At 41.4% G+C, this 144179-nt stretch overlaps 1 protein-coding gene across 2 annotated transcripts; it reads right to left on the bottom strand.

Annotated features, from left to right (window-relative positions):
* Positions 1 to 25996: 25996 nt before the first annotated feature.
* LOC126175718 (uncharacterized) lies at positions 25997 to 136929 on the bottom strand. Of its 2 annotated transcripts, XM_049922651.1 has the most exons (7): positions 136443 to 136929; positions 106370 to 106655; positions 70044 to 70163; positions 66434 to 66574; positions 55028 to 55180; positions 29698 to 29849; positions 25997 to 29418 (listed from the first exon to the last, which is right to left on the bottom strand). In XM_049922651.1, the coding sequence occupies exons 1-7, from the start codon at positions 136748 to 136750 to the stop codon at positions 29316 to 29318; spliced, it is 1263 nt and encodes a 420-aa protein (XP_049778608.1). In that variant the 5' UTR covers positions 136751 to 136929; the 3' UTR covers positions 25997 to 29315. The 2 variants fall into 2 exon arrangements, with proteins under 2 accessions (XP_049778608.1, XP_049778609.1); XM_049922652.1 differs by having other exon boundaries at positions 25997 to 29849; positions 136443 to 136928.
* Positions 136930 to 144179: the final 7250 nt, after the last annotated feature.

Raw genomic sequence — 144179 nt, 5'->3', positions numbered from 1 at the left:
AAAGCAGGTGGCAGCTCTCAAACTCTTAAATAATTTTTAAATCTTTTTTCAGCTTCATTGTGCTTTAAAATGCTTGCATGTTTCTGTTCATCTACTTACAAATCACTCCTACTTTTATCAAATGTGTCCAGGGCTATCCATGTGTGGATATGAGATTCTGGTTTTTCATGCTTGGAAACTTCGGTGTACATATTATTATGGTCTGAATAACCATGATCCTTACTGTTACAAGGAGGTTTGTCCTTTCCAGGTAACAAACATGGCCAATAGAAGAGTTTACACAATGTTCACTGCTAAATAAACCAATTGTTTTGTTGTAAATATCAGGATTACATCTTTGTATGAAAATTGTTGATTTTTATCCTCTGTCTTTAAATTGCTGAAAATGTGCTGAACAAAATCTTCCTACTGCATGCATCTACCCACGTTTCACATGAGTTTGGTGTGACATTACAAACAGTCAAACTGGATTCGAGACTACCACAGTGCATGGCTTATACACTTCAAGAACTATTACAAGGAAACATCCAAGCAGGCACACCAACTCTCACGCAACACGGAAACTAGCTGTCTGTTCAAAGAAGAAATATGGACTGTGAAATAGGTATTATATTACAATGCAATGATTAAGAATGGACTTATAAAGAGTATTTGAACCTTAATGGCATATATTTAATACGTATTACAAGAGTCTTATGATAACTTCCTTACTTTACAGTAAGTTATTGCTGGGCTTGACAAACAGTCCTTTTCTAGCACAAACATGGATAAAATTATACTTTCACTAATAAAAGTGTCTGTTGAGCGGTACAGTTTCACTCTATTTTCCTCCTCCAGGGTTATGTTCACACTGACTGGTGTGCCCTTGGGGTCTCTCCCTTGGCTGCATTTTGTCCACACAGCATTCTGTCACTGACATCTTGGGAGAACCCCATTGGATTCCCACCCCTTTGTATCTTTTAATGTACATTAAACAATTGTTTTGGTCTGGGATGCACCAATACATTTTGCCTCAGCTTTTCTTAATCTAAGGTAAATCACTATTTCCTTTCCAGTTAGATGTAAGACACATAGAATAAAATTGTTTTATGAACATATTTAAATTCCAGTGTTTTGTTGGGAGATGCTTCATTCAATCAAGTTCATCCATATCTTCAAGCCTTTTGTAGGTGTTTCCATGATAATATACAGATGTGAAAATGTTTCCAAAATTTCAACCTATGTGTGGCACAGGACTGTTACATATAGCCCTTCTCTTTGATTATAGTTCACCAACTGTAGAAGCATTACATGATCTCTTCAAGTAATCTGTGAACACTCCTCCCATGAATGACATATTGATTAGCTGTGTAAAATGTTTCCTGAACTCCCGCTTTCTGTTGTGACGTGGCATGTTGGTGGCCATGTTAAGTGACAGTGCTAGGTTGTCGATTTCAGGATCTAGCCAGGCTGTCAGCCTTGGGCTTGCACAAGCAGTGGCTCAATGGGAGATGGCATGTTTGATCCCCAAAGCAATTAATAAAACATCGGTAACCAAACAAACATTTATTGGTCCAAAATATACGGCTGATTTCATTCACGACTGCCTGCAGCTGTGGTGGGCAGAAGTGGTGCTCGCCACATTGGAATGTGCTGACACTAGTGCACCTACACTGCCTCAGTTACTGCAGTGGTGGAAGCATGGACTCAGTGCCCAGCAACATCACAGGTAGCTGTCTGCAGCTCAGCAGGTGTTGTCTGCACTACCTCTGGCACTAGCAGCTCAGAGAAGTGGATAATCAGGGAGATCACGCTAACATCTTAGATGACACCCCAGTAAGCATCCACTAGTTCTGCACAGAGCATGTGTAATTGGACTGAGCCTCATTGCAGCCTATGACAGGTGTAAGGCCTGCAGCAATGAAGTACATCCACAGGAATAGAAAGCAGGCAGCAGCAATAGCGTGCTCCCTGTGATGATGATTGTTGACTGCTCCCCAGACCTGCTGGTCAGGCCTCCAAAACTTATTGGCTGATATTGCTCACAACTCCCCATCAGTTTTGACTCAGAAGGCAGTACTGCAACTTGCAGTGGCAATGTCCACTAGGGAGGACTTGCCGTTCCATCACTGACTGAAGACAGTCTCATTGAGCAAAGGATAGACCAACATAGATCCATCCTCCATGCTGAAAACTGAGTACAAGCAGATTAAGCCACTGGTCAGAAGTAATATTTAAACAGGAACTGTCTTACATGTGTTGCTGTGGCGAGGCGATGATGACTTCACTTGGCTTGATTTTCTTCACCAGTCAACTTTCTGGACATTTTGTTTGTAGCTGAAAGATGTCTCAACCTTGTCTTTCAGGGGCAGTGGTGGATGTATTCTGCAGTGTCTGTGATCTGAATAATCATTCTTACACCTGACTTAAGTTTCCTTACTCCACACTGTGGGGCCAACAGAATGATGGCATCTCTTTCTCCCTACATCATTTTGCTGGATTGGGAGCTTGGGCACTCAGCTCTTATGGTGCATAGCAATTAACTCTGCCTTGAAGTCATATAACATGCAACATCAGCGATCCTTCCATGTTAGTATTCCTTGTGGGCTGACCCACTTTGTTCACCTCTTGTGTTACTGGGGAAAGCCTTCTAATTTATTCAGTTGCAGAGCCTGTTATTGCGGGGTGCTTCACTCCTCCCCCCTTTAACAAATCCACCTTGGGTTTGACTTGGGGTATTCCTAGAACAGTGTTAATAAACATTTATAAGTGATGATTAAAACTCGCCTGGGTATTGCACCATGTCATTGTATAATATACTTTAAAACATGAACTGTAAAACCAATGTTTCAACTGTTTTACTGCAGCCTTTCTGTCATGCCCTGAGGAACGCAGTTGCAATAAGGTCCAAAAGTTAGTTTTACAATTTATATTTTAAAGTATTTTATAATATGATGTGGTACAATACCCAGATGAATTTTAATCAGCATGACACCAGTCGTGGTAGCCTATTTAGTTATTTACAAAAAAGTTTACATTGTACGCTTTAGTTTTCCACTTTTCTCCAATTGAGCTTGAATATAAATTTCCTCCATTTAATCACAACATCACTTCTCAGAGTTAAGCTTGCTGAATGATGTATCCTACTATTTATGTTTTCGGACAATAAGTCATTACTTAGTTACTAGCATAATATTTTGCCATAACATAGCCCATAGATATTTTGTTTTACAATACCACTCATCCTCCACCAAATAAATCTTTATTCTCTTAATCTATTCCTTATCCACTGCTAGTTATCCAACTAACCGGTATCTGATGCACAGGAAATTCAGGGTGATGTACAATTGTTCGTCTAATGTAGAAGCAGATTACATAAATTGCAGCCAGAACCACTACAGTGCTGGGGATTATGAAACTCAGTCATAATGTTGTGGTGTTGCTTAATGTGATATTCTTGCACATTCTGAACAACTTGCTCTAGTGAGATCTGACTCAGATGCAATGCTAATAAGTTATCTAACAAACACAGGAGTTCAGGGTATCATTCAGAAGGGTTAAATTTTGGGATGGCAATACATCTCCAGTGTCTTCTCTGGCAAATACATCAGCTGAGTCAATTGAATGATAGTTGTACCAATAACCACAGACAGGAAAGAGACAGTTATGCCCATTATGTCACAGGTCATACCATTAATTACCTGTAGTATCCTCCTGTCCTGAAGTTTCACCCTATTCATGCCCCTAGGCTTCCCTTGTCGTAACAGTTACTTATTACTACTTCCTGGGAAAAAACAAATAGATCTAGTGCATGCATACACTCTGAACATAAGGGCGTGGTGACAACATTTTGCTCTTATACTTGGCTGGTTCTATTTGCCCCAAGAACAGTTCTGCTTTACACGCCTTGTCACCAGTCTGAACCATTCTAATCGGACAGGTAATAACATTCTACCTCTAACAGTCTTGTAGATTCCACTGATATTAGCACAGAGGACTCTCTCCATTCTGATATTAATAATATTTCCCCTGTTCTCAGACGTACTCACATTCCTATCGCAACTCATCTCACCATGGATGGTTGGTAAAGCACTGATAACATGCATCCGTGATTGCTATTGAGCATCACATCAACACATATAGTCTTGCACCATCCATATTATTTTCAACACTTCTGATGTATGATCCTTCTGCATAGACTCGATCAGTTGCTATAATTCCATGGTGGATGTTTCTTACGTATTGCGCAGTCCATATAAAAAGTGCTGTGGTGGTAACAATGTAGAACTCAATTGCAAGTGTACCGCATGATGAACTTTTTGCAATGTAGCCACTTCCATTCTTGCATCATTCAAGCTGTCCATCAACATGGGTAATAACATTGCCTCAATCATCCTTCCCTTCAGAGTTCAACCCGGCCTGCACATTATCCAGTTTGTCATTTATCATTCACATTGTGCTCCAAGTATGCTGTGTCAACTCCGTGGTTAATTCTGTTAGTATTCTGGCGTTATTTAGCACAGTTCATTCAGGATTTGCTAACTGACTGATGTGACACACTACAGGAGCTTTGGTAGCATCCACTATCTGTTGTACTTGTACTAGTGTACTGTTCAGTTTCCGAATGTTATCACTATCTGGCTTGCCAAACAATGTCTTTAGTAGTTTTCCTCCTCCATCTAACCATCCTATCTTCATTGAAGCTAGTGCCTGCAGCAGTAAGACTATTGTTGCTGTTTGTGGCCCCTGTAGCATTGACTGTGGGGATGCAAGCCTTCAAAGGACCCTGTTGCTGAACTGGGCCTTGACCTCAATGGTGTCATTACTGCAGCTTTTCATCAGTTTGCCAAATGTTCATAGAAAAGGGAGCCCATGCAGCAGTATGTTTCCCAGTTGGCAATGGTTCTTGTGGATCCAGTATCAAGTTGGATAGAGATGGCATAGATGGACAATGTCAAATTTAATAGCCTATCATAGATAGGGAGAATGGTCTGGACATATAGGACGTCGGGAGTGTAAACACCTGCAGTATCATCTGAGCCAGAATTCTGAGGCTCCAAGCAGGCACAATTGACATTCAGCTTCATGCAGGACTGAGCAGATTTCAGTTTTGTGTCTCATTCCCCTCACAGGCTGTGCATTTGGTCTGATGGAAGTAGCACTTACGATGATGAAGGGTTTCAAAATAGTTATTGCAGGAGGGCAACTGCCTGGGGCATCATCTTTGGTGGCGGTCAGTGATTTGGGCCAGTGCCGAGGCTGGGTTCGGCGCGTCAGGCAGATGGCAAACACCTGCGAAGGATCCTGCAATTGTGGTGAAGACCTGATGAACTATTCAAATGCCGTAATGAGGGAAAACATCTCCCTAACGATGGGCCATTAAGTCTGAGGAGTTCGTTCCAGGGGCCTTCATCTGGAGAGTGGATGAGGGTCATATTCCTAAACAGTGATGCTGTGTAAGACTGCTTGCACTGATGGTTTGCTAATTGAAAATGGCAATTTCTAGAAAGGCCCTGTACCCTGGCTATCTGATGCCTGTAAGACTGCCCATTCAGAGTATGGCAGTTGAAAAATTTGTGTGTAACTTGCACTTGAGAGTCAAATTAGTCCAGTAAACTTGACATATAATAATTGTTTTATCTTGAAACTCTTTCATTAGTCTGTGTTTGGATAAAAACAATAATACGAGATTGTGGGTCTGCCTTGATGTGAAACAGTTATGTTTTTTATTGTTTATTCCCAAACTAGTTTTGGCAACAATATAGCCATCATCAGTGGGTTCTTTAATTCTAATGCCACTTTTGTATATTTTAGAATTAAAGAAGCCACTGATGATGGTGATATTGTCACTGAAACTGGTTTTGGAGTAAATAATAATGAAAAAAAGGGTTTTGCATCAAGGCAGATCTCCACTCCCTTGTTGATGACTTAAAACATTCATAAGAAAGGACATGCTGTTCGAACTCTGGGTTAAGCTGCTGTACTAGGTGGCACCCTACGGGACCTGTGTAGGCCAAAAAGAATACATGCTGCTGAATATCACCTGTAATGCTGGGTGCCAGGAAGTGTTGTTCAAGGTAGGCCACTTAGCTGGCTGACATCTAGACCTTCTTAATGCCTGGAATAAGGAGGCACAGTCCAGAGTTCTTTCACTTATGAGTTGATACGTGACAAGCAGTTGGAAAGTTGCACCTGTGTCATGCTGATGGCAGCCAACTTCTCTAACACCAACTCTTGAGCATGTTGAATATTCTGGGGAAGCAGTAACACTTGGGAGGCACATCCATAGGAGTAGACATGCTGGAATGGTTAACAACTTCTGCAATTTAAAAACCATGCATAGAAACACTGTCTACCTGGGGTGTACCACACATGTAAAATCACAGTCCATGAAAAACATACACTTTGATATCAGATAAAGTACCCCAAACTGATTAGGCACCCAGTTTACTGAAATACACGTAAACTCAAGTCTCCTTCCTGGAGTTTCATTCATATCACAAAATTGAAAGTTTCCTATTTAGTCTGAGTCTCAACAAAGAGACTGGTGTGACACCACTGAATCAGGATGGCAGGTGGGCTACCACTTGACCCCTGTAGCAGGCCAGTGGCTGCAGAAGAGCAGTTGGCAAAGTTCAATGGCACCAGATGTCCCATTCAGGACAGAGGTCAAATGGGGAGGATGCACATGCACCACTGGCTACATTGATGCAGAATGCAGCACTACAGACAATATTATGCTTCCACAAACAGATTGTGCTGCAAATAGGAATCCTGTATGCATTCACCACCAGCGTACTTAGGGCCGCGCAGGCAGATCTGCAAGCAACTTCATCGCAGTCAGCTTCCTGATGCCCCCCAATCATGCAGTCAATCACTGCCAGACACTGCAGCACCCACTCCTCATCAGTCCACTTTGCTGGGGTGCCATGCAGCTGGAAGTGTAGTAACTCATCGGTGTTTGATTTTGGGTTGAACTGATCAGTGAACTTTTCCATGTTGTGATAGTGAACTTTAAGTTTATAGAGGCAGTTACAGTGTGGACTTTAGTTTTTGCCATTGTAATTCAGACTTCTCCTTATATGTGAGGAAAGCAATATTTCATTGACCAAACTTAATTTTATCATTGGATGTCTCTACTAATAGACGGCCCAGTGGACAGTGATTCTAGTAGTGATCTGAGATTTAATTAACTGCAGTAGTTGGAAGAGACTATTTTGTTTCGTTTACAAATTTCCAGAAGAGGAACATTTGTCAACTCCATTTTCAACTTGTTTGTTTTTTGGTGCAATGATGAACCTTTTCTTAGCAATTTGTGCCACAAACATTCAGAAATGAAACTTATAAATGAAATGTGCTTTGTTTGGGATGTTCATGTGTTCTTGTTGGAGTGTTCTCATCACAGCACATGTCAACTGGTTTTGAGGAACTAAAAAGAACTCTGTGCTACTGTTACAGGTAGTGGAGTTGTATGTTAGCTTTTGCAGCCATGGCTACAGCCTCTGATCCAATGGAGCTTCTCCAGAGGATGCAACACACAAATGAACTTTCGCTCGAACGGTTGGCAACTATTACACAGTCTGCACCGGGGCTTGCCACACATCTTGCCCAGATCGTTAGATCCGTCCATGACGTCAGACCGACACCACCTCCCTTCCAGTAGTTCGACAGGAGGGTAGAACCATATTCCTGCTACATCACAAGGATGGAACAACATTTTCTGGCACACAATATCTCAGGTAATAAGCAGCAACCTGCTTTTCTCCTTGCTGATGCAGGCCGATCTGTGTACCAACTCATACAACAGCTGCACCCAAGGGACTGATAACATTACAGTTAAGTCCCTTTAATCTATGAACCAACCAATCAAATACAGCCCAAGACAGAGCCTCATGCTCTCCCATATGCTACACTGAAATGTAGTTTGCTTTACTATTCTGATTCACATTTTCACGTGGCGACAGCACGCCACAAATTTTTTAGCTGTAACAAACTTTCCTCTGAATCTTACAGAGAATGGATTGCACGACTCCATTGTCTATCACACGACTGTCACTTCCATTCCACCATCTTGCAATGTAAACAATCCTATTCCTCATCGTTGGCACAAGACAAAGTGTTGGTGCTGTATCCTAATGGTCTTTTGAAGCTGAAAGAGCCCTCCTTGGAGGCATGTTTACCCCTTACGTGTGGCTTTGAGCAGTCTCTTCAATCCCTGGGAGCTCTGCAGGACCCCTCAATGATCTTTGCATCATGCCCACCTGCACCAGCCAAACTCCAACATGAGCCTGTTTGAGATCAAGGCCAATGTCTTTTCAACCCCTCCCTTCCTATTTACAATGCTTTATTAGCCACCAACAACACCAATGTTGCTTTCGCAAATGAAAGTGCAGTGCATGTGGTAAAAACAGACATAAGGTGTGGGTGTGCTGCTCCCCAGCAGCCAAGAATGTCAATTGGACATATACGGAGCCCTCTGATTCGTGGAGGGTGGACATGGACTTACCTTCCCCTGAAGTTGCTTTTGTCCAGTCCATCCTGCCACTGTAAAACAAATTAATATCTATTTCGATTTATATGGACAGTGTCCTGGTTGAGCTTCAAAACAGCACTGGATCATGGATGATCTGCTGCTACTATTATTGATTGGCTGACATGCCAATGGATTAGGTCCCCCCACAACATTTTGACACTCTGTTATGCAGGTTTAGCAATGATTTGATCTCTGTCACAGGGGCTTTCATGCTCTTGTTGCAATATGGCTCCGTGTCCCTCACAGCCCACAGATTTGCTGTCATGGCACCATGATGCATCCAGTCTGCTGGGCCTGGTCCTATTTGAAGCCTTAGGGCTGCAAATTTGTGATGCGGAAGCCAGTGTCAGTGGCATCAACAAGGGTTGATATCAGGCTCTTAGTTCGAGCTCTTAGTTTCGCAATTACAATGTGGTGGTCTGAATCCACATTAACTCCTCTGTAGGTACGTATATCTGTAAATTTGAGAAATGCTTGGTGTCAATAATAACATGATAATTTTGGTTGAAGGTATGCTGATCACAGCTACACAAAGTTGCTTTATGGATCCTTTTGTGTGGGAGCATAATGCTACCTACAGCTGTTATGTGATAGTGCAAACTGAACAACTCTGTGTCCATTATCATTTATGTAATTGAAGAGCCTATGCTTTCCTACTGCTGGATGGTAATGATCTTCTTTTCCAATCTACGCATTGAGGTCTCCAGTAATTATTTTAACATCATGCCCAGGGCATCCATCATAGGCTCCCTCAAGGTTATTATAAAAGGCTTCTTTGTCATGGTCATCTGCTACTTCTGTGGGTGCATGTACATTGATCAATGAATAGTTTGTGAACTGGGTCTTCAGTCTTGGTTATGAGATTCTAAATGTTATTCCAGTAAATCCACTCGCTATATGTTTAAATTTTTGTCTTACTATGAACCCTGTACCAGATTCATGGTTGCTATCTGGACCATGGTAAAAAAATTATCCAGATTCCCATGTCAAGCACTCCATGTACATTCTATCACATTTCCTGTAGAGCCTGTCTAGCAATGACCTCAGGACCTATACCCTATATAATGAACTTACATTCCAGGTGTCCCTACCACAGGACACCCAATGTATTCTTAATTGGCAAAAGGTCAAACTGAATAACAGAAGTCCAAGTTCTTTATTCACTAGGAATTGAAAGTTTAATAATACTACATGGCAACAGCCCAAATACTAATGTTCCCAATTGTCCATTAGCTTAGGCCAATTCTTGGGACAATTCAAAGATGGCTACTGGCTGTTCCACATAGTGAAGAGTCCCAGCAGGGAAAGTGGCCATTGGAGATCCGGTTGCATGATGATTCCAAGCAAGTAAATCCATGAGGATGGTGACTTCTTGAGACAAGTCTGTTGGCTAGGTGTGTGCTCAAAATTTCTGTGCTGGTGGTTGCAGGCGTTCCCCCCCCCCCCCCCTCCCCCCCCCCCCCAAGTTCCTGGTGTAGGCCACCCTTGATGGCCTGCTGTTATATGGGAGGGTAAATAACCCCAACACAGCAGTTACTGCTTCTCTACTGACAACACTAACTCTCCACCTGCTTTTATACTGGTGGGTATGGCTCCCATGAAATCTATTGGTTAGTTCTGCACTACACAAGGGAGTCTGTACACTTTTGATCAGACAGTGTATACAAACACAAACAAGAATGGTGTTGTGCAACATTAATTTTTAGCAACTGTTCTGTCTGACATTTACTTTAGCGACTGACATAGGATATTTGAGAAATGGGTAAATTTCTGTAACATGTATGTATGAGGAGAATACAGCACTAACAAGCTGTGGGAAACAAACTATTGTTTGTGGTCAAGCAATGGCTTACAAGATATGGTGTGGAAGTATCCACTGCAAAATCATATGCAGGAAAGTTTTCTAGGGTCAGTGCAACTCTGCCGTAGGTAATTACACTAGGCCTGTAACAAGCTAAAAGTTAGTTGCCGTATACCTGACATTCCCCATAAACCAAAAATTATTAATCTACAAGGTGCACATAAGAAATGTTACTTAGAACGTGAGGTACCCATCAATATAATCAGAATTATGATGGGGTTATGGTGGCAACAGAGTGTTCTCATAGCACCTACACTTTCCCAGGCTCTGGTACTCCCACGCACTGATTACAACAGTGGTTGTTACTGATTTGCCATAGGTGACCTCCTTGACAAAAAATTGACAATACAAAATTAAAAACACCTTTCATGTTCATTATTTTGAATGTAATGTTTTTAATTTTATATTGAACAGATATAGTCCCTTAATCATCTTCTACAAAGATGGACTTACAGGGGGGGGGGGGGGGGAGAAAGCAAGGAAGGCCCACTGTAATTTTGTTTGAAGTATGTCTTCAACTCACCTATGCCAAGAGCAGCACTATTACATTTTCCCCCCCTGAAGCATTTAATCCCAAACTGAATGCTTCAAATCTGAATCTAAGATGCTTAATAGAATGCTTTTGGATTGCTACTACTCTTTTAATAGAAGAGGACTTGAACATTTTGTGGATGTCTGGGAAAATTATAAGGATTCTGCAAACAAATAGTTTCAACATGCCATGCTCACAACATATCATTCCTAGTGAAAGCGATAAGTGGCACTGTTTTTGAAAATAGGTCCACTTAAAATTTTGACATAGTTTTTAAGGCAGCACTTAGAACACACACTAACACTTCATAAACCACTAACTTAGTTGGAAGCATTTTTTAAATTCCATGTGTGCAGAAGACTGGTTTATTAAAATCACCAACACATGAAAACAACATGACTACGTAACTTTTGCCATACTAAAAGCACTATATTTCTGCAAGTAGGTGATAGTTGCTTTATGTATGAGCTGCTGAGAGCCAAAATAGTATAGCTCAATTTCTCCCAGTTCTGAGAAATAAAAGATTTTTTAAAATGTAAATTCCTGCTTTATAATAATTCATTTGACGAAATGTACAAATGAAATATTGTAATTATGTTTACTGCAGACATTTTGGTTATTTGTAGCTTACTCATAGTGAAAGGTAAAGTAAATAAATAAAGAGATGTACCATTCTGCTTATTAACATTTTGGTGAAGTTGAATACCTGAGAAGATATATGATGTCTTTTAATCTCCATAACTGCAATTTATTTATAAAACATACACATAATTTAATATAGTAAATGTGAGCCTGCATTTATTACTCCCATTACACACATTTCTCTCACAAATTGAGTTAAAATAATTGCTGTATACTGGCTCTAATAGTTCAGCAGTGCATTCATCTAGGGTTAATAAATAAATTGTTGTTTCTAAATGTCAAAATTTCTTAAGTGTAATTCTTGTCATGTTGATATTTCAAGAGGTTTTATAAAGGACCATGTCTGTTTACTCGATTTCACTGTCCATATCATCTTCCTCTGCTAAAGGGTTTTGTCTTGTTTTATTTTGTATTGTTTTAGGGTGCGAAAGCAACTATGATCATATGCACCCAAGTTAGAACCTTAGAACACTAAGACGAAAAAGAAGTTACAAGCAGCTACATGTTAAGCCCAATCGATGGAAGGAAAGAGAGGTAAGAATAAGGCCTTCCCCTGGAGAAAGGTCTACAAAATACGATGTAGACACAATGGAGGTCCCAAACTAAAGATTAAATGTCGTTCGCCATATTGCTATGATGGATAAAAAGTAAAACATGGTTGACAGGCCATGTGTTGTTCGCTAAAACAGCTAATAACTCAGACGGCAAACATACATTAGAATGTAAGTGGTTAAAGAAATGGCATTCAGTCAGGAAATGGTGAAGAGTCAAAGGCTGATGAGAATAAGCACAAAGTGGTGGAGGATCACCACTTAAAAAATGGCGATGGCGAAAATGGCAGTGCCCCATATGCAACCTAACTAAAATGGTCTCCTTGTGATGATAGGGTCGAGAATAGGTTGGCCAAGCCGCTGGGAGAGGTTAATTCCACAGAACTTGTTCCAATGAAGGGAAGACCAGTGGTGATGCCAAAGTGATACTTCTCGCTGACAGATGGCAACACAGAGATCATCAGAGGAAATGGAAGTACTAGTGGGCCGAGGTACGAGGACTGCTGTTTTACCAGCAGTCTTGTTTCCCATCAGACCGTCGTGATCGGTGACCCACATAAAAATCACAGTGACTTCCTCATGTGAGAGGAAGTTGAAGCTTTCTGGGACTTGTTGCACAAAGTTATCGACTGTGTACAACACGTGGAGGCTCTGTAGGGCACTGAGAGAATCAGAGCAGATGACAATCAAATAGCCTGTGTTGCTGGATGCACTGCGTACCCTGCTACAGGGCGAAGAGCTCTGCTGTAAATAATGAGCAGTCTTGTAGGAGCCAATACTGAAAATCATCGGTGACAATGATGAAAGCATACCCGACACCACTGTCAGTCCGAGAGCCATCGGTGTACACAAAGGTACTATTGTGAAGTTCCATGCAAAGGTCAAGAAACTTACAGTGATTGATCGAATCTAGAGTAGTGTCCTTAGGAAGCAAATGAAGTTCAAGGTGAACACGGGACGCTGCGTGAAGCCAAGGTGATGAAGGGTTCACACTCATGTGGAAAGTGGCAGGTAGCATGAAGTTAAGCTGCCTAGCCGAAAGCCAACTCCAGCAGGTACCAAAGAGGGACACACTGCTTTCTTGTGGTCAAAGGGGTCATCGAAGAAGGAGGCGTAGGATGGGTGGCTGGTTATGGCAGATAACGGACTCCAAAATGGTAGATAGTATTTAGACAGCATAAGGTAGACACACCCATAGCCTAGTTTCGAATGGACAAGGGATCAGTACAAATGGAGGAGGGTGGTCCGATCTGCTCCCCAGGAAGTACCGCTTAGGACACTTAGGACATTGAGGGACTGGGTACATCAGGCAGCAAGGTAAGACATGGGAGGACCAAGAAAGTTTTCAATGAAGCATGAGCCCCAGGCATTTCATAGTTTCAGTGAACAGAAGAGAAACAGGCCTAAGATGTAAAGACAGTGGAAGAAACCCATTGTGCCACCAGAAATTCATACAAACAGTTTTGTGAGTAGAAAAGCGAAAGCCATTGTCGATGCTCCACGAGTAAAGACAATCGAGACATCGCTGAAGATGCCGCTCAGAGAGACAAGTCTGTGGAGAACTGCAATACATTGCAAAATCGTCAATGGAAAGCGAGCCAGAGATACCTGGTGGAGACAGGCCACAACAGAATTAATGAAGCCCTAAGGAACCCTGTTTTCCTGGATAAAGGTATCCGACAAAACAGAACCCACACTTACCTTGGAAACTCTGTCATTTAAAAATTTCTGAAGAAAGTGGGGCAGGTGGACTCAGAAGCCCCACGTGTAGAGAGTGCGGAGAATATAAGTCCTCCAGTCGTGTAGTAGGCTTTCTACAAATCAAAAAACATGGTCACGGTCTGGTATTTCTACAGAAAACCATTCATGACATGGGTTGACAGAGTAATGAGATGGTCAACTGCAGAATGGTGTGCTCAAAATCCACATTGTGCAGTCGTAAAATGCGAGACTCAAGTCACCATACCAGCCAGGCATGAATCACACACTCCATCACCTTGCAAACACAGCTGGTGAGAGGAATGGGATAGTTGCTAGAAGGACAATGTTTGTCCTTACAGGGCTTAGGTATGGGTATGACAGTGGTTTCATGCCAGCATCTGGGAAACATGCCATCTACCCGAATGCGATTGTATGTATAAAGGTGAAAGTGCTTGCCTGCAGGAGAAAGATTCTGCAACACCTGAGTGTGAACACTGTCTGGCCCTGGGGCAGAAGATCAGGATGAAGTGAGAGCATGATCTAAGTGCCTCATCGTAAAGGTGGCATTGTAGCACTCATGATTCTAAGAGGAGAAGGGTATCACCCGGGCCTCCTCCACTTGTTTCCGAAGATGGAACACATGGTGATAATGGGTGGAGCTTGAAATCTCCACAAAATAATGGCTCGAGGTGTTGCAGAAAGAAATAGAGTCCTTTATGACATAATCTGCTACGGACAGGCGAGAAATTGGGGAGTGGTCTGTGGTCCCAGAGAGCTGTCAGATATTGGCCAACATGATAGAAAACAGCTGGAACTGATAAAAAAACTAGCAAATGAAATTCAGCTAGCTTTCTTTCTCTCCTAAAGAATGTGACAACACTGTACATGCAACAGTTTATAGTGAATGCAGTTCCCCATCATAGGATGATGGTTAAAAATGCGGAGAGCACGTCTCTGTATGCAAATTGCATCGTGGCATGCCTCAGTCCATCAATGGAACACGGACAAGGTGCAGTAAAGGTGAAGTGTGAGGAATGGAACGTTCTGCAGCAGTAAGGATAACGTTTGTAAGGTATTCTAAGTGGTCATCGCTACTGGGGAAGTGTTTTTCTTCTAAGGTCACCAGGGAGGAGTAAGGCCTCCAGTTGGCTGTAGAAAGCTGCCAATTGGGTTTACATGCAGATGAGGTAGGAGTCAGCAAATGGATAGCACATGGGAAATGGTCACTTGAGTTTGTGTTAGACAGAATGGACCATTCAAGATGATGGGCAAGAAAGGAATGTGGGTGATCCAGTGTTAAGGTAGATGAGGTTGAATTGACTGAGGTCAGCCAAGAGGGCAACTCTAGGACAGGTTCTGAAAGAGCCCCAAAGGGGATGGCATTCATTAAAGTCACTGAGCAGCAAAAAGGGTGAGGAAGTTGACCAATAAGCTGGAGTAAGTATGACCTGGTGACACTGAATGAGAAAAGGATGTAGACTTTACAAAGAGAAATGGTGACACAAGGAAGGAAAATGCAGACTGCAGCTGCTTGTAGCTGGATTTTCAATGAGATGGTTTGACTATGATCATCATCCTCAGTGAGCAGCATGACTCCCCCACGATAGGGAATGTCGTCCTCAGGGGGAAGGTTAAATGTGACTGGAAAGAAATGCAAGAGGTCAAACTGGTCGTGAGGACACAATTTTGTTTCCTGGAGGCAGAAAACAAGTGGACACTGTTATGCCAAGAGAAGCCGTAATTCCTCCTTGTTGGATATAATGCTGCAAATGTTCCTTTGGAGGAGAGTCATGACAGGGAAAGGGGAGGGCAAAAATGAAGTGTTGTCACCTTGGCGGCTGCCAAGTGCCAGCCTTCGAAGACTCACTGCTACAGGGTGCACAGGCTGGAGGATCCTGGTCCAAGAGATCTACAGAGACATCAACACTGTCTCTGGCTAGCCCTGTGAATTTCAGGGCAGAAAAATGGTAGGTGGAGTGCACCGGCAAAATGGAGATTGGCCGTGTGAGGGTATCATGTGATGACACCATTAAGAGGATCTCCTGAGTCACTGAAGGAGAAGATCATTTGCTTTTGATTTCTCGATGCCTTTGTGGTCGGCAGATGAAGACTCAGATGTTTGTTGGCTGTAGGGATGTAAAAAATCTTCGCAGGAGAATTCTTTCTGTCCTTTCTGGCCTGCCGGTTGTGTAACACGTGATTTCGTCCCCAGAGTTTAAGATTTGGTGGCTTTTTGCACAGCTGGAGGATAAATAGATATGGATGCTACCGTGACACTGGGTGGTTTTACAACTGTGATGCTGAATTTGAGGTTGCACGTCTGCGTGGCCGTGTCCTTTGTGTAGGGAGATGTAGCAAGAAACTTACTGTTAAGTGCCAGAGGGCACAATCCAGCACTTCCAATTAGCCAACAACTTGTGAGCGACAGGGTAAGACACTTTTTCCTTCACCCGGATCTGCTGGATGGCCCGCCCATCAAGATAGGAGGGACATTTCCAGGATGAGGCAGCTTGGTCGCCATCAAACTGATATGGCGGGGAAGAGGGGCAAGCAATTGTGCTTGCACGAACATTTGGCCAGGTGTTGACTGTACATTCAAGTGTGGTTATAATGTTGATACTGGTAGCAGCGTATCAGATTTAGAATGTGTGGTCAGACCAAGATGACACCATAGTCTGCTTTGATGTTTGATGGAACCACTACTCTATCAAATGTGAGAAAAACGGTGTGTGTAGGCACCAAGGTGGTATCCACATTTTTCATTACCTGATGGACAGCAGTGACACCCTGATCAGAGAGGTAGGAATTTGGATTTCTCTGTCAGACCATTGAGCTGGCTAGCATAAATAACACCATGCAAAGAATTCAGTGTTTGATGGGTCTTGACACGAACAGGATAGCTGTGGAGGAGCGAAGCTGCAAGCAGTTGGTGGGCTTTGGAATCACAAGTTGTCTTCAAAAGCAAAGTGCCATTATGTACACGAGAGCAGGATTTCACATGGCCAGGAATTGTATCATCTTCTTTCTGAATAATAAATGGATTAACCATAGCAAAGGACTGACCTCCTTTAGTATGTGATACCATGAGGAATCAAGATGCAGCTGGAAGAGTCTTGGAATCTTGTCTCATTCCGTTTACATTTAGTAGATGTAGAATGAGATGATGATTGGTTCACTGTGAGAAAATCCCCCATGATTACCAGCATCTCCGACAGTGCGCTCCTTCCAACTGGGGGGCCCCTCAGAGGGTGCACATCTCTCGAACCCGAACTCCTCACAGAGGGACTAGTTGGCAATTTGGGAAGGTAACAGCTCAGACAATCACCCCTCCCTGGGCCTGGTCTATACCAGGGGGTATGTGAGAACCCTACCTGTTGATTTGGGGCTCGCAATTACATTTTTTGTTGTTGTGGTTTTAGGGCACACAACTACAGTGGACATTAGCACCCGGACTAAATTACGAATGCACTGCGAGGCACAATGTTATAACAGCAACGAAAAAGGACAACACTATAAAAGGCACATTAACAGGCAAGGGATTAAAAGAAAACAGCATAATCAAATGTCTTTAGACAGGTTTGTGAAGTGTACAAAACGAAGAATGCGAGCAGCTGCTCCTGGGTCATCTGCTAAAATTTCATCCAGAGAACATGGCAGGCCAAAATCAATGTGCAATGTATTAAAATTCGGACAGGACGTTAAAATGTGGCGTACCGTCAGCAATTGCCCACATGGGCAGGACGGCTCTGGCGCAGCCATCAGCAGATGGCAGTGGCTGAACCGGTAGTGTCCAATCCATAACCGGGCCAGAACGACCTCTTCCCGCCGAGAAGGGCGTGAAGAGGTCGTTCAAGCCGTGGGGAGAGGTTTCAAGGACCGAAGCTTGTTGTCAGTAAGTGTAGACCAATCGGCATGCCACAGCAATAAAATGCACTGACAAATGACCCTGCTAAAATCAGATGAAGGCATACAACAAGAAGCTGTCCGAGGCTGGAGGACTGTAGCCTTGGCCGCGACATAGGCAGCTTCGTTCCCAGGGATAGCGACATGGCCAGGAACCCACATGAAGGTAACCGGAGAACGGTCCTCCGCCAGCTGCTGAAGAGAGCGTTGGATCGGGTGCACGAAAGGGTGAACTGGACACGGATCACTGAGGCTCTGGATGGCACTCAGGGAATCAGAGCAGATGACATAAGCAGAATGTCGGTGGTGGCGGATGTAAAGAACAGCCTGATAGAGTGCAAATAGCTCAGCTGTGAAGACTAAACAATGGCCATGGAGCTGGTATTTGAAACTGTGTGCCCCGACAATAAAAGAACACCTGACACCGTCATTGGTCTTAGAGCCATCTGTATAAGTAAAGATCATATTAATGAACTTTGAACGAAGTTCGACAAACCGTGAGCGGTATACTGAAGCTGGGGTAACCTCCTTTGGAAGCGAGCTGAGGTCAAGGTGAATGCGAACCTGAGCCTGGAGCCAAGGTGGCATTTGGCTCTCACCCACTCTAAAGGTGACAGGGAGTGTAAAATCAAGTTGCTGAAGGAGGCGACGTAAGCGAACTCCAGGGTGTAGCAGGGCAGATACATACAACCCGTATTGACGGTCGACAGAGTTGTCAAAAAAGGAACGATAAGACGGGTGGTCGGGTATTGATAATAGTCGACAAGCATACTGACAAAGCCGTATATCGCCTCGGTAGGTTAATGGTAATTCACCGGCTTGACGGGACTAGTATAGAACGCTCCGATCGCAAGACGTAACCCCCAATGTTGTATAGAGTTGAGGCAGCATAAGATGGATGGCCGTGCAGCGGAGTATACAAAGCTCCCATAATCCAGCTTTGAGCAGACGATCGATCGATATAGGCGAAGTAGGACGGTTCGATCCGCTCCCCACGACGTACCACTGAGAACACAGACATTTAGGGAATGGGTAGCCAAATATGACACATGTGGAGACCAGCAAAGTTTCCTGTCAAATGTAAGACCTAAAAATTTTGTTGTCTCCACGAATGGGAGAGCAATGGGTCTGAGATGCAAGGACGGTGGGAGAAACTCTTTGTAGTGCCAGAAGTTAATACAGACTGTCTTCTCGGCAGAAGCCATTGGCAACACTCCGGGAGTAAAGGTGGTCAAGACAACGCGGAAGACAGCGCTCCAGGAAACATGTTCGCTGCGTGCTGCAGTAGATGGTAAAATCGTCCACAAAAAGGGAGCCTGATACATCAGTTGGGAGGCAATCCATTATTGGATTGATCGCTATGGTGAAGAGAGCGACACTCAAAACTGAGCCCTGTGGCACCCCATTCTCCTGGCGAAAGGAGTCGGACAGGACAGAACAGAACCCACACCTACCCTGAACTTTCGATCCATTAAAAATGCACGAATAAAAAGAGGGAGGCAACCGCTAAGGCCCCATGTATGCATGGTGCGGGGAATGCCCACCCTCCAACAGGTGTTATAAGCCTTCTTCAAATCAAAGAACACAGCCACTGTCTGGTGCTTCCGCAAGAAGTTATTCATAATGAAGATCGACAAGGTAACCAAATGGTCAACAGCAGAGCGGTGGCTACGAAATCCACATTGTACATTGGTAAGTAGGCATCGAGATTCGAGCAGCCAAACCAAACAAGAGTTAACCATTTGTTCCATCACCTTACAGACACAGCTGGTAAGGGAAATGGGTCGATAACTGGAAGGCAAGTGCTTGTCCTTCCCCGGCTTAGGAATCGGGACAACAATAGATTCGCGGCAGCACATGGGAACATGACCCTCAATCCAGATGCGATTATAAGTATGAAGAAGAAAAACTTTACCCACAGGAGAAAGGTTCTTCAGCATCTGAATATGAATAGAATCAGGCCTCGGAGCAGAGGACCGTGACCGGGCAAGTGCACTTTTGAGTTCCCGCATGGTGAATGAGGCATTATAACTTTCATGATTCGAGGAGCGGAAGTTAGGTGGCCTTGCCTCCTCTGCCTGTTTTCGGGGGAGGAAGGCAGGGTGGTAATGAGCGGAGCTTGAAACCTCTGCGAAAAATCAGCCGAAGGCATTGGAGACATCCTCAGTGGCCACAAGGACGTCATTCGCGGCCATCAAGCCAGAAACTGGTGAGAGGACCTTAGTGCCAGATAGCCGGGGCAGGCTACCCCAGACAACAGAAGAAGGAGTAAAACTGTTGAAGGAGCTTGTGAAAGCAGCCCAGCTGGCTTTCTTGCTTTCTTTAATAACATGACGACACTGCGCACGTAATCGTTTATAATGGATACAATACGCCATCGTAAGGTGGTGTTTAAAGGTGAGTAAAGCATGTCGACGAGCACGTATAGCGTCTTGACATGCTGCGGTCCACCAGGGGACCGGTACGCGACATGGAGAAGAAGTAATATGAGGGATGGAATATTCAGCAGCAGCAGTGAGAATGACTACCGTGAGGTCCGCGACCTGACAATCGCAGCTTGCGAAGTTTTGATCCTGAAATGTCGCCCTGGAAGAGAAGAGCCCCCAGTCTGCTTTGGAGATGTTCCAACTAGTTGAGCATGGAGATGGGGTATGATGCAGGAGATGGATAACACAAGGGAAGTGGTCGCTCGAATATGTATCAGAAAGAGTGTACCACTCAAACCGACATGCAAGTTGGGGAGTACATATAGAGAGGTCTAAATGGGAATAGGTGTGAGTTGTGTCCGAAAGAAAAGCAGGGGCACCAGTATTGAGGCAGACAAGATCGAGGTAGTGGAGAAGGTCTGCTAACAGGGAGCCTCTCGGGCAGGATGCTGGAGAGCCCCAAAGGGAATGGTGGGCATTGAAGTCTCCAGTCAACAAAAATGGTGCAGGTAGCTGAGCAATAATTTGCATCATGTCTGTCCTAGTAACGGCAAAGGACGGTGGAGTGTAAATGGAAAATGTGAAAGTAGGGAGAGTAATTCGGACGGCAACTGCCTGCAGATCAGTGTGCAATGTGATGGGATTGTAGTAGATATCATCCTGGACCAGCAACATAACCCCACCATGAGCCGGAATACCTGCCCCAGGGGGTAGGTCAAAATGCACAGAGGTATAGTGTGCCAAGTCAATACGATTGCATGGGCACAGCTTCGTTTCCTGGAGAGCTACTACGAGCAGACAGTGCAAGCGTAGCAGCAACTTTAAGTCCTCTCGGTTGGAGCGAATGCTGTGAATATTCCAATGAAGAAGTGCCATCATGAGGAGAAAAGGAAAAAGGTGAAGCAAGAAGGGGCCACCTCGAAGGCCACTGAGGGCCCGGCTTCGAGCGAGCACTGCTGCCGCTATCAATAGGCAGAGAGTCATCGTCCATTTTTTCAATAGGTTTGTCGGCCACCATGGTAAGATTGTCGGGAGGGGGAGCTGCCACCGCTGGTGAACGGCCAGATGTTTGGCTACCAGCGGTGCGACCAGGCGAAACGGATGACGGCGTGGGGCGGCAACCACTGGGTGGTGCAGGAGAAGAAACACGCTGTGGCGGAGAAGGAGAACTTTTCTTCCTATGAGCCTTCTTGGAAGGGTGTTTAGTCGAAGCAATGCTCGATGGCTGAGAGTTCGGGGTATGTAAGAAGTCTTCACAGGACGGTTCCTTCTTGAAGGCCCGTGCATCTGACTTCTGGGTCTTAGTCGTGGCAGAAGCTGATGAAGGTGCTTGTGTCTTAGGGGTGATGGGAGAAAGAGGAAACGTTGACCGGGTGATCTTAGCACTGGCCGAACAGATGACCGTTGCGCTAAAGGTCAGATCGCATGTCTGTGTTGATACCTCCCTGGTAGGCCGAGGAGAGGCGAGGACGGTACTGTATTTCCCTGCTGGGAGCAGCGTGGGCTTCCTACTAGCAAAAAGCTTGCGAGCAGCCAAGGTGGACACTTTCTCTTTGACCCGAATTTCCTGTATACAGTGTTCATCCTTGTAGATGGGACAGTTGCGAGAGGACACTGCATGGTCACCCTGACAGTTCACGCAACGAGGAGATGGAGGTGGACAGTCACCCTCATAGGCATCCGTGCCACAAGTGACGCATTTAGCCGCATTAGAACAAGACTGGCGGGTGTGGTTAAAAGCTGACGCTGCTAGCAGTGCGTAGGTGTCGGAACATAGGGGCAAACAGAAATAACCTCATAGCCCGCTTTGATGCACGACAGCAGCTGAAACACTATCAAAGGTCAAGAAAAGTGTTCGGGTCGGTACAAGGTCATTGTCGACCTTTTTCATGACCCTATGGACAGCCGTCACACTCTGCTCAGCGAGGAAAGACTGAATCTCCGCGTCAGTCAATCCGTCGAGTGATCTAGTAGATACCACACCATGCAGCAAATTCAAAGTGCGGTGAGCCTCCACCCGGACACGGAATGTGTACAGGAGTGTGGCCCGAAGGAGTTTTTGTGCCTAAAAGGTGCTCTCAGTTTCCAACAACAAGGTACCGTTACGCATCCTGGTACATGACTTGACAGGTCCGGCTATGGCATCTACGCCCTTCTGAATAACGAAAGGGTTGACAGTTGAAAAATCCTTTCCGTCCTCAGATCTAGAAACTACGAGGAACTTTGGGGCGGGCGGTAGTACTTTTGTCACTGGTGGCTGGTCAAGTTTCCGTTTTTGGGCAGAAGTCGAGAGAGAAGAAGAAGAGAAATCCATTGCGGATGAATCCCCCATGATTGCCAGTGTCTCTGATGGCGCGCTCCCTCCTTGTGGGGACCCTCTCAGAGGGAGGATGAGAATTACATGTTGCGCAGTCACCTGTCATGCGTCAGATGTGTGGGCTGGCCTTCAGGAGCACACAAGGAGGAAGAAGAAACAAAGAGGAACCTAAAAATGCTAAAGAAGAGGAAGGATAGGAGATGGAGAAAGAAAGAAAAGAAAAACAGGAGGGCTGTTTTGATGTCAGGCTACTGAAACTTCAGAACACATTCCCAAAAATATCCCAGATATGTTCCCCAAAGGAGGTGAAAAAGAGTAGCAGGAGGGAGGATAGAGATGCAACACTGACGGGAAAAGGTGAAAGGTGCTGCTAAGGCTGGGGCCCCATGGTAGCCAAGCACGAACCCACCAAAGAGTGGCGAGCCCATTGGGGGGGGGGGGGGGGGCAAATCCTGCCCTGAAATGAGATCCATCCTTCATGAAATCCTCCCCACTCCACCAAGAGTGTCTTTCCGCCGTCCACCTAACCTTCGTAACCTCTTAGTTCATCCCTATGAAATCCCCAAACCACCTTCCCTACCCTCTGGCTCCTACCCTTGTAACCGCCCCCGGTGTAAAACCTGTCCCATGCACCCTCCCACCACCACCTACTCCAGTCCTGTAACCCGGAAGGTGTACACAATCAAAGGCAGAGCCACGTGTGAAAGCACCCACGTGATCTACCAACTGACCTGCCTACACTGTGATGCATTCTATGTGGGAATGACCAGCAACAAACTGTCCATTCGCATGAATGGACACAGGCAGACAGTGTTTGTTGGTAATGAGGATCACCCTGTGGCTAAACATGCCTTGGTGCACGACCAGCACATCTTGGCGCAGTGTTACACCGTCCGGGTTATCTGGATACTTCCTACTAACACCAACCTATCCGAACTCCGGAGATGGGAACTTGCTCTTCAATATATCCTCTCTTCCCGTTATCCACCAGGCCTCAATCTCCGCTAATTTCAAGTTGCCGCCACTCATACCTCACCTGTCATTCAACAACATCTTTGCCTCTGCACTTCTGCCTCGACTGACATCTCTGCCCAAACTCTTTGTCTTTAAATATGTCTGCTTGTGTCTGTATATGTGTGGATGGATATGTGTGTGTGTGCGCGAGTGTATACCCGTCCTTTTTTCCCCCTAAGGTAAGTCTTTCCGCTCCCGGGACTGGAATGACTCCTTACCCTCTCCCTTAAAACCCACATCCTTTCGTCTTTCCCTCTCCTTCCCTCTTTCCTGATGAGGCAACAGTTTGTTGCGAAAGCTTGAATTTTGTGTGTATGTTTGTGTTCGTTTGTGTGTCTGTCGACCTGCCAGCACTTTCATTTGGTAAGTCACATCATCTTTGTTTTTAAGTATATTTTTCCTTCGTGGAATGTTTCCTTCTATTAAAAGCACAATGTGTGGTTTATGTATTCAATGAGAGACTTCACTGTTTGATTTGTGTAGGCTTTAACCTAAGACTCCAACATGAAGTGCAAACTTCCCTCATAAAGACAATTCTGCTTTAATAACATCTGGATATTACAAATCTAAAAGAAAGAAAACAATGTTAATGCTTACTAGTACTGTTGCAATGCCTTTTTAATAAACATGCGAAACAAAACGATCACACTTGACTGATACCACTATTCCTGTAAATGTTCTTCACTCTGGCGTGAGAGGAAGAATCAATTTGGCACTCTCAAGCAGCTCCAATTGGAGTTATTACTGTACTACTTCTCCACAACAAATTTCTATGCATTATAAGTAAACTGAGTGGTATAACTCAAAAACTAAAATTTTTTTACTTACACCACTCTGCTTCTTGGCAGCTCATATAATACTCTAGCATCTGTGAATAGTTTCAGTGTCAATGAGACAGAAAAAGCTACAGCACATAGGATCAGAAATACTGAAATATGTGCGAGAAAATGGAAAATCTATTACCTCAAACAGGGAAAAATTGTGTAACAGGAATACTGGCAATGAAATTTTTTACTACCTATGCAAAGAAGTAGTTGTGGCAAAAGACATAACTTTGATTAAAATCTCAAGTAATGATTGCAGATATATGTTTCTTAAGAGGCAACAGTAATGAGAGCAGACAATGAGATGCATAGTCAAGAACTATGCAACATTTCACATGACAGTTATCCTGTCCTTAAGATCTCATCTGCGCTTTGTCTCACAGTGCTTGGCTTTTACAACTTCTAGATTAAGATTTAAGCATGGGCAGTTTTGCAATCATTTGCACAGGCTGCACACCATGGAGACTCTTTTTGTTCTTGTACAGAAGAGGTGGTCCAAACCATCTTTATGTGAGTGTCCCAAATAATATGAAATTATGGAAGCCCGCTAACACAAACTTGTAAAGCATGGCCATCCATTAAAAAATTGTTAGCAATATAGTATCACAGGACATACAAAAGTGCTTTTTATATATGGTACTACTGCAAACATTCACATCCCATGCCACAACATTGCAATGAGAGTTTAAAAACACAAACAGTAATGATCTGTAACAAATCAAAGTTGGATAATATTAATATGAATAAACTTGCTGCAAAACAAATTTGTACCCAAAAGTAGGGCCTACAATAAAACAAAAAAGTACTTTTTCCAGCTCTTTAATGACTTCAGCTCAATTTCAATTTGTTTAGTGCTTTCTGTGTGTTGATTGAAGACTTTTTCATACATTCCCTCCTCAGTTTTTACAATCATGATTACTGTCTGGTATTTATATCTTGCTAATATATCCAGACTGCTCAGGAAGGGCATCCTCTTTGGTGTGTTAATAGGATTGGTGTTGACATTACAAATCATGTGTTCAAATCATTGGCATGTAGAGAATTTCAGACTGCCATCTTGTTCCCACAGGCAACTACAAGAATGTATATTGACACAGAGCCCCACATGCCTGGAAGTGTGTCTCAGCACAGCTTACCTTCAGGCCATGATATGCTTTGGAGTTTTGTGCCACCTTGTGAAGTGGCCAGTATAGTCAAGATCTTCATTCTCAAATGTGAAACAACGTTATACCATCACCACCAACACTGATTATGTGCGTCTAGAGATTAGGATGGACAAGGACTGGAACTGCTGACCAGCTCTCAACTTGGGACTTCAGTTCTCCAAATATGAACTTTGTCTTGAAACTTGAGATCCACGATGCGCTCGACATATGGTGTAACTAAACTCAGAGGGACACAGTAGTTTGTTGGCTGCTTTATATATGGTGGCCATTTGTATTTTTGTTTCCATATTCAAATCAAATAATTAACAGCTCTCTCTCTCTCTCTCTCTCTCTCTCTCTCTCTCTCTCTCTCTCTCTGTGTGTGTGTGTGTGTGTGTGTGTGTGTGTGTGTGTGTGTGTGTGTGTTTTCTCTTAGGAATACAGGGGTCAGTTTTCAAACATGAACATGACCTCCAGTTTGACTTCCTTTTTTACACAAGTTTATTCTGAAAACATAGGCATTCCTCAATGAATATTGCACATAATGGTGAAACAATATTTTATTCATTCAAGAAAATAGCTTACAGACCTTGTGAAGATAAGGTTCGGATCAAAAAAGGAGCATAATACTGAATAGCCAAAAAATGTAGAAAATATTTGAATAGTTACAAATGAAAACAACATCATTAAAATCTTCACTTAACAACAGTCTCTGAAATAATTTCATTCTAAACACACTTTAAGATAACGTTTTGGAATCATACATCACTAAAAAATGTTCTTTGTAAGACTGGAATAATACTTTTTCCTTACTTATTAAACTTTGAGCATAACAATCTGCACAAGTAATTCATACTGAATGTTCATGGTTCACCAAAAATTTAATTGTTTAACATGATGCTTAATTAGTAGCATTTCAGAACTAATGATCAGTACAAGAAATCACAATAAACATTTTTCAAAAAAATGTATTTGCACCAAAAAAGTCAGCAGGAATGAATCAATGATTAATTTTGATACACTCCGCCTTTGAAGAAAGTACACACTCAATTAAAACATTTGAACAGCTTTATCAGAGACTGCATCTTTATTTTCAGAGAATCAGCATACTAATGGCGCAGTGGCCCTCATACTGGTCACAATAGTATCACTATGAGAATTGTCTGTTATAATCGACAAACAAGATATACACTAGCAATATAAAGGGTCAAGACGATCTCGAACAAACAACTTTACGTATGCTGGCTGATCAACACCCATTACTGCAGCTTCTTTCAATAAGAAATAGTGTTCCCACTCAGAAAATGTGTGGATAAACCAACAAACACTGCTGCCTGTTATCATCAGAAGTGTTGGAATGAAAATGTGTCATCATCAACAACAACAACAACAAATTCTGAATTTCTCTAAAAGGAGACAACTTTAGAGATGTGTGAATTGATAAACCACACTTTTCTCAAAGGTGAATCTACTTGTGTTACATTGTACTCAGAAAGCCTGCATCATGATTCACTGTGTGTATGTCAGTGATGTCAGATCATGGCGACTGGGGACGTTGCCAGCTCAGCAGCAGTCAAAATTAGCTGTTTCCTGAGGACAGTTGACTGCTTTGGCAGTTCAGTGTTTATATGCCTATGGGTGTAGTGAACTTATCCAGTTTATTGTTTGGCTATGGTGGGGCACCACATCCATTTGATTCGTTATACTGGTAGACTCTCACAGTTGGGATATCAGTTGCAGTTTGATATCAATACGTTCAGTCAATCCACATCGAATTTTGTACTTTGCAATAAACCCAACAAATGGCCTTCAAATGCACATTATATAATTTTGTTGTCAGCACTTTGGTGGAATTTAACCTCACTTTGTAGTCTGACAGAAATCAAACAAATGATGCCCCAATATGCATCATGTGATTTCTGTCCATTTCAAGTCCGCTTTGTCATGAGATTGCGATGTTATAGACTGCAGTAAACTGCGTAAATATTTTAAATAAATGAGGCACAGCTATTACGTTGCACACATAGCATTCAATGAGATAACAACCTCATAAAATATAGGCTCCTTCCCCTTTCAAACAACTTATCCATAGTGTTACTCCAACAGTTTACATTTTTACCATTTACTGCAGTCTGTAACAGGCTTGCAGTCTCCAGCAAAGTATATATAGAGGCAGACGGGACAGAAAATACATGATGTATATTTAAGCATTATCTGCCAAAAAGTTTTATATGTAATATTTAAAAAGTTGTGCACTCTAAAGTAGTATCTTTTGGTAAAATGTACTGATGTGGTTTTCACATTCTCACATAGTATTCCAATTTTCCTGATAATTCCACTTTGATAATCCCATCCCATGTACACCGTACACTCGCGTGCAATTCCTGCATATTGTTGATGGAGAAATAGCTAGTTTGATTTGTCAATTAGACAGATCATGTGGATGAGTGTTGTTCTGTCCTGTTGGAAGAACACTAAAGGTATGTGTATGGAAAGGTAAGGGAGACGCTAGATTTTATGAGTTCATTAAGCCACTGACTACTACATGCAAGTTATGCCTCAGGTGCTGGATCTCTGTCTCCCCTCGCCTCTCATCCTGGCATTTGAGTAGCCTGCCTACACTTTCTAACCTCCCCTACCCTCTTTAATTCTTGCAAAAGGAACCAATAATTCAGCATGCTGGAATCATTTCTTGTACTCTGAGGTGTGTCTATTAGCACAGTACTAACAATTTTGCCTCCTGAAGATAAGGAGTGTTTAGCAATTCTCTCTCATAGTTTTCCCAAATAAATTTTCTTTTTGGTACAGATTCAGTCTCATATGATCTATTGTTGTTAGCTAGAGTGCCAATTCATTCCACATATCTCTACAATCCTCTTCCTTTTAGGTGCAACTACTTTTCTCACTCTGAGTGCATATAGCAGACAATAAAATCAGACAAACAATGACTATAAATGGCATTCAAGAAACAGTGTAAACACAGAAAGGGAGCTTATTCTCTTATAGCTGAAAACAACAATTTATCCAACAAAATTACAAAGTTAAAGATTTGGAATCTCATCAAAAGCTTAGTGACATGTCAAGAAATATTAATGTCAATAAATAAGAACCAATTTGTGTGTTTTTATTCTTGTTTGGTGATCTGATATCAAAGTTTCTCAATTTATCAAGAATATATACAAGATTACAGATGAATACCTGTACAATAAAAATTTTGTGCAGAATTTCATACAAAAATTATAATGTATATAATAAAATAAACATTTCTCTGCATAAAGGCTACAGTTTACAACAAAACAATATTTCTCAAAAACAAGGTCATAAAATCAAATGTCAAAACAAGTGATTCAAATGACAAACACCAATTACAAATATGTCTGGGACAGTTATAATACTGCATATAATAAAGAAACATCTGTTTCAGTCCTCAGTATATGAACTGTTTCTTATACAAGTGTTTACAGCATTTCCACACAAGAAGAAAAATGACTAGAACTAAATTCTGCTGCATGTCCTCTACTTACACTCAAAACCCACATTACAATTTTAAATCAAATTACAAATGTTTGTGTGTACAAATGATAGGAACTGCAAATGAGTACACAAAGGACAACACAAACATCATCAAAATGTTTAATGAAAGACATAACAATAAATATAGTATTAATGGTGACAAATTACTTATTGCTCTCAGATAGATTTAAAAAATTTGAACACATTTTAGGGAACATCAACAGCATGTGAAGTAGTAATGCATTGCACTATGTCACACAATAAGACCAATTATTATTTCTTTAAAATAAAAATTGACAGAATCTTCTTTTCCTGGTACAACAGTGCATCACGACCACAACCAATGGTAACAATAATTCTCTGAATTGCTGCTTCTAAGTAAAACAGAAAGTTAAAAGGAAACAGAAGTTCCTCCTCCGTCTGGCATGCTCATCGCAAGTCAAAGACCAACACCACGATTTCAGATTTAATCTGATTCTAAAATAAATAAAAGTTTTAATGTAAGCACCAAAACAGAAACTTGGGTTTTAAAAACACTTTTTTCTGTTGTTCTTTTATAACAAATAAATAAAATAAATTACATCACAAATAAAACAAATTCTATAAAAAATATACATTCAACAGCATTTATCTAATGTTTGAAACATCAGAATTAAATGGTGAGCTTTTACAGGTACTACACACATATATTTGGCAGGTAATACAACACATCCGACAACTTCACAAGCACTGAATCAAGGGTAGTTTCCTGCATACCTCTTGGCTCTTAGCGCTCGAGGAGAGATGCCCATCTTCAAACTTCGCATAGCCATAGCGCGATTGAAATGGCGTTGAGGTTTTGCCTCTGCAAAATCAGCTTCAAGGCCTCCATCCATTGAAGACAGGATGACAAGCAAGACACCCAAGACCTGCAACAGAATCCAAATCAAAACTATAGAGTATGTTTACAATGATTATGATGATTGTCTGAGTCTCTAATTTTCTCACAAGTTTGTATCATTTGCTGATGAGTTACCTACCACCAATAAATAATGTGACTGACAATGTTCCACAGCAATAATTCCCATTTTAACTACAGTATTTTAGTGTGACATGTACTGATTGGTCAGCTATGTATAATTTTCTGTCAACAGATTTATTGCGTAAAGTAATTTGTAAACCTTATGGCAAACAAAATCAGCTTCAAATGATTTCTTGATCAGCAGAAGACAAATGTAGACTTGCTGGACAAGTGTAATGCTGCCATTATTTTTCTTGCACTACAAAGGTTGATATATGATGATGATGAAACTATGCTGAATAACACAGTACACATATAGACAATTCAACCCATTGAGGTTGCATCCAACCAATTTTCTCTGCATGCGATTCCAGATAAAATTATTAAAAACACCACATTTATGACAGTAAGAATAAAAGTACTGGGAAAAATGCTAATTTTATCTGTATTGAAACACGCCAAACACCCTTTATACTTGCACCAAATGCAATTTATGCCAGTTATTTCTTTGCTCCATTCCTGTTACACCAATACAGTTTGAGTACTGTTTACCTTTCAATGACAGGAACATATAATTTTATTGTACATCACACAGATAAAACCACATGTAAAAATACGACGTAAGGGGACCATACTCCAGAATGGAATCCCTGCTACTTCTGCATAAAAATAAAACCAATGAAGGTAACAGAGGGTTTGTTGTTCTATGTCTATATAACAGGTGACAAATGCAGTCAAAATAACATTCTTAATTGTTCAATCTTGGGGCAGGAGCATCTAGGGATCCATAGCACATTATGAATATTTATTTGATCATAAATTAATGGAGCATGTTGAATTTGTGGGAAGGAATCAATGATGACTACAACTGACTTTTTTCACTAGCAGGCTTGGTTCTCCTTGTGGAAAGCAATGAACCATGAGCCATCAGCCTTCTTCAAACAACAAAGGCACTATGGCATCAGTCCTGCAACAGGATACTAGCAGGTGCAAATGTATGCAAGCAGACTATCATAATCCATTATGGTAAATGTGTACTAAAAATAGATTTAATGAAGACAGTGTCATACCTACTTCTACATGCGTTCTATGCAAACCACTGAAGTGCACAGCACAGGATTTGTCTGTTTTGTTTTAGGATGCGATAACACTAGGGTCATACCCGAAAATGGAGTTAAAAGCGATTACACATTAAGACCAATCGATGGAAGGAAAGACAGCTAAAAACAGGGACCTTTTCTTGCAGAAGGCCATACAATACACCATAGACACAACAGAGGTCCTGAACTACAGATTAAATGTCCTTTGCCATATTGCTATGACGGATAACAAGTAAAACGCAGTGGAAGCTTGCACATCATTTGCTAAAACGGCCAATAACTCAGGTGGAAAAATTTGAATGAGAATGTAAGTGGGCATTCTGTCTGGAAATGGTGAACCGTCAAAGGTTGACAACGATGAGCACAAAGTGGTGGGGGACCACCACCTAACAAATGGCAATGGCTAGAATGACAGTGCCCACTACACAATCTAGCTAAAATGATCATCTCCTAATGGCAAGAGGCCCGAGAGAAGGTTGGCCAAGTTGCTGGGAGAGGTTTAACTCCCCAAAGCTTGCTCACATGAAGAGAAGACCAGTGGTGATCCCGAAGTGACACCACCTGCTGACATATGGCAACAAAGAGATCAATGGAAGGAATGGGAGAGCTAATGGGCAGAGGTAGGAAGACTGCAGCCTTGGCAGGAATCTCAGCAGCCTCGTTTCCCATCAGACCGATGTGACCAGGGACCCACATAAACATTGCAGTGGCTCCATCAAGAGTGAGCAAGTGAAAGCTTTCCTGGACCCATTGCACTAAGGGATGGACAGTGTACAGCACACAGAGGCTCTGAAGGGTACTAAGTGTCTGAGGAGATGACAACTGAAAAAAACCTGTGTCACCAGATGTACTATGTGGCTTGATATGGGGCAAAGAGCTGCACTGTAAATATTGCACCGTGTTCCAGACACTGATACCAAAAAATCGTCTGTGCCAATAACAAAGCCACACCCGACACCCACCACAGACAGTCCGTGAGATATCAGTGTACACAAAGGTACTATCACCAAGTTTTGTGTGCAGGTCAAGAAATTTATGATGATAGAGCGAGTCTGGAGTAGTGTCCTTAGGAAGTGAATGAAGTCCAAGGTGAACACAGGCTGCTGCATGACACCAAGATGGTGAAGGGTTCACACATTATGAAAGTGACGTGAAGTTAAGTTCCCTCATAGTAAAGGCGGCATGGTAGCATTCAGGATTCCGAGAGGAGAAGGGTATCATCTGAGCCGCCTCCTTTCAATTCTGATGGAGGAAGGCAGGGTGATAGTAGATGGAGCTCGAAATCTCCACAAAATACTGCCCAAGGTGTTGGAGATAGCAGTAGGATTCACTATGACATCACCTGCTACTGTCAGGCTGGAAATTGTGGAACGGACTTTGGTCCCAGAGAGCTATCGGAGGTTGGCCCACACGATGGAAGAGGGAGTGCAGCAGCACATGGACAAAGTTTCTCTGCTGTCTCTTCTGTGAAAGTACTTTGAAGATGTTCAATAATCTTATTAACGGTTACAGAATACAAAGAGAAAATGTACAAACTCTTAGAACGATGCGGCTTACAAGATGATGATCACAGATCCAACAAGCTGGATACAGCAGTGCAAGACAAATGAATTTCTTCAGAGTACTACTTGCTGCCGCACCACCTAGGTTTTATAGGCTTCCAAAGGTAAATAAAGAGAGCAAAAGTGTGTACAATAGGAGTGCCAATGTACCGGCTTGTGAAACACTAGACATTAGTTTTGTATCCATTGGTTGGCAAATATGAGCACCGTGTCAAGAACGTGGTTCTTTTCATAGAATGTCTATGGGTACTAATATTGGCCAGATCAGATTTAATGGTCAATTTTGATGTTGTGTCACTTTTCATCTGTGTTCCAGTCAAGAAATTGCTGGAGGGGACTGAAAAGAAATTTGGCCTTCATTCACCAAACTTTTTATTTTTTTGATCACGCCAAAGTCATTTCTTTTTGACAAAACATTACTATGAACAGACTGATGGTCCACCTATGGGTAGTCCTATGTCACCTGTTGTGGCCAATACATACATTATGTACATGGTAGACTGAGGACAAGGCACTAGAGTCAGCACCATTAAAACCGAATACTTTTACAGATATGTTTGACCTCACAGAAAGTTTTCTTCAAGTTTTCTTGCACTGACTTCTATCCACAATCAAACTCAATTCACCACGGAGGTCAAGCAAAACAGTCCACTGCCATTCTTCGATGTTCTGGTATGGAGAAAACTGGATGGAACATGGGGACACAGTTTTTCTGTCCGAAGAGGATTCATGTGGACCAGTAATTTCATGCTTCTAGCTGTCATCACCCATCACAAAGGGAAGGATTGCTAAACACACTGGTCCACAGAGCTACAGATTTCCAATGAGGAAAGTTAGAAACTTATACTAGACCACCTCATGGACATGTTCCAGAAAAAATGGCTTCAGCGACAGCCAAATTTGATGCGCCTTCAAGCAACAGACCACATCACTGCCAATACAGATGAAGGCCAACTGAAAAAGACAGCCTACATCCCATACAAAGAATGTATCTGGAAAAACTGGCAGAATTTTATGACAACAAAATATCAAATGTGTGTACCAGCCACCAGTTAAGACCAAATCCCTTTTAGGGGTAGTAAGAGATGATCTCGGACTCCAGAAACCTGGAGTGTATTACATGCCATGCAAGTGTGGGAAAGCATACACCGGACAAGCCATTTGCACAACTGAAGAAAGGTGCATGGAACACAAACAGCACACCAATTTCCAGTAGCAGACAAAATCCGCAACTGCTGAACACTGCTTTGAAACTAACCACAAAATTATATAAAGACACAAAAATTATGCAAAACACATCCCACTATTGGGTTGGTTGGATGGTTGTTTCGTCAGAGGGGACCAAACAGTGAGGTCATTGGTCCCATTGGATTAGGGAAGGGTGGGGAAAGAAGTTGGCTGTGTCATTTCAAAGGAACCATTGCCTGAAGCAATTTAGAGAAATCATGGAAAACCTATATCAGGATGGCCAGGGACAAGTTTGAATCATCATTCTCTTGAATTCATGTCCAGTGTGCTAACCACTGTGCCACCTTGCTCAGTCCACTATTGGGACTGTGTATACAAGGAGGCTATCAAAACCCTGCTACATGAGAAACTTGTCAACAAGGACAATGGATTTCAACTTAGTCAAGCATGGGCTCTGACACTGAAAATTCTCCAAACACAGTGGAAACGGAACACTGAGCACGGAAAAGACAGAGCACAGATTGGGGACTGCCACTCTAATCACAAGCGCAAGCTACCCCCATAACTGCAGTCAGCACATCGCACAGTCCATACAGGGCATCAGTGGATGGGCGAGACAACTGGTATATATATTGCACCAGCTGGTCGAGGATATCAGTCAGCAGGAGTAACCAGATGATGGCTCATTATGCCATCGAAAATTTGTTCTACAATGATCAATTAATCCAGCTGCATGCCCAAGAGACTTCCAAGCATTGATCAGTTATTTTGACAAGATTGTGACTTCCTAAACTTGTGTGCCTTGCAATGAGGACCACATTTGCCCACCACACCTAGAATAGCTTCCCCCCTCCCATATCTACATAATAATGTATGCTCCTGCTACCCTACCCTACGGCTCTTACACTTATGATGTACGACTACCACCAAGTTACGAGTCAGGATGTCTGGGCATAGATGGAGGGTGCATACTTGTAACAAACAATATCCTGGTACAGAGCATGTTCTATAACATGGCAGTTGAGACCTCGGTGCCTATTCCCTATTTCACCATCTGTGTGATCTGGATTCTCCCTCCTGAGACCAGTTTCTCAGAACTCAACATCTGGGAACTGGCATTACAACATGTGCTTGGCTCTTGCCACCCACCTGGCCTAATTTAGGTTACATTCTGTGCTCACAGCAATTATTTTTAGTATATATAGTAAGTATTCCTTTTATTCACTCACTTTTATTTTGCAACTTATCTATGTCATTCCCCCCACCCCCACCCACCACCTGTATACCATGTATTAACACACCCAGCTTTCTGCTCTGACTGACTAGCACTTTTTTTTTTTTCAGTAGACTCTGTCATGATTATATTTCACCTATTAATCCTAGGTTGCCAAATATCACCATGTGCAGGCACCAACAATGAGTGTTTCCTTTGCATCTCATCCACCAAGTCTCCCTAAACCAAGGGTGTTGGGCAACTTTACCGTAATTTCGCCTATTTCCTAAACCTCACCAGTCCTTTTCCTTTATCCATCTTCCTATACCTTCGACCATTCTGCCAGGAGCAGGAGGAGCCACTGGCTCTGAAAGCTTGTGCATTTCCATACCTTTTATGTGTGTTTTCTCCTGCTGCCACTTTATGAGTATTTTTTTATCCATCCATACTAAAAATTCAGCCATTTTCAAAACTAAGGGACTGACCCTTGCATCCAAGATATATTTTTCTTCTTTTTATTGCAACATAAACATCCTTGCACAAATGTATATGGTCACTTTGTTGGAGGATAGTCGTCCAAGAGAGCTGGACTTCCAAGTGTTTGTGCCACAGACCTAGCAGTTTGAATTCAGAAGTTCAGTTCTGGTGCAAAAGGGAACCGAAGGTCCATCACATGTTCGTGACTGTTGTAGCTTCACTCTTTCACAACAGCTCCGACAAATATTATCTGTGAGGTCAAGATCATTAATGTGTCAACTCTTTGCTCTAATTGTTAGCCACAGTCTTTATTTTTAATAGTGCTGAAAAAACATTACAAGTGTTAGCAAATGCTAAATAATGTGCTGGAATTTATCTCTGGCATAGACATCGCCACATATTTTTTGTAATTGGGTCATTCCACATTATATTGACCCGTTTTAAGTCACCCCTACCCAATCATCTCCAAAATTGAATGAAATTTTCCACAGATGTTCTCTATAGAATAACACTAAATTGCGTAACATTGGAGTCCAAGATACAAAAATTCAACCTTTTAGTAGGTCCTGAATGAATGTCACGGAAGCGCTATGAAAATTTTAGGCAAATTTAAGACGATTTAAAATTTAGAATGGTAGCAGTCCATGCTCTTCATATTGTTAAAATTTGAAGGCTATGTCATTCACAATTTTTGAGCTAAATGGTGTCAAAAAGGGGGAAAAACCACCAGCACCACCACCAATAATAAGATTAATTTATTGACAAGTTGTTAATACTTCAAAATTTTCTTTCTTTTTGGTGCTACCATCCATGCATGATACACTTCCCCATGGCTTTATGCGGCAGAGTTAGCCCGTATTTTATGCTAAAAGTGGTTATTTCATGTTAAGGTGGCTGACAAGCTGCACGTTGGCAGCAACCAATAGAACACTTGGGAGAAAAGTCACATATGTTGCTGGGGTATGAAAGCGGAGTGAGAGTTGTGGAGGCTACACTCGCTCTGTTCACAAGAATTACATTCTCTGCCAGGGTTTCGATTACCTCTTGTGCCCTGAAATGAGTAAAGTCCTACCCACTATCCTTCCCACCTGTCCTACTGTGGTATTCTGCTGTCCACCGAACCTACACAATATACTCGCCCATCCTTACACAACCCCTGCTCCCAATCCCTTACCTCATGGCTCATACCCCTGTAATAGACCTAGATGCAAGACATGTCCCATACATCTTCCTACCACCACCTACTCCAGTCCAGTCACTAATATTACCTATCACATCAAAGGCAAGGCTACCTGTAAAACCAGTCATGTGATCCACAAGCTAAGCTGCAACCACTGTGCTGCATTCTATGTAGGCATGACAACCAACAAGCTGTCTGTCCACATGAACGGCCACCGACAAACTGTGGCCAAAAAACAAGTGGACCACCCTGTTGCTGAACACACTGCCAAACATGATACCCCTCATCTCAATGACTGCTTGACAGCCTGTGGCATATGGATCCTTCCCACTAACACCAGCTTTTCCGAATTGCACAGGTGGGAACTTTCCCTGCAATACATCCTACATTCCCGTAACCCTCCTGGCCTCAACCTTCATTAGTCACTGTCCTCACCCATCCAGCCCCCTCCCTGTTCCCATTCCAGCACTACACAGCTGTCATTTCACTGCCACACACAGTCTTAATTTCTTTTATTTTTATTTTTACTTCTCTCCTTTCCACTACTTACCCCCTCCCCCTCTGCACCTTCTCTCCTACATTCCGTCTAAACTGCAACACTTCAGTGTCCACCACTCCCGCCATACTATCCCTCCCCCTCCCCGCCTCCTCCTTATCCCCACCCAGTCGCCACTCCTATCATGCACTGATGCTGCTGCTCACAGTATAGTTTCAGCTCTCGGAGACTGCAGATGTGTGTGCAAGTTGTGCTTGCATGAGTGTTCGTGTCCGTGTCCGTGTCCTGCTGACAAAGGCCTTAATGGCCGGAAGCTATGATTGTGTGAATCTTTTTATTGTGACTATCGTGGCTCAGCATCTCCGCTATATGGTGAGTATTATTTATATTTAAATGGTACAGGTTTTAGCTTCCTTCGAGGATAACAAATTTAACTGGAATGAAAATGTTTTAAGTGGATGGTTATGTGCAATAACAAACTTTTGCAAAACCTTTACTTCACAGCCAGATTTTTAGGTTTCTTATACAAAAAATGTACTAGTTGAATGATGGTTTGTGAATGTTTGATAGCAGTGTTTTCAAGTTCACTTTTTAACATTATTTGGCGAGTCCCCAAAACAAAACAAACCTCTTCTACTGCAAAACGTATATAAAAAAATTTTTAATGAAAGAAAAAATAAAAAAAATAGCACCAGCACTGTATAATAATATGACATCAATACATTATGTACAAATCTGAAGCAAAAATTTAAATGGCATATTTACATATTAATAAATTGGCAACACTCATATACAACTGCTGTGGTTTAAAACTCAACAGGTCCTAATATCTCCTTTGAAGTGCTAATAGCATCTTACATTTGGCTCCGTCACAGGCCTCTCACATTTTGCAGCCCTCTACTGAAAGCCTCATAAAGCCATGAATACTTATATTTTGCACTCTAATCTAGCACATCTTAGTTTTATTCTGTAGGAAACATCTGTGAACATTTCATTGGGATTGGAGATGGTCAGATTGGAAGCAGAGGTTCAGTGTGGAATGGCTTCTGTAACTGCACATACGCTTTGCTAGTCACTGTGCAGTCTATAGTGGGGGGGGGGGGGGGGGTGGTATTCTGTACGAATAATAGCAATTTTCAGTCCTATTACAAACCAGTATGCGTCAGGGAATAATTAGTGTCAACACAACTCCACGAGCATCCCAATATCTCTTATCTAGTTATTGTGATTGCTACATGAGATGCTCGATTAAGGAAGCTGAATTGATGATGATGACTATTTTAAGTGAGGGGCACTCAACATCATGGTCATCAACACCCAGATGAAAAGACAGCATGCCAGTATCATGGGTGGGGATGAAGGCTGTCCCCACACGCAGAGCAGGTTATAATGTATTAAAGTATGCCTCCATTCCACACCAATTTAGGGATGAGGCCTGGCTGTTCAAAAATCTTCACCAGTATTGTAACACTGGAATCAGTATCTGCGAATATGGTGGGCAGATCTCCATCGAGACTGAGGGCTGCCCTAATATCAGTATGCAGGACATGTTGCCACAATTTGCTGAACTGAGATTGGCATGCCACAAACTTCACCAAGTGGTGGATTCTCCCACCAATGGAGGAAGCCATGTGTTAAAAGGCTATGTCCAATGTGCAGTCTGGTAAGCAGTATCTCCTTCTGGCGGTGAGGCTGACATGAAGTCTGCCATGCCTCTGTGGTCAATTTGAGAGATTGCAGTTTGTTTCCTGTCATCTGTAACCATTCAGTCTCCTACTGATGCAAGATGCGTCTGTCAGAAAATGAGACGATGGCGCGCAATGGGATGTGACATAGACCAACAACGCCACCCCAACATGCTTCCTTGTGGCTTTGTCAGCTTTGTCACTTCCTTGTATCCTGATGTGGCCAGGTACCCAGAAAAACATCACCTCCTTGTCATAGTGCTGGAGCCACTGTAAGGAGTCATGGATGAGATCAATCATCTGGTCTACTGGATACATTTGGTGAAGTGTTTGGCAGTGCACTAAGCGAGTCGGAACAGACGAGAAATCTTGTCTGGTGATGTCGGTGAATCCTCTCCAGTGCCATCAGAATGCCATATATTTCTGCATCATAATTTGTAAATTGTTCAGGAAGACACCCTTTAAAACCCTATCAGGGAAAACAGCAGGACAACCAAGGACATTCTCTTGCCAGGATCTGTATAACCAACGATTAGACTGTGGTACATATTTAAAGTGGATGAAAACAAAGTTCTAAGAACGTAATCTGGAGTATAAGTTTTCTTGTACTGTGTCAAGCTTAAAACCACTTTCGGCCTCCAAAGACACTAAGGCAGCAATGCATTCCATCCCTGGCTGTGTAGTTTGATGCCTGATAGATCCAGATTCTTGAGATAGGCTGCAGCATGTATTCCAAATAGCTTGGTCGCATGGGGTCGATTTCTGAACAGCCGTTCAGAGGTGGGTTGGGCCACTGCACTGAATGCCAGTGACTGAGATGACGCTGAGATTTTCAGAGCCTGTCGAGCCAAAAGGATACAGTGCCAAATCCAGAGTGGTGGTTCACCAGCCTCTGCATACAGACTCTATACTGGGCTGGTCCGAAAGGCCCCCATTTGATATTTGAATGTCCTCATGATGGACAGCGTCTAACATCTTGAAGTAGGAAATACAGGCTGATCCATAGACCATGCTGCCATAAACTAAACACGATCGAACAAATGGCCTACATAAAACTGCAGGAGGTGGAACTTGTCAGCTCTCCATGATTTTCCAGGCATTTTAAAATATTCAATGACTGGAAGCCCTTTGTTCACGAATCTTTCAGGTGTGGGAGCCAAGTTAATTTAGAGTCAAATAATAAACCCAAAAAGCGCACAGTTTCTTGAAAGGTAAAGTATAGTCCCCCACTGCGAGCACTGGTTGGTTAAAACTTTGATGAGCACAGTTAAAATTGACACATGTAGTCTTCTCAGGTGAGAACCGAAAACCAGTTGTCCTGGCCCAGATTTCGAGCCTCCTAATCGTCAGCTGTAGCTGCCTCGTCATTGTTATAATATCAGACGAAGAGTAGAAGATTGTGAAATCGTCCAGAAACAAAGTACATTTCACATGGCTTTTGACTGCTGAGGAAATGCCATTGATAGCGAAGGCAAACAATGTGTTATTGAGGACATTGCCTTGAGGGGGGACCCCATTGTCTTTAACATAGCAGACAGACAAGGCATTGCCAACGCAATATTGAAAATGCCGGTCGTCAAGAAAGGATTGGATAAGAAGTGGCACGCATCTGAGTAGTCGCCATGCATGAAGTAGTTTATATGCTTTTTGAAGGTCAAAAAACACACAAAGGAAAGGTTCTGGCATAAGAAGGACTCCTTGTTTGCCGTCTTTAGCAGAATTAAGCTGTCTAGGGTGGAATGGTAGTATCTCAGGTAACCTTAGTATTTGAGCAGCCAGATGAGATGGAGATTGAGCTCGTGTTCCAAGAGTCTTAACCATACAACTGGTAAGGGCTACACTTCAGTAACTGTTAGGGGTACTATGGTCCTTGCCTGGTTTCCAGACTGGAATTATTTTTATTGCCTCCTTCCAAGTTGTGGAGTACTGTCTATCAAACCAGATTCAACTGAAACAAGAGAGGAGCTGTCCTTTCGCTTCTGGGTACAGATGATGAAGCATGGCATAATGAGTCATCAGGTCCTGGAGGAGTGTGTCTGACTGCAGACAAAGCTTATTCCAGTTCCCACATGGAGAATGGAAAGTTTTAGACTCCCTCATTATGCGAGAAGAAACTGAGCTTCCTCATCTCTGCAGTCCTAAGGAACACCTGAAAAGCAGGAGCTTGTCTGGATGACATAATAACAGTAAAGAAGTGTTCAGCTAAAACCTGAGCCACGTCTTCTGCCATGTCCACCAAGAAGCCATTACTTGGCAAGTCCATACAGGGATGTGTCCAGCTGTTCCCTGAAATCCGTCTTATTGATTCCCAAACTTTTGCAGTGGAAGTGGACCAATTAATGGAAGTCATGAATTCCTTCCAGGAAGCCCTCTTCTGTTCTTTTATCACTTTCCTCACATGTGCTCTCGCAGATCTGAAGGCGTCAAGGTCTCCTGTTTGAAGTTCCACAGAGCTGCTCGTCTGACCCTGATTGCGACCGCCGACTGTACTGCATCCAATTTGCCCTTTGTATGATCCATCCGTGTGGTCTCCTATCAGCCACCATCCTAATCGGCAGACAGATCCTCACTGAGAAGTGGTCTTTAGAATGTAAATCTGTAGCCACTTCCCACTGAACTGAGTGTACAATGGCTGGGGAACAAAAACTAAGGTCAGTGGCTGAAAAAGACCCTGTAGCTGTGGAAAAGTGTCATCTGACCTGCATTCAGAAGGCAGATATTCTCAGAATAGACAACTCGCTCAATTATCTGACCCCTGGAGCAAGCGGTAGCCGAGCCCCACAGCACATTGTGTGCACTGAAGTCCCCCACGTGGAGGCATGGGTGTGGGAGTGCCCGGGAGAGTTCTGTAAGTGCATCTGCATCCAAAGCATCATAAGGTGGAAGATACAAGGAATACACTATGATAAATAGTGTGCTAGAACTTTCATGGAAACCACTTGTATGCTCTTGGTAAGAGGGACAGGAGAGGAGTAACCTCTATCATCAATGAAAACAGCCACACCACCTTTAGCTAGTTGTATCATCCTTCCTGTATGGGTTGTAAACCCATAATGCAGGTGTGTCAGTGACTTTTAAGATACATTTCTTGTAAGCAGACCCAGAATGGTTTCTCCTGGACCAGGAGCTGTAATTCTTCCAAATGTGAACAACATCCATTTAGATTCCACTGTAACACAGAAGTCCCTGTGGCACCCGTTGTTCAGCGGAGGTTGTTCACGTCTTTCTCCCTCAGCGGTGGTGACTTACCAGGGAGGTCAGGGGGAAATTTAGCCATTTCCCGACCCTCAGGTTTCTCCGATCGGAAGTCCATACCCTCAAGAGCATAGTCCCCATCAGAGAGGGAGAGAGCTCGCCCATCTGAACAAATAACTACCACTTTTTTGGACCTGGAAATACTATTTGAAGGACATTTTGTGGTTGCTTGGGTTACGGGGACGGCTTAGTTGGCTTCTGATGGTGGGCAGTGGTATGTGGCTTAGGTGGTAAGGCCGTTGCTGAGGGTTCCTGAATGACTTCTGTTTCAAGTGGAGCATTTCCCCCCCACAAGTGCACAGAAAAGTGCATGTGATCGTACTTTAATCTGTGGTCTGAGTATGTGTGGAGGTGTCACACTTGGCGATAGGCGTTTTAAGGGAAGGTGGAAAAGAAGTACAAAAAACCAGAGGTTGCATTGCTTTGCAAGCTTTCTTAGCTTCACCAAAGGGTATGCGTCTCTTTACTTTCAACCTCTGAATTTTCCTTTCCTCATTGTAAACCACAATTTCTGCTCCACACTGGGTGATCCCTAGAGCAGTTCACACATTCCAATGCCTTGTGAATATAAAAAGGGGAGACCTTCTCAAAGGTTCCCCCTGTTTGCTTGATCACAATGAAAGTGTTATGGCACACTAATGCCCTGAGACTACTTTTTGGGAGGACTGACCAACCGAGCTCTCCTTGATGAGTGGGTATCAGTACTACATAACAGTATACCCATTCCATCAGGAGTAATAGTTTGACGAGACCATTCCACGAGACACTAGGGAAACAGCCATTGACCCAGGCAGAGCCCTGCATGCCTGAGCAAGCCTTATATACAAATGGAGGGTGGCAGGTGCCCCAGAGGGTGTTCACTACACACTGTTTTACATCAACAGCCATTCACCTCATCAGCATGTAATGCACCTTGACACTGAGGGATTTTTTTTTATAGAGATGTGTACCTTCCTCACACTCCAGGCAGTGAAGCCAAGGCTCCTGCTCTCCGAAACACACAACATTCCACTACTGCACCGCATGGTGGTCGCTAGAGCTTGCCCAGAGCTTACAGTGACAGAGGGATGGTAGCGCTTACCAGTCTCCAGCTGATGAACCTTGGGGTCGCCAACCCATACTCAGCAAACGAATGCTGAGCACCTGAGGGGACAGCACCTAGGCATGGGATACCTTTGTCAGGGTGCGCACACACACGCACTCCGTCTCAACCTCCCTTCACGTTGGTGGCAATGGAACAGAATACTGGCATGGGGATGCCAGTGTCTCCACCATTCGTGCTGTGCTCGATCAGGCCTCCTGATGGGGTCACCACTGAGCTGATGGCTCTAGATCTGTCAACAAAGAATTCTCCCACTACATTTGCCCCCCCTCCCTCCTCCACTAACAGTGGCAAAGACCATGACATTTACAGCCCTAGGTGCAGATTTCAGAGGGAAGGGATTTAATCTCCCAGCCAGTGGATGATATTGATAGTGGCTTGGAGGCATTACAGTTCAGCAATGAGCAGTGCCACCAGAGGCAAAGATAGTGTGTCACTTGGACTCAATTGCTCACAACAATGGGTTACGCAAGCAGCTGCAGCTCAGTCTAGTACAGAACACTGTGTGTGCATAATGAATTAAGTCTAGCCTCTATGCAGATACCGAACCTGCTGGGGACTTGGAACTTCAGGTTACCACCATTGGCATTCCTTCGATTGTCAGATCAGGGTGAACTTTGCTTTGTTTACAGATTACACAGTTCATATTAGGGGTGAACACAAAAATTACAGCATTATTGTTTTGTCTTTGGATTTTGTATACCCGCACCCATCCCTTCCTCTCATCATTCGAACTGCTTAAGGGCTGAGAAATGTACACCAATCATGTTGCCTCTCAATTGCTATACAGCTGCAGACATTTACCAGTCTGGTTTTCATTTAAAATGTGCACCATTTAAATAATGTGCCTATTCCTATATTTTTGATGAAAAACTTATAACTCCGTAAGTGTGGACACGTTTTCTCACTATCAGCTGGAGTTAATCACCATATACACTATAACTACATATTAAATGGTTTTGTTCTACATTTGTACATCAGGTGGCTGAAATTTGTACAATAAGCTGGTCATCTGGTTTCTTTCTTTCTTGCTCGTATTCATTACTTTGCTTCACTTTGTCTAGCTGTTTGCAATAAATTTTCATGTAGTAAGTTTTCTCTATTCCCTTTCTTTTCTGTATAAATTACGTTAACATTACCACTGTCAGTTTTGGTAAATATCTTTCCTATCTGTTTGGGTCAGCACATATTCTGCAGCCCATCTATGTAACTCTACAAGAATGATAGGAGCTGTATTCACCTAGTGAAAAAGTTCAGGTTAATGAGTCAGTTTGATAAACAGTGTTGCAAATTTAATGTACATGATTGCTTCTGACAGAATATCTCAAATATCAAATTAAGGTCAGAATAAAAGTGAGACAACTGCCTGAAATCTCACTGTCATCCCATCTTACTCCTAATTTTTTGGTCCATATTTTCAAAGGCAGATTCTATAAACAAATGTTATAAATTATTTTTTACTATTATCAATTCTCATTCTTTACATTCTTTAGTGATATTTTCTAGATAGTATGGTGGAAAGAAAATGTGGAGATTTTGCCATACAGTGTAATGAGATCTTAAAAATAGCTTAATTTGGTTTAATTTCTACCAGCACTATCTACACCTACATACATTCACTGCAAATCATTGTTAGGTGCATGGCAGAGGTACTGAGACAGCATAGTGTCTCATGTTAGGGTTCCTTTCCATTCCAACTGTGTATGTACTGTGGGAAGAATGAATGTTTAAACGTGCTTGAGCATGCTCTTATTAATTCTAATCTTGCCTTCAAGGTCACTGCAAGAGCAGTATAAATGGTGTTGAAGAATACAATTTATCCTTCGCTTAATACTGGTGCTTGAAACTTTGGAAGTAGACTTTTGCAGGATAACTGGCATCTATCTTCAAGAGTCTCCAATTCAGGTCTCTCATCGTTTTCGTAATGCTCACTCATGAGTCAGATAAATTTGTAACCATTCATGCTGCTGCTGCTCTTCTTTATATACATTCAATTCCCCAGTTAGTTGTATCTGGTATGGATGACACACAACTGATTAAAAAGTCATTTGTAAACAGTCTCCTTTGTAGACTGATTGCATTTTACCAGTTGCCTACCAATAAACTGAAGTCTGTCGCCTGTCTTGCGACTGAGCCTACGTTATCATTCCGTTTCATTTACCTACAATTTTTCAGGTACACTTACTTGTATAAATTACCGTAACTGATTTTGATTGAGAGTTACTGATATTCTAGTCATAGAATACTCCTTTTCTGTGTTTCATGAAGTGTGAAGTTTTGCTGAACATTTAAAACAAGCAATCTGTTTTCTGCAGCATGAAGGGCTATTTATTCTGTAATGAAAAGATGGACCATTGTATTCTAGCCATCAGTAGTTAGATGATTATTATTATTATTATTATTATTATTATTATTATTATTATTATTATTATTATTATTATTATTATATTCCTTTCTCAGACATTATGTCTGGTTAAAAATGGAAAGTGACATGGACCTTGATCAAGCATGACTTCCTTTTAACTGTGTGGTATATGTTACATTGCATTTAGAAACTTTTGGGTAATTGAACATGTATCAATAATTACAGATTTCTGTAGTTGTATATATACACGTTTGGATGTAGCTGCATTATGTTGATGTACTGGTGGATATTGTGTGGTATGACTCCTGTAGTTGATAGTATAATCTGTACAATGTCAACTTTATCCTGATGCCACATGTCCTTGACTTTCTCAGCCAGTTGGATGTATTTTCCAATTTTTTCTCCCGTTTTCTTCTGTATATTTGTTGTATTGGGTATGGATATTTCGATTAGTTGTGTTAATTTCTTCTTTTTATTGGTGAGTATGATGTCAGGTTTGTTTTGTGGTGTTGTTTTATCTGTTATAATGGTTCTGTTCCAGTATAATTTGTATTCACCATTCTCCAGTACATTTTGTGGTGCATACTTGTATGTGGGAACGTGTTGTTTTATAAGTTTATGTTGTAAGGCAAGCTGTTGATGTATTATTTTTGTTACATTGTCATGTCTTCTGGGGTATTCTGTATTTGCTAGTATTGTACATCCACTTGTGATGTGATCTACTGTTTCTATTTGTTGTTTGCAAAGTCTGCATTTATCTGTTGTGGTGTTGGGATCTTTAATAATATGCTTGCTGTAATATCTGGTGTTTATTGTTTGATCCTGTATTGCAATCATGAATCCTTCCATCTCACTGTATATATTGCCTTTTCTTAGCCATGTGTTGGATGCATCTTGATCGATGTGTGGCTGTGTTAGATGATACGGGTGCTTGCCATGTAGTGTTTTCGTTTTCCAATTTACTTTCTTTGTATCTGTTGATGTTATGTGATCTGAAGGGTTGTAGAAGTGGTTATGAAATTGCAGTGGTGTAGCTGATGTATTTATATGAGTGATTGCTTTGTGTATTTTGCCAATTTCTGCTCATTCTAGAAAGAATTTTCTTAAATTGTCTACCTGTCCATAATGTAGGTTTTTTTATGTCTATAAATCCCCTTCCTCCTTCCTTTCTGCTTAATGTGAATCTTTCTATTGCTGAATGTATGTGATGTATTCTATATTTGTGGCACTGTGAACGTGTAAGTGTATTGAGTGCTTCTAGGCCCGTGTTACTCCATTTCAATACTCCAAATGAGTAGGTCAATATTGGTATAGCATAAGTATTTATAGCTTTTGTCTTGTTTCTTGCTGCCAATTCTGTTTTCAGTATTTTTGTTAGTCTTTGTCTATATTTTTCTTTTAGTTCTTCTTTAATATTTGTATTATCTATTCCTATTTTTTGTCTGTATCTTAGATATTTATAGGCATCTGTTTTTTCCATCGCTTCTATGGAGTCACTGTGGTTATTCAATATGTAATCTTATTGTTTAGTGTGTTTTCCCTTGACTATGCTATTTTTCTTACATTTATCTGTTCCAAAAGCCATATTTATATCATTGCTGAATACTTCCGTTATCTTTAGTAATTGGTTGAGTTGTTGATTTGTTGCTGCCAGTAGTTTTAGATCATCCATGTATAGCAAATGTGTGATTTTGTGTTGGTATGTTCCAGTAATATTGTATCCATAATTTGTATTATTTAGCATGTTGGATAGTGGGTTCAGACCAAGGCAGAACCAGAAAGGACTTAATGAGTCTCCTTGGTATATTCCACGCTTAATCTGTATTGGCTGTGATGTGATATTATTTGAATTTGTTTGGATATTAAGTGTGGTTTTCCAATTTTTCATTACTATGTTTAGGAACTGTATCAATTTAGGATCTACTTTGTATATTTCCAATATTTGTAGTAACCAGAGTGGGGTACACTATCAAAAGCTTTTTGGTAATCAATGTATGCGTAGTGTAGCAACCTTTGTTTAGTTTTAGCTTGATATGTCACCTCTGCATCTATTGTCAGTTGCTCTTTACATCCTCGTGCTCCTTTGCAACAGCCTTTTTGTTCTTCGTTTATAATTTTGTTCTGTGTTGTATGTGTTATTAATTTCTGTGTAATGACTGAAGTTAATATTTTGTATATTGTTGGTAGGCATGTTATGGGGCGATATTTAGCTGGGTTTGCTGTGTCTGCTTGATCTTTAGGTTTCAGATAAGTTATTCCATGTGTAAGTGTATCAGAGAATGTGTATGGGTCTGCAATGTAACTGTTACATAATTTAGTTAGATGTGAATGTGTTGAGGTGAACTTCTTTAGGCAGAAATTTGCTATTTTATCTTTTCCAGGGGCTTTCCGATTGTGAGTAGAATTAATTGCTTGGGTGACTTCATGTTGCAAAATTATCACTTCAGGCATTTGTGGTATCATCTTGTATGTGTCTGTTTCTGCTTGTATCCACCGTGTGTGCCTGTTATGTTGTACCGGGTTTGACCATATGTTGCTCCAGAAGTGTTCCATGTCTGTTATGCATGGTGGATTGTCTATTTTAATGTGTGTGTTATCTATTGTCTGGTAAAATTTCTTTTGGTTTGTGTTGAATGTTTGGTTTTGTTTCCTTCTATTTTCACTTTTTTTGTATCTTCTAAGTCGTTTGGCCAATGCTTGTAATTTCTGCTTCTTTTCATCTAATTGCTCTATCGCTTCTTGTTGTGAGATTTTACCTAACCTTTTTCGTTTTTTGTCTGACATTTCATTTCTTATAAATTGTGTTAGCTGTCCGATGTCTTTTCTCAGTTTTTCTATTCTGATCTGTAGGCTGTGTTGCCATGGTGCTTTCGTGGATTTCTTCTGTGTGTTGGTTGGTTCTGATCTCTGCCTAGTGTGTATATTTAGTGTAGTGAGTGCTCCTATATAAACCAGTAGTTGTAACTCTTCCATAGTTGTGTTTTCATTTATTTTGTTGTGTATGATTGTGTTGATAGTTGTTATTGTTGTTTCGACTTGTGGGTTATTTGGCGGTCTATGCAAGAATGGTCTAATGTCTGTATTTGTGTCTTTGTATTCTATATATGTCAGCTGAAATTTTTCTTCTATATCTAACACGCGTGTCACTTCATGTTCTATTTGTGCTTGTTCTGGTGGCTGTCTTAAGATTTAGTTTTCCTCTGACTGTTTAACTGATTTGTGTTGTTCTTTGTCTGTTTGCTCTGGGATGTTTGAGTCCATTACTGTATTTTCTTCTTCTTCTGATTGCACATTATTTTGTTCTAGTATTTGTTGTACTTGTTGTTTGATGTTTTCTAATTCTGACTGGGGTATCCTGTTATTTTTTATTATTACACAGATCTGATCTGCTAGTCGTCGTTCTGTTAAAAATTTTAATTATTATTATTATTGGGTTGCAAAAGTGTATCTGGTACGAACTTCAAGAGTCAAACAGAGATTATTTTCTAAAATAAAAAGTACCCTAAGCACTGTTCTTTCATTTGTACCTCTAACATATGAAGTAATAAGAAGGAAAATTACATGCCTCAATGACTTGGTGATCATTTGGAGAGTACAAATTCACTGCTTTATCAAAACTACAATTTTAGCACTTATCTCCCAAGAGAAAACATTTTGATCAGATAGTGATATGAGAATTGGAACACCATGTATTCTTAATCCAAGTCCTTTGACTTGACATATGCATCACCATGCTTTGTTAAAATAAATGTAATGCCAGCTACTACAACAACAAGCAAACAAATAAATAATAGAACATGTGCTGTGCCACTTTCGCTAGCAAAGTAAACAAATCACTGTGTTACACCACTCTCTAAAAGTTTTGTGTCCTACAAAATTTTATCTTGGATTTAAGAGAGTTTTTTTTAACATTATATAGAAATGTTTTACCACCCTCATTTAAGCTTGTTTTGGAGTTTTGTGTGTGAAAATGGTGCTAAGAAATTGATTTATACAGAAAATAAAAATGCTTAGAAGAAAATGTATCTATTTACCAAGTGCCAGCAGATAGACAGAACATTCTCTTATTTCAGGCTGTAGATATATCATCAAGGAAAATACAGTAGAAGTGAGGTGGATGTCGTTAGTTAAAAATGCTGTCAACAGATGAAATTAAAAATCTTGCAAGTCAGAATTGGCAGAGAGAGCAGTTAGCAAAGGAAGGCATTGCTGAGAAAATACCACAAAAATGGAAGAAGAAACAAATAGTGGAAAGAAACAATAAAAACAAACTAATGAAGGAGGCAGGAGATGGGAGGGAGTGAGGGGACTGGAAGGGAAAGTATCACACAAGGGGGGAGGCTCAACAGTTTCATAGTAAGTCCAGGAGGTAAAAATGTCACAGCAGATTTAAACTTGATTAATTATGTTGAACTATGTTATACGTTATCTAAGACAAGATCCAACTGATTCATTTTTTTATCTCTAACAACACGTTCCTTGACAATGGCAGTTGAAGTTGCAGTTGCAGTTGCTTAGCATTCATGTAAACATTAAAGACACACACACACACACACACAAACAAAACACCAATTGCATGACTTTATGAAGGAGATGAGATGAAATGAATAGGATAACACAAGCAAAAGCACCCAAATGACAAAAACCTCTGACCCGGGCAGGAATTAAACCTGGGATGCCAGCAATCTACAGGCAGCAATGCTAACTACTAGACCACAAGCTGCAGACAACAACCAAAAAATATATGCATTATGAAAACTGCCACTCTCTCAATGATTCCTTCACTAGTCTAATTATCCATTGTATTACTGTTCTAATGCAGATTTTGTAATAAATACCTTTTTACTTTTAACTGTTACATCATCATCATCATCATCATCATCATCATCCACAGGCATATTTCCAGAGTCACTTGAGAATCTCATTAAAAGGGAAGAAGCACTTCAATAACAACTAGAGACTATTCATCCTTTAACACAATGCTACTATGACTCTGAATGGAATGCTCCTCTGCCATGAAAGGAGATCTGCTCTGCTCATCACCCACACCATCTAGATCAGCTTTCTGTCAAATGCCCATCAAACACAAAACACTGTTCTACGAAAAAACTTTTTTCCTATTTCTGAAAAAATACATTGTAATCCTGGTTGTACTTCGAGTGCTGAATTCAAAACTGTTTTTAGTTTGTTTGTTTTTTTTCTCTCTCACGGATGGTTTACGAGTAATCGCAATTTTATTTCTCTTTTCCGTTTCTGATATAGTGCAGCAAACATGAGCTGAAATTCGATAAAACAAAATCACATTTTTATGATGTTATAAGTTCATCACATTAATGGAGGGTGAGATCTAACATGTAACGCTTTGTAGCATTTATTTGACATGAGAAATTACAGAAAATTGACAAAAAAATGAGCCCTGTATTGTGATGCACATCGCTTTTTCTCTTGTGTTGTGAATCTTTATCTCGAATGATATTCCAACAATAATGTGCTAACATAGAAGGTACTCACTTCCCTTCATAACACCTTTCTATGGTATAAATGTCTTTATGGAATCTGTCGCCATGTTCATCCGATATGTCACTATAACTATCTGTGAAGTAGTCCAGATGAGAGTCCATCGTATGTATTTTCAAAGACATATTGCACCCCAGATCTTGACATGTTTTGATCATGTCATTCCCAATTGCTTTGTAATTAGTAACTACTACTCTTCCGAGGAAGTTTTCTGACACTATCCTGAAACAGTCGCATGCTGTCTTTTCTTTGTCAGTTAAATGTGCTTCAAAATTTGCATCTTTCTACAGCTCCTTGATTTGTGGACCCACACATACACCTTCCTTTATTTTTGTAGCTGAAAGACGGGAGAATCTGGTAGCTAGATATGGAAACCCTCTGCCTGTTGGATCCATGGCCTTTACGAATTGTTTCATTAGATCAAGTTTGATGTGAGGTGGTGGAAGTAGTATATCTTCAGGAGCTACCAGAATTTCATATTGTACATACTTTTTGTCCACTTTCCATCTGTGCCTAGGCCATTTCTTTTAACATAGTGAGAATTTCTGTCTCTACTATCCGACTCGCAATGAAAACAGGCATACTTTGTGTAGCCCTGGGGCATTCCCAGTACCATAGCAATTACTTTGAAATCTGCATATATTTTCAATTTGTATTCATTGTATTGTAATAAATTTAGCATCCTTTGTATGAATTTGTAATTCTCTTTGGTCAAGCTGGCATAAGCTATTGGAACAGAGGGTATTTTATTTCCATTATGCAGCAAAACATCCTTGAAACTTGTTTTCGACACATCTATGAAAAGTCTCCACTCCTGTGAAATATAGGTGAAATTCAGCACTTTCATTAGGCCAGCAACGTCACTGCAAAATATCAGTGCTCCATCTGTTGCAAAATAGGAAATAAAGGCACGTTTTCTGTGCCTGAACACACTGATTTTAGACCTTTGGTGCAGTAAATTATACTCTTGTAATCTTGAACCAAGCAGCTGCATCTTTTGTTTACTTAGTCCTAGATCACGTACTAAATCATTTGAATCTACTTGTGTTACAAATGATCTGCGATTTCTTCAGTACTACTTACTTCACTGTCGCTCCAGATTTGACCTGGAGATCTTGAAGGTAGTGGAAGGCTGTCAAAATGCTGCACTGGCGATTCTTGTTGACGGCATATCTGGGTAAACAATGTGCCTCTTCGATTTTTTGTTTGGAAAACCCTAAATTTTTGTTAGACAGAAATAATCAGTAACATGGTCCTTGGGCTCTCTTTGCACCATGGGCACAGCGAACAAAGCAACATTCTCTTTACCTTTCCACCACTGAATTAGTTTACCATGTAGCACAACAGAAATGTGGTGCCTATTCTTTATCTTCGTCTCCTACATCTACTCTAAAGTAATGTTTATATGCATTCTTTACGACTGTTGAAATTTTCTTCCTATTTCTGATACAGGTGAAATTCCCACAGATATAACAGAAGTTGTCTGGCTTATATCGATATCCACAATGACATGGCATTTCTGAAAATTTAAAAATACCTCTTCAGTAATACACCTGTACTAGACTAATACTAGAGAACTAGAAAAATGCTGATATGTAAAAACTAAGCAGTCTATTTGCCTTCAGCATCAGGCTAAATCAGTTTAAACACAGGAACTTATAAGTTCAACTGTGCTCAGAAATATGACAGAGAGAGTTACTTGTCAGCCAAAACACCAACTTGTTAAGATTGACACAAATTACGGCTAACACCACTGTTGTAAACTTGATGCACCTGCCTCTGGGTAGCGCGAAGGTTTACTAACGAGGCAGCGACTGGCTGTAGCCGTTCAAGTTAATGAGCTATTGCAGGTGGTTTTAATTGCAGGTGACATAGGTATGGCGGCGGATAACCCAATGACGTCTGATTCTTCCCACATGCTGTTGAACAAGAAATTGTCACATTCTAACACTACTGGATGTGGCAAAATACCCGTATTTCTCTATAACGTCCCTGTGTTTGCCATGAATTTGTGTGTGTGTGTGTGTGTGTGTGTGTGTGTGTGTGTGTGTGTGTGTGTGTGTGTGTGTGTGTGCGCGCCCCCCCTGACAATGGTATTTTGTTTACATATTTGAATTTTCCATGGTAAACTGGTTTAGAACCACACACTTTAATATCAGAAATAGATCCCTTCGAACGGTGAAATTCCTGTGCGATCACTGCCTTACACATTTTTTTGCCAAATCATTTACAAGTTTGTAATGTCTTAGTTGGAAAAAAATTGTACTATGTCCTCTCCTGCAGCTGCTTCCTCCACTTTCGAGTTTATTATTTCAAGGAGACTGGATATCCACAAAAGTTCTTAATGGTTCCTTGTGTGCATTCACTTAGGAACACCATTCTGTATGGCTGTTCCTAAATACAATGCCAGCATCCTGCAACTCATTGTCCAACACTGATTACACACCTTTATCTGGCACTCGGTGGTTTAGTAGTTGTGCTTAAGATCAATGGTACGGGACTTGCTTGTTGCTGATACTGGGTTCCATTGCTAAGACAGTACAGAGATTAATGTGTACCACAGTGACATACAAGGTGATCCTTAACATTTGACAACCCCTTGAAGCAATGTAGATGATGCTGAGACAAGTAATTTAAGACACATGGGGTCACAAATGTTCGGAAGTACCCCAAAAATGGATGAAAAATGTTGATCATGTAATGTCGCCAGATGACATTACAGATGATGCACATGCAGCATTTGGGCTTGGGCATGAAGGGATGACTGAGTGATGCAATACTTGCATTCAAGCAAGCAATGAAAATTCTGAACACTTTTTGTAAATGCAGAAGTATAAAATTATTGTCCTTGCTGTAACCAAGCAATAACTGTTCTTATTTTGCGTTTCTTTCCTGTTGTCCATTCTTGTCTTTGTTTATGGACATTATTTAATGAACAAATACACGTCACTCATTGGCAATGATGCAGTTCAGAAGGTTATGCTCATTTACTTGTGATACAAGGCTTTTGTTGTATTGTACTTCGCAATAAAACAGTGGAGACCACAAGACTGGTACATAAAATAATAAATGTTACCTCAATGTAAACATATTACTGTCTAAAGCAAAGGGGAAAAAATACTGCTTGCCAGATGCATGACTTGAACACTGAGCACCACATGCTAAAGTCGTGTGATGGGTCTAGAGTCACACCGACATGAGTATTTGATTTGGGATGGGATGATCAGGTGCGACAGACTGATAGGCTCAACTGCTACACGTGCAGTGCAGTACATCATCTGGTGATCTCAAATGTTCAACATTTGTCATCCACTTTTAGGGTATTTCCTGACATTTGCAACCCTGTGTATCTTATATTAAATTACTTGTTTCAGCATCATCTATGTCGCTTCCGACATTTTTTAATAGTAATAAGAATCACCCTGCATACATTCCGAAGTCAAGCTTTCTATGTCAATCCAAGAATCACAAAGCTGCCAATAAGGTTCAATGGACACAGAATGTATGAAACATAATACCATGTTGTGGAGCATAAATTACAGGGGAACAAAAGGGCCTATGCCTGTTACACTCCTGCTCCTAGCATCACTACATCAATGTTCACTTGGTCAACAGTGCTTCATTTCTAGCAAAAGGCCATGATTTTTGGTAATTTTTATTTTCTATCTATTTCTTCCTCCACCTTCTCCATCTTTCTTGCCAGTTACTTTCCTAATACTCAAAGTTATGGCTTTATACCTCTCATCAACTATTTGCAGTTTCTTTACATTTTCTTCCTATCTGTTGTTCTTTATCCATGCCTCTTCTTCCTTTAACTCTTTCCCAGATCTCTGAACTGTTGACCACACTCTCTAACACTTGTATTGTCTTAGGTCTTCAATGACATGAGATGTGACCTTACATTTTTATTCTTACAGAGTAGAAAACTTGCAATTCAAATACTCACCAAGCATATGATTATAAGAAGTGTGTAGACATGAATTGTCGTATCAGGCAATGATTCCATATCTTTTAAAGCTGCAACTGCTGGCTGAAAGTCAGGCTTCAGCTCCAAGGTATGGCGTAAATGCAGTGTTGCCTCTTGGTAATGACCATATGCCTGCCAAAAAGAAAGTGATTGTTACATTGATTTCCAGAAGCTAACAACAGAGCAGCTAATGCTTTTTCAAGCTCGAAACAAGTGCAGCTTTACTAATATAAAGTACCTGGGTTCCTAATAAAAAGAGACTGATAGAAAGGCATTATGCTATAATGTGAATCATTCTCTCCATCTTCTGGTGGGAGTATTAAGATGGTGTCAGTGTCATCTTTATATCAACAATACCTATGTATGGGCATTACCCATATAAAGACTACACACAAACTATCTTTAAATTTTATCAGATTTTGATGAAACTGACTTCCATCAACATATGTAATTAACAATATTGTGAAATGACAATATTATGAAAAGGACGGATTGCTACTCACCATATTCACCATATTGTGGAGATATATCTAAAAATAAAGATGCTGTTACTTACCAAACGAAAGTGTTGGTATGTTGATAGGAGACAATAAAAAACACACAAACAAATTTCAAGCTTTCGCAACCCAAGGCTGCTTCGTCAGGAAAGAGGGAAGGAGAGGCAAAGACGAAAGGATGTGGGTTTTAAGGGAGAGGGTGAGGAGTCATTCCAATCCCGGGAGCGGAAAGACTTACTTTAGGGGGGAAAAGGGACAGGTATACACTCGCGCTCGCGCTCGATATGATATCCCTTTTCCCCCCTAAGGTAAGTCTTTCCGCTCCCGGGATTGGAATGACTCCTTACCCTCTCCCTTAAAACCCACATCCTTTCGTCTTTCCCTCTCCTTCCCTCTTTCCTGACGAAGCAACCTTGGGTTGCGAAAGCTTGAAATTTGTGTGTGTGTGTGTGTGTGTGTGTGTGTGTGTGTGTTTTATTGTCTCCTATCAACATACCAACGCTTTCGTTTGGTAAGTAACAGCATCTTTATTTTTAGATATATTTTTCCCACGTGGAATGTTTCCCTCTATTATATTCATATCGTTAATATTGTGGAGATACATACACATGCACACTGACGTAGAAGTCTAGCTTCAGCAGGCAGAGACAGTGGTCGCACGTGTGCTTGTGCGTGCTGTCTATCCTTTTCATAATGTTGTAATTACTCCATCATGGATTGTCCAATATTATAAAAAGGACAGATTGCTAGTCATCATAAAGATGACATTGAGTTGTGGACAGACAACGAACAGATTGTTACACATTTATCTTTTGGCCAGATTCTTCTTCAGCAAAGACCACACACACACACACACACACACACACACACACACACACACACACACACACACACACAAGCAAGCACACTTAATGTACACAAACTGCTATCTCTGGCTGCTCTGGCCAGAGTGGCTCGTGATACCATCATGTGTGTTCTGATCAGAGTGGCTTGCAATTCAAGTCATACGTGCATTATGTGTGCTTACTTGTGTGAATGTGTATGTGTTTTCTTTTCTGTAAAACAATCTGGCCAAAAGTTAAATGTGTAACAGTCTTTTCATTTTGGATGTCTGCAACTCAGTGTGTTAACTTCATGGTGAATAGCTATCTATTCTGTCCTTTTCATAATACTTTTGATATTCCTATGTGGACCTTCATGGTTGTAAACATGTGGACCTTCATGGTTGAAAACATGTAATTAGTGATGGTGATGATGACGATGGTGTCTTTTCCACCTGAGAGATAACAGGTAAATAATAAGATTTTATTGTATTAACAACAACCACATCTCAATATATTTGTGCAAATGTGTTTATTCTTTGTTTCATGTGTAATTGTTGGGAACAGTGTCAACATGTAAAACTTTTATCATTTGAGGCAGACTTTTGCAGTTTTAGTCAACTTTTTTTTTTAGTTAATGGCCTGCAACAGCAAAAAGATGGCAGTTACAATGCCACAATATCTTATGTTCTTGCTGTCATAAGAAAATGAAAATAATATCTGTTCACTGTGAATGAACTCTGTAATGTGCTATATAAAATTGTTAGTAATTAATGGATAAAAGGTAGTTAGCAACAGCAATTAGTTTTAAAAAGAAGATGAATAAACTTGCTCTCTTTCAGTGGATGTGTAAAAAGGATTTATTTGAAAGCCAATTTCCTGTCTCGTTTATGTGCCTGTTGATGACTCAAAGTGTGTATTATTCGGTGAGCTGTTACCTTTACTCCTGAATCATTTTCACTGAATCATCAAATTTTTTGTAGAAAGTAACAGGATTTTTTTTTTTTACTCAGACTAATTATGAAATATTTGTCTTTTTAGGAAGTCTTTATCCATTTATAAAACTGCAAGAAAAGAAAGAACACAAAAATAGTTTGGACGGTGTTGCAGGCAAATTATGTCGGAGGAAAAATACCTAACAATTATTTTATACGACTCATAAAATCAGAGTGCATTATATACAAGGACAATGAAACTTCAAAAAATGCTATTAATTCCATACAGACACACAAAGACATAAAACAAGAGGGACACATTAAGCACGAGCATGACAGTCACGGCTTTTTGATGGACTGCTTTAACTGGAAAGCTGGGTACTTTACATTAGTTTATCTCATCTGGAAAGAAAATAAAGAGTGAATGTGAAGTTATATTCAACCTCTAAGATCTGGAAAAAGCTATGGTTCATGTTCAAAGTAAAGATGTTGAACTGCTCCAATCCTTGTCTTTTTACAGTCTGCATCATCAACCTGTCATTGAAGTTACATTTAAAAATATTTTGATTATCTTTCATATTTGCTTATTAATTCTTGGTCTCAAAAACTCATATAAAGCTATGTATATTGTGTACATCTGAACCGCTTATTATAAGGTACCTCCCCCCTCGCATGCCCACCCACCTACAGACACAGACAGAGAGAGAGCGCGCGCGCGCGAGAGGGAGCGCGCGAGAAATTTGTACCACAGGGACATGCATTGGGGCTCCCGCTGTTGAAATTGTATATTAACAACCTTGCTGACAATATTAACTTCAGACATTTTGCAGATAATATCATTATCTATAATGGCATCTTGTAGCACTATATTACTTGTATAGCATCAATAAATCATACAGAATCTGTTGACTCATAAAAAAACCTTGGTGTAACAGTGTGTAGGGATATTAAATAGAAATGTCCCATAGGTTCAGACATGAGTAAACTAAATGGCAGGTATCAAACTGAAATCACAAATAGAAAGACAACTTAACTTCGAGTTCTTACACATTTGCTAGTAATCTTGTGAAATGCACAAACTGTGCTTCTGCATGTAGGGATTTCGTTGCCTATGTCCTTAAGAACGGGATTAAAAGTTGTTTCCTTCTTTTTTCCTTTCTGTAAATTCTGACTGACTGCTGACTTTGTAGATCTTTTTACAAAGCTTTTAACAATACTGTCTATGAATGCATTTTAATCAACATACTAGGGTTATCTGTGGACATCGGGAATAATAGTTTCCTTTGTTTCTTTAAAAAATGTCCTATAACAGGAACTCTTACAACAATATTCCGTATCTCTGTTGCACAAAGTTTTATTTTGCAGTATCTGTGTTGGGATGGGTCCTTGTTTCAGTGAACAATTCATTTGTTTGGAGTACATCATGGCTTTACATTTGTATTCTGGTGCATTGTCCTTACTTGGTACACATGCTTTTAATATGAGACCTAATATTTCTCTTGTACATGAAACTTTACCCGTAGCAAAACAATGGCATTTTCATATGAAAATATTCTGGAGGCTGGCGTCGAGTGCAAGATAAGGGATCCAGCATTAGCCAGATTTGAGAGAGCTTTGGATGTCTTGCAATCAAAGAAGGAACAAAGAATAGATAACATTCCAGCAGATTTCCTAAAAGCATCAGAGGAGAAAAAAATCAAGTTAGTGTGTGGAATACATGAGGCTGGAGATGTATTTCTGGACTTTCAGAAGAATATCATCCACACCATCCCAAAGACAACAAGGGTACAAAATGCGAGTTAACACACAATCAGCTAGACAGCTAATACAATCAAGTAAATTGACAAAAATAGTTCACAGAAGAATTGAAAAGAAAACTGAGGATATTTTAGCAGAAGTCAGTGTGTCTTTAGGACAGTACACTTACTAATGGAAGCAAAACATAATAATAATTATTTAAATAAAAATGAATTTTTAATATACCAGATTTTTAAATCATACTATAAAGTATAAAATAATTTCTCCTATATCCATAGAGACAATCCTTAAGATTTGCAACTGTGAATTTTTAATAGCAATGGAAATACTTGGAAGATTTAATATGAAAAATGTGGAGAAGATGCAATAGACAATAATAATGGTAGGCACTATTCATGTATCACTTTTATTGCATGTATCCAAGGTGTCCGTTTTAAATCTTACAAGTATTTTTGTAGCTAATTAAAAATTCAGATTTGCAAATTTTCAGGACAATTTCTTTGGGAACAATCAAAATTATTTTATACTTTTTAGTCTAATTTAGAACATAGTATATTAAAAATTCACATTATTTTAAATAATGGTTTTCTGATTTTTAGTTGCGTATGTGTGGAATTCTGGACATTCCTGAAGCATAGTCTTCATCCTCCAGCATTTCTTCATCTTCAAGCCTCCTCTTGGCATTCCTTTTAGCACTTCTTGCTTCTTTGGTAAATTGAAGAGTGAATCTTTCAGCTTCATGCACCCATTGTCTGTCACATGCAAGCAATTGATCTTCCATATCAGAACCACATTTTTTGCCTAAATTTCTCAGGACTTCCAACCTTCCTTCACTCCATAATTGAAACATATCACTGCATCTAGTAAACCAACTTTTAATGCCTTTAGTTCTACAAAAATATTCTTGGGTAATCTTTCCCATGTGCAATGGTTGGAACTTTCTTTTGTATCCTGAGTGCCCCCATGAAGACATTTACTAAGAAAAACAGGGTCACTCATGTCTCTAAAAATTGTTTTTTATTTCATTCATAACAGGCTCAGGAAGAGAATGCTTTGATGGTATATTTGACCACTTCTTTTTGCTTTTTGGTAACCACACCAAGAATCTGCTGCTTTAAGGCAAAGTCCATGAACAGGGTGGTCATCTGTGGAGAACTTATGAAAGTAGGTGGGCCATACAGCTTTTCTTATTGCTGTATCATCATTCAGAGGTGCAGTTCGTCTAATGGCCAGTCCATAATAACTCTGAAGGAGGTCTATTTCAGTTTCTGTCAATCTGCCTCGGCCAGACAGAGATTTTCCATCAGATGACAACTTTCCTTTCATTTCGCTTTGTAGCTTCCTCAATCTAGCACCCATCCTCTTTTGCATATGTCTACAACACTCCAGTTTTGTTATCAAGGTTAAGTTTATCGAAAGCTTTAGAGTCCCCATTGCCTAAGTACTTCGTATATCTAACGTTATAAAAGAGCACCGACCCCGGAAATATTTTTAGAGCTCCATCATACCCCATACCTCTACTGTAACCATCATAATTATCACAACACTGATGTTCAATATGTCCTTCATTGTTACCATGGCAGGTGTGGCAGTACTTAGATAAGCACTCAACATCAACAACTTTCCATTCTCCAGAGAAGTAGCACTTACAACACCATTCAAGGAACGATGTCCTCGATGTTGCCATGTCCCATCAAGTGCAACAGCAATGCCCCTGGTTCCACTAATATTTACAGTTTCTTCTATTGCACATTTCATAGATGCTTTAGACACAACTGTCAAGGCACCTAAAAGTATTTTTACATACTTGCTGAACCTACTGGGAGGAGGAGAAAGGTCCATCAAACCACAAAATGTTTGAGCAGCCTTTTTTCCTTTTTCTATTGCACACCTTGCATGCACTAACTTCGAATTCACATAATATTAATATGCACAATGTTCAAAGTCATTTTCACAGTAGCTTTATTGCAGGATCTACACAGAACAACTAATTTTGACGCTAAACCTTTCCTGCAACTTTGTTGTTCAGTTATTTCCAGACTGCCTACACCATCACATTGTTCACATTTCACCACATCCTTTATCAAAGGAGATAAGATGCCCACATCAACAACAACAAATCCACTACAAAAAGAGTCATTGTTAACACAAAAATTTGAATCACTAGGAGGTGTTCCATGTGGGAGTTTCTTCTGTGAAGAACTGATACATAGGTTACTTTTAACAGTGTGGCTTGCTTTGTTTGTGAACTGGTTACCACGGAATTTCCTTTTATTGAATTTCTTGATGCCTGGCATAGTTCGTATTTATTGCACACTAAAGGATATATACTTCCACAAATATATGTAGCACTTAGGCAACAAACATTCAGTAACATGTGAACAAACTGCTTCAGCAAAACAAAAGTAAATACAAGCAAAGATAATCATTTACAGTTACAGACACTAGAAACCTGCACAGTTACAAACATATACAATGTATCATATAGATAATCACTGGAAACAGAAAGTTCACAGTTCTTTTCGAAATTATACTGGTTTCTGTAACAGAAATAAGGGGGGGGGGGGGGGGGGGGGTGGCGGCATACATGACCATAATTTTAAAATTTGGTATATATAGGTCATTTTTCATTTGAAATCCTATAATGTATATATCAATGTAATCAGGAAAGACTAAGAATTTAATAGACATAAAAAATTTAGATTTTTCCACCACTTATAAGTATCCTGTAGCCTTAACTTCCTCAGGTCCCACCTGGTTAATTTCCTACTTTTCTGCAATTTCAGTTTCAATCTGCAGTTCATAACTAATAAATTACGAACAGAACCCAGAACTACCACTGGAAATGTTTTGCTGTTTAAAAATCTGGTTTCGAAATTTCTGTCTTACCATGACATAAAATCAAACAGCACAAAATCTGGGATGGAATAACAAAATGAAATAGAATAAGTTGCTACTCATCACAAAGAGGAGGCAGTGAGTTGCTGACAGGCACACTCAAAGTACCTTTAAAAGTGGATTGAGCTACCAGTCAAAATCCTTCAGATGTAGAAAAATACATGTTCATGCCTATCCACCCATTCCATTCCTGAATAATAGGAATTGGCCAAGTCTGCAAAATAGTTATTAGTTGCTGCAATCACCTCCTCATTTGAATAAAATCTTTGCCCTGCCAGACATTTCTTCAAATTGGGGAACAAATAGTAGACCGAGGGAGTCAAGTCTGGAGAACGGGGCATTTGAAATGAGTTGGAATCCTATTTGCATTTTGCGACCACAACTGCTGAGGTGTGTGCTGGTGCACTGTCGTGATGGAAAAGGACTTCTTTGTGGTCAAATCGCCGGCGTTTTTCTTGCAGCTCTGTTTTCAAACGCTCCAATAAAGATGAATAATATTCACCTGTAATAGTTTTACTCTTTTCCAGATAGTCAACGAGTATTATCCATTGCGAATCCCAAAAGACAGTCGCCACAACCTTTCCGGCCAAGGCATGGTCTTCGCCTTTTTTTTGTGCAGATTTTCCCTTGGTAACCCATTGTTTAGATTATCGTTTGGTCTCAGGAGTATAGTAATGTGTTCATGTTTCATCCACAGTGACGAAACAATGCTTTTAAGTCCTGCGGATTCTTCCTGAACAGCTGCCAACCATCCTTGCAACATTTCACACGATTCTGTTTTTGGTCAAGCATGAGCAATTGCAGAACCCATCTTGCAGATAACATTTTGCATAAACATGTGAATATGAGAAAGCTATGTACCCATTCATTCGAGATGCCCACAGCATTAGCAATCTTACACACCTTAACTCTTCTGTCATCCATCACCATATCATGGATTTTATCAATGATTTCTGGAGTCATAACTTCCACATGGAGTCCAGAATGTTCAGCATCACTTGTACCCATATGGCCACTCCGAAAATTTTGAAACCACCTATAAACTGTTCTAATCGAAGGTGCAGAGTCACCGTAATGTTTATCAAGCTTTAGTCTCCTGAAGCATTTTGCCATTCATAAAGTAATGTTTAATCACCAAGCGAAATTCTTTTTCGTCTATTTTTTGACGCTACTCGACTTCCTTGATTCACACGAATGCCAAACACAAAGAAATAGACCAATATGGCTGAAACTTGGTGTGCGTTCTTTCCAAGATGCTACTAACTAAACATAACCTCAATACGCGCCATTGGTGCCATCTCTCGGACTTTGCACGGACTTTTCAAATACCCCTCGTATGTACAAAGCAACAAAATTACGTAAAAAAAATTACAATCAAACTTTTAATTTGCAAGATGGAGTACCATTCCTGTGTGACCCTTATGGACAGAAAATTCTGTAAGTGTTTGTGAATGATGCTTTTACAATGACTGATAACTTTATGAGACAATATCCACTTCCATAATAGTACTTCGCTGCCCAGACACTCCATTTTGACACCTTACAAGATACAAGGCAGCTACAGTAATGACGATGCTAGGGTGGTATGATCTGTCTGCAAACTGAACAGCAAGCTGCAGAGCTGAAGTCCTCTACCCAACTACATCACATGGAATGCCGTCAAGATGGGGTTCCTTAAAGCTATACTGACTCTTCTGCAGGGCGCTTGTGAAGTTAAGTGGTGTGACACTGCTCAGACGTGTGGATAGTGGTAAGTTTCACTACAAGTTTCAGCAACAATTAAATTTTGGTCTATGTAAAATTTTATCAGCCAACTTCCACTTTCATCCTCCCCTTTCCAAGTTCTCCCACTATTTTTCCATTATTTCTCTTTTCTTACTACCAAACTCCACTCCCACATCAAAACTGAATTTTTGTCTTCCTCAACAATTTAATGATGGAAATCAAACTGTAGACTAACCAATTACAAACTGTCTTGGAAAAGGAAGCTGTTTGGTCAGTTCAGTTCTCACTGGACAAGACTAATGTCAACATTTTTTCACTGTAATTTCAATGGCGACATTCAGTTTCACAGTAAATGAAACTGACTCTCAATATCATCCAATTTTATTGGGGTCCTTGTGTCTTTCATGGACTTCGAATGCAGTTTATCTGTGATGTTTCAGCTGTTTCTGGAGGCCATACATGGTTGAGCTTGGTTGTTGTATGGGACAGTCATTCAGATTATGGTGGCCTTGAGGCTTTTCCTGATGTAAATATTCTGGCTTGGAAGACGTGGAGTATAACAGAGTACGGGACTACTAGTTACGATTCCGTATGGTACATTGGTTCCAGATAAGCTGCTTTCTCTGTCAACTAGAAGAAAGAAGCAGCTCAACTCTGGCGAGTATTTGTTTATTTGGGTGAAAGTAGGGAACAACAATTGCAAGATGAAAATAGTAGGTGACTGTATGCTGTATTATAGACAATAAACTTGACTTTAAAAAATAATAATACATTACACACACAGCAAAAAAGAAACCTATTGGGCCATGATAAATGACCCATCCCAAGTCATTCAGATACTGATTCACCAACAAACACTGACACCTGATACCTTCCAACCTACTGTAGGACCCAGCCTAAGCAACAGATCATGTCGTCACCACAAACTTCGTTCAAAAAGTAATAAAAATTACATTGAATAAATATTCTCAGTGTTGTGTTTTACCACCATAAACACATTTGCATAACATCACGTGTCCTGTGCTGCGATTGGCTGATAGAAGCAAACTGATTTGGCATGATGCTGATTTACATCTGTGTACTGAAGGACTGTACTCGATGATTTTCGCATTTATACTTGTGCACTACAAAAACAGGCATTAAACTGATTAACCACATTAAAGTTCTCTCCAAACAATATAGTTTTTGGTATGTTTGTTGTGCAAAAATATTGGAAAATCTCATGTCACTGAATAAAACATTACCTGTATTTCAAGTTACAAGCAAAAACTGCCTCATTTATGGCGATTAAGTCAGTAAGCTTTTGAGACATATGAAGGCAAAAATACTGAAGGCAGAGACGGAAACAATTAACACATTAGGCTGCACCTTCCAATTAGGCTGACAACCCTCATGGTCACATATGCAAACATTAAGTCTGTGTACATGCAACAACCATGGGATGATAATGAATCCTACTAACGTTGACATGGAAAGATTCTATTATGTGCACCTAGAATGATGGGTCTCAGCCATTTCAGATATCCTGGAAGGATGTAAATCCCTTCCAAATTTAGTGCAAAAGCAACTTTCTATTTCAGCAGGATATGTGCACACTGTAGAAATCTGTTGTTGTGCTGAAGGCAGTTTGTCTTCTGTGTTTAAATTTGACTCTGGCTATTGTTTCCACACTACAATGGGTATTGTCAGATTGGTGGCATAATGTCTCAGAAGACAACTTTAAAGGTAGGATAATGCTTTCTTTTGTAAACTTTCAATTGTGTTTGGTTGCAAAGATAATTTTACTCTAACTGACTGGATTTAATAGGTTCAATATAAATTATTTATTTTTTAATAATGTAAAGAAAATGATCTGTGATACCAAAAAATATAAAGCAATTGATAGGTGCATCTTCATTTTCAACACAACACTGACAAACAATGAAATAAGGTAAAAATAGGAACATATGGTTCATCAAAAATAAGCCTTCAGAAACTAACACCACAACAGCCAAAAAATATTGCCGCAACTAGCAGCAAATAACACTGAAGTTGACATAAAATAACACCAAAACTGGGGAAAAAATTAGAGCACATGTGGGGCATGAGGGGGCCAGGGGGAAATAAAAGATGAACAAAAATAGCACCAAAATCGGCCATAAAATAAAACAATTATTTCTTGTCCCTATTACTAACTTTGTTATAATGCAGCAGCATCTATTTTGTTATAGCACACTGAGTGATTACCTAACATCCCACCAAATCACTGTGTGCAAATCAAGCAATCATATGAACAGGAACATTACAAAAGATAATGTGATTGCATTCCATTAAGCTGTTAATATGTGGTTATATCATACAATATGACAAACTTTTTTTAAAATTTATTTCCTGTCATGCTTCAAAGTGTGTTCAAAATGGTGATGATTAGCACACAGGACATTGAAAATGGCTCTGAGCACTATGGGACTTAACAGCTGTGGTCATCAGTCCCCTATAACTTAGAACTACTTAAACCTAACTAACCTAAGGACATCACGCACATCCATGCCAGAGGCAGGATTCGAACCTGACACCATAGCAGTCACATAGGACATTGAAAATTATAGATAGCACGCATGCATAGAGCCATACAGTATGCTTTATAAAGAGATTTTACATTAAGCTGTGTGTGTGTGTGTGTGTGTGTGTGTGTGTGTGTGTGTGTGTGTGTGTGTGTAGGGGGGGAGGGGGGAGTAAAGAAAAAGAATATACCGAAGAAAGAAGACTGACCTTGAAGATCTCACCAAGAGTAAAATACTGCTGCCAAGCATTTTTATCTGGAGGCTGCACTTCCAGTGACCTCCTCGTCAAGTAAATGGCATCATCAAGGTACTGCAGATTAAACAGCACCCGTGCCAAATTAAGCAGCACCTGTAAACAGAGAATAAATACAAATAATGAAATCTGAGAAGTAATTATGTTACAGCCTATATGGCAGAACTAAAAAAAAATATTTCAGGAAGAAAACTATTAATACTATCCAGCCCTCAAAGATAACCCATCAGTTGGCCTAGGCGAGACATATTGGTCACTTGCTGCAAGTAACTGAAAAACTGTGTCCCACAACTGAGCTTCGATCATTCCAATTTCCTGATGAGATAGTATCAGTTGAGTACTACAGTTATCTATTAAACACCTGATAGTAATTACTCACCATGCATTGGGAAAAAAAAAAAAACCTCCTTCAGAGGAATAGACTTTTGCGGAAAAATTGTACCTCAAAGATTGAACAATGTAAAATTCGTGAACAGAGGTCATAATACAGACTGTAACACTTCTGCATTTAGGTTAAGAAACTTCAATAATAAAATATTACGTCTTAGCAAATACTGTCTAGACTAAACATGGCAGCCTAGTGCAAAACCATTTAGTAAACCACGAAACAGCAGAATTCTTCAGTTTAATGGTCTGATGATGTGTATTGGGCAAGCAGTATTAAGTGACAAGATAGAGATTTTGCTGCAGCCTCTGGGTCACCGCTCTCACATCTGAATGGTTAAGTGGGCAGGCCCACATGTTGCCAAGGCTGTTTCAACTGTGCCGCAGAAGTTTCGCTAGGAACACCATACAATTTCCATAATTTTGGTACCCTGAAGAAAGACGTTCATAACTACTGATACATTTTAGATGAAGAGGTGCTTGCCTGGGTACAATCATGGTTCCATAGGCAATCACATACATTTTTCCATGAAAGCACTGACTGTCGTGTTTCATAGCGGAATGTATTAGAAGTTACGGCGATTACTTTTGAAATATTATACAGTTTGTCTATTTTTTTCCCACCTGTCTCATTTTCATCAGACTGCCTCTCATATAAATGAAACATGTTCACTGCTAACCAACCAGTCACTGTGTTGGTATATAATAATCATCATGATGCCAACAGTTGCAGCAACTGCTCTGAGTCCTCAGTAATATTTGCGAACTTAAGTACTCTGTCTCCATTTTTACCCAAGAACAGACTCAAGTGGCAAGAGTTCAATTAAATGATCAGTGACAGAGACTCACAAGTCAAGTTTCTGAGCATACAGAGATGTTGAGTTTAGAGATGATGTCACAGGACCAGCTGGTGAGTTTAGAGTGAGTGTATTGAGTTTGTTTCTGATCTCTAATCACTATGTGGGTACCTCGTAAAGACTCTAGACATAACAATATTCCTTTAGTTTTTTAATTGATTTGTGTTTAAAATTAAAAACTAATTACAAGGTATAGTCTTTACAAAGAAAGCCAAATGTTCTGAAAGGTCTGGCACTAGATTTAACATGTCATAACTTCTTGTTCCATAACTCTAGCTTGTAAGTTTTCCATTGACACACGACTCCTCCACTCAGCTGACACAACTGCACATGTAGGGATGAGGAAGACTGATGCAGTACGCAGCAAACATGCCTGACTTGTCAGTAACTTCATCTCCACATGCACTGGTAGTCAACAGGGGGCACAACCCTCCCATGTCACGGTAAAATAAGAAGGGTGTTCTGCAGGTACAACAGCTGGATTCAACTTTCTGATAACCTGCAGGGTACTCTAGGAGACAGTGGAGTACAATGTTGATCATCAGCTAATCAGAGAATGTTGCCCAGTGTTCATATTCGTGCGATTTCCACTAATCTCTGTCCGTCTCTGTAGCTGATAGGTCAACATGGATGGCTGCAATGCAGAGGACCTGGATTTGATTCCTGGTCCTGCCAATGATTTGATGCAGTACGCAGTACGGGGGGCTAGTACAGAGTGCACTCTCACATCCAAACCTCCAGGTGTGAGACACTCAGATCAGTACCAAACGTTGCACGTCAATGGAGTATCAACCAAAACTCTAATTTAGTTCGTACTATGTGCTGTCATCCAGCAGAATGGACATAAATGTTAATTAAAAGTAACACCAGAACTACAGGGCAAATCAAAAGCATGACTGTGTGCAATTAACCCATGTTGCTTGCCTGGGGAACTGGTAGAGTGATAGATCCTCCTACAGGATCAAATCCCAATAACTTTTTCTTCTGCATTATATGTGAAAGTGTCATATGAGATAACACGTTTATAACATGTAAAATGGCTGTTTGGAGTTTACAGCAATGTTCTCTTGGCAGTCTGTTTGCGTGTCGTTTCTTTGCCAGTAGTAAACCAATAGAGTGAATTTGTAGTTTCACAGAATACACAATCAGAAGAGAAAAAATAAAGAAACAATTGCATCACACATGTGGAAGAAATAGTAATAATAATAATAACAAACAAAATAATAATTTACATAATGCTCTACTAACAAAGTGAAATCAGGCTGCCAAAGAAAATTGCCACAGACGAAAAAAAGTCCTTTTACATTTCAGGAAAATCTTCTCCCATATAACAGTTTCACACATAAACAGTTAAACAAAATTGTCATCAACTGGGTTTGGAAGTGGGACCTCTGGTATGACGACTGAATGGTCTACCTTCTCACCCCTGAGATCTACAATACGGTCACTCAAAAGATACACTTTTGCTGTGCTCCGAAGTTCTGGTGATATTTTTAATTACTGTTTATGCACATTCTACTGGATGACAGCACACAGCATGAACTAAATCGATGTTTTCGTTCGTACTCTATCAACATAAAATGTTCAGTAATGATCCGAGTGCCTGACATCTGGAGGTTTGGATGTCAGTTTCATGATGCCAATTGAGGAGCAACTCGAATGAGAAGTAGCAGTTCCATGATCTGGAAAGTTGGCAACACAACCAGGAGAGCAGAGTGTTCACCACATGCCCCTCTACACTACATCCTCACAGCTCCGCAAGGTAGAGAATTACAAGGCAGACAGTCAACATTCCTTGGGCTTTCAAAGGCTGGAGGAAGAGCTTGTTACCACTAATATTTCAAACTGAATGAATGAACACTGACAAATCGCTTTCACTGGTAATATGCATTACCTTACTGCTGATCATCCTATGCAACTTCACCATTCAGGTTCTTTGGATATCAACTTTCAACACTAGTTGTTCCAAATGCCAGAGATGAAAACTGGCTCTCCATCATGCGTGTGGCTTTTATAATCTGACTAATTTTTTTTTCAACATCTGAATCTACTCAAAAGCTGTTAATATTGACAGAATAAATTTCCCTGTTTGTGTTAACTAAAGTGAATCTTATACATTCTCCCGTATTTCACATTGAGAAAGGTTGTGTGACGTGAGGAGCAGACAACATTTGATACCCACCTCCAAACCAATGAGTCAAAAGATAGCAAAAAATTACCTGTCTTCGAGGCATAACACCCCCTTATGCGAATAGCAAAGGTTAAAGTGCACGCTACATACATAAATACGTTTAAACCATTTAAAATGAAACTATTATTCTTACCTCCGCATTATGTGGTGAGACTGCTAGGGCCCTTCTAAAGCACTCTATAGACTTTTGTGCATCACCTTTAATTCTCCAGAAGTTGCCTATCTGGTTGTAAAGTTGTACAGACTTTGGTTTCTGAAACAGTACAAAAACATTGAGCACACTGACTCTACCCAGACAATCTGTCATTCATAATTATGCTAACTGGTTACCCAGCATTGCTCGGTTACTTGTATGTCTGAACCTTATATTAAATAGGAAAAGGTAAATCTATATGCACAACAAAAATGAACTTTGTGTGTTTACATGTTTTTAAAAGTATAAATACGTCACACAAATTATACATGAAAATGATTTACAAATTCATTGTAACATTAATTTTAATCAAAACTTTATCACATACTGCTACAGCAAGAACAAACACGATTTATGGAACATAGTACTTTACAGAGCAACACATAAGATACAATGAAGTACAGGTTGTGCGTAGCACTGAACACATCGAACGGACAACAGTAACACAGGTTACAGAATAGGCTGAGCACTCGTTTGTAATCGCTTAGATAATACTGTTTCTTTGGTGGCTACCAGAGCGTGCCAGGGGGCCGATCCAGGTGGCCTCTGTAAGTGGGCCTGTGAACTGTATGGATGCACGATCTCTGAACTCGCATGCCTCAGGAGTGAAGGTACGTCGCACACAATATTCCACACCTACACTTACACACACCTGTATAGGTAACTTATTATAATGGAAATCTGTATAGGTAACTTATTATAATGGAAATCACCAGTAACATTAACAACACTGATTTAAAATTAACATCGGATAGTTTTCAACTACTTTTGTCTGCCATCTCTAACACCCTCTCTAATCCCTGTCTCAAGTTGTGCTGGAGGTGTTGACTTCAATGTTTGCATCTCTTCATTAGCCATATCTGTCTCACTTTTACAGTTTCAATGGACACATTAATTACAGTTACCGCATGATATCTGAGCTGGTTAGCTCACGATTCATGTAACATATTTTAATGTAGCCAATGTAATGGCATGTATTTCTGAAGAAGATACTCATAGGAGTATCAGAGTCTAGGTCAAGTTTGTTTATTTAAACTTCTGGCAACAGACTGGCTGTTCATTGTACAAATGCTGATATCCCAATATGATGTTTGTGTACACATTTCACAGGGGAAACACTGCTGCTGCTTGTAGAGAATATGACTGACTATTTTCTAACGCCAGAGTACTAGATTCAAGTGTGTTTATTCTTGTTTTCACTAAACTGCGCGAGACTGATGGAGTGCCCTGCAGTAAAATTTCATCTGAAAGTGCAAATGAACAAGGTGTGGATGAAGCAGAGGACATTATTAAGTCCTTTGAAGAGTACATAGAGATTTCCACAAACAAGTATACGGTGACCATTACGTGTGCATGGCCTCTGTGCTTATCATTTATAGCAAATTCAGCACTTTCTAAAAGAAGATGAAGATAAGCGATTAGAATTTTCTCACTGGCTAACCGCATATCGCTGGGAAATCCCATTAATACTGTTCAATGATGGAGCCATTTTCACTCAGGGCGTACCTACAACACTTAACCCACATCGGTGATACAATGAAAACCTACATGCATCTGTGGAAACACATTCTCTCAAGAGCGTATGTGTCTGCTATGGCAGGCAAACAGTTGATTGGATCGGTTGTGTTACCCCACCATGTTACAGGGCCTCGGCACATGCTAATCTTCAGGTGACATCTTTAAAACCTAACATTCCTTGGAATATGGATCAGTAGCAATGGTCACCGAGGATGCTGTATCTTACTCCTTTAAATTTTTTACCTGTGGAGTGATTGATAGCTGTTGTGGTAATGGAGATATGAGTAAGTCAAGTGATCATCATATTGTGGTGGTCACCAGGACATCTGTTGTTCGCATGAATGCATTTCTCAAATGAAAAAAATTGAGATTTTTCTGTAATGTTCTTGAGCTTTTGCAAATATTCCTGCATCTTAAAAAAACGTTTCCTACTGTTCTAGAATATTAATGAACATTCTAGCATACAACTTGGAAATAGAACAGCCTAGTAAAACTGTCTTAACAATGAGTTCTTCAGTGTAATGGAGCCACAGGAACAACTCATCAAAAAGGTTTATCCACCTATGGAGAAACTATGCAAATAAAGAATGGCTGTGTGACCAAAAAATTTTAGCAATAAAAAGATGACATAGTTCAACAAATAAATCAGCAGATACGGAATATTGTCATATTGTAACCATACTCAAATCTAAATCTGAAAGCATGTTTGTTACAAAAACCAACGAACACCCTGCACAGGACTGAACTCCTGGATGGGGAGTGCTGCTATTTATACAAACATCATATATTTCAGAATATTCAAACATAAGAAATTTCAAGAACCTTCCAGAGATAACTAATACTAAATAACATGTCCACGAACCATGGACCTTGCCGTTGGTGGGGAGGCTTGCGTGCCTCAGCGATACAGATAGCCACACCATAGGTGCAACGACAATGGAGTGGTATCTGTTGAGAGGCCAGACAAATGTGTGGTTCCTCAAGAGGGGCAGCAGCCTTTTCAGTAGTTAGAGAGGCAACAGTTCGGATGATTGACTGATCTGGCCTTTTAACACTAACCAAAACGGCCTTGCTGTGCTGGTACTGCGAACGGCTGAAAGCAAGGGGAAACTACAGCCATAATTTTTCCCGAGGGCATGCAGCTTTACTGTATGATTAAATGATGATGGTGTCCTCTTGGGTAAAATATTCCGGAAGTAAAATAGTTCCCCATTCGGATCTCCGGGCGGGGACTACTCAAGAGGACGTCGTTATCAGGAGAAAGAAAACTGGCGTTCTACGGATCGGAGTGTGGAATGCAGGTAGGTTAGAAAATTTAAAAAGGGAAATGGATAGGTTAAAGTTAGATATAATGGGAATTAGTGAAGTTCGGTGGCAGGAGGAACAAGACTTTGGTCAGGTGAATACAGGGTTATAAATACAAAATCAAATAGGGGTAATGCAGGAATAGGTTTAATAATGAATAAAAAAAATAGGAATGCGGGTAAGCTACTACAAACAGCATAGTGAACGCATTATTGTGGCCAAGACAGACACAAAGCCCATGCCTACTACAGTAGTACAAGTTTATATGCCAACTAGCTCTGCAGATGATGAAGAAATTGATGAAATGTATGATGAGATAAAAGAAATTATTCAGGTAGTGAAGGGAGAAGAAAATTTAATAGTCATGGGTGACTGGAATTCGAGAGTAGGAAAAGGGAGAGAAGGAAACATAGTGGGTGAATATGGATTGCGGGGAAGAAATGAAAGAGGAAGCCGTCTGGTAGAATTTTGCACAGAGCATAACTTAATCATAGTTAACACTTGGTTTAAAAATCATGAAAGAAGGTTGTATACATGGAAGAACCCTGGAGATACTAAAAGGTATCAGATAGATTATATAATGGTAAGACAGAGATTTAGGAACCAGGTTTTAAATTGTAAGACATTTCCAGGGGCAGATGTGGACTCTGACCACAATCTATTGGTTATGACCTGTAGATTAAAACTGAAGAAACAGCAAAAAGGTGGGAACTTAAGGAGATGGGACCTGGATAAACTGAAAGAACCAGAGGTTGTACAGAGTTTCAGGGAGAGCATAAGGGAACAATTGACAGGAATGGGGGAAAGAAATACAGTAGAAGAAGAATGGGTAGCTCTGAGGGATGAAGTAGTAAAGGCAGCAGATAATCAAGTAGGTAAAAAGACGAGGGCTAATAGAAATCCTTGGGTAACAGAAGAAATATTAAATTTAATTGATGAAAAGAGAAAATATAAAAACGCAGTAAATGAAGCAGGCAAAAAGGAATACAAACGTCTCAAAAATGAGATCGACAGGAAGTGCAAAACGGCTAAGCAGGGATGGCAAGAGGACAAATTTAAGGATGTTGAGGCTTATCTCACTAGGGGTAAGATAGATACTGCCTACAGGAAAATTAAAGAGACCTTTGGAGAGAAGAGAACCACTTGTATGAATATCAAGAGCTCAGATGGAAACCCAGTTCTAAGCAAAGAAGGGAAGGCAGAAAGGTGGAAGGAGTATATAGAGGGTTTATACAAGGGCGATGTACTTGAGGACAATATTATGGAAATGGAAGAGGATGTAGATGAAGACGAAATGGGAGATAAGATACTGAAGAGTTTGACAGAGCACTGAAAGACCTGAGTCGAAACAAGGCCCCGGGAGTAGACAACATTCCATTATAACTACTGACGGCCTTTGGAGAGCCAGTCCTGACAAAACTCTACCATCTGGTGAGCAAGATGTATGAGACAGGTGAAATACCCTCAGACTTCAAGAAGAATATAATTATTCCAATCCCAAAGAAAGCAGGTGTTGACAGATGTGAAAAACAATTAGTTTAATAAGTCACAGCTGCAAAATACTAACGCAAATTCTTTACAGACGAATGGAAAAACTGATAGAAGCGGACCTCGGGGAAGATCAGTTTGGATTCCGTAGAAATGTTGGAACACGTGAGGCAATACTAACCTTACGACTTATCTTAGAAGAAAGATTAAGGAAAGGCAAACCTACATTTCTATCATTTGTAGACTTAGAGAAAGCTTTTGACAATGTTAATTGGAATACTCTCTTTCAAATTCTGACAGTGGCAGGGGTAAAATACAGAGAGCGAAAGGCTATTTACAATTTGTACAGAAACCAGATGGCAGTTATAAGAGTCGAGGGGCATGAAAGGGAAGCAGTGGTTGAGAAGGGAGTGAGACAGGGTTATAGCCTCTCCCCGATGTTATTCAATCTGTATATTGAGCAAGCAGTAAAGGAAACAGAAGAAAAATTTGGAGTAGGAAGTAAAAGACACGGAGAAGAAATAAAAACTTTGAGGTTCGCCGATGACATTGTAATTCTGTCAGAGACAGCAAAGGACTTGGAAGAGCAGTTGAACGGAATGGATGGTATCTTGAAGGGAGGATATAAGATGAACATCAACAAAATCAAAACGAGGATAATGGAATGTAGTCAAATTAAATTGGGTGATGCTGAGGGAATTAGATTAGGAAATGAGACACTTAAAGTAGTAAAGGAGTTTTGCTATTTAGGGAGTAAAATAACTGATGATGGTCGAAGTAGAGAGGATATAAAATGTAGACTGGCAATGGCAAGGAAAGCGTTTCTGAAGAAGAGAAATTTGTTAACATCGAGTATAGATTTAAGTGTCAGGAAGTCATTTCTGAAAGTATTTGTATGGAGTGTAGCCATGTATGGAAGTGAAACATGGACGATAAATAGTTTGGACATGAAGAGAATAGAAGCTTTCGAAATGTGGTGCTACAGAAGAATGCTGACGATTAGATGGGTAGATCACATAAGTAATGAGGAGGTATTGAATAGAATTGGGGAGAAGAGGAGTTTGTGGCACAACTTGACAAAAAGAAGGGATCGGTTGGTAGGACATGTTTTGAGGCATCAAGAGATCACAAATTTAGCATTGGAAGGCAGCGTGGAGGGTAAAAATCCTAGAGGGAGACCAAGAGACGAATACACTAAGCAGATTCAGAAGGATGTAGGTTGCAGTAAGTACTGGGAGATGAAGAAGCTTGCACAGGATAGAGTAGCATGGAGAGCTGCATCCAACCAGTCTTAGGACTGAAGACCACAACAACAACAAATAACAAATAATTGCTGGTGGCTGTGTTTGAACTAGCAATCTGCAGCATACCAGCCAACAACGTTAGCCGCTTTGTTGCACTGCGTGCACCACAGAATGCGTTACTGCTGCCCCTCACAGAGAAAAAATTACCCACTCTTTTAGGAGTTTTAACTGGAACTAACAACAGAACCGTGGATCTAGATCTTGTCAATGGCCCTCTGCATGGCAGTACTGGCATATCCTCGTATTCTTGTCATGTTATCTCGTTCTCTTCATTATGGTGAGCATTGGAGGTAGCTACTATTTTGAAATTTTCACAATCGTTGAGCAGGTCTTCAGTTTTCTTGAACAAGAAGTGCACACCATCAATCTGTGCCACAAGAATGTAGTACAGCTTCATACTACAGTATCTGGCATTGTCCATTAGACTGCACTTTCAAATATGTGTGTCGCCAGTCACACCACCGCAATTCCTACAGCTGCCACTGTGGCAGGAGGGCACTGCCACTAATGACTACGCTGCTCCCCTCTATGGAACTCCAGCAGCTGGTGTACTTAAGTTCGAAATTTCATTCACTGCCCCTTTTTTTGTGTTTTTGTCAGTTGAATAACATTTACAGACTTTTGTAGTGGCTACGCTCAACATCATCTGAATAGACATTGTATGGAAGAGTGACATACTAATACTGGTCAACTAGAACATTTGACCACCTACCTAATAGCCGGTATGTCTACTTCTGGCATGGATAACGGCGGCAATGCACTGTTGCGTGGAAGTAATGAGAACCTGGAAGATCACTGGAGGGAGTTAGCACACCATCTGCGCGCACACACACACTTCCCCTAATTCTTGTAAATTCTGGGGAGGGGGCATTGACTCTGATGCCACATTCAATCACATCTCATATCTGACAAGTTACTACTGTGTTCCTCAACCACTCCATCACACTCATGCATTGTGACATGGCTCATTATCTTGTTGAAAAATGTCACTGCTATTGTCTTTAAGGGGTGTACATTGTCTGCAACCAGTGTATGCTACTCCTTGGCCACCAAGGTGCTTTGCGTGAACTCCACTGGACCCATGGATGCCCACATGAATGTTCCCTAGAGCATGATAGAGCCACTGCCAGTGTGTCTACATCCCGCAGTACAAGTGTCAAGAAGCTGTTCCCTGGAAGATGATGGATTCATGCCCTTCCATCGGTATAGTGAAGAAGATACTGGGATTCATGAGACCATGCAATACTCCACCACTGTGCCAACATCCAGTGTCAATGGTCATGTGCCCATTTCAGTTGTAATTGCTGATGTCGTGATGTTAACACTGGCATATGCACAGATTGTCAGCTGCAGAGGGCCATAGTTAGGAGTGTTCAGACACACTTGTACTCTGCCCAGCATTAAAGTCTGGTGTTAGGTTCTGTCACAGTTCGCCTCCTGTCCTGTTTTGCCAGTCTGCCTGGCCTATGACATCTGTAATGAGGTGTGGCTGCCTAACCTCCTTATGTCTGGACGTGGTTTCACCACATGTTGAAGACATTCACCACAGCATTCCTCTAACACCCAAAGAGTCATGCAGCTTCCAAAATGCTCATGCTGAGCCTCCAGGCCATAACTATCTGCGCTCAGGCAAACTCAGATAGATCGCACGCCTTCCCCATTCTACATACGGACAGCACGCTCACTGATACTACAGACACCGTGTGTGTGTCTGATCAACAGTCATTTCTCGCCAGGTGACGCTGCTATTGTCTGGATGGGTTTATACTGATAGTAGGTGGGTGGTCGTAATGTTCTGGCCGATCAGTATATAAATCTTTTGTATCTGTATAGGTTTCTACATCCAAAGCTACTGTTAGTGACTGACACTGCAACTACGGCAACGAAGTTACGTATTATTTTTACTACTCGATACTAGATCTAGAATAAATTAGTATCTGTATTCTTTGTTCATGAACAGTATTTGTTCCTTGTTCCTGTATCCATAAAGAACCACACAGTGTACAAATCAAGTCAATGTCTGACCAGTGACGAAGGACATGAACAGCCCAAAGTAGCTCTTTAGTAACTTTTTCAATAGTTCCACCTTGTGCATAGCCATAGAAATTCGAACCAAACCTCCCAGCTGTGTCTCACTGGCCTCTGCTTGGCGTTATAGCACTCTCAGTCTTTCTCCTGGGCATCAATAGTCTGTATGCAAGCCAGCTGCCTTGCTTCTTTGGTCCCAGTGATGGTGTTTCACATAGTCATTCTGGGTATCATCCAGTTCACATGGAAACAGTGTATCCAGCATCATTTCGGCCTCTTGACCATGGAGCAAAAAGAATGCTGTAAAGACTGTACTGTCTCTCTCGGCTGTGTTGCATGCAAATGTCATGGAGGGCAGTATTGTATCACAATCTCTCTGACATCAATGTACGAGGGTGTACTGAAAAGTAATGCCTCCAAATTTTTTATTCTGTTCTCAATTTCAGTTGAGGTATTAAATGTCACACACTTTACTATGTTCACTTTCCTGCTTTGCTGCTGCAGGTTGTTACCCTTTGCAGCTAGAGGGTTCTGAATTGTTGTGTGTAATGTGGAGGTGTTTAACGCAACTGTGTCGATACATGACAAACAACATGCTGTAATCGAGTTTCTAACTGCTCACACATGGAGCATCTTCTCCTTCAACATGACAATGCAGACCACACATGAGCACTACTACATCTGCAACAATCTGATGTCTTGAGTTCACTGTCATCAATCATCCTCTATACAGTCCCTATTTGGCCCTATCTCATTTTGTCTGTTTCCAAAACTTAGGGAACATCTTCAAGGTTTTCACTATGATAGTGATGAAGCAGTGCAAGCAGAGGTGAGGTTGTGGCTCTGCCAAAATAGCCAAATATTCTACAGTGATGATATCAACAAACTGGTTTTTCATTGGGAGAAATGTGTTCACGGGCAGGCTGACTATGTTGAGAAATAAATATGTGGACGTGAAGAATAAAGACGTATAACGTTAAAGTTTGTTTTGTTTAGGACACTTTAAAAGTTTCCACATAAAGAATTTGGAGGCATTACTTTTCAGCATGCCCTCGTACATCGTGAGCATATCTGCCAACACCTTATTAAAGCATTCTGTGAGGCCCTTCATCTGTGGATGGTAGGCAGATCTCATCCTGCAGGTGATGTCACACCATAAAATTATCTCTGATACTAGCCATTCCTGGGAAAGTTTTCTACAATCATAGATCATCACACATGGTACTCAAAGCTCAAAATAATACCTTCTACCATGAACTTTGCAATTTTCAGTGCTTTTGTAGAAAGCACAGTTTGGTGACAGTGTAACGGGTCAGGAAATCAGTGCAGACTATTATCCATCGATTCTCATTTGCAGACTTCAAGATTACAATTCAGTGGAGTAGCACTGCTGCAAGCAGAATTGGTACCACATGCCTCAGAAGTGAGTGAGGCATGTGCTTCCGTCACTGGCATTCCTTACGAATGGCTCACAGAGTGTGTAATGGATCGGTAGAGACCTGGCCAGTGATATCTGTATCCAATGGCATCTTGTGCCTTCATGAATTCCACGCAACCAAATGTAGGAGTGTGGCAAAAATACTTCAGGATACCTGGCTGTAGATAAGCTGAGATGATGAACACCCATTTCCACCCAACTGGAACATTGTCCCTCTTATACAATGTTCCATATATTAATAGGAATTATCCTTTGGTTGACTGCTTCTTCTTCAAGGCTTTCATAGTTTTCAGCAGTGCTTGATCTCCCTCCGTTTAGCAGTAATTTCATTCGTGCACTGATAACTGAGATTTTATCTATGCTGCTGTGTTCCACCAAAGGATTCCTTAGAAAGACAGTTAGCATCCTTCTGTCTGTATCTGGCTTCTGCCTAATAAATATGACTGGAACTTGTTGATGGCCCAAACACCTGCAAGGCACTCTTTTTCAGGTGTAGAGTAGTTTCTCCTGGACTTGGAAAGTACTCTGAATGCATAAACTATCATCTTTTCAGCAACTTCCTGTATTTGCCCTGTAGCTGCATCTGCACCATAGCCGGTAACAGCAGTGTGAAATTTTGTCTCGTCATTCTCGTTGTACAGTATTAGGACTGAAGATGTTAGTGCTTCCTTTATGACAAGGAAAGATCTTTCTTACACTTCATACCAGAAAAATCTGACCTCACCTTATGGTAGTTCTTGTGTGGAATGTGCCTCAATATAGAAGTCCTTTCTGAATCACTGGTAGTATGAGCACATTCTGAGAAAACAACCCACATCTTGAATGTTCTGTGGAGTAAGAAAATGGGCGATTGCTCGTCTCCTCTGGACTGGGATGGACTTCACTGTCATTACTAGGTGCCCCAGGATTTTTATTTCTTGAGTGATAAAGAGCCTTTTTTCAGATTAATCCAGAGGCCTGCAACCTGAACACACTTCTACATAGTTGTCAAGTGGGTTAGAGGTTATTCAAATGTCTTTTTGACAACATCACCCAGGTAGCAAAGACACACTGCCCATTTAAGGTGTTGAAGCAGGTTGTCCATTATATGATCGAAAGTGGTTGGACCATTACACAGATCTAACGGAATAACTTTGAACTCAGAGGCCATCAAGTCTTATGAATGCAGTCTCTTCCTGGTTAGACTACGTCCACAGTTGAGAAATATTTTGCTCCTCTTAAGCAGTCTGGAATGTCATCAATGTGTGGCAATGGGTGGACAGTTTTAACACAATTTTATTCAGCGATCAATAGTCAATGCAGAAATGCCATGTGTTGTTCTACTTATTCACAAGGGCTGCAGGAAAGGACCAAGGACACTTTGGAGGTTGAATGATATCTTGCAGCATCTAGTCCACTTCCTCCTGGATTATCCATTGTTAAGTAGGCAACATCCTTTACAAGCACTGGCTGATTGATGGATGATCCTCATTACTGATATGCAGTATCATATACTTCACAAAAAAAAAAAAAAAAAAAAAAAAAAAAAAAAAAAAAAAAAAAAAAAAAAAAAAAAAAAACGCTTGGTCTATCTTTTCCCTACTCCGGATCTGAAAGTATCTGCAAATTGGCACTCGCCATTGTTGCTCTTTGGTCAGACCAGATCATATTGTCAGTTCAATAGTAGCTTCCTCTCCTGCATTGTCTGCAGTGGAAGTGGAGCACAATTCTTCTTTGATTGCACTAAGTTGTTGTTCCTCGACTGGCTTGGCTACCCCTATGCGCACACCTTTAGTGATGATTAGTGGCTGGTCGTGACAGTTGTCCACCTACAATGCCTATGATCATTGCTGGAATGTAGATTTCTTTTGTGAGTGAGAGTTGCTTTTTGCAATTTATGAACGTTTCAAAGTTTAGCTGAACATTTCAATTGATGACTGGAACGTGTCTTGTTGGTGATGTCAGGATAACATCTTCAACAGCAAACAATCACCCAGAGCAATCTTTGTTATGTGTCCTTGTTGGAATATCTTCATCAATCTAGAGCTCTGATCCTTCATAACATCTGATTGCTAGTGATGCCTGCAAGTAGTCTCATCAGAGAATAACATTATGACTACAATCTGGTAAAATGGCAAATGTGAAGGGCTGTGTTCTTTCACTGATAGCCTTGCAATACATTTTTCCTGTCAGCTAGACTTATTTCCCATTTGTGACGTACAGTACAATCGATGTGGTGGCCACGTCTCCATAAATAGTTGCCACACTTACTTTTCCTGAATTTTGCAGCTAGACTAATGGCTAGTTCCTCTGTATTGCAATGGGGAATGGCTATGACTTCTTGGAAAGCAATGTTGTCCTGGGTAAGATGGGCTTGATCCTACAAGTCAGCTACAGTCACCTGCAACTGAATGGTATGAACGGAACTGTTATGATGGCTGACATCTGGCAGTGTGGTAGTTGTCAAAAACTCATCATCTTTCTATGCAGTAACACGAGTGCCAGGTGACGACAGTGGAAACACACCTGCATGATGTTCTCTGTCCTCCGAATATCTGTTCTTATGTGCTGCATTGTACTTGGTGGAGGAGTTAATTGTACCTATGTTGGTCGAGTGCTGGGTTGTTGCTTAACAGCTATGGAATAAGTCCGAGTTTGTCTACATCATTCTTCCTGGAGGCATAGATTGGTGCTAGAAGATAAGCAGACCTCTTCTTCACTACTCTTTACTGCCTCCTGATGAGCAGGGTTGACATTTGTGGTTCTTATCTCTTGCTTAATCTTGTTCCATAGATAGCTGCATCTCTTTTCTTCACCACCTGGTGTATGAGGGAGGTGAGGTTTTGGTGGTCTTCCACAACTGCTATAGTGACACATTCAGGAGTCAGACACACTTCTTTCGAACAACACTTTTTCTGTTGCCTCTCATAGATGTGCCAGTACACCTGATGACTTCCTCAGTTGGTATGGCATTCTTTACCAGAAGAGCTTGGTATATGTCTTCTGCAACCCCTTTCAGTAAGTGAGGGATTTTATCAGTGTCAGTCATATTTGTTTCACAATGTGGCATAAGGCCAAAATATTCTGTATGTGGGATTGTGTCATTTCCCATGATGTCAGACCCTGTTCTTTAGTTGTTATCAGCTTGCTGTTGATTGTTGCCCAATGTTTCCTCCAGTTCAATCTGATTTGTCCCGATTATCAAGCTACTGTTTGTTTCCAAGTCACACAGCTGGGCTGTACTGTACAACTGAAAGTACACATTTGCCAAACACATCATGTCATCCCACTTAATGTATTTGGCAATTCGGTTGAATTCTTTCAGTAATTTTGTCAGATCCTGACCAGTGTATCTGAAAAACACTGATGGATGTCTGATGTGCAGTTGACTTGCTGCTGTTCTGGAATCCAATGGCATGCTGAATGTACAGTCCTAGAGAACTGCATATTGTTTGTATTCCAGTTGTGTCTGTATAAGCAACAGCTTTCACGAGCCAGGGTGATGTAGATGTTTTGAAGTACCTGGTGCATCCACACAGTAACAAACTTAACTCTGAATCTGAAAGCAGGGTTGTCAATGAAGTATGGCACTTAGCACAGATGCATGTTTATTACAAACACCAACATACTGCACACCAGAACAGAACAGAACAGAACAGAACTCCTATAAAGAGTGTGCTGCTATTTATGCTGACATCGAATATTCGTGAACGTACAAACATTACAAAGATAGGAAAATTGGAGAACCTTCCAGAATAGACAAATACTAAATAACAATAATAGTGTTTGGGTTTGAACTGAGGACTTGCAACATGTCAGCCAGTGATAACCACACGGCTACGCTACACTGCATGCAGCATAGCTTACAGCGACTGTCTAAAAAGAAACCACCACTGACACAATGATGAACCAAAATGAAAGTGTTAACTTCCTAAAAGAAGTCCTAAATTTGCTCAATGTTCCCAGAATGCCCTCACAAAAAAGCTTCTAAATGACATCAGAGGAACTTCATCACAAATTAAAATTGTGTATTAGACTAGGATTCAACCTAGAACCTTTGCATACCACAGTAAAGGTCCCAGGTTCAAGCCCCAGTCCGGCACACAGTTTTAATCTGCCAGGACATTTCAAATAAACCAGTGCACACTACTGCAGACTGAAAATTCATAAAAGTGTAAAAACTAAATGTAAAAGGAAAAACAAATCAGTATTTGTAACACACATTGTAATAATTTCAACTAACCTACCATTCTAATCTAAAATACTCCAATTTCTGATAAGATTAGTGTACAATACGAATATCAATGAAGAACATGAAAATATTCAAATGTTGCAGAGTGATTTTTAAAAGAACGATATTCTTCACACAGACAACTAAATGTAGCATGTATGTGTATTGGGGAATCACAAAACTTATTTGTCATTGCATTCCAAACCTAAATATGAAATGCAGTTTATAGGAACATACGCTGAATAAGTTAGGTTCCATGCAAATGAGATAATTAGTTAAACACTTTTTCCCCAATTCCTAGAGAAATGGGAAAAAAGAGACTAGGCATAGCAGGTCTCTTCAGGTAGTATAATACAAAAACAGATTAGTTTTGGGTTGAGCAAGAGGTGCAGCACAGATCACTCCAGATTAATTCAAAGGAGATAAAAGTAAATTACATTAGACAGAAGATATTATATCCAGAATACAGAATGACATGTTTTTCATGAGAAGACAAACTCCAAACTAATTTGTCAGAAGACAGAGAGAAATATTTGTAATCATGGGGAAGGCCAGCGGAAAAAGGGGGGGCGGGGGGGGGGGGGGGGGGGGGTTAGTTGGCTGGTTTACAAGAGGGGGAAAAGAGAGACCAAATTGCGAGGTCATCAGCCCCTTTGTTCCCAGTAGAACAATTACCTGAGGGAAAAAAGAAAACAAAGAAGACGTACCGCACAATAACAGGACACAAACGCAAACTCCACCTGACACTATTATATTCACTACGGTTCTTGTAATATCCCCTGTAGCTGTGAAGGGCAGGGGTCCGCATTACTGGGAATCAGGTTTCCTGGAGGGCAATGTAGAAAGCAGGTTTAAAGCTTAACAGTTGCCGTAGCTTAGCCAGGTGGTGGAAAAAAACTGCTGCAATTTCACTGGAGGATGAAATGATCGTGAGACTGGGAAGGCAGAAAACATTCAATGAGGCAGCCTACGCCTCAGGGTCACCTGCTGCCACCGATTTACTTCCTGAACAGGCTATATCCATTGTGTCTGGGGGGTCTGGCGAGATCTAGGTCCTCAGCAGATGCCAGAATCTTCACCTCATCCTCAGACGCAGACCCTGTAGGCAGTGGTGCTGTGGTTGCCACTGCAATTCCCTTGGTCTTGGGGGGGTCTTCTTTCTGGATTTCTCTTGCTGATCCTGGGGTTTCTCTGGATGGTAGGCCTCCACTGATTCAGTCTCTGGCATGGAGGGTGATCGTGAAGCCCTACGACCAGCTGCTTTTGGGCACTTCAGCCACTGGCAGGTGTCTTCTTTCCCACTAGCAGGAACCTGGGAAGGGAGTGACCCAAGGGATTCCTTTCTAGTGAGAGGAGCCAAAGAAGACTTACTCTTCTCCGGCTGGGGAGAGGGGACTTGGGTCCCTGATGGTTGAGGGGGGGGGGGGGGGGGAGTGTTCCCGAAGTAGGTGGTGCGGGAGCAACAGGAAGGGAAGTGCCCCCCACCTTCAAGGGTGCAGGTGTGGTCTTCCAGCTCAGATAACCAACTGGAACTCGCAGAATTGATGGAGCTACAACTGTTCTCATATCAGCGGCATAAGAGGTGGTCAGAGCCACAGGATGTAGGTGCTCAAATTTCCTCTTGGCCTCAGTGTAGGTCAGTCAGTCTAGGGTCTTGTATTCCATGATTTTCCATTCTCGCTGTAAAATCCTGCAGTCTGGTGAGCAACGGGAATGATGCTCTCCGCAGATGACATGCTCTCTGCAGATGACACAGATGGGAGGCGGGGCACACTGAGTATTGACATGGGATGGATGTCCACAATATCAACACGTGATGCTGGAAGTCAACGGGAAGACATATGGTCGAACTTCCAGCACTTAAAGCACCGTATTGGGGAGGTATATATGGCTTGACATCACAGTGTTAGACCACCACCTTGACCTTCTCAGGTGATGTGTCACCCTCAAAGGCCAAGATGAAGGCACTGATGGCAACCTGATTATCCCTCGGACCCCAACGAATGCCCCATACGAAATGAACTCCTCGTCGCTCTAATTTGGCGCGCAGCTCATCGTCAGACTGCAAAAGAAGGACCCTGTGGAAGGTAACGGAGACATTCTCCAGCTTATCACAAGTGAGTAATGCCAGAGACTGGGCAGGGGACGCTATTTTTATCAAGACTGACCCTGACCACATTTTGGACAAGCCGTCCACCTCCCCAAACTTGTTCTCTAAATGTTCTACAAAAACTGAGGCTTCATCGAGACAACGGAGTCCCTATCAGCTCTAGTACACACGAGGTACCAGGGCAAGTAAGGTTCGCTGCCATCCTTAGCCTGGTGTTCCTCCCATGGTGTGGTCAGGGAGGGGAACAATTGAGGATCACACTTCCTTGCATTGTACCGAGACTTGGAATGCTTGGAGACTGCTGGCATTTGATCACCAGCAAGTGATGACGTGGCACGCTTCATCATGCATCATCCGCCCTGATGCCAGCCACTCCGACCTTGGGCCCTCCCCACAGGTGCCACCCAGCCGCAGCAAAGACCACCTGGCAGGATGGCCATTGTCGGGAGTCCCAATGCCCCAGGGTGACGGGCATCTACTCATTGGCATATGTGGGGAGTTAACGGCGCAGATACCAGCAGAGCGATCCCTGTGTAGTCAGGGGCTACAACCAACAGGGTACATGGCAGCCCCACCATAACGAACTGGCTACTGTACTAGATGTGAGGTGCAAAGAATTCCATGGTCATCATCGGTGCAGAAAACGACACTGCGTGGTGGGTGGAGGTAAACGCACCCAGGAAGTTGTCCTCACTGAAGAGGTGGAGGATGAGCAGGACTGCAATGTCACGATGAGAAAGTGGGCTAAATATCTCAATGCGCGATGGACACAATGCACCATGTAAGGCACCCTTCCCCAATTGACTCGCTCTTCGGGAAAATTTTGAAAATGGAGGTCATACCCTACAGGGGACCATCACATACAGGCCAAAAGGTGTGAGACTCCTTTTAGTCGCCTCTTACAACACGCAGGAATACCACGGGCCTATTCTAACACCCAGACCTGCAGGGGGGAAGGGGCACTCTTATGCACCATGTACATGACTGTTCAGTAGGATCTCCTCAACAGCTTCATTTAATTGTTCACTGCTGTGGTTTTCTGCTGTGTTTTAAAGTGCAAAGAATGGAACCCTATACAGACAGTTGATGAGAGGCCAACAACATGTCTTAATTGAATTGTTGGTTGAAGAAGGTGTCATTCCAAACTACAAAAAAAAAAAAAAAAAAAAAAAAAAAAAAAAAAAAAAAAAAAAAAAAAAAAAAACTACCATACAAAACCATTATAGCATAAATTATTAACAATGTAAGCCATTAATTTGCACACTACTTTGTATCAGATGTTGACAAAATGATATGACAAGAGAAATAAATTTCCGCTGAAAGCCTTACAGCTTCAGTTACGCCAGTGAATGACATTTTACTCACAACCGCAAATATTTTACTCCCTGGCTTGTTCACACCTTCCACATACTTCATATGCTCATAAAATATCCATTTCAGAACGTAGATCTCAGTTGCCCCAGACCCACCTTTGGTTTTGACCAGTTTACAATGAAGCTCACGATTGTACTGTGTTTTCATATTTGTCCATTTCCTTTCACACTCCGCAAGTGGTATACCAATTTTATCTGAAACTTCTTTAAACAAATCTTTCCTTTCATATCTGTCTTTATATGCAGAATCAGAAGGATCCTACAAAGGTTTCCTCATTTCAATTTCTAACAAAAACTGAATTGTTGGATTTGTCATACACTCGTGAGTTGCCATTGTGGAAAGGAACACAGCAGACAATACGCCAAATGTGCATGCGCAAGCCACACAACTCTGCCATATTTTTTGCTCACTGACCATAAACTACAAACTCGAGACAAAACTTCCCTCAACTAGTTGTTCAGACTACTTCAAAAAGCTGTTGACAACAGTCGTAAACTAAGTCATATTTCGAGTTGAAAATAGTTGTCAACTGAGTTTGTTGGAGTTGGTTTTCAGTGTGAAGGTACCGTTAAAAGACAGTGAGTGAACTGTGAAATGCTGTTTGTTTACTGGGTGATTTTGAGGGGGGACCAAACAATGAGGTCATCAACAATTGATCCCAGAGTATTGCATCTGGAAGTAGAGACATACACTAAGGAGGTGTCCTGATTTGGGTGAGAGATTCATAACAGTAAAAGTGAGAAGGCTAAGACTGTAATGGACATCTTTTGCACCTCAATAATAAAAGCATAATGAAGGAGATTGGGCAGTCAGCAGGTAGGTGTCCCCAGTGCTCTGCATGCCACATGAAACATCCACCCACAACTGTCCCACCGCTGAACCATTATAGATAAGGGCGCCCTATATCTGACAAAAGTGCAATGCCCAGAATAGAAAACTGGGTGTAGCAAAAAGGAGCCGAATCAAATCTACAAGTGATTAAAACAGAGTAAAATACGGATGAAGGAGTAGCTTGGTCAAGGAGGTAGGGTTGGGGAACCCCTGAGCTAGCATACAATGGGAGACGCCCTATCCCCCAACACCTTGCCCCTGCTCTGGGGGTAGACTAAAACCTTATAACTGAAATAAAAGCCACATTCACAGAGAAGACTGAGAACCAGTTCAACCATCCATAAATCATGTGTCAATATTAGAGGCAATGAGTCCGGAAACATGGAAAACTGAAAGGAGACAGCATTCAATCAAGATAAGAGCTACTGTTTGTAAGGCTCCACAACCAAGATGTGGGGGTGGCTTGTTACAGAAAAGAAACTATGGGTTAACCTGGTGTGATCGATACGGAGGTGACATAGTACTGTGGACTCCTTCCAGGATATGTGAAAGGAAAAGCCCCATGCTGCAGTAGTTTCCCTGGTGGTGAGAAATTTATTAGATGGGGCAGTAGCCCACCAAATGTCATTCCATTTCTGAGTGAAAAGAGATCAAATCTGCAGCTGGGGTCAGCAAAGAGAATGGGGAGTGAGTAAGCGCTCCTCTACCCAAATGGTCGGGCATTTCATTCCCTGCGATATCCACATGACTGGGGATCCAAAGACAGACAAGTGAGCAGACAGCATGATGAAGGTCAACGAGAAGGACATGAATAGTGGAAACAAAAGGGTGGCGACAACAGCAACGGTCAACAGCATGGAGAGTGTCAACAACATGGAGAGTGCTCACTGAGTCATTACATACTAAAAATGGCCAAAGGAGGCACGTTTGATAAAATTAAAGGCTCTGCTAATTGCTGTCAGCTCTGCCATAAACACACTACATGTTCCTGGCAGCAAATGACATTCCATACTGGCACGAGATATAAAAGCATATCCCATCTGATCCACAGTTTTAGAGCTCATTTTAAAAGATGGCAGCATCTTTAAGCTCTCAAAGAAATGGACATAATAAGATGCCAAAACATCAAGGACTTTAGGACTTTGGAAGAGACTGGTCTTAATCCATGGCCTGGGCACCACCAAGGGAGAGCGGGTGGGCAAACAAAGGGAGCAGAGATGGAGATCTTGGCAGAGGGAAGTGAGATGCATACCAACTAATACTCCCACACACAGGTGGGAATAAGGAGGATGACACAATTCATATGTAAAGAGAATGGGATATGTGGGACGATCATGGAGAGCTGGTACCATCAAATCTGAAGGGAGAAGATCCCACCTTCAGCAAGGAGACTGCCTGCAGGACAAGTCCAAAAGGCACCAGTGGTCAGACACACACCCCAATGGTCAACAGGTCTCACAGTTTTAAAGCTGAAGGAGCTACTGAGCCATAAATATGACAACCACAGTCCAGTTGGGACACAACCATGGCCAGTAAATACTGAAAGAGTAGCATGATCTACACCCCAAGATGGTGGGTAAGGAAACAGAGAGAGTTAAGTTCCTGCATGCAACTAGTCTTAAGGTGGTAACATGGGTTAGTTTTTTTTATCAAAAAGGAGGCCCAAGAAATGAGACTGTGCTACAACGTCCAGGTGCTGGGTACCTAAGTACAGTTCTGGTTCAGGATGGACTGTGGTGCAATGGCAGAAATGTATGACCTGTGTTTTCATATAAGAGAATTGGAAACCATGGGAAATAGCCTATGCAGAGGTCTGCCACATGGCTCCTTGGAGCTGGCATTCAGCAGAGGCTACCAGGGGGAGCTGTATCAAATGCAAAAATCATCATCACACATGGCGTTGGTGATCAGCAGCCCAACAGAGATCACCAACCCATCAATGGTGAGGGAAAGAGTGACACTCAAAACAATGTCCTGTGGGACTGCCATTCTTGGATCCATGGGAAATTGAGTGAAGTGGTGACTAACCCAGAACAACTTGTGGGATAAAAACACAAACAAAAATCAGTATGGGGACCTCTAAAGCCCCAGTCATGGGGGCGAGTAAAAGGGGCACCTTACACAGTTCAAAAAAAGAGTGTGACTAGGTGTTGGCATTGAGAAAAAGTCTGTTGGATTGCTGTTTCCAACCTAAGTATATTGTCAGTTGTTGGTCATCCACCCCAGAAACAACACCGATAGAGAGATAAAAGTCACCGAGATTCAAGAACCCTGCATAATCTGTAGACCACCAGCCTGTCTATCAACTTACAGTACATATTGGTGAGGCCCCAAGGAGACGTTGCCTTTGGGGAACATTCAGGTGTTTTGGGTTAGAGTCAGTACTTCACACAGGTCCAAAAGAAAGGCATCCCACAGGGTCCTGTGTTGACTCAGAGCCTGGGGCCGTGTCAGGATGAGTTAAGTGCCTGAGGTAGTTCCCAGTCGGTGAAGAGTGAAACATAAGGGCGCATCTTCAATTTGTCGCTTCTGCAGTAGAAAGGTAGCCAGATAAGAAGAGGATGCCGACACTGTTGTAAAGTGGATTGCAAGGTGTTCTGCGGGTACCGACAGATCGGTACAAGAACCACCCCATATGTCAAGTCACGGAACAGCTCTGTAACATTGGCAGCCTATAAAACCACAAAGCTTAGCCTATGCTTGAGCTGAAGAGACATTCGTCCCCAGAAGAGAGTCATAATGCTCTCAGCATTCCTTCTTTCAGAGTTTGATTAAATAGCGTGCCTCAGCATGAAGTTGGTTAGAAGTGATAAGGTTGGTCTGCAAACGATGACGTTTGAATATTGCAGGGCTTGTTGGCAATCCTGAACAGCTATTACAATGTCTTTGGCCCACCACAGCATCAGCTGATGGTACGTTGGTAGTAGTGGGGGGATGGGGGTAGGGGGTGGACCTGTAGAAAGGGGAACAGCCTGTTCCAGCAGAGGGGGCATCACGTCAGACGCCTTGCACAAACTCATCAATACAATTTGACAGACAGGCGGCAAATGTAACAACAGAGGCACATAAAGGCCTGTTGGCCCTAAGAAGTGTCCAATAAGGTAATCAGTCAGTCAGTCAGTCAGTCTGGGGGTGGCAGGGAAATTACAGGATCACTGGAAAGTGGTCGCTGTCACAAAGGTTGTTCTGTGGTGACCAATGTAACAAAGCCACAAGATTAGAGGAAAGAGATCATTAGATCAATAGCCAGAAAGGTGGCATTGAAGTGCGGAGGAGAATCATGATAGAGGCGGCACAGATCGTAATCTGTGAGAAGATTGTCAATTAGAAGGCCCCTACCAGATGAAGTGGTACTCCCTCACACTGGTTGGTGTGCTTGAAACTCCCAAGCAGGAGAAAAGGGGGTGGGGGGTGGGGGAGTTGTTGGATTAATGTGCTCAATTCAACACACATAAGTGGCCCACCTGGAGGTAGGTAAACATTGCAAAGGCTCGATTGCCATATCCGCACAATGTAGGCATTCATATTTATTCTGTGCCTCGGTATACAAGAGACGGTCAATAGATTTGTATTCCTGGATCTCCTGTTCTTTCTTAACAACTAAACAAACTGATGAACATGGAGGGTGATGTTCCACACAGTTGATACAAAAAGGTGGACCACCTTCATGGAGTGAACATCCACAATTAGCACATTTTGGCGTCATGCAGTGGGATGATGTCGGCCCAAAGCGTAAACATCTGAAGCACCTCATGGGTGGTGGGACATACAATTTCACATCACACCTGTACACCATGACTTTAACCTTCTCCAAGAGGACATTCCCTTCAAAGGCTAAGCACCTGTATCCATACAATTATTGTTTGGCCCTTTCTGTACACATCTGATAAAACATACACACCTCACCACTGGAGATTAGTCTGGAGCTCCTCATCTGTTTGGGGCATAAGATCTCTATGGAAGATGATTCCTTGGACCTCGTTCAAAGTTTTGTGTGGAGCAATGGTAACAGGTATATTACCTAGGCTACCACATCCCTGAAGAGCTATAGATTAGGCAGCAAAGGAAATTTTAACTGACAATGAACCATTTTGCAGTTTTGACACATACCCAGCTTCCAAAATTGGTCCTCAAAGTTTTCGATAAAAAGAATGGTTTTGCTGCATTGCCCAGAGTCCCTGTGCCCCAGCCATGACAGGCACATACTCCTTGGCTTGGATGGGTAGTATCCAACCCAGGCGTCAACAGTGCAATCCCTGCATGGGTTGACCATTGTGCAGGTACTTGACACCCCCCCCCCCTGCCAATGGAATGACTATTGTGCTGGGTTTTGGGCATAGTGCCTTTGCAACAAAGGAAGGATACAAATAGAGAAAAGCACAAGGGGTGGAATATACACCATGCTGGGAGAACTTCCCTGCACGATCCACACTCCTGTAAAATTTGGAAGAGGAGTAATAAGTGGACCATGTAACTAAAAATGAGGAGTTATAAGAGTGTCTGAAGGGAACCAAACAAGTGTCCAAAATCACAAATTAGATCCAAGCACAGTCAGCACTAAGAGGACCAACCAGTGAAAAGGCAGAGAGGAAAAAAAGAACAGTAGGTCAGCACAGGACGAGGAATTAGCACTGCAACAGATGGGGCTCCATGATGGCAAAGCATGTACTCGCAAGAAATTTGAACCCTTCAGGAGGGGGTTGCTGTTTTTTGAAACAGAGCGTCTACTTCTTTCTTGATGGGTTCATTGTCTAGTGATTAAGTAAACAAGTCAATATAGGTAACTAAAGAGCACATTATAAGAATTAACTACGAAGCCTCCCACAGCTGGTGTCATGATGATTAAAATTCTTATTAGTGTTGGATTGCATCATTGTACAAAATAACATACGCTCTAAACATTGGTTTTAAGTTTATAATTAAATTATTTTATAGAATTATGTACTACAACAACCCAAAGAATTTTAATCATCATTATAAGCATTGTTTTCATGTGTGATCCTAGTTGCAATGGGGTCTACAGCCATGAGAAATTTGTTGGAGGATATGAATTTGCCAGATTGGCTGTTATTGTTAGGATTAAACCATTTATTTACTTTATATTGTTCACTACTATATAGTTTCAGCTGTGCAGCCATTCTAAGATGCCTGCAATATGTATAAAATATTTAACATAATTAAAATTCATAGCAGTCATAAAGCTGGGGTGGGCAGCTTTTGTAGCTCTGAGGCCACTTTGTGGAAGCACAGCTTAGTAGAGGGCAGCACCTTTTAAAATGTTTGCATTCATTAATTCACTTTGCATTTCAGAAAAGATCAATTCTTCATTATACACACAATATTCATCACTGATTTTACAGTTCCTTCATTACACACAAGACATTCATCACTTATTTTACATTTTTTTGAAAGTTAGTGGTTTCACTAAAGTTTGACATTTATTTACTTACTTGCTGTTGCACAGGTAACATCGAAATAAATCAGATCTACCAGAAAAGTGCTGCGCAATGCATGTATATGCAAATCATGTCGATACTCTTGGTACTCTGAGTGGTGGCTGATAGGAGTGAGCATAAATTGGCAACACCTTTACATTCACCCATTAGCAGCCGTGTCGAGTGACAACTTGGTTTACACGTACAGTATCTACACTGTGCAAGCTTATTGACGATGCTGTCCTACTGAATGCCTTTGGTTATGCACGGGAAGGGTATTTTGATTCAAGACATTTTCCTGACTGTATTGGTGGGCCACACAAAAGCACTTTGTGGGCCACTTGTGTACTGCCGGCTGCAATTTGCCCACCCTGGCCTAAAGAAAGCACTAGTTGTTTAGTCAACAAATAAAAACAGAACTGATAGGATACGATCTGGTAAACAGAGATACTTGGGTTACAGTCAGTGTACTTGTCTATGGCACAATTTAAAAAGCAAAGGATGGCTGGCCTGACATAATAAAATAAATGCAAGTGAAGTAAGCTTAAAAATGGTATACACAGAAAGGGAGAATACCATACACTAAAACATTTAACTACTAAGAATTACCCGCATTACACCAAGTGTTATGAAAATGAGCTACACAGCCCAGTCACTTCTTTACACAGTATACTGCAATAAGATCTATGACAAGAGAAAACTCAATTTCCCATAAGTCTTCTTAGGAACAGCAGTAATATGTAGCATCCCGATAAAACAAACAGTATTACTTAAATGTGACATTCTTTTTCTAAAATTTTTGTTTTACATGGTGTGCAATAACAGATGCAGTACAAGTGATAAAAATATGAAAAATATAAGGATAGCTGGCTGTAAACCAAAAATGTGCTTCTAAGTTCTTTTTTTATTGTGTTGACTACAGAATCGCTGGTTGCTTTATGCTATGTATTTTGTCTTACTGTTTACTGTTCTTTTGGTATTGTATTCACAGATATCTGAAGGTGGCCAAAGGCTGAAACTAACCAGTAATATGAAACACATACAAAGTGCAATAAAGTCACTTTGCCTAATGCACTGGTAGCCTATGGTGATTAACATTCTGATATTTGGAACCATGGACATTGAATACCCGCCAGCAGAAGTACACACACATGGCCATTCCAGAACGTAGTATCACTACACCACTACAGTCCTACAGTGAGTGCACCACCTACCCCACCAAGTGAATACGCCCAGCCAATAGTGTTCCTCATGGCTGGTATAAATAAGACAGCACAGTGAACAGCTAGTCATTTCTGTACTTGTGTCTGATATTGTTGGTTAATATCACTGCTGTACTACAGATTTCATCAATAAGTACCTTACTTGGCATTTAGTCTTTCTCCCTAGTCATAATTAGGATTGTCTCCTCCTTTGCTCTGTGCCTGTTAACATTGCTGTGAGGAAGGTTTCTCCTTTGCACCTCACTACCACATAGGCTGCTTTGGGCTTGTCCCTGTGTGTCCCATCTGCCAACCATGTTTAGCTAGACTACCACTTTGTGTCATGTTCTCTTCCAAGGTGGTCCTTCAGCCTTGCGGTTTCACCCACTTCTCTCCTGGGTTTTAAAGTGTGTGCTGATACCCAGCTACTCATGGTTATAGCACTGGCAATCAGGAAAAGGAAACTGTTTGGTATCATGAACACTAAATTGGTTTGCCTGCTGGAACACCTGCAGCAGCTAATGCAACAGCAGTAAATACAGGCAGAATTGTTACAAAAGTCTGCTTCAGTTTCACATGGACAAATTCCGAGTGTACAAGGCCAGTCTGCTACAGGCCTCAGCACATCCCACTGTTGATACACTCATTCATTCTCTATCAATTCCACCTTTCAGTGATGATAAGGAGGACTGGGACACACATTTGCATCGAGTGAAGCAATATTTCACAGACTTCAAGTCATGGACAATTCATTACAGGGATCATTATTTCTGTCATGGGCGTTCCCAGACACTAATTCTGCTCTGCAAATGATTCTGTTTGGCCTCATTGTGCTCTCCTTTCAAGCGGTATGTTACTCTTCTGACTAATTATTATTCCCAGAGACATAATGTGAATGCCACCAAGCTCAAATTTCACCAATATCATAAACTTCCTGGACAATCATATCACTCCTGAGTCACGAACTTGCAAGGTCTCAGCAAGGTCAAATGTGATTTCACTTGCGCCAATCAAGGCTGCAAGGCTTTGTATGCAGACTGATTTGTGGTGATGTGGGTCAGCTGGCATCCAATCCTGAGGTCTCAACAGTTACATTCAAATTGGATAACCCAGTGTTAGAGCACATCTTGTGCGTCGCATATTCATTCAAAATTACACAGGCTGCTAACGAACAACTCATGGCAAGGTCACAAGTTGAGGCGGTTAATATGCCATTATTCATTCCACCTCATTGTCACAGTTTCAGAACACCACCAAGGTTGCTGCAATGCTGTGATTCTTTGTTGTCTGACGTCTATGGTGACCAAGTCCCCAGTCAACCTTTGTCATCGGGTCATGTTGATCACTCCCATTGTGCTTGCAGTGTTTTCTCATTAATTCACAAGCAGACAGTCCAATTCTCTGGGGTTTCTTTACAAGCTGTGGAAAAGAGAGGTACCTCCACTCAGTGTGTTATTGTGTCAGCGTGTCGCAGCCAAGCAACCCGCTCCCATACCATCCCACGTGTGCACCAAGACACTGTACATGTGCAACCATTTCACAAGGAAATGGTTTCTCACATTTGGCATTTCTCACCAGGAGGTCCATTTCCAGGTGGACACAGGGGCCATCATTTCTTTATTAAATTAGGCAACATGCAAAACTGGGCTAAACTGAATTGTTCCTCCCACCCCTCGTGGTGTTTGGTGACCTATGGTGACAGTTTATTCCTCTTCATGGTCACGTCTGTCTCACTGTAGCCTAAAATAGCATTAAGTGACTCATCACATTTGTCATTGAGAACCCATCTGCTACCAACATTTCTGGCCTCAGTGCCTTTATATTGTTACGGTTTTCTATTTCTGATGAAGTCAAGGTTGTATCACTGCAGTTACTTTCCACGAACTGGACAATCTCTACACTGCATTTGTGTCTCTAGCTCAGCCAGATTTAGAAAATGTTCAGAATGTCAGGAACACATCACCCTTCGGCTGGATACCGTGTCTCAATTTTACTGCGCCAGATCATTTCTGGTTACCTTACATGCTGTTGGGAAGCAGGAGTTATATCATCTCCAGACTGCTGGGGTTATTGAGGTAGTGAGCCACTCTGCTAGTCATTATCAAAAAGCCAAATGGTTCTCTCGAGTTATGTGGACATTTCAAGGCTACAACCAATGCTCAAATGCAGATAGATACTTATCATATCCTCTGGCTGGAAGACTACCTCACTAAACTTGCTGGAGGAGAATATCACTCCAAGATCAATCTCACCAATGCTTAGCTCCAGTTAGCCTTAGATCATGAATCACAGAATAGTGTTGTCTCGATACGCCTTTTGGATTATATATGTACAAGCAGCTTCCATTTAGCATTGCCTCAGCTCCTGCTTTTTCAGTGGTTTCTGGAACAGTTGACGCATCTTATTCTGGTTTGTGTGAATTACTTGAATCTCATTATCACAGGATCCTCATGCCAAGAGCATTTGAAAAATCTCCACACTTAATCACCCTGCAGGACACAGGCCTGTGTTTTCATTTAGAGAAGTGCAGGTTTTCTTCAGACGGAAGTGGAGTATTTGGGGCATTGGCTAACCAAAGAGGGAATCAGGCCCACTGATCAGGATGTCACTGCAACGGATTTCTTACCCTGTCTGACAAACCTATCCGAATTTTAGGTGTTCCTGGGCAAGATCAACTATTATTCCAAGTTGTTAACCCATGTGGCACACAATGTGCAACCCTTCAATCATGTACATAAAAGGGGTGTGCCTTACAAGTGGATCACTGACTGCGACTGGAATTTTACTCACCTGAAAACCACACTGAAATTTGCCCCTTGCCTGACACCACTCTCTCCTGGTTGCCCACTGGTTGTGGTCAGACGCATCCACCTATATACCGGAGTGATCTTGGTGCACAGGAATGGGTTGATTGGTTGGTTCAACAACTAAAGGGGCCAATATATGACATCATCGGTCTCTCTTACCTGGGATAAGCAAGTCACCAAAACTGCACACCAATGAATGGCCCAGTGCACAAAACCCAAGGAAAGAAGAGCCAAGGTCTAGCAAACAACTCAAAGGCAGAAAGTGTGATGAGGAATATACCCCCTGCCACTTACCAGAGGCATACCATCCAACAACACACAGAAAAGACTAGTGACATGGACAAGATGAAGAAAACATGGGAAGAACCCTAAGCAAAACAGAACATGGTCGAAGAGTTAAGAAGAGCAAAAGGAAGGGTAGGGCGAAGACAGGAGCAGACCACCAGGCCCAGAGAGCCATTGTCTGGTTGGTGCAGAGGAACTAACAGGGTGTCTTGCCAACCCCTTAATAGGCCATCAAGGCTGAGGTATCCTCCCTTATATAGAATGATAAAAACACACTTCACGAATCAACCGTAAAACCAGGTCAGTCACTGATGCATCATCTGCTAACACCAGGGGTAGTGAGCCGGGAAGATCAAGAGTCTGCTGCAGGGCAGCTAAGGCAGGACAGTCCAGCAAACAGTGGACCGCCGTCAAACGGGCACCACAATGACAGTTTTTTTTTGTGTGGTTTTAGGGCGCACAACTTCTAAGGTCATTAGCGCCCAGCCCGTGACTTAAGACAGTAAAAAACCGAAATTGAAAACCAGCAGCAATGGGAACAAAGTCAGAAAATTGGAGAAACTAAAAATAGAAGAATGCTTAAAAATCGGCTACAGAAAGGGGGTGGTGGTCCCCAAAAAAAGCTTCAAATGACTGACGTCATTTCACTGTCACAAATAAACTGGAGAACGCGGTCGGCTGAGCGCGTGTCATCTGCTAAAATCGACGATAAATCAGGCGATAGCTGTAGACGGGAGCGTAACGGATTAAAATAGGGGCATTCAATTAAAAGGTGTCTTACCGTCCACAGCTGAGAGCAGTGGGGACAGAGTGGGGGAGGATCGCCGCTTAAAAGATGTCGATGGCTAAAACGACAGTGCCCTATCCGGAGTCTAGCTAAAATTACCTCCTCCCGACGACGCGTTCGGGAGGAAGAGGTCCAAGCGCAAGGAAGGGCTTTTACTTCCCGCAATTTATTACGGGGAAGTGCCGACCAATGCGCATGCCATAAATGAGCAACTTGGCGACATAAACCGCGACGTATATCGGTGAAGGGAAGCGACTGAATAGCTGGCCGAGGAAGAGAGACTGCAGCCTTGGCCGCTATATCGGCCGCCTCATTCCCACAGATACCAGCGTGTCCCGGGAGCCAGAGGAACGCCACCGAGACGCCCCCCAGGTGGAGCAAGCGCAGACAGTCCTGAATCCGGTGGACCAGAGGGTGCACAGGGTAAAGAGCTTGGAGACTGAGGAGAGAGCTGAGAGAATCTGAGCAGATAACGTACTGTATCCGCTGATTGCGGCGGATGAAGTGGATAGCCTGGAGAACAGCGTAAAGCTCCGCAGTATAAACCGAACATTGGTCGGGAAGCCGAAAGCGATTTGGGGTGTCGCCAACAACATAGGCACTCCCTACACCTAACGATGTTTTCGAGCTGTCGGTGTAAATAAATGTGGCGTCCGTCATTTGTGCACATAGAGCAGCAAATGCCCGACGATAAACAAGTGTAGGGGTACCATCCTTTGGAAATTGACAAAGGTCACGGAGCAGGCAGATCCGGGGACGGAGCCAAGGCGGTGCTGTACCCCAAGTTGTCAAGTAGGTTTTAGGAAAGCGGAAGGAAAGAGAATGGAGCAGTTGACGGAAGCGGACTCCCGGGGGTAGTAGGGAGGAGGAGCGGCCTGCATACCCTACATCAAAGGAGGCGTCGAAAAAAAGGTCATGGGCTGGATTAGCAGGCATGGAAGACAGATGGCTAGCATAACGACTCAGGAGGACTGCTCGCCGATTGGACAGCGGAGGTTCAGCAGTCTCAGCATAAAGGCTTTCCACAGGGCTAGTGTAAAAAGCTCCAGACACTAAACGTAATCCACGGTGGTGGATAGAATCGAGACGCCGAAGAATAGACGGCCGAGCAGAGGAGTAGACTATGCTTCCATAATCCAATTTCGAGCGCACTAAGGCGCGATAAGAGGCGGAGAAGGACCACTCTGTCCGCTCCCCAGGAGGTACCATTCAGGACACGGAGGGTGTTAAGCGATCGCAGACAGCGAGCCGAAAGATAGGAAACGTGGGAGGACCAGCATAGTTTTCTGTCAAACATAAGACCCAAGAATTTAGCGACGTCTGAAAACGGAAGGTTGACAGGACCTAGATGTAAGGAGGGCGGAAGAAACTCCTTACGTCGCCAAAAATTGACACAAACGGTCTTACTGGGTGAGAAACGGAAGCCAGTTTCGAGGCTCCACGAGTGGAGGCGATCGAGACATCCTTGAAGACGTCGTTCAAGAAGGCTGGTCCGTTGAGCGCTGTAGTAGATCGCAAAATCGTCCACGAAGAGGGAGCCCGAGACATCAGGAGGGAGACAATCCATAATTGGATTTATGGCGATGGCAAACAGTACAACACTCAGCACGGAACCCTGGAGTACCCCGTTTTCTTGGGAGAAAGTACGGGAGAGAGTAGTGTTCACCCGCACCCTAAATGTGCGCTCTGCCATAAATTCGCGAAGAAAAAGGGGCAGCCGGCCTCGAAAGCCCCAAGAGAACAGTGTGCTGAGGATGCCTGTCCTCCAACAGGTATCGTATGCTCTCTCCAGATCAAAAAATATTGCTACCGTTTGGCGTTTCCGGAGAAAATTGTTCATGATGTAAGTGGAGAGAGCAACAAGATGGTCAACTGCAGAACGATGCTTTCGGAATCCGCATTGGGCAGGTGTTAAAAGACTGCGGGATTCCAGCCACCAAGCTAAACGGTAATTCACCATACGCTCCAAAACCTTACAGACACTACTCGTGAGAGAAATGGGGCGATAGCTAGAGGGGAGATGTTTGTCCTTTCCAGGTTTCGGAACGGGAACGACAATAGCTTCCCGCCACCGTCTGGGAAAGGTACTGTCGGTCCAAATTCGATTATAAAGGCGAAGGAGGTAACGCAGACTATGGGTTGATAAATGCAGCAACATCTGGACATGGATTCCATCCGGTCCTGGGGCGGAGGAGCGAGAAGAAGAGAGGGCATGTTGGAGTTCCCGCATGGAGAAAACAGTATTGTAGCTTTCGTGATTTGGAGAGGAGAAAGCAAGATGTCGCACTTCTGCTGCACGTTTCTTCGGGAGAAACGCTGGCGGGTAATTTGAAGAGCTCGAAATCTCAGCAAAGTGCTGACCCAACGAGTTAGAAATTGCGACGGGGTCCACTAAGGTATCATGCGCGACAGTGAGCCCAGAGACCGGGGAGAAACTAGGCGCGCCTGAGAACCGTTGAAGCCGACTCCAAACTTCCGAGGAGGGAGTGAAGGTGTTAAATGAGCTAATAAAGAATTTCCAGCTTGCCTTCTTGCTATCGTGGATGACGCGACGGCATCGCGCACGGAGCTGCTTATAGCGGATACAGTTGGCCAAAGTAGGATGGTGACGGAAATTGCGAAGAGCACGTCGCCGCTCACGTAGTGCGTCACGGCATGCCTCGTTCCACCAAGGAACTGGGGGGCGCCGGGGCAATTCGGAGGTGCGTGGTATTGAACGTTCCGCAGCTGTAAGAATAACGTCGGTAATATGTGTGACCTCATCGTCGACGCTGGGAAAGCGACGGTCATCGAATGTCGCGAGAGACGAAAAAAGTGTCCAATCGGCTTGGGCAAATTTCCAGCATCGCGAGCGCATATATGGCAGTGGAGACTGCAGTCTAAGGACACATGGAAAGTGGTCACTCGAGTGTGTATCATCAAGGGCGAACCATTCGAAGCGCCGAGCTAGCGGAACAGTACCGACCGCAAGGTCCAAATGAGATAAATTTGTCGTGGAGGCAGACAAAAATGTGGGGACCCCAGTGTTGAGGCAAACTAGATCCGCTTGGTGAAAGACGTCTAGCAATAGAGAGCCACGTGGACAAGGATGTGGAGATCCCCAAAGCGGGTGGTGGGCATTGAAGTCCCCAACCAGCAAATAGGGGGGTGGAAGCTGACCAAGAAGATGAAGGAGATCAGCTCGTGCCATTGGTGTGGATGATGGAATGTATACTGTACAAAGAGAGAACGTGTATCCAGAAAGGGAAAGACGGATGGCGACAGCTTGGAAGGAACTGTTTAGGGGGATTGGGTGATAATGGAGAGTATCATGGAGAAGAATCATGAGTCCTCCATGGGCTGGAGTGCCTTCAACAGAGGGTAGGTCAAATCGGACGGACTGAAAGTGAGGGAGAACAAAGCGGTCATGGGGACGCAGCTTTGTTTCCTGAAGACAGAAGATGACCGGCGAGTAGGAGCGTAAGAGGACCGACAATTCATCCCGATTGGCTCGAATGCCGCGGATATTCCAGTGGATAATGGACATGGGGTGAAAAGAAAATGGAGGAATGTGACCAAAGTTGCTGTCAACTCAAAGACTGCTCGGAGCTAGCAACCGACAGCATGGAATGGCATTCAGCCGAAGGCAGAAGATCCTGATCAATAGGTTGGTCAGGAGCAGTCCCTGCCACCAGCGATCGGCCGGTTGACCGGCCACCAGCAGTGCGCCTCGGCGACACAGAAGATGGCCGAGGGCGATTTCCGCCAGGTGGTGCTGTAGAGGGGACACGCCTTGGCGGAGAAGGAGAGGAACTGGGTTTCTTTGTAGCCTTCTTGGAAGAATGTTGTTTAGATGAAGGAGGAACCGATGGTTGTGAAGTTGCGGTACGTAAAAACTCTTCACGAGTATGCTCTTTTTTCAAAGACTTGGCGTCCGACTTTTGGGCTCGAGATTTAGCAGAACCCGACGAAGGGTGAGCCATAGAGTGGGCAGGCGAAAGTGGTGAGGCTGAACGAGCGATCTTTGCGCTGGCCGATCTGACGACCGTGGTACTAAAGGTGAGGTCGCAAGTCTGCGTGGCCGCCTCCTTTGTTGGCCGAGGAGAAGCAAGGACAGTGCTGTATTTTCCTGTCTGAGGCACGGTGGGCTTGCGACTGGCGAATAATTTTCGAGCAGCAAAGGTCGACACCTTTTCCTTCACTCTTATTTCCTGGATGAGCTTCTCGTCCTTAAAAACGGGGCAATCTCGAGAGGAAGCAGCGTGGTCACCCATACAGTTGATGCAGCGAGGGGATGGAGGTGGACAAGCACCCTCATGGGCATCCTTGCCACACGTAACACATTTGGCTGGATTGGAACAGGACTGGCTGGTGTGATTGAACCGCTGACATCGATAGCAACGCGTAGGGTTTGGGACGTAAGGGCGAACGGAAATTATCTCATAGCCTGCTTTGATTTTCGATGGGAGTTGAACTGTGTCAAATGTCAAGAAGACAGTGCGAGTTGGAATGATGTTCGTGTCAACCCGTTTCATTACTCTATGAACTGCCGTTACGCCCTGGTCAGACAGATAGTGCTGAATTTCTTCGTCAGACAATCCATCGAGGGAGCGTGTATAAACGACTCCACGCGAGGAATTTAAGGTACGGTGCGGTTCCACCCGGACAGGGAAGGTGTGGAGCAGAGAAGTACGCAGCAATTTTTGTGCCTGGAGGGCACTGTGTGTTTCTAACAACAGGGTGCCATTCCGTAATCTGGAACAAGACTTTACAGGACCGGCAATTGCGTCGACACCTTTCTGAATAATGAAAGGGTTGACCGTGGAGAAGTCGTGACCTTCATCAGTCCGAGAAACAACAAGGAACTGTGGCAACGATGGAAGAATCGTCTGTGGCTGAGACTCAGTATACTTACGTTTGTGAGCAGACTTAGTGGAAGGTGAGGAAACCATTGCGGAAGAATCCCCCATGATTACCGGCGTCTCCGATGGCGCGCTCCTCCCTTGTGGGGGCCCTCTCTGAGGGCACTCCCGCCTTAGGTGATTGTTCACACCTCAGGTCACACCTCCCGACAAACGGACGGAGGGACCAATCACCATTTTCGGAAGGTATCAGCTCGGGTAATCACCCCTCCCTGGGCCTGGCCGTTACCAGGGGGTACGTACGTGTCCTACCTGTCTACCCGGGGCGGGGAATTACGCGTTACCCCGTCACCGGCTACGCACGAAAGGCGTGGGTCGGCCTTCAGACACGCACAGGGAGGAAGAAAGAGAAAGGGAAAGGAAGGAAGAGAGGTCTCAAACGCCGCAGCGGAGAAAAGGGAAAGAGAAGAGGTAAGGAAAAGAGAAGGACAAAGGAAGGAAGAAGACAGAGAAGGACAAAGGAAGGAAGAAGACATAAAAGCAAGGAAGGCGAAGAATGCAGTACATTTACGAGCGTCCGTCTCCGGACGTAGGCACAAACCATACTCCCAGATGGGGAGAAAGGGAAGGAAAGAGCCAGAGGTGAGGGGAGGAGGGGCGAAGATAGGGATGGGGAAGGATGCGGAATGGGAAGGTATGAAGCCCGGAAAGGAAGGAAGGCCACATTAGCTCGGGGTCCCGTGCTCGCTACGCACGTATCCACAAAAGAGTTGTGGACCCCCTGGGGGGGGACCACAATGACAGTGAGGTGGCCTTCGTGACAGAGGAGATGACCGTGAATCAACCAACTATGGCCGATGTGGAGCCGGCAAAGGATGATTAAGTCCCAGTGAGAGGCCCACTTGGAGGACTTCCAGAAATTTGTGGTATCCTTTATCTCCCATAGTTAGTTTGGCAAAGTCAGAGTATGCCATTTCATATTCAAAATCCTTAAAACTTGGCGACATGATACTGGTCAAACATACAGTTCCAGAATAGTGATCTTAAGAGCCTGCTTGCCAGTAGCCAGAGAGTTCATTCTCTGGGATCTCAACATGACCTGGGGTCCTGACAAAGAGCACTGAGCGGCTACATTGGTTGAGAGCAAAAAGGGAATCTTGGACGGTCAGGATCAATGGCTGAGGAGGGTAAAATTGATCAAGAGCTTGTAAACTGCTTAAAGAATTGCTACAGATAAGGAAGGACTCACCAGTGCAGGAACGGATATGCTCAAGAGTATGAGAGATGGCCACCAATTCCACAATGAAAACACTGGCAAGGAGTGGAGTTCATTACATCCCACATGAACGTTAGCAAAGCCAGTGTGACTGGAAACCATCGAGCCATCAGTATAGACTGCTACTGATCCCCAAGACACGTCAAGAATATGGGCTCTCTGCTTAATAAAGTGGCAGCTTATGGTATTCAAAAATGATTTCATCCTTTGGAAATTTTGTCATTATTTTAGGTGTTACATCTGATGTCATTGCAAACAATTGAGAACGGCTCCACAGTTGATACTACATAGTTGTGAACAATACAAAATAAAACAATGGTTTAATCGCAACAATAAAAGCCTGTATGGCAAACTGACGTCATTGAAGCTACGAAGACGAAGGCGTTTCTAAAATAAAGTGAAGTTACATTATCAGTCTTGAGATGTAAGGATAGGCACTCATGATGCATCTCTGATTAATTATTATGTGGTAATAAAAGTTGGTACATACAGATGTATGTATGATTTTAATTATGAATTATTTTAATGTTTGCACCATTAATTTAGTGGGGATACGTAATTCACTGATGGTAACTTCAGTTAGTTTTGGCGAGTGCCTCCTGTATTTAAAGGAAGGAGAGAGGTGAAGTCAGACATATTTTTTATCCTTAGTTACAGTATCACTAAAGAGAACAAACAATACTATTATGAACAAAAAGTGAGAAGAGTAACTAACATAAAATTTTTTATCATTAAATGATACAACCTCACTGAATATGGAAGAACAGATTGATGTAAATGGAAGCACAATAACTTTGACTGAAGATGATAATCAGATAATACTGAGAGGTAGTCCTTAACATCAAGATTTAACACCTTGCACTTTTGTGTTCTATCAAAATATCAGTAGAAGCTTTTAAAACAAATACTGAATGTCTAAGCTAGGAGTGGTGTTACACTTATGCAATGTTTTCTATCACAATTATAAACACACCTATCAAGTAAATTTTTCAGATGTTTGTAAGAGATTATTCGAAGAGAGTATTACAACAATTACAAAGCTGCAGCACAAACAGTGCTGCTCTCATCTTAATGTAAATAATGAAGATGTATAGGACAATAGGAAATATTAATTACCAAAGTCGGGACAGATGACTGACCATCATGCATGAAACACAAAAATGAGATGATTGCAAAAAAAAGGAGGGAGAGAGATTTTAACCCTGCTTCTGCCAAATGATAGATCAATAGTTTTACCATCATAACAATAACAAGAAAATTCAACAATGACACTTACATAAGAGACGGATTCAGCAGCCCAATAAATAGTTTAGACAAATAAGGAGACAAATGCAATTAAACTACAAGAAACAGAAGTAATCTTTTGTAGGGAAAAAGATAACAGCATATGCAGCAACCACAAAGTGTGTGACAGCAAAGGAATTTACATCAAAGAGAATACACAACAAAACAAACTGTAACTAAAATAGGCATCTCAAGCATATCACAAGTTAGGAATGCTTTTATAATATACATAAATACTAGACAAAGAATGAAATTTTTTGGGAATATAAAAACAAACAAATAGTGTACAACTACCAGTAAAATTCTTGAAGACAGATGTCACTGCACTTAAAAAAAGTGCTGGAAAAAATAATGCACAAACAAGAAATAACATGTTCATTTGGTCTTAGTCAGATTAAGGAAAAAGAGTAATTCACCATCTTGAAAACTGCACTTTTCCTTTACAAATTGCCAGTTTTCGTAAGAGCAATCTACCCAAACAATAGTGGTTTGTTTTGATGATAACCACTTACTGAATACCAAAACAGGACAAGTGGATTTGACCGGCAAACAAATTTCAAAATACAGATGGACCTCTGGTCTTCGATCAATCAATTTATCAATAAAAACATAGATAACAAGAAAATGAAAAGGTAAATGCTCGGGTATTGAAGAGAAGAAAATTATGTATATTTTTTACTTATCACACTTGAAAACTGACACATTCACACTTGAAAACTGACACATTCAGTTTTAATACAAACCTCTCGTTTTGCTTTCTTCAGTTTTCTTTCCAAGGCATTCACGTCAAACTCAATATTTTTTGTACTTCGCTTTTTGAATATCAAAGACACTTGTGGTTCTGGTACATGTGGATGATTGTGTCTGTTTGCAACTCCAACAAGATTGTCATAATAAGTAAAATTTACTGGCTTTCCACAATCCAGTTTTTCATCTATGTCTAAATCCACTGTGTTCCTGTTAGAGCTCCAGTCATTTCTTGTAGGGTTTGTTTTATTATTCACTTTTTCAGTCTGCTTATTGTTGGATCTGTAACCAATAACTTTGTCTTACATACTTGTTAAATTCTCTGGTACCATATTATAATACTTAAATTCTCTTCAGAAAGTTTTACTAGTATTAGCACCTTATAATACTAACATATAGGTGATAACAAATATTTCTAGTGTGCTTGAGTAAATATTATCAAATATTAAGATAGGATCAGCAAACCGTGTAATTACACCAAATATTTACAAAACTGCTGATATATTGATACTGAGTGTACATTTGAAATGTAAATATGATGGCAACATGCTTTGAAGACAGTCTGATAAACTGTATAAACCAGGTACACTTCTGAAAGTCTACAATTCAATGATTCTAGGAACTGATAATGCAAATCATAATGTCTTCTCAATACTTGATATTTTCTCTGTTCACACTTTTACAAGGACACTGGATATATCATGGCATCAATTTAAGGCAACAAAGCATCATAATTAGAAATAAGTACAACATGACCAGTAGATCAAACACAACTTTAATCCAAGGAAGCATTAACAGCTTGAACACAGTATTTAAATAACATTCAGCAGGAACCAATTACCTACACAAAGAGCTGCAGCAATACACAGAGTGAACTAAGGCCAAGTGTAGCTCGATTAGCCTTAAACAGACCGGAGGCCATGGTGAGCTCTGATGGTGATTGATATATATTTTCAGGGTTGTCTTACGTTCCCCCAAGCGAAATTCCCTGATATTTCCCTGATTTCCAGACAAGTTTTATCATTTTTCCCTGACAAATTTTGAGATCTCAGGGGTAAGTAAAGACATAAGTTGACAAAAAAAAAGGAAAGGACTTTTGTATGTAAGAAAAAATCTTAAGTACTAACATCAACATCTTTTGTAATTAACTGTTTTCAGATGGACAAACCAAGCCAAATGATATAAGTGTTTCATTAATACCACTGTAGTTATTTTATTTCGATAAAATGAAACACATTTGATGACAAAAATACACATTTCCCTGGAGTTTGAAATGTAACAGTCCTATTAAAATTAATCCAAACACGTAAATTTTAGCCATGAACAGTAGTTTCTAACATAGAGGTGTATGAAAAGTATGTACTTGTAAAAAAGTTACGAAGAAAATGATTACGGAATCTTAATTACACTAACGTTTAGAAGTCTGTTAATTGGTAGGAACATTTTATATGATATGAATCCCCTGTAATTAGAAAATATAACAAGTGTATTATTAACATTGAACACCTAAGCGTTTATACACTCTACAATTAGTTTATAGACTAGAATTCACTCATGTGTTTAATATATAAAAATCTAGATAATCTTTAAAATGTGACATTTGTTTTAGGATGAGAGTTTTAATTGTTAATTAATAGAAAAATGATTCTAAACAATGACGAGGATTGTTTGGGATTGTTTAGAACATATATATAGGGCAGAATGTGTGTGTGTGTGTGTGTGTGTGTATATATATTATATATATATATATATATATATATATATATATTGGCAGGGTCGGTCAGTACTTTGTGTGATCTTGGACAGAGGGCATGTAGCTGGTTGTGCATAATTATTTCATTATTGTAAGTATATTAAAACTTATTTCACATTTGTCAAGATGCCTTTATTTAGTTTGAAATCGTAATAAATTTCTAGCTGAAACACAATACGAGATTGATTTTTAATTTTAACTTTTCTGAAGCTGGAATTTTTACAGTGACTGAGAATCAAGGAATTCTGCTGTGACAGACTGCCAGATACGATGAGTAAAACAACCCCATTATTACAAGTAGTTAGAGAAATGTTATAAGTTGCAAGACAGATTTAAAATACCTTTACCGATTTCAGAAATAACCTCAGAAAAGAGTAGACCTCTTGAAAGAAGTGAATATGGCAGGGAAGAGTTGTGTAAACCAACACTATAGGTTACCACCAATAAAATTTAGTTCTATCTTCATTATTGTTGGTCATTATCCACTGTGTTATGTCTATTATTTTACAGGTATTGTGTGCATTTTCCTTCAAGGAATATACGAGTACGTAGAAAACAAAACTCCAGCGACTGCCACAATTTTCTTCTTCTTCTTATCATCTATATTTTCTAGTACATAAATTACTTTCAAAGTGCCAAAATGTACTAGATAAATAAAATATCTATAAAACACCACACTGTACGGTGTACTTGCTGTGAGACAGTTGCAATTCCTGAAATCCATAGTCCGTGGCCTCTGGTCTGCCTGGGAGCACCACAGTCCTGGGTCCTTGGATAAACCATGAAAATCCACTGCATTATGTCTCTCACAAATATACCCGGCCTATGGACCAGCGAGACTAGATGCGATAGGCAGGGCTTGCACATTAGTGGGAAACAATGGGCTTCAGATGGGCAGGCCTGCAGAAATGGCCTGTGGTTTTGGCCCGTCATGGTAGTCCACTCATGTGACCAGCTATTCACATGTCACAGACACCATGCTGATAAAATGAGACCATGGTGATCAATCCATGCAATAGATAATTTGCGCAAATACTCTGACAATCAATACTAATGGGGATAGGTAGCAACTCACTATATGGATGATCGCTGAGCCACAGACAGGCACATAAAAAAGACTATCACACTCTCACAACTAAATTTTCAACCACAGGTTTGACCAGAAAAAATTGCGCGCACATGCGCGCGCACACACACACACACACACACACACACACACACACAGAAGCACAACTCACGTACACATGATAGCCGTCTCCAGATGCTGCATCAACTACCTCTGAGAATCAGATCCAAAAAAGCTATTCCTCACACCTCCCTGCCTCTCGTCGGCAGCTGCTATGCTAATGGCAAGACTGTGGCAGCACTGACTGCAAGCTGAGGGGAGTGATGGGAAGGGGAGAAGCAGTAAGAATGAGGGACTAGGAAGCAGCACATGTACTCAGCTGTGCCTAGCCAGCAACAATGCATGACATGATCTCAGTAAACAAACCATTTCATCTGCTGAGACAAAAATAAGATTTTTCAGTGTTTTTTTTTTTCAAATTTCTCTGATATTTTCATGATTTCCCTGAATGTTTGAAATTCCCTGATATTTCCCTTATTTCCAGAAGTGGCAACCCTGATTCCATGCCCACCTCCCCATGTCAAACCAATGCCAGGGCTGTTTCCCTGAAGACCTTGGGCATCGACTCTGATTGTGGTACTCGCAGTGCTGATGATACTGCTATTAGTGGTTGTTCCAGAATGGATGACAGAATCCCTGACGATTGTGTCGGAAGCAGGAGAAGAACTGCAGATTTGGCCACCATGGACAGATACCCATGCCTGCATGGGAGTTCAGAACCAGCAGCAGCAGGTGATGTGACTCCCGATGTGGACAGGTTCAGAGGCAACGGTGTGACATCATCAGAGGTTGCCTGACCATCCACGTGAAGGCGAGCTGATAATGATGCCTTGAGCAGAGGCTGCCCTCCATGCAGATGTTACAGAGACACCACTCCTGGCATTTGGAAACGACAGTTGGAATCCATTTAGGGCAATGTCCAAAACCACATGCCCAGACATCCACCCCCGGCCCAAAGAGGCATGGCAGCTGCACGGGCTGATGTTCAGGTGGAAGGTGCAAGTGGCATAGCAATATCATCAGCTGGTCCCTGCGGAGTAGCTCTGCTGGGATTTTCTTGCCAAATGGCATGAAATGATAAGCAAAGAGAATCCAATCTATGGCAACATTGGACAAAGAGTTGCCAACATACTTTTTCGTATGACTTTTGAACTTCGCACCACCTCTGCTGTGAATACTGAGCAGTGTTCTGGAAGCGGATTCCGAAATACATCAGTGCCAATGATGAAGGCACACTTGACACCATGGTCGGACCAAGTACAATCAGTGTACACAAAGGTACTATCGGGAAGTTCTGTATGAAGGTCATGAAACTGAAGGTGACAGAGTGAGCTTAGAGTAGCATCTCAGGGAGAAAATAGAGGCCAAAGTGAGCATGGGCCAACACGTGAAGCCAACGTGGTGAAGGGTTCACACCTATCGGCAAAGTGGCACGTAACGAGAAGTTAAGCTGCCAGAGCAAGTGCTGAAAGTGAAATCGAGAAGGCAACAGAGAAGAGGGATGCGCCCCATACTGGCGATCAAAGGAGTCATTTAAGGAGGAGGCACAGGATTGTTTGCCACACTTGGCTGACAAATGGCATGCATATCTGCTGAGGAGAAAGTCACAGTGCTAGGACAGCAGCAGTTCGGCAGCTTCTGCATACAGACTCTCAACTGTGCTAGTGTAAAAGGTGGCAGTGGCCAAACGGATGACATGATGGTGGACAGTATCGAGATGACTTAAGAGGGACAGACATGCAGACACATAAATGAAACAACCGTAATCGAGTTTTGAATGGATAATGGACCAGTATAAATGGAGGAGGGTGGTTCGATCTGATTCCCAGGAAGAACCACTGAGGACATGTACGACAGAGGAATCGCATACAGCAGCCACCCAGTACGAAACATGAGGGGGCCACAAATGTTTCCTGTCACGTACGAGCCCCAGGAATTTCATAGTTTCAGCGAACGGAAGTGCAACATGCCCAACACGTAAAGATGGTGGAAAATACCAATACTGCCCCCAGAAATTCATACAGGTTGTTTCATCAGTGGAAAAATGAATGCCATTGTCAATGCTCCATGAGTAAAGATGATCGAGACATGGCTGAAGAAGCCGCTCAATGAGACATGTACATGGACAACTGCAATAGACGACAAAATCATCAACAAAAAGGGAGCTGGAAATGCCCGGCAGGAGACAGGCCAAGATAGGGTTAATGGTGATAGCAAAGAGGATGACACTCAGAACAGAGCCCTGAGGCACACCGTTTTCCTGGATAAAGGTATCCGACAAGAATGAACCTACGTGTACCTTTAAAACTCTGTCTTTTAAAAATTTCTGAAGGAAACGGAGCATGTGGCCATGGAAGCCCCACATTTAGAGAGTATGGACGATATAGTCTGGGATTTCCTCAGAAAACCATTCACAAGATGGGTGGGCAAAGTGACGAGATGTTCAACTGCAGAATGGCGTGCTCGAAATCAACACTGTGCAGTGGTTAGTAAACTGCGAGACTCAAGCCACCATTAAGGCCAGGCATGAATAATATGTTCCATCACCTTGCAAACAAAGCTGATGAGAGAAATGACGTGGTAGTTAGAATGAAGATGTTTGTCCTTACCGGGCTTAGGTATGGGTATGATAGTGGCTTCATGCCAGCGTCTGGGAAACATGCCCTCAACCCAGATGTGGTTGTACATATGAAGGAGAAAGTGCTTGCCAACAAGAGAAAGGTGCTGCAACATCTGAAAGTGAATATCTGGCCCCGGTGTGGAAAGTTGGGATGAAGTGAGAGCATGATCTAGCTCCCTCATAGTAAAGGCGGCACTGTAGCACTCACAATTCAGAAAAGAGAAGGGTATTGCCTCAGCCTTCTCCACTCGTTTCCAATGTAGTAAAGCAGGGTGACACTGGGAGGAGCTTGAAATCTCAAAAAATTGTGGCTCAAGGTGTTGGATATACAAGTAGGGTCCACCATGACATCATCTGCTATAGTCAGGCTGGAAACTGGGGAATGGACCTTGGTCCCAGAGAGCTGTCGGAGGTTGGCCCACACAATGGAAGAGGGAATGGAACTATTGAAAGAACTAATAAAGGAAATCCACCTAGCTTTTTTGTTACCCCAAAGAATGCAACGGCACTGTGCACATAACCACTTATAAGGAATGCAACTTGCCATTGTAGAATGACTGTTAAAAACTTAGCACGTCTCCACGTGCGAATGGCATCACAGCATACCTCACTACACCAAGGGCCTCGGACATGGTGCAGTACAGAAGAAGTGAGAGGAATGGAACATTCTGTGGTGGACTCGATACTACTTCATTCACTTTGTGAACTTAGTCTACTAAGGACTTATAGGAACATATGTTCATTTTCCTGTGGTTTGGTGTACCCACTAGAGAAAGTGGTGATAAACAGTTTCTACCCACACAACAGCAGGCTACAAAACACTGCATTTCATTATTAATGATTGTCTGAATATGTCAGGTCAGTAAGTTCCATAGACTACATCGCACACTCTCACTGTGGTGTTGAACACATCATCCTATGAAAGTAGAAATGATTCAAAGAAAAGACTTTACAATAACTCAGCACAAGAGGGAAAGAAAAGCTCTGCCCTGTTACACTGTCTAATGTGATGCAGATCCAGCATAGAATAGGTTTGAAAGCCTTTGGGTTGCCACTAGGATGGAAGTGTTGAAAAACCACGCTGTTGTACAGGTGACAATTTTCTGGTGAAATATCAAGTTACTGGAGACATGTCCCTATGTATTTACACATGAAGTGGGACCGGGTTGAGGTGGGTACGACACAGGGAAAGGGGGGGGGGGGGGAAGGGGGGGGCAGTTGGTCCATAAGCTGTGTTCAGATATCTGTGGGGGCACACTTCAGAGGCAGGAGGGAGGAGGGAGAGAGGTATATTCAATATTTATTGTTTATGGTAGTACTATTTTTTGACCATATAGATTTAAATTTGTTTTTAAAATGATTCCACTCATCTCCCAGAGAACCAAAATATTCCCAGTATTGATGTATACATGCTGGCAGGTTGACAGGCAGTCTTGGCATCTGTCAGATAACTGATACCAAAATTGATTTTTTTAGTATCATCATAATTTCTCCTTGTTTTCCCCACTATGATTTTTTCCCCTCTGTGATAAGAGATACTGCAAATTCACAAGAGTGTAAATATGCATTTAGGTTATAGTCAGTACCCGTAGAAAGGCTATCTCCAAAAATTTTAGTGGGTATCTTTGCTGCATGTTTTAGTGCAACAAATATGTTTTTATAAACTGTAATAATAATCAAAAATTGGACAACAATTACACCGGAAGTAACAAAAATTGATTAAATTCTGATACTTTCATTGTCAAAATCAGGAATCAAACACAGACAAAAAAACTCTTAGAAATCATAGGTTTATGAGCATCCATAGCATAAGGCAATGTTGATTTATACACCCCAAAATTTCCATAATTTTGTTTTATTTCTTGAGTTTTCATCTTGTTCTGTGAGTATGAAATAATGTTTTGCCCAGTACAAAATTGTACATACTAAATTTTGCCTATGATGGGTGATGGCTCATATGCAGAAAATTATATTCAGCCACTTTACCAACATGTAATTGGAGTGAACTCCACATGAAAGTTTGCAGATGTCATCAAATATTCATGGCATCAGAAGATGGTTCTCCATGTACACTAATGGATGAATCTAAAATGGTTCCTTAAATACATTGCTAATCAATTCCTAGTTGTGATGACTTGGTATCCTATTTTCACTGACATTCTTTACTTTTTATTATATTGAAATATATTTTTTAAGTTAAGTGCGCACAGAGACGTTTAAGCAAATATTCTTCTCATTCTGTGTGTGTGAATTGAATGGGAAGAAGCACTAATAACTGGTACAATGAGAAGTGTGCATTGCAATGCACTTCACAGTGCTTTGCAGAGTATAGCTGTAAATATTGAAAGGCACATTTTATCACTATTAGCTCCACTCTTTCATATTTTACTCAGGGATGGAAGAAGGGACTACATAACTCTGTAGGCTCTCAAATGTTTCTTACGGCACTTGCAAAACATAGTTGAGGCAATAGTAGATTTTTACTATCCATACTGAACACCACTTCCCTAAATTAATTTGATAATCTTTCGTGACTGGAATGTAATCTTTCTTCTGAAGAGTCCTGTTTAGTTGTGAATGAAGTATTCTACTCTATGCCAAGTAGTGCCTTTTGCTGAAATGTTAAAACTATGAGGCTGACAAAGTCAAAACCATATTTCTGCCATTCACAGACAATGAATTACCCATGTGCCATCTGAGTGTGTCTTACAAACTCGATTCTTCAACCTGTCACAAGCTGCTGCTCTTTCCTTCTAACCCCTACAGATGGGCTCTTACTGTGCTGTGAGACTGGTATATCGGAGAGAAAGGTTACAGCAGAGGATTTTGATGTATCCAAGACTCAGGATTGTTAAAGAGTAACCAAAATCCTTTACTCCAAGCAGAGTGTATACTTAGGTTTCGAAAGAAAGGGAGGAGCCAATGACAAGTTGAGGCTTCGAATTGGTTTGTGAGAGCTACACAGTAGCATATAATTATCGTAGTGACCTGTCCTCAAAAGGCTGAGATAGTTTCACACCACAGTTCCCTACGTAGTTGTAGCTGCTTCCACATAATCAGTGCACCAAAATTTCTGTAACACACTAAACTGGCCAGTTACAGTCTTACAAGGAAGTATCTGAAGTGCTTTCTTCTTTTCATTCATTAATTATTCATATCAACTGATGAGAATCCCAAAAACTATAGCAGTAATAAAAATAGAGTTACCAGAATGTCTTGTATGGAATCTCTTTGGAAGATGTCCAACATTTTCCTATAAATATAATTTTTGAAAAAGATTATTAGTGTGCCTAGTCAATAAATTGTGGCTAACATGTTCAAAATTATGTTTCAAAAGGTAAAATTAATAAAGTCTTACTCTGATGCACTCATATTCATACTTTTACATGGAAGCAGAAAATATTTAAGGCTAGGTGTCCAACGAATTTGTAAAAACCATAGTTACAATATACAGACTACAACCAAACAATAGCTAAAATGCTGTACCAGGGAATTGTGATTGATTCATCACTGGGAAAAAGATGATGAACCAGCCACAATGAAAATGTATTAAAGCCTTCTACCTAATAACATATGTAAAAAGTTAGACATTACACTAACTACATTCACTTCTTGTCACCTAAAAAGGAGGGCAGATCAGCTGGTAAACCAGTTGCTGCCCTTATATATTGATATAAAACACGTTTTGTTAAAATGTGGTGAACAGCATTGCACACTGGTGCACTGGAGGAGGAATCTGTGTGTCAGAGGACAGTGCCCTATCTGGAGGTGCATTGTAAGTACTTCCTCCCACCTCAGTTGTCAGAAGGAGGAGGATCATTTGTTGTTTCATTGATCACATTTGTTGGTGATTCCAAACTCTAGCAACTACTTCTTGATACTGTATCTCAACAGAGAGGTGACTATACAGGGTGTTACAAAAAGGTACGGCCAAACTTTCAGGAAACATTCCTCACAAACAAAGAAAGAGAATATGTTATGTGGACATGTGTCCAGAAACGCTTACTTTCCATGTAAGAGCTCATTTTATTACTTCTCTTCAAATCACATTAATCATGGAATGGAAACACACAGCAACAGAACGTACCAGCGTGACTTCAAACACTTTGTTACAGGAAATATTCAAAATGTCCTCCGTTAGCGAGGATACATGCATCCACCCTCCGTCGCATGGAATCCCTGATGCGCTGATGCAGCCCTGGAGAATGGCGTATTGTTTCACAGCTGTCCACAATGCGAGCACTAAGAGTCTCTACATTTGGTACTGGGGTTGCGTAGACAAGAGCTTTCAAATGCCCCCATAAATGAAAGTCAAGAGGGTTGAGGTCAGGAGAGCGTGAAGGCCATGGAATTGGTCCACCTCTACCAATCCATCGGTCACCGAATCTGTTGTTGAGAAGCGTACGAACACTTCGATTGAAATGTGCAGGAGCTCCATTGTGCATGAACCACATGTTGTGTCGTACTTGTAAAGGCACATGTTCTAGCAGCACAGGTAGAGTATCCCATATGAAATCATGACAACGTGCTCCATTGAGCGTAGGTGGAAGAACATGGGGCCCAATCAAGACATCACCAACAATGCCTGCCCAAACGTTCACAGAAAATCTGTGTTGATGACGTGATTGCACAATTGCGTGCGGATTCTCATCAGCCCACACATGTTGATTGTGAAAATTTACAATTTGATCACGTTGGAATGAAGCCTCATCCATAAAGAGAACATTTGCACTGAAATGAGGATTGACACACTGTTGGATGAACCATTCGCAGAAGTGTACCCGTGGAGGCCAATCAGCTGCTGATAGTGCCTGCACACGCTGTACATCGTATGGAAACAACTGGTTCTCCCAAAGCACTCTCCATACAGTGACGTGGTCAATGTTACCTTGTACAGCAGCAACTTCTCTGACGCTGACATTAGGGTTATCGTCGACTGCACGAGGAATTGCCTCGTCCATTGCAGGTGTCCTCGTTGTTCTAGGTCTTCCCCAGTCACGAGTCATAGGCTGGAATATTCCGTGCTCCCCAAGACGCCGATCAATTGCTTCGAACGTCTTCCTGCCGGGACACCTTCGTTCTGGAAATCTGTCTTGATACAAACGTACCGCACCACGGCTATTGCCCCGTGCTAATCCATACATCAAATAGGCATCTGCCAACTCTGCATTTGTGAACATTGCACTGACTGCAAAACCACGTTTGTGATGAACACTAACCTGTTGATGCTACGTACTGATGTGCTTGATGTACTGTAGAGCAATGAGTCGCATGTCAACACAAGCACCGAAGTCAACATTACCTTCCTTCAATTGGGCCAACTGGCGGTGAATCGAGGAAGTACAGTACATTCTGATGAAACTAAAAAGAGCTCTAACATGGAAATTAAGCGTTTCCAGACACATGTCCACATAACATCTTTTCTTTATTTGTGTGTGAGGGATGTTTCCTGAAAGTTTGGCTGTACCTTTTTGTAACACCCAGTATGTACAGGAGCAGCACACTGGAAAATTATATTTCTCATACGGGCATAGTTACCCCTTCATTACCCTGAATTCCACATTCCCTGGTACCCAACAGAATGACACCATCTTATCCTGTGTCTTGATGAAAAAGGGTGTCATGGACCATCTGGATATGTTTTTCTGCTGGGTAGATGTGATAGATAACCTGATGTGCATGTGAATACATCTCATCTCTTCCACCAGTTTCAAGAGTGCATATAATTAAGCATCATACACCTTGAATGGATTAGATAACTAAATACTGATAGTATATTTAGATCATCCAATGGAATTTCCTCCACAGGTAACTAATGTAAAATACAACATAGTCAGATAAAATTTTGTAAAACATGGATGCTGCTGGAGTTTGGGAGGACTAAACATCTAAGATTAGCAGTATCTTATTCAACCCCCTCCTCCCCTGGCTGGAATCTATGTGCCCCATCTGCATGTCTCTGTAGTTAATCCTAACTGCAACTGTGAGAATGTTTTCTAAATACTTGCAAAAATTTTATCTGAGGAAGAATATTGTAACATCCCAATATTTATCTAGTGGGGCATGTGAAAATGCCTAAACACCACATCTAGGCTGCTGGCTCACCAGCACTCATCATCAATCCACAAAGCAGACTTCATCACTGTCAAGCTCATCTCCCCATGTCCTGGAACTGGCATACTAACACACTTGGCTGGACAGGTGTGTAAAACATGGAATTAAAAACACAGTTTGAGGTAAAATTCCTTCTGTAATCTGATCAAACTAAATTAATTCTGGGTCTTCTTATTAATCATGATGGTGAATGACACCAACCTTGACATACCACAATAATGCAGTCCGGTTCAAGTGAAGGATTACTGCTGAAATTTTTTAATTTTTATGGTAGCTTATTGGAAATGCATGCAGCAGAATACTGCACACCTTACTGCATAAGAATCAAGACACTATTCAAATGGAGATTGGATTTCCACTAGTATTATCTGTGTGAAAGCTGCTAATTCCTTCCTTCCTTCCGTCCGTCCACTAGGATCTTGCCTAGTACAGAGGTGCGGATATCCCGCATCATCCCCTACGCTCTGTCAAGGAGTATGGGACTTCGTCATTTATGAATGGGAAGAGATACCCTAAAACGTAATGTCGGACATTATAAGCAAATGAAAATGCACAAAGTAGACTAGTTTTCTAGTTGTTATCAAGATGGGATTGCAAAAGGCATTGTGAAACTCGAGCAGACATGATCATTCTGTTTCACACAGCCTGTGGCTGAGGTGTTCTAATATATTTAATGGCTTTAGGTCTTTATACTCTTGAGGTGTGGTAACCATCTCAGCCTCTCATCAAATATAAGACTCTGAAATCTTGCTGAACATACAAAAATGAGAACAGCATCCCTCGTTTTAAGAGCAGTTGGGTTAAAAGGGCACTGGGACTTATTTAAGACAAACACATTTCTCTTCTCCAAATATGGTATCTTTAGCCATAGTTGAGGAGTACTCATTGCAAGACTGGGGGAGAAACAGAATGTGGCAAAGTCGCCCACAAACAATGAACACTCAATGAGAGACTTAACTGTGATCATAGCACTGTTGGCTATAGAAAACTGAGTTACTGAGAGATCCCTAAAGAATGCCAAACCCCTCCTCAAATCTTTCAGAGAGTATTGCTGACCTTATATTAAAAAATTTAGAGAGAAAGGACTGTCTGAATATGAGTAGTAACAACCAAAACCTCATTTGTGGAGCTGTCCCAGGATGTTATACGCCCAAGTTATGTCACAGAGCCTCTCAAGTTTGAAGAATACACCATTCGCATGGTGCCTACATAGGAAAGATTGTTGTATTCCTGCTTCCAACAGGGTGATGATGTCGAGGATTGAGCAATACTTCTCAGATTCTCACTGGAAGTGACCATGTAAGTTCCTGTAACTCTACGATCCAGGTCACATGCTTCTGACCATGCATTCTTGTTGGCTTTTCTACACAAATAGTAAGGGCCAAGCTATGATAACTACAGGATAACATGCAGTTCTCCTAGGTTTCAGGAGGGGAACTACAATTGCCTCTCTTCATGGGGGGAAAGTCTCCAATCAGCCAAATTTTATTAAAAGGAGTTATGAAGATTTTGTTTGCATCATTTTCATGATACTGTAACATGATTGACTGGATTCGATTCTTACCAGGTACAGTCTCCTCGATCAAGACAATACACAACACATCTTCCACACAGAAAAGGGACAGTTGGAATCTTTGGTTTGTTGGAATAAGAATTCCAACCACCCATTTTCATTAATGGCCACGATGGCAAAAAGCTGGATCCAAGTTTTCAGTGGCAGTGATCAAACTGAAGTATTCTGCCACTACCTACATGATGTCTCCAGGTATAGGCTGGGGACATTCCCACTTCATTACTACTGCTGTTATTGGTGCCCGGAGATGTTTCCGATATCCTCCCTTATGGCTTTCCATATCTTTGAGAAGTGAGTGAAACTTGGTATGATCTCATCTTGCTCTATACATCTATATTTTGCAAACAACCATGAGGTGCGTGGCAGAAGGTACGTCATACTGAATGAGTTATTAGGGTTTCTTCCCATTTCATTCACGTACGGAGAATGGGAAAAATGACTGTTTTAAAGCCTCTGTATGTGCAGTAATTATTCTAATCTTAACATCACGATCCCTATGTGAGCTACATATAGGGGGTTGTAGAATATTCCTAGAGTCATCATTTAAAGCTAGTTCTTTAAACTTTGTTACTAGACTTTCACGAGATAGTTTACATCTACCTTCAAGTGTTTGCCAGTTCAGTTTCTTCATTATCTCTGTGACACTCTCCCACAGATAAAAGGAACCTGTGACCATTCATGTTGCCCTTCTCTCTATAGTTCAATACGTCCTCTTAGTCCTATTTGGTATGTGTCCCACATATTTGAGCAATATCCTAAAATCAGTCACATGAGTGATTTGTAAACAATCTCCTTTGTAGACTGACTGCATAATTCCAGTTCATATCCCTACAAAATGTTACACCCAGACATTTGTACCAGCTGGCCAATTCCAGCAGTGGCTCATTTATATCACAGACATAGGCTACTACATTTTTTCATTTTGTGAAGTGCATAATTTTACATTTCTAGCATTTAAATCACGTTGCCAATCTTAACACCACTTTGAAATCTTATCAAGATCGACTGAATATTTATGCAGCTTCTTTCAGACAGTAATTCATCATAGGTAAATACTTCATCTGCAAAAAGCTTGAGGTTTATTAGTAATATTGTCTGCAAGGTCATTAATATACAACATGAACAGCAAGCATCACAACACACTTCCCGACGCACACCTGAAGTTATTTCTGCACCTGATGATGACTCTCCATCCAAGATAACATTGCGCCCTCCCTACCAAAAAGTCCCCAATCCAGTCACAAATTTCAGTTGATACTCCATATGATCATACTTTGGATGACAAGTGAAGGGAACAACTTCTGAGTCAAATACTTTTTGTAAATCAAGAAATACTGCATCTACCTGTCTGTGTTGATCCAAAGTTTACAGTACGTCATGTGAGAAATGTGCTAGTTGTGTTTCACAGGATCAATGTATTGTATCTTGTTGAAAAAAACTTATTTCTTCTCAATAAAAAAAATCAGGTGCTGACAAAAAGCAGTGAGTTTGGTTTTCAAATAGTTAGATTTATTTCTGAATCTGGAGGCATGGTTTACACAAGAAGTCACTTGACCAAGGGGCTTCTAAAAAACCTAAGAGTAAAAGTGCGTGTGTTGTGACTCAAAAATAAGAAACAGACATAAATAAAACATAATGCTCATATAGGATGTTGATTAATAATTTAACACAAAACTTCCTTTTAAATACGTTAACAAAAAGCATTTACTTTAACACAATGTTTTTGGAATCCATGTTGGTCGGCATGAAAGAGGTCATTCTGTTCGAGAAACCTTATTATGTTTGAGCTCAGAATATCTTCTAAGATTCTGCAACAAATCGATGTCAAGGTACTGTACAGTAATTTTGTGGTTCACTTCTACTACCCTTCTTATAGAAGGGTGTGACCTGTGATTTTTTGCAAGAACTGGACTGTTTGTTTGAGGGATCTACAATAGATTATAATTAGAAGAGGGGCTAATTCAGCCACAAATTCAGTATAGAATCTGGCAGGGTTTCCATCAGGCCCAGGAGCTTTATTCAATTTTAACAATTTCAGCTGTTTCTCAACGCTACTGACACTAATACTTATTTTATTCGTCTCTCCAGTGGTATGAGGATAAAACTGGGGTAATTCTCCTGTTTTTTTCTTTTTTTTTTTTGTAATGGAATATTTGAAAATAGAGTTGAGCATTGCAGCTTTTGCTTTACTACCCACAACTTCAGTTCCTGTCTCATTCGCTAGGAACTGGACACTTACTGCCTTTACATACAAGAATTTCTTTGGGTTTTGTAAAGAATCATTTGATAATATTCTGCTATGGTAGTCACTGAAGACATCACACATTCCTCTCTTGACAGCCAAATGCTTTTCATTCAGCATCTCTGTCTATAGCCCTATGCTTTGTTTTTCACCTATTATGCAATAACCTGTTTCTTTAGAAGTTTCTTTACAGTGACAGTGAACCACAGAGGTTTCCTCCCATTATGAACTGCTCTACTGGATACATATCTACGCAGTGCATGGTCAACTATTCTTTTAAACTTGAGCCGTTGTACCTCTACATGTTTGGGTCCTGTGCTGGATGTTTCAAGTCCCTCATTGAGATGACACTACTGATTTTTTATCCGTTTGACTGTTTTTTGTACCTTTCCCCTTGCGACTCTAAAGGCTGTGAAATTGTGGGTCTTGATTGTGGCATAACACTTGTCATTCTGCCATGAGAAATGTTGTTTCTGAAAGGGGACTGAGGACTTTGGGACAGATGTATCAGTAGTATGGCAGATCACATTTGTAGTGTGATCCATCCAGTTCTACTTTCTTGGTGTTCAAAAACAGCCAGTCAGCTGTACCATGTCCCATTTGTTTTGCTGAGCATCCACTATGGTGGCTTCCCTTTAGGGGCTGCTCTATCGGCAAGGTGGACCCAGATATAGAACGAGTCATCTGAATACAACTCGTCAACCACTTCCCATTAAACAACATCTATATGGGTACAACAGCTGAAAGCAAGGCCTATGGTGGAGAACGATCTCACTGCAGTGCTGAAGTATGTGCTACTACCAGAATTAAAAAGGCATAACTCTCCCGGTGCAGTGAGGATTTCAAGGTCACCACTCTTGGGGCAGGTTGATTAAGATTTCCATAGTACATGATGTGCATTAAAATCTCCTACAAGTAGGAATGGTTCCTTGGTTGTTGTTGTTGTTACTGTCGTAGTTGCAGTTACAGTCTTCAATCTGAAAACTGGTTTAATGCAGCTCTCTATGCTAGTCTATACTATACAGGCTTCTTCCGCTCTGCATAACTATTGCAACCAACATATCATTTCAATCTGCTTACTGTAGTCAAGCCTTCGTCTCCATCTACAGCCCCCCTCCCCCAGTATCTGAGCATTTTAGGCTGACTGCAGTACAATTTTACTGCCGCCAACTTACATTTCACGGAAAGACCACAAAGATAAGATAAGAGAGATTAGGGCTCGTACAGAGGCATATAGGCAGTCATTTTTCCCTCGTTCTGTTTGGGAGTGGAACAGGGAGAGAAGATGCTAGTAGTTGTACGAGGTACCCTCCGCCACGCACTGTATGGTGGATTGCGGAGTATGTATGTAGATGTAGATACATAATTCCATAACCAAACCAAGAATTCCTTGAAGCTTCTGGATGTGTCCTATCAACAGATCCCTTCTTTTAGTCAACTTCTGCCATAAATTTCTTTTCTCACCTTTTCAATTCCATACCACCTCATTAGTTACACAATCTACCCATCCAATCTTCAGCATTCTTTTATAGGACATTTCGAATGTTTCTGTACTCTTCTTGCCTGAACTGCTTACCGTCCGTGTTTCAGTTCCGTTCATGGCTACACACTGCACAAATTGCGTCAGAAAAGATTTCCTGACACAAATTTTTATGTAGGTATCCAATGTTTACAAATTCCTCTTTTTCAGAAATGCTTTCCTTGCTGTAGCCAGTCTGCATTTTGCATTCCCTTTGCTGTGGCAATCATATGTTATTTTGCTGCCCAAATAGCAAAACTCATCTAATACTTTTAATGATTCACTCCTAAATATAATTTTCTCAGAATTGCCAGACTTAATTCGATTACATTCTGTTACTCTTGTTTTACTTTTGTTGATGCTTATCCCACAACCTCTTTTCAAGAGGCTATCCATTCCATTCAATTCAGTTGCTCTTTGAAGTCCTTTGTTGTTTCTTACAGAATTACAATGCCATTGACAAACCTCAACGTTTTTATTTCTTCTTCCTTGACTTTAATTCCTTCTCCCAACTTTCCTTTGGTTTCCTTTATTGCTTGCTCAATGTGCAGGTTTATTATCGGGGTAAGCTACAAACTTATCTCATTCCCTTCTCAACTACTTAGACACTTATAACTGCAGTCTCACTTCTGTACAAATTGTAAATAACTTTTCGCCCCCTGTATTTTATCCCCAATATCTTCCGAATTTCAAAAATTGTAGTCTAGTCGACACCACAAAAGCTTTCTCTACACTGACAAATACTACAAACATATGTTTGCCTTTCTTCAATCTTAGTGTCAGTACTGCCTTGCCTGTTCCTACATTTCTGCATAACCCAACTCCTCCAAGGTCGACTTCTGTCAGTTTTTCCATTCTTCTGTAATTAATTCATGCCAGTGCTGCGCAATCACAGCTTATTAAACTGACGGTCCTATAGTATTTGTACCTGTCAGCACCTGCCTTCTTTGGGATAGGAATTTTTACATTCTTCCTGAAGGAGAGTACTTCACTTGTCTCTCACATCTTGCACGCCAGGTGGAACAATTTTGTCATTGCTGTCTCTACCAAGGGTCACAGTAATTCTGAGGGAATGTTGTCTGTTCCAGGGGACTTTTTTCCACTTAGGTCTTCCAGTGCTTCGTCAAGTTGTTCTCGCAGTATCATATCTCCTATCTCAACTTCGCCCACTACTTCTCTTTCTGCAATACTGTCTTCAAGTCTGTTTCACTTGTTTAGAATCTCTATGTATTCCGTCCACCTTTCAGTCTCCACTTCTTTGCTAGGTTTGCGATCTGAGCCCTTGCATTGATACAGTCTTATTTCTTTTCTCTAAATGTCTGTGTAACTTTCCTATTGGCAGCATCTATCTTTTCCCTTATTAGGCATACTTCGGCAGCCTTGAATGTGTACTCTAGCTGTTCCTGCTTAGTCATTTTGCATTTTCTGTTTGGTTGGTTGATTCTCAATCCTATTTTTAGACATCTGTATTATCTTTCACCTACTTCATTTTCTCCTTTCGTCAATTAAGTTCAATATTTCCTGTGTTATCCAGGGATTTCTACAATTAGGCCTTGCCTTCTTACTTATGTGATCCTCTGCTGCCTTCCCTACTTCAACTCTCCAAACTACCCACTCAGCCTCTCCTGTATATCTGCCCCTGTTTCAGTCCATTGTTGCATGATGCTCACTCTGAAACTCCCAACCACCTCTAGCTTCTTCAATTTATCCAGGTCTTATCTCCACAATTCCTTTCCTTTTTGGAAGTCTTTCAGTTTCAATCTGCACTTCATAGCCAATAAATTAAAATCCAAGTCCACATCTGCTCTTGCAAATGTCTTAAAAGACTAAAACCTGATTTTGAAATCTCTCTTACTATTATGCGTATAATCGGACACCTTCCACCGTCCCCATGTATCTTCTTCATACACAATCTTTGGTAAGTCTTAAACCAAGTATTATCTGCAAAATAAAGGACTGATGTATGGTGCATAAAAACACACAACAGAAACAGTATTTTACTATATTTTAAGTACTTGTTCTTTCTCTAGTAGAATTTCATATATTCTCTCTCTCTCTCACACACACACACACACACACACACACACACACACACACACACGGATACAGAGAGACTGACTGCTGATTATCAATAGCAGTTGCTTAGGCAAATGAGGGTGGGGAGGAGTGTTCTGCTGTCCACCCAATACATAAATATCCTCATCCATTCCTGTTCCAATAACTGCTTCCAATATTGGACTTCATGTGTCATTCCTCTGTGGTCGACCCAGGTGCAAGACCTGTTCCATACATCTACTCACAGCCTCATATCAGAGTCCAGTCCCAGTTATTACTTGTAAAAGGCAGGGCCCTGTGTGAAAGCAGCTATACTGCTATACTGCAATCACTGTACTGGTTTCTATGTGAGTAAGACAACTAACCATCTACCTATTCGCATGAATGGCCACAATCAAACCGTAGCAAACTGGAGACTTAATCATTCAGTTGCAGTACATGCTGCAGACAACAACACAAATGGCTTCAATAGATGCTTTAATAAGCGTGCAACTACCTCTGAACCATGTAGGTGAGAATTCTCTCTGCAGCTTATCCTGTGCTCTAATTACCCTGGCCTAAGCATTTTCTCATGTGGCCAATCCACTCCTTCCCCATTCAGATTTTGTCTTGTATGCTTCTCCCATCACTGACCCCCCCCCCCCCCATGTGGGCACTCTCTCTCTCTCTCTCTCTCTCTCTCTCTCTCTCTCTCTCTCTCTCTCTCTCTCTCCCCCCCCCCCTCCCCCTCTCCTTTTTTCTCACCCCTCGCTGCTCATCTCCATTTTCCTCTCCTTTCTTCACCCCCCTCCCTCTCACTATCTTTTGTATGCTCTATTGCTCTATCTTCTGAACTCCCTCTGTCTTATTGTGTAGGAGCCACTGAGTCATCTGTCGAATGATCTGCCACACATTATCACACTATACCCTTCCTACCTCCATCTGCCCAGGCAACTACTGTCAATAATCAACAGCCAGTCTTGCTGTGGCCACAGATGCGAGCATCTGGATTTCTGTGTGGCTGTGTGCATGAATGGATGTACTAATAACAGAGAAAGAGCAAGAGCTTGAAAGCTAGTAAAATACTGTTTCTGTTGCTTGTTTCTATGTATCAAGTCAGCTATAAGTGAGCGGTTGCCTTTCCTTTGTTTTAAGTGTTATCCATAAATGAATTTCCATTGTTGTTATGCCTTGTATTAACAACGATAAAACTATCATTTGAGCAAAAATTTGCCAGGCAGATTTCTCTGTCTTCTACTAAATCCAGTCACTCATCACAATCAAATTTTCGTCTACCTTTAATTATCTGAATAATTCCCTGTATCTCATCATACATTATTTCAATCTCTTCTTCAACTGTGGAGCTAGTTGTCATATAAACTCCTGCTGCTGTAGTGGTGTTGGTTTTGTGTCTGTCTTTACTACAGTAATGTGCTACAAAGTTCATAGTAAATTGACAAACTGCCTACTGGCTTCTGTCTCGGATACTTCGGCCGACGTTCATCTAGTGATTGTACTGAGGTTTTTCCAGCACGAGTGGCTGGCATTGTCAAATCTTCACCCTCCAATGCCGGTGTTAACTGGGGCCAAGCTTGCAGCCACAGACTACATGTCCTTGGCACGCCAACGTCCGAGGGCTTCTCTGCAGTCATTTCTGGTGCAGTTCTCCTCTTGCTACCTACGACGCTCGTTTGCTGCAGTACGGGAAGCCAGGATCAGTTTACCTTAAGGCTTTCCTCTTTCTTGTTGAAGCTGTCCGCGACATTGCAGGCTGGAGCAGGTGGAGAAATCGGCCGTGGCAGAGCACGCACTGAGTGAGACCGACCACGTAATAAAATTCGCCAACACAGAAGTTCTGGTTGTAGAGAAGCACTATCACACACGCTTGTTCAGAGGAGCTGTATAAATACAAAAACACGCGAACAGCTTCAACGAGAAAGAGGAAAGCCTTAAGGTAAACTGATCCTGGCTTCCCGTACTGCAGCGAACGACCATCGCAGGTAGCAAGAGGAGAACCGCACCGGAAATGACTGCGGAGAAGCCCTCGAACGTTGGCGTGCCAGACACATATAGCCTGCGGCTGCGAGCTTGGCTCCAGTTCACCACAGGCAATGGAGGGTGAAGCTTTGACAATGTCAGCCACTTGTGCCGGTAAAACGTCAGTAAAATCACTAGATGAACATTGGCTGAAGAACCCGAGACAGAAGCCAATAGGCAGTTTGTCAACAAGTGGCCATGAAAGACTTAACAATTTTGTCATAGTAAATTAGCCGCATTCCTATCTTCATATTGTTATTAGGCCTACTCCTACTTTATCCCTATCTGATTTTGTGTTGATAACCATGTACTGATCTGACCAGACCAGGAGTTCTGTTCTTCTTGCCACCACACTTTACTAATTTGCACTATATCTAACATCAATCTATTCATTCCCCTTTTTAAATTCTCTGACCTCCCTACCTGATTAAGGGATCCAACATTCCACAGTCTCAGCCACAGAGTACTATTATTATTTCTCTTTCCTGTCTCAGACATTATGTCTGGATAAAAATGGAAAGTGACGCGGATCTTGATCAAGCGTGACTTCCTTTTAACTGTACGGTATATGTTACATTGCATTTAGGAACTTTCGGGTAATTGAACATGTATCAATAATTACAGATTTCTGTACGTCTGGATGTAGCCCAGAGATACAAATGTGTGTGTGTGTGTGTGTGTGTGTGTGTGTGTGTGTGTGTGTTGTGGGTTGTGGGTTGTGTGCGCGCGCGCGCGCGGGAGGGGGGGGAGTAGCTATTACCTCTAGAATATTTTATCCAATAGGATGCCATCATCATTAAGCCATACTGTAGAGCACCATGACCGCAGGCAGGAAAACAAAACAGCTACCATTTCCTCTAGTTTCCAGCCATTCATAGTACCTGCACAGCAAGGCCATGTTGGCTAATGTGACAAGGCCAGATTATTCAATCATCCAGACTGTTTCTCCTGCAACTATTGAAAAGGATGCTACCTTCTTCAGGAGTCATGGGTTCATCTGGCCTCCTCACAGATATCCATATGTTGTGGTTGTGGAGGCGCGATAAACATTGTAAAGTGTAATTTCATGCAGAATGTGCACTTTTATATTGACTGCCTCAATAGCTGTTCAGAAGGGAAGTGAAATTGTAAGTGCCATTCACAAAGATGGTCACTCCATCTTTAGCCCAGTTACAACTCAGTTCATCTTTCAGTGGAGCCTGTAACCCTGAGCACAAAGGTGTCTATATGTTTAAAATTTATTTACAGGAGACACTAGCATAGGGAGTCTTTCCAGTAACAGCTGTTTTAACTCCTCCACATTTGTTCTGAAATTATTTATGCTCCCCTGTAGTAATGGATGAACCATAAAGACATTGAAATGCCCATAATTTCTGTTCCAGTAAGTTAGAAGTACAGAATGTTGCTTGACCTCCATCTGTTTTCTGCTCCTTGGCAGAACAGCATGTTGACGTATTTAAAATGTATTGAAAATTTGGTGAATGTTGTGCAGAGACAGTTTGCCAGTTCTGTGGAATATTTGATCAACCTAAGGAACCAAACATGTTGACTAATATGAGAGTCATTAATAAATTGAGAAGAACACTCGCTTGTGGATAATAAACCATTGGGACATCCTCATGTTGTCATTCTGTGGTAAACATTAGTCCTGCGAGTGATAATGTTGCAGTAAGTCCAGTGAAATCTATTTGCTGATATTCAAAGCAACTGGATATTCCCAGAACTAGCACACTATGAATTCTGAGAGAAAGTATGCACCTTTGGGCCAATAAGATCTAACTGACACGTGTGAAAATAATGTTCACTGATGAGGTGTACTCTTTTATTGGAAGGCTTCATGAACAAGCAAAATTGCAGGACTAGGACATACAGAAAACCCTTGCATAGTTACAGAGAAGCCTTTATATACGTAACAAGTGACTGTGTGGCATGGCATTTGGTAGGTGTGCGTAGTGTGTAAGGATGCTAAATGGTGAGCTCATCAGCAAGTGTACTTCAGCTGAGTGTGTAACTGGATCATGCTTCTCTGAAGATTACGCTAAAAACTCATTAACAGTGGATGGCGAATGCTACAGCAATATGTTAAGAGAGTTTTTGTGGTCTGAACTTGATTGTGTGAATGCTGAAGAGGTTTGTTTCAACAAGATGGTGTAACTTGTCGCACACTGATTGCAACAAAGAACTTTTTACGAGAGAGGTTCCCTGGCCAGGTGATTTCTCATAATGGTGGCGTGAATTGCCCACCCAAATCTTGTGATCTGACAATATGCCCTGTGATTTCTTTCTGTGGGAGTATTGAAATTTCCTGTGTATGGCAACAAACTGATCACTTCCAGAGTTCAAGGCCGAGATTCTGCAAATAATTTCAGAACTAGAGGTGCTGATATGCCGGGAAGTTATGGAAAATTTCATCAAAAGAACAAGAGGATACCTGCAGAGTCGAGGAGGGCATCGGAGTAATATAATATTTCATATTTAATCACAGATAGCACACACTACAGTAACTGATAAATTATGCAGTTTCATGAATAAATTTGCAAGTTATTATGTATTCAAAAGTTTCATTTTTTATCGGACACTCTTTACAACAGCAATTTGTAAGTGATGTTTTTGTATCCCATTTCTCTTCAGCTTGTAGGAGAACCCATTTCAGTAGAGGCAGAGAACTGAAAGGATTTGAGGGCACACCAAAGCAAAACTCAATAAGCAAAACCCAGTCACCACCACCACCACCACCACCACCACAGGTTTTGTACATTGTTATGCTCTACTTTTTTTAGATTTCACCTTCTTAACATTACACTTTGCTTTAAGTTTTTTTTCCTTCTGATTTGAAAAACTGTTTCTCGGCCATTCACCTGCCCATGAGGTATCTACCTGAAGCTTTGCAACACAGTGGCGCTGTCTTAGTCCATTCTCAACTACTGCTTCCCCTTCATGTTTGTTGACTCATAACTACAAGCTGGTTTCTGTGCAAGTTGTAGACCACCTTTCATTCCCTGCAATTTATTCATCAGACTTTCAATGAGGATATTCCAGTGAACAATGTCAAAAGTCCTCTCTAGGAAGAGGTTTGCCTTTCTTTAGCTTATGTACACTAAAATCTCATTAATCCAGCTCTCAGTAGTCCGGCCTTTCAGTGTTCCGGCCCATAACTAGCCTCTAGTAGCTCAAGTAGAAACGACACATACAATAATGAATTGTTGAGTGCAACAATGTTGTTAATTACAATGTTAAAGAAAGCTATACATGCTTAAAATTGTGGTTTTCTTTATGGTTCAGTATCACAGCTTCTAAAAGGAAACATTATGCAGACCTCAAGTGGAAACTTGAAATTAGAAATAAGTTGAACTGAACCTCTCAGCAGAAATCAATTGCTGTTGCATATAATACTAGATGAGAAACTATTTATGGCCAAACTTTAAGAGATGAAGAGATGACAAAAAGTGTACAGGAAATTTATGATGAAAGTGATGAAGAAGAGGTCATGGGAGAGGGAAAAAGTGAAAATATCTCACACTGTTATTACTGAAACTGCAAATATCTTCCTGGAGTACATTATGCCACAATCCAAAATGTGCAGAACCGATGTAATGCTTATGAAACCATTGTGCAATTAAGTATACTGTCTTACACATCATCATTGTGACAACTAAAAATTTGGGACACATTTCATAATGAGCGATATTTTTGTATCTGTAGACACACAAGGGCTAAGTTTTCTATTATAAGGAATGTATCTTTGTGTTTACACTAAATTTAAGACATTTTGTTATCCAGCATGTCTGCTAACCTAGCACCCACAAATGCTGGGAATTGCCAGATTAGCTTGAGTTTAGTGTAATTACTTGTTAGTCCAGTAATAGTGTCAATACTGCTTCGTATGTTTCTATGTTTAACCAAAACCCAACCTGATCTTCCCCAAGGTTGGCTTCTACCAATTATACCACTTTTCTATAAATTGTTCATGTCAGTATTTTGCATTCATAACTTATTAAATTCATGGTGTGGTAATATTAACAGCTTTCAGTTTCTGTCTTTTTGACGTTATGAATTGTGATTATTACATTCTCCTTGAAGTCTGAGGGTATTTCGTCTCCATCATATATCTTTACCACCACACAATAGTTTAATAGATTTGGAGCTGGTGTCATATACTCCTGATGCCTTGTTTTAGATCTTTCAATGATCTGTCAAATTTTGTTTGCTGTATCTTATCTTCTACCATTTCAGTCTTTCTGTAATATTGTCTTCAAGTTTGTCCCCTTTGTATAGCTCTTCTATATATTCCTTCCACTTTTCAGCATTCCCTTATTTCTTTAGTACTGGCTTGCCATTTGAACACTTGATATTTATGAAGCTACTTCTGCTTTCTCCCAAGAATTATTCTATAGACAGAACCTGCCTTTCTCATAGTGAAGCACAGTTCTAAAGCTTATCTTCTGGATTCTGAATTTACCTTGTAGTTTTAGGTATTTATAATGGAAAGTGCATTAAATATTGGGCATATCTTGGCTACAAGAACTCATACCAAAATTAGAAACGGCAGAGCCAATAACGTAAGTTTCAAACAACAAAGGGTGAGTAGGAGGTATGAAGCAGCACTACCACACTCATAAGCTGCTTCAGTTTATTTTCACACAATAGCGTTCCCAATGCATGGCTTGAATGTCAAGGCAACAGCTATTGAAAAATAATGATTTTGCTCGGTGATTGTAATGTACAATTATGGTATAATACTGACAATAATATGTACCCAACTATTATGCTCATTTCATGAAAGAACAAAAACATGCAACAGAAAAACAAACAATGACTCAATAACAGTGTTTAGAGAAAACATTTGAGAAGAACAATGAGAAGACATTTACTAAGCAGGCAGTATTAATAAAAAATCAAATTTTCTTGGATATACTAGTACTTATTCAGCACTTTGAGTCATTTTTTCCATAAAACATAAGCAGAGGCCAAGGATAGATAACATGTGGTATTTAAGTACCTTGTACCATAACAACAAGCTGAAACGAAGAGTTAAAGCTCATTAAAACACAACTATTGTCAGATCTTACAGTTTGTTATCAAGAAAGTAAAGAACAATATACTTCAAGAAAAAAAATCAGTCTAGGACGTTATCAAGCAACACTCAAATAAAACTAGTAAGGCAATAGACACTTTGCTCCCAGTATTGGCTGTGATATACATTATGTGAATAAAATCAATATAGGGGCCTACCTGAAGATAATCTTTAGACTGAAACTTATAGTCAATAAATAATTATTAATCAGAAGCATTGGGAAACTGAAATAAAACTTTTTTTAGGAAGGTTGTTATGCTGCCAATACTGAAACCATTCTGGCTATGACTGTGTACTTTTAAGATTATTACAGTCTTGGATTTTCTTTTTTTTCCCCTTCTTCTTCTTCTTTCTCTCTCCTCCTAAGTATGTGTTGGCAGTCATAGTTAACTTTCCTAGGTGCATTAGAAGAACACCAAAACATTAGCACAGACAGTCATATAAAACTTTGAATGTACTCCATTTGATTTTAATATGCGACTACGATCTAAAGGCGCATTTGAAAAGGACAACAAAAATATAATCAGCAAAATACTGAAATTTTTCTAAACTTAAATACAGCCTTTCAGGACAAATAATTTCACACAAAAAAGTGACACCAATAATTACAAGCCCATTTAACTTTTTCACTTGTTTCAAATTTTTTTAATAAAATGGCTTACAGCAGAAAACTGATTCATCTTTTGAAGTATAAGTTGTTCATTTCTTCTGAAAGAAAGACACTCTACAGAGCGACATAACGAGAACTAACCTTCTGGTAGTGTTCTGTGGTGCTAAAAAGGCCTTCAGTCAGGTGGATCATAAAATTACACTAGGGAAACAAAAACAGTTATGGCAACCTTTTACAAGGATGGAATCGTACACTGATCAGAAAAAAACAAGAGGATGTGTTTATACAAAGAAATCAAGATGCATTTAAGTTTTGGAAATACAAATGAATCCTCCCCCCCCCCTCCCACCCAAAAAAAAAAGAAGGTAAGTAAGATTTCTACAGATGCATTGACTTCATACCAACACGTGCCAAAAGATATCTCTCAGTTCGTTCATTTTAAGACCAGCATGCTGGCTTCTCTTGAAAACTTTAATTCTCTATTCTCTTACAGAATTACACTCTGGAGTAATACAACTAAGGTCACCAAGTTCTTATTCAGCAAAGCAATAACAATACTATGTAAAGTAGATATGTCAATATCATAGAAAGACCTCTTCAGAATATAAACAGACTAGGTAGGCTGCCTTAGTGGAGTGCAGTGACAGAGTAGTCAACAAAAGTGCAGCCAATGTGGCCAGAGAGAGTGGTCGTGCTGGTCTGTCTGTCTCTCTGTCACTGTGTTCTCCCCATCAGAGAGAGAGAGAGAGAGAGAGAGAGAGAGAGAGAGAAGGGGGGGGGAGGGGGGGGCGGGCAGGCAGGCTGGCCGAAGTCGTGCTGGTCTGTCTGTCTCTCTGTCACTGTGTTCTCCCCATCAGAGAGAGAGAGAGAGAGAGAGAGAGGGGGGGGGGGGGGGGGGCGGGCAGGCAGGCTGGCCTTTCGGCTACAAACTAAAATGTATAGCAGTCTTTTCATTGTACCTATCTGCGACTCAACATCTCCGTAAGATGAGTAGTGATCTATCCTTTATCAAATTACTAAAACTATTTGATTATATTTTTCAACCTCATGTTACATAAATGGTATCACAATCGGTTTTGACTTTTAGTAAGTCTGTACTGCATTATTTGAATATGTTCGTCTTCAAAGGTCAGCCACTAACTACCCCACTGGGGTCAATTGAAACTACTGAAACTGGATGTCAACTTAGTCATATGGCATAATGATGCTGTGATGTCATACATATGGAAACAGTAGAGAACTGAACACTGCCCATATATTTTTGGTGTCATCACTTTTTCTAATGTAGTTTGTGGTGACATACTGAGGCATAGCATGCATTAGGTTAAGTTAAAAGGTGAAAAACTGGTTTTAATCTTAGTTGTGCTGACATATTGATCCCTACAACATCCCAAGGCCTATCACATTGAAAAGTTACAGTTTTATTGTGAGTTGGTGAAGCAGTATCACAGGCTTCAGTTAAGCATCAAGTTGTTTTCCTTCTGAAAACATTTGTTGCTACAAATGAAAACAAGTGTCAACCGAAGTGTTATTTTTACAACTACAAAAAAATATAAAAAAATAAGTTTTATCTAGACTTCGCTCAATCCAGGATGTGGTCTTCGACGAAAACAAAAATATGGATCCAGTGCAGGAAATGCATGCTTGAATATATGTGCAGACTGCAAGTCTGCAGGTTACACTGTTATATTTGACTAAGGATGGCACCTGCAGAACTAAGTGTCATACTTGTGAACCCTGTCACTGTCACTACCAAAACAACACGAAAGGAGCTCTATTAGCAGGGAATTGCTGAGTGAGCTGGAATTCAAAGTCCACTCAGCAATGAAATGCCTGTAACAGGAAAATATGGAGTCAAAGCCATAAAATCTGGACTATGGAGCCACGAAAGAAAGTCATTTGGTTGGATGTGTGTTGTTTCATATGGTTTCCTACCTCTGGTCGAGTTTACATCCCAAGAGTGAAATATAGTGGGGGTTCAATGAAAATTTGGGCAGCCATTCATGGTAATCCATGGGGCCCGTGATTATTCTGCAAGGTCCTATTACTGACAAGCATTGTGTGGCCATTTTGGCTGATTATTTTTGTCCCATGGTACAATACTTGTTCCCCAATAGTGATGCTGCGTTCCAAGATGACAGCACCCCTATTTACACAGTTCACAGTGTCTTAGACTAGTTTTGTGAGCACAAGGATGAATTGTATCTCTCGTGACCACCAAAGGTAGCGAGATATCAGTATTAATGAGCCTTTGTGGTTTGCTTTGGAGTGAATAGTACCAGGTCACCATCCACCTCCATCATCGTTACCTGAACTTTATAGTATTTTGCAGGAAGAATGGTATAAGATTCCCTTGAAAGTCATACAGGGCCTGTATTTAGCCATTCTGAGATGGCTAGAAGTTGTTCTGAATGTCATGTTTTCTACACTGTATTAGGCATGATAATATGTTGTGTTTCTCATGCTTCCACATTTTTGTCCAACCCCTGTAAACAGAGACCGAGAACCCTTATACATACAAAATAAATTACTAAAACAAGCCCTATTAGCCAACTGTCATAAAAACTATCTGGTTGTCTAGATTTTAAAAACATCTGTAGCTTTTATTTACATGCCAAAAATCAATGCTCAAGAGTAAATAAGCCTCCATTCTTACATTATACTATTGTTCTATGGTAAATGTTTTACTATAAACCATGAATGGGTACTTTTTAGCTTTTCGTGGCATGCTGAAGTACTTTTTTGTGCTATTTGTGGTGTATGCAGTGTTTTGTTTCACCACGATTTGGCTAATTTGTGTGTATAAGTACTCTAAACTGTTTTCTTCAGAAGCTTTTCCCTCTTAAAAGAAGGAGCATAATGAAAGATTTTGCAAGTCACTGACGTAAAGCTGTGATTACAATAAAATGTTAAGACAACATGTGCAAACCTTGCTCACCAACAGCTTTCACATACGGTCCCTGAAAGGCTGTAATTACAGCAAGAGACTATTAACATCAATCATAGCCAGTCGTCAGCATTTAACATATGCAGTCCACAGCTTCTTTGATTACAAACTTAGTTCCAAGCCAGCGGCCACTTGTCGGTACTCTTTAAAAGGCTGTATTTAAGGAATAAACAAACAGCAATGACGTAGCATGTCACACACTAGTTTCTCCTAGATTTTCGATTCTGGTAGTGTTACATTGGACATACACACGGGCTGTGTGGCTAGTAACACGGGGTTGCTCGTATTCGGTGCACTTGTTTCGTGCTGGAACAGGCCAGCGAAGCACATCCAAATCCAACCTTATAAGCACCATAAATGTCACAGGTACAATAGCTCTACGAAAAACAACAAAATGTTATAGAGGAGTAAAGGACTTACATATCATTAGGGGCAAAATTCATTGCTTGACAATCTGTGCAGTAATACTCCATGCTCTGTTTAGTCCACGATTTTCCAAAATGTATTGTTGACGTAATAATGTTAAATATCCGGTCACTGTCAGCGATCCGCGAATCGCTGTTCACGTCAGGTAATGTAACAATCCCAGGAAAATGACTTGCTTCCATTATTTTTCCTTCTTCTGCATTTAGTTTCCATAGAGTTGACGTTCTCGAATTACTCTGAAGTACGTGAAACGATAGAATGTACAGTGCCATGTACGTCAAGCATGGCACATCATTAATCATTTTGTGTCAACCGCAAAACTACTTTGCTATGGTCACACTTCTCGCGGTGTCAACCAAAACACAAATACTGCCCGCATTGATGATTGAACGACGGAAATAGATCCAACAGTTAGTAATATCTTAGTTCACACTGCTGCAAAAGTATGAATATTACGCTGTCGTCTTCATTGTAAACTAAAGAGAATATTTTGTAACAGAAACAAGGAGATGTATTCTTATCTAAACCTAATATAAAATCTGTAGCAGAAAAGCAGGTAGCGTCGATCGCAAGTTAACAACAGCTGCTCGCTATACTTAAAATTTGCCTGTTAAAATTTTAAGCTCAAGATTTAAAATACGCATTTATCGATGGGAGTTTTAGCTATGCAGTGATGGTCACAAACATGCTTTGTGTAGATCATTCGCAAACGAAGCCGATCTCAGTCCCGTATAATCAACCGCGCGGTATTTTGTAGCATCTTTGACTAGTATCCTCAGGTGCGTCGAATGGGGTTATCAATTTTTGTGTTGCTGTAATTGTGTTAATAGAAGAGTGTGGAGTGTACGAAATATGGTATAGTTCCGTTAAACACATTGATTGGCGCGAACTGTGTCTTGAAAAATTAATTCTCTATGAAACATGGAGAATGGGTGTAGCCGTAAATATCCGGTGCCGATAGTAAATGTAAAGTTCGCATTTCAGAATTTGTTACCGACATTGTAAGTTCTTATTAGGAGTTTAGTACTTTGGCGACGAGTAAACTAAATATTGTTACTCCTCTCCGCGCTTTAATACGAATTGAATTTGAGTATTTTGTTCCGCCGCCACTGAAACGTTTGCTACTGTCAGTTAATGTCACCAGTACCACCGCATTTTCGGTAATTTATGTAACCAACGAGACGGTAATCTGTGACTACCACGAAAAATTGAAATTTCGTTAACTTTTGTTGCCTTTTACTAACACATTGTTTAAAGAGACACTTATGTGTAAGTAGTTCCTGGATCCGAAAATATATTTTAGCACAGTCTTCAACAACGTTTTTTGTACTTTTCACTTACTCTTGACCAGTCTGTTTAAATCAGAAGTAAAAGGAATTTTATAACTCGTGAATAAATCATTATGAAGGAAACTGTAGTAAAATTCTATAATATTTTATGTATCTGAGGTAAAACTGAAAGGATTCCCACAATATAGTTTCAGGGAAAAATTGTTAATCACTTTCTTGGGAATCTCCTTCACATCTGGCACATAGAACATTTTTCTTGCAGTATTTGCTGTATGCTTAGCTCGTAAAAGGGCTGGATATTATGATTGGTATACGCACTTTCTTGAACTTTTCTGCTTTTTACCGGTTTTCAGCAGTACACTGATGACGTTTATCTTTAGCTCCTCGAACTTCCTTTGAACCATAGTTTCGCACGATTTCCCTTCCCAGAATACATGCCATACCACAGACTTCTACAGTACTTCAATGTATGTAACCCTTCGTGCAGTTTGGTTTCGTGACCCATAGTCCCAATTCTCGAAGAAATTCACTTGTTAGGGTTTTTTTTCTAATCCTGGTTTTTTAATAGAAACAATTTATAATCATTTATCGCTGCTGGGTGCACAAGATCAAAGGAAACAGACAGCCAACATCATCTTACAGCCCTCCAAGTTGAATGTTTCCTCACACATTTGATAAATGTGTCAACACTGCTTCAGTTTCATTATAACATAGCTTTAGGCTTTCCTAATGCTAGTAGGTGGCTCAGTTGCTGTGTTACAATGCACGTGCAACAGGAAGTATCATTTGGATTTTTTCATGGGGACTATGTGAGACGGTTGTGATTGGAATATTTTCAATAGGTCTACTTGAATCCCTGAAAACAAGTTACCTAGAATATACGGTGTCTCTCTTCTTGAGACTTTGGTTCTTGAGGTATATGTTTCCTATTACTATAACAGTAATATGGAAAGGGTAGCTTGCTCCTCACCACATAGGGGAGGCATTGAGTAACGGACAGGTGCAATGAAAGAGATTGCTAGAACTATTTCAGCTTTCATACAAAGTCTCTTTTTGATTGTGAAGAAAGACTTTGTCGGAGTATTTCTAACATTCTTTTTCATTGTGCATGTCTATGACTCAGTTGCTCCTGTAGGTCGTGAGTAGCAATCTGTCCTTTCCATGTTACTATTATTCCATCCTGGACTTATCTATTAGTATGTTATGTTCCCACAAGAGTTACTGTGCTTTTCTCACGTTGCAGAGAGCTTGTCATGTTTCCTGTCCGCATTTTGCGTCTCTTTGTCATCAAATCTTACTACTTTAGTTGACTGCTGGAATGTATTTCAGCTCATGATAGCAGTACAAACCTACCTACCTACCTACCTACCTACCTACCTACCTTCTGGAAGCGTTGAGCCGTAATTAAATTTCGTCTATCTTGGATAATTGCTTCCTCAGTGCCTCTTCATTCATATGTGTATTTACTATGTTAATTATTCCCTTATTGTTCCTTTATCTTCTATTTGTTTGTTGTGTTTAGTAGTACTTGCTTGTAGTCTGAGGAGGTTTGAACTTAAAAACTTTTACATTGCTTGTAGCATACTGTCACTAACCTCACCAGCTAAGTCACCACTTGAAGGCACCCAGGATTTGTCTTAAGTCTGTTTGTACCAGGTGGTTATAATTAAGATGATGGTGTAGTGCAGGGTGTATACATCACAGGATGGTGAAATGTTATTGGTATGTTCAGTAATAGGTTCACTTGCCGAGTATGCTGAAAATGTGATAGCCCAACTTTCTGGCACCAGGAGAAAATATGGCACTCTAAGCAGTCAGAAATTGGTGCCGTGAATGCAGGAAAAGGGGAGAAACGATCACACACATAAGGGTGATTGTGGTACATTTATTAGGATATGGTCACAAGTTACAGCTTGTTTTCAGTATTCTACCCCAACTCAGCAACATGATGCATCCATAACATGGCATGGTTGACAGTTGCTCGCCGCACATCTGGTTGGGTAAACAGAAGCATCCAATTCCTCTTGTCTGCTTTGACCTGTGACGTAAGGTTGTTGTGGTGTGCCAGGTCATTACAGTGTGGCGTTTAGTTTGAGTTGGTTGTGTTCATAGATGTCATTTTCTTGTGTTTGATGGTTCCCTCTGGTTTGTGTGTGTGTGTGTGTGTGTGTGTGTGTGTGTTGGGTTCATTTGAGATTTGGCGTTGGAGGAGTGGGAAATACGGAAGCGTCCGATCCAACCCGTCGGCTTTGACCCATGACGTCACAAATATGGCGGAAACGACCATAAACGACAATTCCAATATGGCGGATATAAAAACGTTGCATACGTATCACAAAGACGAAAACACATAGAAAAACAACACACACAAAGGTTTCACAAGAACAATCTGCTAACATTGATAGCAAACAAAGATAATAATAAACAAGTGGTACTCAAGGCCAGGCAGGGGGGGCTGCGCCCCCCTGACACCCCCCCCCCCCCCCTGCCAAAAAAAAAAAAAAAACTCCCAACCTAACCTCGTATTCAGGGCTACGCTACAGATCAATGTGTAGGTCAATCAAAAGATAAAAAAAAAGAAACAAATAAAAAAAAAAGAAAAAAACAATATTGATTCATTAGACATAATGAGTAGCGACAAAACATATAGACCATAGAGATTGAACAATCTAATGGCAAACTGATAAAAGCCTCATAGACGACGTTAAAACAAAAAGTACAGTAAAAAGGTAAACTATATATTACAGGCCCTAAAACTCCTACTAAGGTAACGTCAACGAGGCAACATCTACAAACACGCCACACTCACAAGCCAAACTCCGCGCCGTAATGACGTCACACACCACAACACCCTTACGTCACGGGTCAAAGCCGACGCGTGAGATCGGATGTTTCTGTTGACCCGAGGAGTGTAGTTGTCAGCCGTGTTTGTGACTTAAGGAGTGGAATTGTTTTCAGTGAGTTGTCATTTAATTTTTTCTTTGTTTATATGTTTATGTTTTCGATAGGTGTTATTGGTTTGCTGTTTGTGGTGCGGGAAGATGTTAATTTATTGCGAGGATTCTTTCATCAGGTATGGACATGCCAATCAAGTGTAATAGCGCTGCATTGTGTTCGGAGATGGCGGAGGACATGTTGTCCTTGATTCCTGCAGGTGTTTAGATTAATAGCGGAAATTGGGAAGTGTAGTATCTGCTGAGAGAAAATGAGGTTGGCAAGAGTTCCAGCATATCGGACCAGGAGTAGGTACATCTGGCAGTGTCGGAAGGACAACATTTGGCACTCCATTAGACGCAGTACCTGGTTCGATAAATCTAAGCTGGTCATGAGATGGATTATTTCTGTTATAGGTCCTCAATTTTTGTGCACATGAGACTGTAGTGAGTGAGAGGACTGTGTTAGATTGGTTTTCTTCTTCTAGAGAAGTGTGTTCTGTGTATGTGAAGTATAGGTGTAAGTTGGGCAGGCTAGGAGTGTCAGTCAAGAAGACGAGTCGCAGTTTGGGAAAAGGAAGTATTGGAGGGGTAAGTATCCGGTTGGTTTGTGAGTGTGGCGGTGTCAGTTATTTCTGGGGGGTGGGATGAGGGGTTTTGAGGGGCGATGAAACCAGTCATAGGGAGGGGAAGAGGTGTTCTTCTGACCTGCTGTCTCATTTAGATGAGTGTTGCTGCTGGAAGAGTGCCTCTGCAGATTATTGTATGTTTTGGGTTTTTGTGAGGGCAGTGGATAAGATGTACAGGCTGAGGGTGGTTAGTTGATGGGGGAGTGGTTTGGTATGTGTGGGCAGGGGGCAGCTTTTGGGTATTGGTTGCGGGTTTGGGGGGGGGGGGAGATTATCTTATGATTGTTGGAGAGGACCTTTCTTGCTGTAGTTGTTATAATGTGAGATGTTGGTTTTTACCTGTTGATGATTTTTTTCGAGGGGGGGGGGTAGGTTGTGTGTGGTTTGGTAGTTTTTTGTTTGTATTTTTCGTGTGTGTGTGTGTGTGTGTGTGTGTGTGTGTGTGTGTGTGTGTGTGTGTTTTGTGCAGCACTGGAATTTGTTGGTGGTAAGTAGTTTTTTGTGTCTATTGTTCGCGAGTTGTGATTCTTTTGTGTGTTTGTGGTGTATTGGTTGTTTTTTTTTATTTACTGTGGGGATGTTTAATTTTTGGGTTGTTTAGGTGTTGTGAGTATGGTTTTATTTATCATAGAAGTAGGTGTTGGTTTTTTGGTATCGTCAGCTGTGGTTGACGAAAATACATGAAAATAAAACATTTCCCTCCAAAAATAGGGTCAAGGGAAATGTCTGATTCCAGTATTTATAGTTATAGGTGTTTGTGTTTTGGTATCGTCAGCTGTTGTTGATCTATATACACTCCTGGAAATTGACATAAGAACACCGTGAATTCATTGTCCCAGGAAGGGGAAACTTTATTGACACATTCCTGGGGTCAGATACATCACATGATCACACTGACAGAACCACAGGCACATAGACACAGGCAACAGAGCATGCACAATGTCGGCACTAGTACAGTGTATATCCACCTTTCGCAGCAATGCAGGCTGCTATTCTCCCATGGAGACGATCGTAGAGATGCTGGATGTAGTCCTGTGGAACGGCTTGCCATGCCATTTCCACCTGGCGCCTCAGTTGGACCAGCATTCGTGCTGGACGTGCAGACCGCGTGAGACGACGCTTCATCCAGTCCCAAACATGCTCAATGAGGGACAGATCCAGAGATCTTGCTGGCCAGGGTAGTTGACTTACACCTTCTAGAGCACGTTGGGTGGCACGGGATACATGCGGACATGCATTGTCCTGTTGGAACAGCAAGTTCCCTTGCCGGTCTAGGAATGGTAGAACGATGGGTTCGATGACGGTTTGGATGTACCGTGCACTATTCAGTGTCCCCTCGACGATCACCAGTGGTGTACGGCCAGTGTAGGAGATCGCTCCCCACACCATGATGCCGGGTGTTGGCCCTGTGTGCCTCGGTCATATGCAGTCCTGATTGTGGCGCTCACCTGCACGGTGCCAAACACGCATACGACCATCATTGGCACCAAGGCAGAAGCGACTCTCATCGCTGAAGACGACACGTCTCCATTCGTCCCTCCATTCACGCCTGTCGCGACACCACTGGAGGCGGGCTGCACGATGTTGGGGCGTGAGCAGAAGACGGCCTAACGGTGTGCGGGACCGTAGCCGAGCTTCATGGAGAAGGTTGCGAATGGTCCTCGCCGATACCCCAGGAGCAACAGTGTCCCTAATTTGCTGGGAAGTGGCGGTGCGGTCCCCTACGGCACTGCGTAGGATCCTACGGTCTTGGCGTGCATCCGTGCGTCGCTGCGGTCCGGTCCCAGGTCGACGGGCACGTGCACCTTCCGCTGACCACTGGCGACAACATCGATGTACTGTGGAGACCTCAAGCCCCACGTGTTGAGCAATTCGGCGGTACGTCCACCCGGCCTCCCGCATGCCCACTATACGCCCTCGCTCAAAGTCCGTCAACTGCACATACGGTTCACGTCCACGCTGTCGCGGCATGCTACCAGTGTTAAAGACTGCGATGGAGCTCCGTATGCTACGGCAAACTGGCTGACACTGACGGCGGCGGTGCACAAATGCTGCACAGCTAGCGCCATTCAACGGCCAACACCGCGGTTCCTGGTGTGTCCGCTGTGCCGTGCGTGTGATCATTGCTTGTACAGCCCTCTCGCAGTGTCCGGAGCAAGTATGGTGGGTCTGACACACCGGTGTCAATGTGTTCTTTTTTCCATTTCCAGGAGTGTAGGTCAAGGGAAGTGTCCAATTCCAATTCTTGTAGTTGTAGAGGGAGTTTTGTGGTATAGACCGTTGCGGTTGAGCTATCTAAGTCAATGGAAGTGATAGATTCCTGTGGATTTTGTGGGTGTAGCGGAATGTTGTAATTTTTTCTTTTTCGTCATTTTGTGTGTTTTGGGAACGTGATGTGTGTTTTTTAATTATATTTAGCTTCTCCCCACCCAAAAACCCCCAGTTTCCCATGGCTGTCCTGTTACTTTGATTATATTTTTGGAGGGAAATGTTTTATTTTCATGTATTTTCGTGTTTCTTGCCCTGTGTATGTAGTGACATCATAGTTGCCATATTGGATACACTGAGAATGGCTATTTCCACCATATTCATGATGCCATGGGTAAAAGCAGATGGGTGGAATCAGATGTTTTTGGTATCCCATCTGGTCTAATCAGAAAAATATCATCTGCTGTCCTTAAGATCAGGAATGTCTGGATACACCTGTTATACTGTCTTTCACATATCCCCATAACTAGAAGTCACTTGGATTTAGGTTCAGAGATCTTGAAGGCCATCCATGTTGAAACTGCCTAGAGATGATGGGGTCTGTACTGAAGGTTCCTTGAAGTAAATCATTCACCTGGCAAGCTACATGTGGTGTCACCCCATCTTGCATTA

Source organism: Schistocerca cancellata, chromosome 3 (assembly GCF_023864275.1).
Source record: "Schistocerca cancellata isolate TAMUIC-IGC-003103 chromosome 3, iqSchCanc2.1, whole genome shotgun sequence".
NCBI classification, from domain to species: domain Eukaryota; kingdom Metazoa; phylum Arthropoda; class Insecta; order Orthoptera; family Acrididae; genus Schistocerca; species Schistocerca cancellata.
This window is presented reverse-complemented; position numbering and strand designations above follow the sequence as displayed.

Excerpts from the sequence above, each read along its gene's own strand:
- LOC126175718 (XM_049922651.1), bottom strand. The coding sequence starts at position 136,750 with ATGATTAATGATGTGCCATGCTTGACGTACATGGCACTGTACATTCTA. Across the intron at positions 70,164-106,369 it reads TGAAGAAAGCAAAACGAGAG|AAACCAAAGTCTGTACAACT; the intron begins GTTTGTATTAAA and ends GTACTGTTTCAG. Across the intron at positions 66,575-70,043 it reads TCTCACCACATAATGCGGAG|GTGCTGCTTAATTTGGCACG; the intron begins GTAAGAATAATA and ends CTCTGTTTACAG.